We start from the raw sequence: 123,348 nt of genomic DNA, 5'->3' as shown, positions 1-123,348 counted from the left end.
CCCAAGAAAGAAGAGCTGGGGAAAGCAGTGGGACTCCAGGGCAGAGTTCGGGGCCGTGCATTTGAGCCCTAACTCAGCCCTCTGGCTCTCCACGCAACCGTGGGAAAGCCCGTAACTTCTGAGCCTCGGTTTCCCCATCAGTAAAAGAGTCATGAGACGCTTTTGCCTCCTCCGGCCGAGGAGAGGAGTTGCTCGTAAACAGCGATTGCTCACGCTGTCTGTGAGAGATGCTTCTGAGCGCACCCCCGCCAATTACAGTTTATTGAGCACACATGATGGATAAACAGACCTTTCAAAGGTGTAGGCCCTGCCCAGGAAGAGGGGCCAACCTGACGCAGCCGTGTGAAGGAGCAGCCGAGGCACCGTCTCACCACACGTGCTCCTCTGCTCCTGAACTGACCTGAGCAGAAATGATCGCTGGATCTTGCCCCCGGCACAAGCCACCCTCACCCCCAGGGACCCTAAGTGACCAGAAAGGAGGAAGGGTTTCCTCATCATATCTGGGCTGCCGGGCTGCCAAGAGCTGCTCATCTCTGCTTCTCAACGCCTCTTGCAACTGTCCCTCCTTCCTGCCTCTGCCATCCTCCTGGGGGTGTCGGTGGGGATAATGGAAGCTCCCATGGCCGGGATCCTCACCTGAACCTAAACTACTTGGTGATGTAACTGGCCTGCTGCTGGGCTGCTGCTCCCACACCCGTGGGCAATAAGCTATTATTGACTGAGTCACTATATAAAGAGCTCTGCCCGGTGCTCTGGGCGGAGGCAGAGACGAGGAGGATTACAGACCTGCAGCCTGTTGGATACGGACATAATTCTACTGCTCGACCCACAACTGGGAGAACAAGCCGGGTAATAACCCCTTTTACCCCAAGAACGTTCCACTGTCATTCCTCAGTCTCACTGAATCCACAGTGAACTTGCCCAGGGCTGAAACCCATTGGCAAGATAGTGTCCCTGGGTGGCATTGTCTCAGTAACCTCCTAACTGGCCTCCCCTGCTGTGGTGTGGCGTTCTGCTCCCATCCATCCCACTTACTGCTGTTGGATTAATCTTCCTAAAATACTCCTTTGGTCTCTCAGTTTCCGCTTGGCACCTTCACTAATTCTTTATAGCCTGAAGGGTAAAGTTCAAGCTGGATGCAGTGTGACCGAGGGGAAATCAACTTCAGAATCAAGAGCCTCCTGCCTCTGCCCTTGATGGGCAGGTGAGCTCAACTCCCCTGAGCGTCAGTTTTCTCAGCTGCTAAATGAGACCATTAGAATCGATACTCCACTACTGTGATTAAACTTTAAAATCTCTGTGAGGTGCTGTGCCTCACTGGGGAAAGCTGTTCAGTGTATGTCAACCTCCCTCTGCTTTTCGCACTGACACTTCCCTCCACAGCAAGGGGCACAGGCACCTAACTGTGGCCCCAGCCGGAATTCCGGGGCACTGGCCCTGACAACGGCCCCTAGGGCCCGGGAGGGCTGTGCAAAAGGTGAAGGGTTTGAGGGTGATAAACAGGCTCCTGACCCCCCAGGCATAAGGCTTCAAACAAAGAGGGAAGGTGAAGTCTACCCCAAGTACCAGGAGGGTGGGGAGCGCCAGGAAGGCGGAGAACTTGCCCTGAGATACGAACACAGGTTCCTGGTATATAAGAAAGACTTTTTTAGATAACTGAGTGTATCATTTAAGTGTCCATGGATTAGCCCCTAGGAACCTGGTCCACTTCCTTCAGAGAAAAGATTGTAAAAACCAATAAAAACCAGGCACTAGCCGGGCTCCTGCTCTGGCAGCCAGGGGCCGTGAGGAGCCCATGGACGTGGAGCCTTGGGTGGGGCGCAAGCAGAGCAGCATCAGCGTGACGTCATGGCCAAGTCACCAAAACCCGCAGTGTGCACCAAGAAAGAGGATGAGTCACCAGGACCTACAGGAAAGAGGGGCCGGGTGGGGTGGGGCGCGCAGCAGGCCGTGGTGAGGAGAGCGGGCGTTCTGAGGACACACGACAAGTTGGCTACCTGACAAAGCCCTGGGCCTTACGCTCTGAGAGCCTCAGCTCCTTTATCTGAAACGGAAGACAATCTAAATGCTGATTTCATAGCGTGTTTTGGGGATTCAGTGAGTTCATCTGTGTGTAAAGGGCTTTAGCAGTAAATGTTGCTTTGATAGCTGGGTTCTTGATTTTTCTCTAGGTTGGAGAAAGAAGGCTCCTATCCTCTCCTCCTCTCCCGCTCTCCCAGCAAGAACCTTCGGCTCCAGTTAGCCTAACCTCAACCTCCGTATTCTCCAGAGCAATGATCCCCCCACCGAGGCCTTCTGGCCCTGGTTCCAGATGCTCCCTGGGAGGCCAGACCAGCTGGTCTACATCCTTGAAAGCACCAAGACCTACCTCCCACCTGGTGACCTTGCCCTGACAGTCCCAGCACCCCGTCACCCCACCAGCCCCAGGGTCCCCAGCGGCAATCACAGACCACTCCGGGACAGCCTCCTGTCACTCACCTGGTTTTATCACGTTGTGGGTTAGTGCTCCATGGTGTCAGTGTTTACCCCTGACTCTGCCACAGCTTTTCCCTAACTCCTCGGGCAGCTGTGACAAAGCGAGGCTCGTATGTGCTGCTGAAGCCATTTTGAACGAGTGAGTGAGCCAAGTTCCAAGCATTAGACTGATGGGCTCTGGGTCTGGGACTCAGGCTTTACGGCTGTCAGAGTCCAGGCCACCTGCTGCTCTGCATTGCTGGTCAGTCAGGGAGGGGACAGTGGGAGTGAATGAGCCTTCACCGCCTCAGCCAGAACAAAGGCATATGCCCAGCAGAGAGGGCCCATAGCCTTTCCACGATGCTTATCTAGTTTAACGTGACTGGGACCTGGTAGGAAAGGAAATAACCAAATGCAACCAGACTGAGACAGCAATGCAGACCCTGCTGTACAGGCTAAGCTGGGGAAAACCTCGGGAATCCAGGCCAAGTGAATGTATGTCTCTGCTAATGTGAAAACAGTTGGGCCTGGGTATTTAATCACCATAACAGGTCATAAACACCAATACTCCAGGGGACAGCCACTTGTCTGGAGTCCAGTCCAGGGACAGTTGGCCTTTGGGAGAGCAGGTCGAAAGCAGGACCCCAGCCGAAGCAGCACACAGCCTTGGGGAGGCACAGTGGACTACGCCACCGCAAGCCAAAGACTGAAAAGCCCCAGGCCCCTGCCTGATTGGAAAGGACTCTCAGAGGGGACATAGGAGCCTGGCAGGTGTGGCCATCTCATTAGTGCTAGGCTGGAACATTCTTCAGTTTACCTTCTCAGACATTTGCTAGCAGCATGATCTTCCTCTCATCTAAGCACAGAATCTCCAGATGAAGAAGAGGCCAGAGAGGAAAAAGATTGTGGAGGTAATTAATACAAGTCCTGCTTCTCTCAATGGTGATTCAAAAACAGGGGATGACCAGAAGCCAAGAAGGGTGCAGGAGCCAGGGAAGGCAGAGGGTAAAAACAAACAGTAGCAACTGACCTTTCTATAGCAATGCATCAAAGAGTAGGGGCCTGTCAGTCTGACGAACTATAGCAATGTCTTATTTTGTTGGTAGGAAAATCCCCTAAAGTTGTGACCTGCCTAAAACGTGACCTTTAAATTTGATACCAATACCTGCTAAACAGAGATCCCTTTGCTCTTCTGGGTAAAAACACCCCCAGCTGATTCTCGGGATGGTAGGGGCCTTGGATTGGAGGGGATAGGAGCAAGACAGCCAGGTATTCCAAGGTTTTGAAGCAAAAAAATAGTTAAGCTCTGCCTCAGGAATCAGAAGGTGCAGAGGGAATAACTCAGGAGGACTTACAATTGCCCTTTGACCCACCGCTCCCCCCCTCCCTATCACCCAACCTTAGTAGCCTAACATCCACAAACCAAGGGCGCCAAAGGCACACTCCTTTGTTTCTGGGTCCCTCCGTGGCCTCGCCCGCCCTATCGGGACAGTGCTGCCTGGAAGCTTGCCCTCCTTCCCTCATCTGCACACTCTAACTTGCTCGCCCTGATAAAATCAGGTCACAGCAGACTCCAGGGACAACATGGAAGGGGAAGGGGAGTAAACAAAGGTCAATAGGCAGAGGAAATGCAGGGAGGAAAGGAAATTCTCTCCTGTTCTTTGAAGCTAGTGGGAAGAGGCAAAAAAATTTTTAAGTGAATATGGGCCTCAGCTCCAGTATTAGGCAATATTTTCCATTGTAACGAAAAGACCCCCAACTCTACCAGGCGTGAGCTGAATCGGTGTGCGTATCAGGCCTGGGTGCGTGGTCAGGACTGGTGTCTCTCCAGCATGTAGCTGGGCCCTCCTCTGTGTCGGCCCCACTCTGGCAGGCACTGGCAAACTGGCCCCAGCAATGCCAGCTGTTAACCCTGCCAGCTTCAATTCTACTGGAAGGAGTTTTGGCCAAAGTCCCAGATCTGAGTCTTATTGCCTGGTTCGAGTTACAACGCCCACTCTTGGAGTCCGGAGTAGAGTCAGCTGTTCCCAAACGGCAAGCATTGCCAATGGGGGAACAGTGATTTTTCTAAGAAAAATCAAAATGCTGTTACTGGAAGCAGACAAAGCAACAGCTGACCACCACAGACCCCCATCGTCAATCAGTGGGTCACGTTCCTGAATATGCGGACATCCAATTAACCACCAGAGTAGGTCTCCGGGTTAGGTGCAGCACTGAAACCCACAGATGGCACGAGGAGCTTCTGACCAGCCCCTGGCTCCCTCAGCTCCTCAGTCAGTCCTACCCGCCTTGGTCTCTTCAGTCCTACAACGGAGCCTGACACGAGCCCGTGCCTTTGACTTGAAGTACCTCCAAGGCTCTTAGAAAAACTGTGAGTTTGAGACAAATGAAGAAGGTTCAGCAAAAATTTCACATATGCTGAGTGTCCAAAAGAGGAAGAAAGCTCCGGAAAATTCTAGTTTTCATGATTCAGGGGATCTGATGAGTTCAGATTGAGATTGCTGTGATGAACGCCAAGAAAACTTTGGTGCCCAGACCGCGGAGGTTTTGCTTCCTGTGTGACAGGAAGTAGGTAAGAGAGAGATCCTTGGCCATGCACTGGGATGAAGGATGGGAAACCAGGAGAAAGAGGGGACATGGGGCTGCAGAAGCTGGTGTGGAAGGGAGTTCACGCCACCCCTCCTGAATGCTGGAGACCGAAGACCTGCCAGTCAGCTTGTTGAGTTCATCCACCAAGATGCCAGACCCAGTAATAAACTATTTCATGAACTCCAAATTTCTGACTAAATGTTCAGAGAGGGCAAGTGAAAGCAGAGGATAGGGATGGAGGAAAGTCAGAGGTCCAGGAACTATGGATCCCAACCTTTAGAAGAGAAAATATGGGCCTTAGAGCGAGGAAACTAGATTTGTAGTGCAAGTAGCACTTGCTACATACCAGCTGTGGACATTGGTTAAGTTACTGAACCTCTCTGATCTTCAGTCTCCTCTTCTCTAGAATTAAAATAATGAGAGTAACTCAAATTGTCATAGGCTCAAATACAATCATATAACTAAAACCCTTATCACAGTACCTGAAACTTCAGAAGTGTATGATGAGTGGTGGGTATAGGCTCCACCCAAGACTTCTTATTTCAAAGGTTTTTGAGCATTTCAACATTTGTTCCGCCACACAGGCAGCCTCAGAAACAGATGGGGGAGTCATTGTTCTTCCCTCCACTTCTTGGCTCAGTATCTGTGGCTTCCAAGGGCGTCAGAGACCCACGGCCCTATCTTCAGTGCTGGCAAAGCCCAATCAGCCCAAACCAGGCAGATGGCTCGTTCTGTCTCAAACACCTCCAGGTAACAGGTTTCTTGGCCTGCTTACCTCTGGAATGTATTACTTAGGGTGCTCTTTCTTGTGACTAACTCCAAATTCTTCAGCATCAGCCACAGTTTACATCCATTCAGGTGTTCACTCATCTGTTAATTCATTCTTACTATAATAATTATGCTTGCTATTATGCCGGGCACCATGCCAGCTGGGGAAATACAAAGATGAGCAAGATGCCTGTGCCCTCAAGGAGCCTGGGGTCTAGAGTAAAGGAGGTGCGTTCACAGACAATTATTGTCGTATACAGTAAGCACCCTGACAGAGGGCAGCTCTGAACACACAGGAGGCCCCGAGGGGCACCCCATCTGGGTTTGGGAGAGGAGGTTCAGGGAAGGCTTCTCGGTGGAGGCGACACCTGAGAGATCATAAGTGACCATTGAACAAGCAGATCTGAGTTATTTTGGGGCTACTATCCCTCAGCCTTTATCAGGCAAGAATTCTAACAGGTTAGTTAGTGTTGGGCTGATTATCTCATGGAGATACCATGTGCACTGGCCTGGGGTAATTACCAGGCAGGAGTTACAGCCCAATGCCTGAGATCTCAGGGTGACGGCAGCTTGGGCACTATGACCTCTTGGGGTGAGTGACGCTCTTCAGTCCTGGAAGCAGGTGGCCCAGCTGGGATGCACCACAGTGGCTGCTGGTGCTCAGTGGCCAGTCTAGGAATGGAGGCCTGTGCTCATGGGGACCGGGAGTGGTGGCTCACTGGGAAAGCATGTGGAATCATCTTTTTCTCTTGTTGCAGAATCAGCCACCGCTGAATGGTGACAAGGCCCTCCTGCCAGGAATGTGGAAGGGAAGTGCCAGATGACCTCTGGAGGTCCCCTCGGGTCAGGGGAGCCCCGGCTTCAGGATCTGGCTCCCTATTTCTAACTTATCCCAAAGCTCTTGGATGAAGGTGCTGCTGTTGGTCTTTCCCTCCTAGTAATTAGCCAGGTTCGTGGCACCACAGGAAAGGCGGGCGGTGTGTCCCACTCTGTGCTCTGAGGATGCGGGGAGCCCAGAGAGGCCCACAGGAGTGAGCAGCCCGCAAAAGACCCCCAGCAGACCAAATACAGAGCTCTGCAGCAACCGGCCCTGATCAGATCAGCCACACCCCTCCACGGACTCAAGGAGGACGAGCTTTTCCTGCCCACGCACTGCTCCGACCCCAACCACCAACTCCCAGGAAAACCAAGAAGACAAATGAAGCCGGAAGGGGGCATTCTGTTAAAGCAGGCCCTCTCCGTCTGCCGTTGGCCCTGGCGGACACCCTGCCCCTCGCCTGCTCCTTCAGTTCCCGGAGACTGCGGAGCCTCTCAGGTAGGACTCGGGCCGCAGACGTCAGTGTGGGTGGGGGGCTGGGCAAGGCTCAGCAGAAGCCTTAAGATGCCTCGCATCTCCCTCGTGGTCCTTTTGTGTTTCTGCGTCGGAATTCTCCTTAAGAAGACTCAGGCTAGACCTTCTGAGGAATTTACTTGTTGCTCGCAGAGAAAGGCAGGAATGTGTAACCCAGGGAGGCATCAGTCTCCCAGCCAGGGTGTTTCTGAAAAGGAGGCTCACTTCCTGCTGAGCCTTCTGCAGGTCTGCTTGGAGGCAGGGGTGTGGCCTGAGTGACTGACGGAGAGCACAGGGGGCCAACTCCTCCCCGGGGTCAGGCCGAGACCCCAAGGGGCTGGGGCAGGTGAGGCAGACAGGCTGGGTGGTGAGCAGTGCTCACTGCTCCAGCTCCCCTTCCCTTCCCCTTCCCTTGTGGGACTGCACCCGACCTGCCTGCTCTCGCTCTCCCCGCCCCTTCCCACTTCCCAGGTCAGCACAGGGAGCAGCTCTCACCTTCCCTCCCTTTTCCTCTCCAGCGAAGAGCCTTTGCAGGGGGCACAGACATGTTCACCACCCTCAGTTTCTACCTCCTGGAAACTGTTAAACTGCGATGGACACAGGCTAGCCAGACATTTAAAGCCTCTCCTTCCTTCCTGCCCCAGCCCCTCTGGGTTGGGTCTGGACACCACCCATTTCATGTGTCCCTTCTTTCTTTCATGGGGTGCAGAGGGGTAAGGGCACGGGCTCGGGGCCACAGCGACTAGAGCAGGCCCCCGCTCTGTGGCTCATCGGCCGGCAGCCCTCTCTGAGCTCATTTCCCACCAGATCAGTGTAAGGACACCTCCTTCTCAGGCCTGCCCCAGGGAAAGCAGATCAAGCAGGGCGGCTTGTCCCTTGTTTGGCACGTAACAGGGCTTAATAAATATCAGCTGGATGAGTGACTGAGAGGTAAGTGCCTGACCTAAGCGCCTGCCCAGGCCCCAGTGGAAGGAAAGCCTTGGGTTCTCTGCGTTTGGGAGGGCCATGGAGATGGGGACACTGAAGGTGGCCAGGCCCCAAGGAGAATGGCCCAAGCCTCCCCTGCAAAGCAAATTGCCTGCTAGGTTTCTGTGGAGGCCCACCTCCTGGGGCTTCCCCGGGTGAGGATGTGAGGGAAGGAGGATTTCTGGAATCCAGGATCCAGTGTCAGCTTGAGAACGAACCAGAGGGGCTAGAATTCAGTTCCTAGAATGGAGGCAGAGCCCCCTGCTGCCTCTCTTGCCTTGCAGCTCCTCCCAGCCAGGGCTGTTCTCCCCGGGGCTCCCCGTACTCCCCACGTTTATGAGTCCTAAAGCCTAAAAGAGCGGCCTGGGGTGTGCAGGACGAGAAAGCCTAGCCTTGGGCCAGCAGTCAGAGGATGTCTCTTATGTTCCTCATACAAACTGTGAGATTTAAGCAATTCCGTCAACCTGTCTGAACCTCAGTTTACCCAACTGTGAAATGGGAACAGTAACTCGCACCCTATTCTCCCTACCATATGGGGCTATTGCAAGGATCAAATTATATAGTCTACTTAGAAAAAGCACTTTGTACTCAGCAAAGTACTGTACAAAGACAGAAAAGTTACTAAAGGCTCTGAAACAGAACCTGTGAGACTGGACAGACTGTAAACTCTTCCTGTCTGCCGTGGGGCAGGAAGAATCCTGCCAACTTGGCTTTCCTTTGATCTTCATTTGAAACTTAATGAGCACTTAAGGCATTGCCCACACTCTAAATAGGATTACAATTTTAAGTTAAAAGTCATCTCTTGTTTCCTCTCCACACTCCCTTCCTCAGCTCTGTTGAGCACAGCCATCAACCAAACACTATTTTTAAATGGCACTAATTTGCTGTATACTGAAACAAATGAGAGACAAATATTTTTGTTAGGAAAACCAATCACAAACCAAACGAGTTAAAAGAAAACAAAAAAAAACCTAGTTAATGAATTCAAAGTGAAATTAAAACCAAACCACTGTAGCTTCCGAAAAACAATGGTACCAGAATGAAATTGGAACAGCAAAACTGGCTCCCAAGTAAATCAAACTGATTCTGCATATCATCAGAGGCCCTGGATCCAAAAATCCTTCTGGCCTTCCCCTCTGCTGGTTCTGGCTTTCCTGGTAGGTTCTCCCCATTTCACAGTGTGCCCCCGACCTCCCTGGTGATGCGAAGACGAGGAGGAGACATCAGCGGCTCTCCTTCCCTCCGGGATGGTGCTGCCCACACCCAGGCTTCTCCCCTGACACACCTCCACTGCTCGGCTCAAAGGCCCTCCCACCCTAGCCCTCTTCTGCCTGAAATCCCGGAATAAAATGGAACCCTTGGCACTGAACCTCGTGATTGCCACAATCGGGGTACGAAACGGTCCACACAACAAAACGCCACAAACCCAGAAGCTGAGCCACAAAGACCTCTGACAGGTCGGTGGTCCTCAGACAGCTCCTCACAGCCCGCAGAGGAGTCCCTCGATTTCATTCTGTTCTGCATCCTTGCTGATTCAGACACCACGCTTTCTAATGAGCTCAGGAAAGGTGGTCCCATGCTGGCCTCTCCACAGGAATCCCAGGAAGTGGGAAAAATGAAATTGTTGCTTATCGAGTGTAGATGACCACCCACTCAGCAAGGGGTGAGCTGGAAGCTGGGCCTCCTGTGGAGGGCCCACCGCGGTGCCTGCAGTGGAAGAACAGCCCTGCTGTGATCTGCTCATAATACAGCCAGAACCATCCATCCTTGTCTTCCTTGGACCCTCCCAGCTGCAGCCACTATTGTCTTCCAGGAGCTGAGTCCTCCCCATCTGCTACCCGAGGCTGGCCTAGGCACATGCTTGAGTGAGCTGTTGGGTTACAGGTGATTTTGGAAGGTGAACCTTGGCCATCTGGGCTCCCTTTATCTCCTGTCATCAGGCCCAGACCAATTCCAAGGACTTCTACCTTGTTATCTCTGCTAGCACCCTCACCCCCCTCACCCTTGTCCCCGTGTTGGCGTTCTCACCTTCCAGACTGCAGCTGCATTAGTTTCCCAAGCGCTCTGTCTTCCTGGATCCAGTTTCCTCCCCATGAACAGCATGGACCAGGGTTCTGTATGATCAGGAGAAAGGGCATGGGGGCGGATGTCGCTTGGATAAACGCCTCTGTTGACCCTGGCTTCAGCTGTCAGCAGGCTGGCCCTGCAGGGGAGTGGCAGGGATACACTGGGAAGAATTTCAAAGACCAGCTGGACCCCCAACTCTGTGAATCCAGCCACGGAGCCTCCAGCCCATCTTCAGCTGACACTTCGCTTGACTTTCTCTGGCTTTTTCGTCTGGACCTACATTTCAGACTTCATCGCACACTTTGTTTTGTTGGCGTCTTTTTTATGTATCTCCACAACTAGATCAGAGGCTTCTAGAAAGACTGGGACTGTGTTATGTAAGTCATATAAAACTGCCCAGCAGTGCACCGGGACAAATTAGTCCTACCTGCCACTTTGGTTACCAAAGTACCCTGCATGCAGCTGCCACAGTCAGCTGCTAAACACAGACCCAAAGAGGCTACTCAGGGCCGCCCAGTCCTGCCCCAACCCATCGCCCAGGGTTCACTCCATTCTTTCTACCTCCTTGTTTATTACGCTTCCTGGTTCGCCCACCCCACCCCTGCCCAAACAGATTAAAGCATACTTTTGAAGGTTTTCTGAGATCTGCAAATACCGTCTCCTTTCTAGAGTCTTCTAACACTCCTGTCAGAAATAATCATTTCCTGGAATTTCCATAGAAGTATTTTCATACTTCATCTTTTAACATGTACTACCTAGTGTAGCGTAAAGCACTCAATAAACATGTTTAAAAGAATAATGATAACCCCTTCTATTGTGGCTATTTATGCTATGAATATATTTTTCCCCCCACTAAACTGTAAGCTTTATTACCTCTGTACAACTCCTCGGCTCCCAGTGTATGTAGAAGCTGTATACATTCAAGAAATGCATATTGAATTGAATAGTAGGTATTCAGTAAGGAATACAATGAATGAATAAAATGGCTGAAATGAGTGTACATAAATGGTAGGGTTGGGAGGGAAAATCTTCCTCTCCCCTTCAAGATTCTTCTAGCTGGCCTAAGATTATAATTGACAGGAGACAGATTAACAGGAGAAAATCAAATTTAACTATGTACTTACATTATGGGGCATCTACACAGATGTAAGATTCCAAAGACAGGCAAAATGAGGCCTATGTGTCGTCCTGTCCTAAGGAGAAGGGAGTAGGGTCTGGGACTTCAAAGGGAAGGAGATCAAGTCACAGGAAGACACAAAAGTAAATGGTTCATAAGCAAACGTTTGCTGGGCCACCCAGAAACAATGGGACACAGAGGGGAATTTTAACAACCTGACTTTGCTAAATTCCTCTCTGTTACCCCTAGTTCATATAATGGGGTTACCTAAGATGATTAGCTCTCTGCCTGGAGCAGGTCCTCTATCTAAATTCTTTTTAGAAAGTTGGGTGGAGAGGTTAGGTTTCTTCAAGTCTTTTTAAGCTTTGGTTGTTTTTAGCTCAAAATCATCTGCATGCGAAAGTGACACATTTGGGGGTGGTCTGCACTTGGCCCTGAAGGGGTTCAGAACTAGCCTCCCCAAGATGTGCCACTTTTGAGCTGAAGACAAACAAGGCCCTGTGGACTCAAGAGAAGCTTCTGCCCCTGCCTTAAATACCTAGAAAGAATCTAAATTGGGGTCTTTTCCAAAATAAGGGTTGTACATTTTGTCTGAGTGACCCATCTGCATGGCGGGGCAAACATCTAATATCCAAGCAGGTGCTCTTCTGTTGCGTTGCCCTCCCCCTCAAAGCCCCAGCCTCTCTCCCATTCCCTAGCTCAGAACAGCATATGTACCTCATTTTTCCTTCCTGTCTCATGTAGGTGGGGTTCCCGTATATACACATTTAAACTTGATTCTCCCCTATTAACCTGTCTCACGTTAGTTCGGTATTTAGACTAGTGAGAAGACTCTTAAAGGGCAGAGGTAAGTGCTCCCTCCCCCACAGCACTGCGTGTGGTACCAACTCAAAGGGTTTCTCTATTACTTTCTGTATTACTTGGTACAAGTGACCAAAAAACCCAGTTTCGTCTAGCTTATGCGTGAATAATGAGTCATGCAAGTAACACGTTTGTAGGAACAGCAAGGACGCAATAGGACAAGAGGTATGGCTGACTCAAATGCTGCCAGAGCTCACTCTTCAGCTTCTCTGCTTTTCTCTGCATGAAAACTTTATTCTTCCACCTGGCAGGCTTCTTCCATGGCGCAGGGAACATGGCCCCTGATGACTTCCAGAGCCTCACTCCTCGCAGTGTCCGTGGCTGGAGGGAATTGAGCCTTGTTCTCTCTTTGGTCTTAAGTTCAGAAATCCCAGGAAAGGATGTAATTGGCTGAATTTGGTTCGGGTAGGGGTGGGACCTCTAATAAAATGCCAGTTCCCATCTTAACCATGAGGACAAAGACCACTTTAAAGAACTAGGTCTAGGAATGGGGAAGACGGTTACTGTTCTGCATAGATGAAACAGCAGGGAGAGAGATGTGGTTTGCATTCCAGGCAGATGGGGAGAAAGGGGAACTCAAGGGGGAGTTCTCAGGAGGCAGGAGGAGCATATCCTGTTACAGCCTAGCGGGGAGACAAGGCTGACTGCATTTTCTTCAAGGCAGAGATGGGTGGGGACCGGGTCCACAGTGAAGGAAGCCCTGCTGAGACTGACCTGCCCTGGGGAGGCCCTGACGCCTGGCTGCGGAGAGCCACTCACCGCTAATGCAGCAGGGAATCCAAATCAAGAGGGAGGCTGGACTGAGAACCAAAAGGGGCCTGCCTAGCAGCCGGGGCAGCCAGAGGTGGACAGCAGCCCCACCAGCGACTTCCAACCGTGGGGGCAATGCCCGCCTTCTTGTCATAGTTGGGGAAAGGGCGCAACTTCACTTTCTTACATTTCGTGTTTATTTTTATGGGTAGATTTAATTTTATTTGTTCTAGACCTCAGGCCTGCTGCTGGAAGAAATAAGGCATTGGGACTTCTGGGTTTCCAGAACGTGCAGGCTTCAGTCTGCGGCTGGTGCCGCTGGCGAGATGGGGTGGCAGCCACGCCTGGAGTCACCCTGATCCTCCTAACACGTCCTCCTTTCCTGTCCACACAGGGACTGGGGGTTGGAATGGGGTGGAGGGTTCCTCTCGCCCCACAACCCTCTCCCGGGCAGCGGGAGCACTGGGCTCAGAGAAGAGGGAGGACTTCCCTGACAGCTACCACAGGAGCCACCCTCCCGGTCAGCCGGTGAGTCCAGCCAGCGGGGACAGACAGCGGAGCACACCCCCTGCACAGCCTGTCTCCCCAGAAGCCAGGGAGCTTGAGGAGAGGGCCTCGCCTTTCAAACGCTAACCAGCTGTGAACTGGCATCTTGTACCAGCCCCCACCTGCCAGGCCACTAAAGTAGATTAGCGCTTTAGTGGGACCACACAGTTGGCCTAAATTGTTACTCCCCCAAGACAAGTTTACTGAACAGTTAGGCAATGCCTCCACTATAGTCACTGGAGACAAGCTTAAAATATACTTTAATACATTTAACGCACCATTTCAGAGACTGGCTTCCTCATGATAAAGACGCAACTGACACTCATTAGGCACTAAAATGTCGCGTTGCTGCAATCCGGCAGGGAGCCTGGCAAGCCATTAAATCAGAAGCTCTGCTCGGCTGACTCCCTTCCTTCCATTCCCATGTCTTCCCCAGGGATTGATCTGGGCTCCTGAAGCTGACATTTTGGTAGGACCTCCAAACTCTGACAAGGTACTATTTCTGTCTGTGCCACCAGTTGTACCGCTGAAGCGCCCAGCAAAGTGGAATGGGTGGGACCAGAGAAGTTGGGAAGGGGCGGGAGTGATAAGAACAAGTCTCACCTCTGGTGTCCTCTACATGCCCAGGAGTGTGGGACCCGCAATCCCTAGGAAGGAAGGACTGCTGGAAAACAATCCAGGGACGGTTTCCCCAGTGGGTGACCTGGAAGGCTCCTCCACACCCGGGCAGCCTTCCATCTGTGGGTCGGGGCAGGGGAGGAGAGCCCAGCAAAGCCAGGAGCTGGTTTTCGCTTTGGTTCCCGAGACAGATGGTAGCAGGCGGTCTCTAGCACCACGTCAGGGACTCTGAGTTCTGAGCCCAGCCCAGCCACTCCGAACAGGCTTCCTTTTTTTTGATCTGTTTTACTTTCCCTCGCTCAGAAATAGGATGTGGCTGAGTTACTGAGAAATAGTAGGGTAGGATAATGGAAAGAAAGGCTCCAAATGTTGGGAACTTGGGAAGGGCACTAGTAGGCAGAGAGAAACCATCCCCAGAGGTCTAATTTACAACTCTGTCTCTCCATGTGCATCTGATTCCTCCTTCTGGAGAGGACAGATGGCAGAGGACAGTGTGGTGAAACTGAGGTGGGGCAGGGACATGCGACAAGCATTATGATTAATTTTTCCTGCCTACGATGAAAAATGCCAAGATATAAACAGTATAGTAAGAACAGGAGGGACTCTATCTTAAAGCTCTGATTCCAGTTTAAAACCCAGGGAGTGAGAAGGGGATTCCTAACATTTTATGGTATTGACCCTGTCTTCAGGCAGGACAAGCAGTCCTAAATGGTATGTCCCCACTGCTTGAGGGTCACCACTATCTTGAAGAACAGGATCAAGAAATTCCTTGTGTTAAGTTTATTTTACAGAGTATCTAGAGGACTATGGATGATGACACCATGTTTCTCCCTGGAGACAGACATCATGAGACCACATGTCAAGCTTATGCCCCCCCGGGCCCTTTACTCCATTCTTGAAATCCATAAAAGACAGAATCCTAAGTCTTTAAGCACAGCTCCTCTCTGAGGCTGCCCTCATTCCCCTTTCTTTGAGGGTGTACTTTACCTTAAATAAAGACTACCCACTGCTCAACATTGCGTTTTGTCTCTGCACTCTAAGGTAGGTCTTTGTCATTTTGCTATTTCATTCAATATTCTAGAAGTAAGAACTAGTCTCTCTCTCCAGTCTTCTTCAGACAAGTAGGGAAGGGCTACTGAGATCTCTGATTTGAGCTTGCAAGTTCCTGTCGCCTGGGTGACCTGGAGGAGACTGACCACAGCTGTACGGTCATGCTCTTTAGCAGCCTGCCCAAAAATCTCCTTGCTATGCTTCAGAGAGTTCTCAGATCATACTCTTACTCCATCCAGTGCTCTGCGGCTCCCCCAAATCCTGGGGTGGTAGGGGCTTAGATCCCATACCCACAGATTCAAGGGGACACTGGACACCTGATGACTGGCTTCAGGAGTTGGCAAGCATCTGCCCTGTGCCGAGCAGGAGTTCAGTGAGCCTCCCTTTCCTTCCTCTGCTCTTCCTTGCTCTCTGCTGCCTGCTCCGCTGCTGCCAGTCACTACCACTCCCGCTTTAATGAATTCCTTCCTTGCCTACACTCATCCGACCTGTTTGTGAATTCTTTCTCCATCAGAGTCAAGAACCCTCCCCTGTCCAGGCTGAGGTTTCACCTAGTGCACAGGGACAGACCTCCCCAGACGCAGCTGCCTGACAACAAAATCAAGGCATCAGAGAGGCTTCTTCCCAGCCCCCTGAGCTGGTAAGTCACCTCTCTCACAGCATAGTTTACAGCTGTAAGCTGTCAGGTGTAGGTTAGCCTGCCTTCCGTACACATATGAACATGAGTGTGTGTGCTGAGGTAGGTGTGGGAATACATCAGTCAATAAAGATCTGTTGTGTGAACCAGTTGATGTTACATGTTTGTACTTGAAAGCCACAAGGTTTTAGGCAAAATCTATGGGTGGCACTGTTGCCCAATGCTGATGGGTGTGTGGCTGCGGGGGTGTGACTAACAACTTACAGGCTGTGTATAAGTGCATGGATGGTTGAGTGTGTGCAAATTAAAGTGGAAACGTGCGCTGGGGGGTGTGATACAAGTGCAGGAAAGTACCCAGGCTTTGGAGTCAGTCTGACTTGGCTTTACGTCCTGGCTGTCATCAACCAGATGTGTAACCTTGGGCTGCCTTGGGTCCTCAATTTCCTCAACTCTGAAATGAGGATGACAAAAATAAGTACCTTTCAAGACAGCCATCAATGTACTGTGTAGACAAAGCTTTTGGTGCCATAACCCATTCACAGTAGGACTCAAAAGAAGGCAGCTATTGTCCTGCAATATGGATGTGCCTCTAGTGGGTACAGAGGCAAGAGAGAGCATAATGTGACCGGGACTGTGTGCGTGTGAAATCTGGGTGAGGAGGTGTGTGCTAAGGTCTGTGTTTAAGCAAAGCTGTGTGTGCATGTGCATCCGAAGCAATTCCTTCTCTGGAAAGACGAGGCAGGAGAGTGGGAGGGGAATAGTACACGTTTCCACGGACACCTGGGGTGTCTGGGTTTCTGGGTCCTGGGTCTAAGTGAGTAGGAGGTTGAAAGGCCGGTAGGAGCTGCAGGAAGCCAACCGCTTGCAGAAGCTTCCTTTTTCCCTCCACCCAGCAACGGTTGAACACCGCCACCCACATCCACTCCCCACCTCCACCCTCCACCCTCCACCCCACTCTCCGTTCAGCCAGCCAGCGAAAGGGCGGGGAGGAACCCGAGGGCGGAGAGGATTTCCCCATTCCTCCTTAAGGCAAACCAGGAAGCCGCCGCCGCTCGAAGTCGAGCCACCTTAACTGCAGAGAACTGGCCTGGCCTCTCGCCAAGGCCCGCCTCCGTCCCGGCTCTGGCTCCTCCCCCTTCTCCCGCTCTGCTCCGGGGGAGCTGATGAGCAAGTCCGGCCCGACTTGGCTGGAGCTGTTGCCATGACAAGCATTTTCTTAAGAAAGCTCTGCTGTTGAGACGTCCAAACCTGGGGGTGGGGGGACGAACTTCCTGGGGAATCACCCCTCGGAGGAGCGGGAGGCCAGAGACACCCACCCAGCTTCCCTGCACCCATTTTCTTCCAGGAACCTTCCCACTGCGAGGGCCGGGGGTGGACACCCAGCCCACTCCCTGGCCGTAGCCGGAAAGGCAAGAGAGCAAAGCCAGCATCTCTAGCGTGGTCGCCACTTTGGGGAGACCGGTGAGGGGTTACCCCCGCCCTATCCTGTCCATGGAAACCCGGAGGGAGAGTCTCGCTTGGAGAAGCCCGGATCTTTGCTAGAAAGAGAGGTAGGCTTGCAGAGAATGTATTGATTTGCGATTTGCAAACTTTCTTTCCTATCAATGGCTTCTAAACTCCCTGAATTTCCTCTTCCTAGACTATTTCTTGCGACTGGGTTTAGGTTTTGTGTGTGTGTATGTGAGTGCGCGCGCGCGCGTGCACGGATTTGTCAAATACTGTATTTCTTTCCTAGACTCCGTTCCGAGAAACCGTATAATCAAACAAGTGATTTCTTTCTCTTTTTCCTAGTTTTTATCATTCCTGGGCCGTGGGGGTGGGGAAATGGAGGGACGGTCTTTTTCACACCCCAATTGAGCCTTTGGAAAAAGCATTTATTACCCCCCCCCCACCTCCACCCCAATCCATTCCTGCCTTCCCCCTCCTCCTTGGCTTGGGAATGAGACGCAGAATGGAAAACTGTTGCAAAAATATTTTCCGCGTCTGTTCCCTTTCTTGAAAGCCCCAAAGAGAGATGGGAAAAAAAAAAAAAAGAGTAAGAAATCTTCAAAAGGAAGGAAAGGCGGCCAAGGGGACAGAGAGAGGGGCTCGCGGGGGGCGGGGTGGAGGTGGGAGCGGGAGACGTTGGGGTGGGGAAGGGGAGCGCCCAAATCACATTTCTTTGGCTTTGTAGAGAAACCTCAGCAGTTTCTCTCTGCGGCTTGCAAAACATCCTCAGACTTTCACGTCTATAATTAGCTGTGGAAAAAGCTGGGAGTTCCCTCGCACCGCTGTTGTTTGAGTGTGTGCGGAGCGTCAAGAACCAACTGTATGAGTGTCTCTGAGGGCACCGCCCCGTACATCTCTGGTCCCAAAGGGGAGAGAGGAGAAGGGGGTGTAATTGGAAAGTTTGCAGTTTCAAGGCTGGCGACGGTGGGGTTGGTGAGTGTTTGGCGGCTGGGGCTTGGTCGCAGGCATCCTTGGGAGGGTCCCTGAGCTCCTGCGGCCACTGCCTTGTCAGGCTGGAGAGCTAGACAGTAGGGCTGGGATTGTCCCTCACGCTCATTCACAGACTTGGCTCGCTCCGGGGGTGAAGGAGGCCGCTGGCATCTCCGGGGGCGAGTGGGGTCTCACCCCCACCTCAGCCCCCCTGAAGGATCCCCGCTCTTCCGGGGCGGGTGAGGAAGACGCGGGAGTGGCCATCACATCCTGGGGGCGAGGGGGCGTGCTGTCGGCCTGAGGCCCCTCCCCCGGGCATTCCTGCTGGACTTACAGTAACTTGCAGACGCGCTGTCGGCGCCGGCTGGCCTGGTGGGGGGTATGTCAGATGAAGAAATAGGAGAGACCTCGACTAACGCCGCTGGGGGAAGGGAAGTAAGATCCCATCTACCTCGCCAGCTTCTCCTTTGGGTGGGGTGCCTGGCAGGGAGCAGTAAGATCCTTCCCCCCCCCCCCCCGGAGCCCTTCCCCAGGGCTGCCCCTCCTTCCTATTTGGAGGCCCCCCTTCAGTCCTCTCAGCTCTGGGCCTCTGACCCAGAGCCACCCTCGGCTGGGACTGGCCATGGCAGAGGTCAGGAAAGAGGCGGTGGCCCCGATGGCTAGTGAGCTGGTTCCCTCGTTGGCCCGGGGTCGTGGCATGCAGAGCTGGCTCCGGGAGGGTGGAAAGGTGCCCTGCGAGGTAGGTCTCGGACCTGACGCAGACAGATCTGAAGGGCTCAAGCCATGGGGTAGGGGCAGGATGCACCTGCCCTCTGCTCCCGCTAGTTTGGTTGGAGGGGTGGTAAAGGCGAGAGCTTAGAAACTGGAAAGAAGGAAGTAAGGACTTGGAGGAGAGCTTCAGGGAGAGCCGGGGAACAACAGGAGCCAGTTTTCATTTTGAGGCGCTGAATGATTGATCTGAGTGTACCCCAAAGCCGTACAGTTCCTCTCTCCCTTTCTTCTGATGGGGAAGAGCAGGGGACCCAGGACAGGATCCATGCCCTTGTTCTGTAAACAGTGGGGAGGTGAACTCATATATTTGCTCCTGCTGGTGGGGAGCCCCATCCTCCCAGTCACCATCTTGCTGAGGTGCAACCCCGAAATAACGCCGCTCCCCGGGCCCCCCGCGCCCTCCCATCTTGGGGACCCACGATCCCACCTCCTGCACCCGGGCCAACTATTCTGTGTTCTAACTCGGGATAGAGTCTGGTGGGTTCAGGGAGGGCTTCTCCCGGAGGAGACCGCCTATTGAACGCGCCCCGAGGGGCCTGTCCCCGTACCCTTGACTCGCGGGCTGGTAGAGGCCGGGCTGCCTTCCCGCAGCCCAGCCCTTCCCGGGGGCTGCAGGGCGGGATCGGTGCCGCAGCCTGCCCGCCCCCCCTCGGCCCGCAGCGGCCTGCTGCCCCGCCCCGTCGCAGCCTCCCCCGCGGCCCTGCGCCCCCGGCTCTGGCTCCCTCCGAGGGCTCCGCGCTGGAGGCGCCCAGAGCCGGGAGCGGGCATCCTACCCCCGGGCCCTGCTGAGCCTCGGTTCCGGCGCCTTCCAGCCACCACCTCCGTGTCCCTGGCTGGATTCAAGGTCAAGGCTACGGCGCTCGTGTTTCTCCTGGGACTCCCAGCACCCAGCAGAGCGCCTGAGATGTTCTAAGGCAATTGGTCAACGTTCTTTGGAAGAAGAAAGTGGCATCTGGGGGGAGCCCGGGCATCAGCCGCTCTGTTTCTAGCCTGCCCTGTTCACCGTGGGAAGCCTGCTCCCACAGCAATGGTGGGAGGGAGTGGCTGAGTCAGATTTCTACGGTGTATTCGGTGTCAGAAGAAAGTCGAAATGGGAGGGCCCAGTTAGGGGGCAGAATTAGAGCCCGTGGAGCTTGCGCTAGGTGTGAAAGCTGGAGAACTAAGGTGCTGTGGAGGGGCAGGAGGAGGTGGTGATCCCGAGCTAGGATGCTGGGAAGCCTAACTCCTGCACCCGCACTGATTGGAGGGTCTTGAGAGGAGGAGGACGCCGGGTCTCCTGAGCCCAGCACAGACCCGGCTGCCACCGTCGGCAGTTCAAGCATTCCACAGGAAACTGCCTCTTACTCTAGAATTTAGCATCTCAGTAACATGCGTGGGTCCCTTGCTCTTTTTTTCTGTGCTCTGGCCTTGGACACAGTAGCCAAACACATGGATAAACCCTGTCCATTTAGGGCATTCCAGATCCACCAAGCTCTGGATGGGGACAGGAAGGTGTTCATTCCAGGTTTGCGTGTCCTTAAGAGGCATGTTAGGGTTAGGTTGACACAGGTGTTTGATTTAGCCTTGAAGAAGAATGCCCCAGCCTGGGCCTCACTGCCCTCCCTGGTGGAGCTCCTCTGGCCTCTGACCTCTTGCGCCACACCTGCCCCTCAGACCGGCTCCCTTCCCAGCTCAGTTCCCTGCTCCCGGACCTGTGCTGATTCCCGGTGGGTAGAAGGAGAGGGAGGGAGGAAAGACAAGGCCTCTGAGCCACAAGGAAACCACACACCTGGACCTCTGTCAGATTGGGGTGACATCCTGCCCCCACTCATTTCCCCTTTCTGTAGAGTGGTTGTGGGATAAAGCAGGCCCTGGGGCTGGAGGCCCAAAGGCCTGTGCGCAATGTTTTGTACTCAGCTTCCTCTCCCAGTATCTCTCTTTGTCTCCTCTTTCCTCTTTCCTTTGTATGAGCCATTCTTGTTCCACTGACTTATTTCCTCTGCACATGTTCAAACACATGGCAGGGACTTTCGACTTCTGCCTCTGCCTTAGGCCAGTCCTCTGTGTTCAGCCCACATGAACTTGGGTTGAGGATGGAAATGAGGCAGGATCTAGTTAGAACCAGAGCCAAGGGCTCCCAGTCAGGGGAGGAGCTCTTGGAGACCATTTGTGTTGGCTTGGTGCAGAGGCCAAAGGAGAGAAGAGGAGATGAGACATAGGTGTCAAGGGAAGAGAGTCCTCATCTCTTCGGCCTTTCCTCGCTCTAGTTCCTCTCTGGCTAAAGTCTTCAGCCTCATCGCTTCTCTCTGCTCTGGTTTCCTAAGTACGGTACGGAAATCCCTGGGATAAGTCAGGAAGGTAAAGTGGAGTGGAATCAGGGAGACTCCCTTGCTGTTGCCTTCCTGCCAGATCACTAGGACAAAGGGAGCTTCAGCTGGTGTGTTTATTGGTAGGGAGGCTAAGGTCTTTTGGGTAGGCTCAGGGAAACTCTTAGAACACTTGTTAGCAAGTGTAATTTGCAACCTAGGTTGCAAATGTAATACCAGGAGTGCAAACCAATACAACCCCTATGGAGGGGGAGTCGGCAACATCTAACAAAACAACATATGCATTTACTCTGAAGTTCTGCTCTACGAATCTATCCAGAAAATGCACATTCACAAGTAAAAAAGATGTGCACCCGGTGATTCTTTGAGGCATATTTATAATAGGAAAAGAAGTCACTGGAAACTCAGTGTCTATTTGTACTGGATTGGTTGATCAGTTGACTGAACAATGGTACATCCACACAGTAGAATACCATGCAGCCAAAATGAAATAAGAGCCCTATGAAGTGATTTCTAGGATATGTTAAGAGAAGAGTGTAAGGTGCAAAAGAGTACATGTAACATATCACCTTTGGGTTGAGAAAACAGGAGAAATAAGAATATTTTTTGCCAACACACATATACAAACACACACAGGAAAGATAAACCAGAAATTAACCTAAATGGGTGGGGACAGGGTAAAAGAGATAGAGATGGGAATGAATAACCTTTCAGAGAGTTCTGATTTTTGAAACAGCTAAATATTTTACATACTCACAAATTAAATTAGATCCAAAAGCAAAGCCTAAGCCAACCACAACAGACACAGTGATTCTGATAATCACTTTAATTACTAACAAAAAAAAAAAGAATTCAAGTAACTGTTGAGTTTAATGGCCTGGCTCTACATCCTTAGTGGAATGTATATTCTAAGGATAAAAAGAATGGCAAAGCTATCTTGGGCTTTACTTTGTAGGTATGCTACTGGTCATGGTATCGGTGTCATAAACTGGAAACTTTTCTGTTTGTTGTAGGATAGGTCAAAAGAGTAACTATGTTGATATTTCTGAAAATCAGGGTATCATTATGGAAGAGGAGAGATAAAACTTTGGAATTGGAGAAGCTGAGGCAGAACCCTGTGATTCTTTATATATCTCCTAAGTCTGTCCATGGGAAGAGTCTGGAAGCAGGGCTGCTCAGTAGCCCTGAATGCACCTAGTGCCTGTTATTCCTAAATACCGCTTCTCACTGAAAGAAAGCAGTGCTCCTGGGAGAAATGGCTGATTCCACATCTGGGATGGGGAGTTACAGGTGAACCATGCTCGCGCCAGAATGCTAGGCCAGGCACATGACCAAAGGACACACGAGTTGGCTTCCAGGGGCTCCCACAGGGCAAATCTGGGACACCCTGAGCATCAACAAAACTAAAAGTAAATAGATTATAAGACACTGAATGAAAGACTCCATGAGTCCATTCTGACAGTTAAAACGGAGCCGGGAGGGGAAAACTCTTTACAGATAAATGCTAAGAATGAAACGTGGAGGTAACATTAGAACTTTACATGTACCAGTTTGCAGCCCCCCAATGTAATAGCGTTTCCAGTTTAGGCTTACTAATGGGCCCTAAAGCCACTGGGTGAAAGGCTGACCTCAGTGTATCACCTCCTTGTGAAAGCAAAATCCTGTCTTAATGATGGGGAGATTCAGCCCTGACCACCTTAACCAAGAACCACACGTGGGCAGCAGTGGGGCACCTGGCATTACTTCCTCCTGATGTGCTGGAAGAAGTATTTATCCTGAACCTAAAAATGGGGAGACAAAAGACGAACCTAGAATGTGAGCCTGCAGAAAAGTAAATGTCATTAGAAAAACATTATAACTTGTGTTTGTGGACAAGGGCCAGGAGACAGAAGCCAGTCTAGATTTAAAGAAACTAAAGAGACGTTATTATAGCCAAATGCAATGCATAAACCTTCACTGGATCTTGTCCAAAAAGACATCCTGGGCCAATTGGGAAATTTTTAATATAGATATTAGGTGATATGTATTTCTGTTAATTTTTTAAGGTGTGGTAATGGTTTTGCAGGAGATTATCCTTATTCTTAGGGATTATGAAAAGTACTTAGGGCCAAAGTGTCTGCAAGCGATTTTAAAATGGTTCAGCAAGACATGCGTGTGTGTGTATGTATATGTTGAGAAAGGACATACAAAATGTTAACAGTTGGTGCATCTCAGTGAAGGGTCTGGAGTTGTTTATTGTACTGTTTTTCCAACATTTCAGGTTTGAAATTTCCCTTAATGCTAAGCTGCAGGGAGAAGTCAGCGTCAGAAAGGGCTCCTAGATTCCTGGGCTCCTCTAACTCATCTGCCAAATTCCTGTCCAGCAGAAACATCAGTTCTAAGCTCCCTCTTCCCCACAGGCTTGCAGGGGGAGCCAGGGATCTTCCTGACAGCCTGATTTCCCGGGAGATTCTTCCTTCCCACCCCCCTGCCATCAACCCCAGGCTTCTCCCCACCCCCTGGTGGGAGCAGCTAGGCCATGATGGGTGGGCCAGCTGGGCCCGGGGCAACAGGTGGGAGGCAGGCACTTCCCCACCATGCCGTGGGCCAGTCAATGAAGCCTGGGGCCTGAGGGCTTCTGGAATCACCCACCTACCTTTCAAGGAGGGGTCCAGATGTAAGAGGAGAAACTCACCAACAGCCCAGAGGTTGTGAACAGCCTTTCACATCCCTTCTGAATTCTATAATTAGGTGATTCTGAGAGAACCAGCTGTGCCCCCTGAGCCTTCATGCCTGGGCTAAGCAAGGCCTTCTAGGCGCCCCCCACTCCTGCCCCTGCCACGTCCGTAGTGGAGACTGCATCCTGGCTGTACCATCAGTGACCCAAATCACCATGCTGCCCACCCCCGCCTTGGCAGCCTGGTCCCAGCTCTGGAGAGAGATCAGATTTCTAGGACTGCTCTAGTGCATGTCTCTCTCTTCTCCCTGGAAACTGTGGGGCTCTGCCTGGTGTGACTAGGGAGGGCCCTTGTCATGTAGCAGAGGGTTATTGATCCGTCTGTCAATTCCCCTCTGTCTTGCTAGGGAGCCTGAAAGAGCAGGAGCCAGGAAGTTGGAAGGAGGCAGACAGGGAGGAGTTTGTTCTCGTGTGCCGCCAGGCCTGGCAGAAAGCACAGGACTAGGAGTCAGAAAACTGGTAATCTGGGTTCTGGCGTGCTGTGTGGCCTTGACCCGAGCAGGTGATGTCTCTGGGCTTTTTGTCTCCCCCACTGTGAAATGAAACCGACAGGCATTTCTGATTCAAGACTCTTCTCTTCTGCAAAGGAGCAAAACTCAATGTCCAAGCCAAACCCTTTTTATCATAGAGTCCCGCACAATGTAGCAGCTTGTAGCTAAGTTCTGTCCTTTTGCCCAGGATGACCAGAGGTCAGGAAATCTAAAGGAATCTGTCTGAAGCCACCCTTGAGGTCTGGGAGTAGGACAGTTCCTAAACCACCCCATCTCACCTACCTGGAAGTTGAACTAAGAAGTACCTATTCAACACCTTCCAAGCCCACCATTCTGCTATATCCTAAGCTAGAAACTAAGAAAGATTGGCTAGAGATACAGAGGGTCCGAGCCTTCAGGAAACTTACCGTCTACAAGAGAACATGATTCCCCCCAGGTAGTTATTAGATGAAATCATATGCAATTGTTGATATGCAACCACTGTTGACCTACAGAAGGCAATTTCATACTGTTCAACCTAAAATTAATACTATTAGACATTGGAAATCAGTGACTACAGTCGGCGCTGTGGGATGAAATGAGGTTTTCCTCTGAACCATGGGTTGGGTTTGGAGAAACTGGGTAAAGCAGCCAGCTTCGAGGCCAGCCTGCCCTCCCTCTCAGTCCAGACTTTTGCCCCTGGAGGTAGACATGTAGGTCAAGCCCTTGTCCAGACCCTAGTCAGGATTCTGGCATTAGCCTTCCTGGTGGATAGGAGAGTGCTGTCCATCTCCAGTCCACTGTCCTGGGCCTGGGGTGCCCTGCTTTATAGCTTGGGAGGGGAGGATGGAGGAAACTAGAAAGAAGGAAATAGGAAATAGCCACGCTCTGCTGTCCCCCACCTAGTGGCAGACGGGTGGGAACACGCACTTGAGGCCTCAGCTGGCGCAGGGACACGTGACCTAGCGCTGCTCGAGCTGAACGGGCCTCGGTGGGAATATGAGGACCAGAATTTGGCAGGGCTTACCTGGAAGTTATTCTTGGAGGAGGTGATTGTTAAACAGGACTTGAATGAGGAGAGAGGATAGATTTGATGGAGGAGAGGATGGGAGACGGGGGGTGGGTTTCGAGGAAGGGCCGATGGGCTGCATCCAGCTGAGGACGCAGCATCACGGAGTCATGTGCTCTGGCAGGTAAGGGAGGCTGTGGGCTGCTCCCCCACCCCCACCCCTGCTGGAACACCTCCAGCTGTTATCTGAGCCAGTCCTGGTGTTGGGGCAGAATGGCATCTGGCCTCCGCAGCAGCCTGCTGCCTGCCTGCTCTCTGGGTGCTCGTGGACCATTTGGAGGATGTTTTCGTGTTTCCTCCCTGCCGTCTGTGCCACACCCTGTGTGGGGAGCGCTTGCAGGACATCTGTTCTATGCTAGGGCAGGCGCAGCTGGCGTCCAGACTTCCAGGGGCTTTGTGCCCTTGGTACAGGGGAGGTCAGTCGCCAGGCCTTGGGCCGGAGGATAGCTCATTTGAGATGGATAGACTTGGAGAAATGTCCACTTTCCCTCTTTGGCAAGTGAGAAAACAAACCGAGAGAAGCCCAAGGATATCAGGCTAGTTTGATAGTTTGAGGCCAGAGCTGGAGCCCAGTTCTCCCCACTCCAAGTCTGTGCACCCACATCGACACCAAACCTCCTTGGTACGCGATTTCTCTACAGAGAGAGCCATTCCAGCCCCGTTGAGGATGATGTGCCCCACGGTGAGGTCAGGTGCTAGAAGCACTTCGGAAGAAAGATGCCAGAAGCCATCACAGTGCTTGCTGTACCATGATTGTTATCGTTGCTGCTATTATTAGCAATTAAGGTCATTAGCACTAAAGAAAATACAAGGGAGAACGGCTCTTGGCACCACCCCCATCGCTGTGCAGCTCTTAAGGGAGCCGGGTTTCTTCTCTGGGTCCTTCCCCAGCCCCTCCCGGACAGTGGGCCTCGAGCAGGGAGAAGCAGGGTAACGGCCAGCGGAAGCCAAGTCCTGGAAAGGGGTGGGCAGAGCCTTCCTCCTGCCTGGGTATCGCGGGCCCTGCCCTTTCCTCGGGGCCTGGCCCCTCTGAAACACTGGAGGAAGTGTGGAGGGGAGTCACTCCAACCTCCACTTCTTTCGCAGCCGCTGCCTAGGCCAGGGTGGCTGTGGAGCTCTGACCTGGAGGCCGAGTCTGCACAGCAGGGCCGCTGTAATGTGACAGCCCTGGCTGATTTTATTGCTAAAGCCAATCTGCCCTTCATTTGCTTGTTCATTTATTCATTTGTTCATTCAACAAACATGACGTGAGCACAAACGTATGGCAGTTGCTGTGTTAGGATTCAGGGAGAAGCGGTGTCCAGGAGGCTGGGAGTGGCTATGAACTACCTTTTTTACGGCTCAAGGGTTATTGTTCTGAGCCTGGGGGCCCAGCTGCAAGCCCTGATTGTGGCAGTGTTCAGAAAACTTGCAAGTGTGTCCTGGGGGGCACCTGAACCCCTGAAGGTAAGGCCTACACTCCATACACACTAACCTGGGCAGGGTCTTGGAGACCTTGCAGGGCCCCGTGTCACCAATGAGACAGTGACCTGATGGTGAAGGACTTAGCCTCGTCTTCTGCCAGAGGAAGACTTCCACTGGGCCAGGGCCTGACGCCAAAGCTGGGTGTTCGTCCAGCCTGGGTCCTCAGACTGGCATCCCAGGATTGTCCATCTTTGCACTCCCCTGCTTGCATTCTGGAGCTCTGAGTCTGACGTGGAAGAGCTATGCCATTGCTGGGATGCCCGGAAGGGGTCTGAATGGAACCTTGGAATGAAAAAAGGAACTTCCAGAGAAACGCTCCAGTTTCTCCTCCAGTCTGTCTGATTTCAGTCTCTCCACCCTACTGTCCAGAGGCAATGTGGTATTACAGGAAAAAGGAGTGGGTATAGATTTGGTTGGTGCATATTATACAGATCTTTAGTGTGCCTCAGTTTGCCCATCTGTAAACTCCGTGTAATATCACCTTTCCTTATCTACTGTGCAGTGTGCTGAAATGTGGTAGGTGCAAATACTGCATGAATGCTGAGGTGCTAGATCTATCTAAGGCTTAGGGTTCCAGTGTCCTTTCTCATTCTACACAGTCCCATTTCAGTCCCTCCTCTCTGCTTGACCCCACAGCCTGCCCCTCTCTGTTCTCTTGCTGCCCACTCCAGCTTCTGCTCTGACCGTGTCCTCCCTCCTCACCTAGATCAAGACCTACAACAACCCTTATATCTTAAGTAATAATAGCAACGGTAGGAGTAATAATCCGAGCTGACATTCACTAAGCGTGTGCTAGGTAGGAAGCTTGCCTCATCTCATTTCATATTCCCAGCAGACAATAGAGTCAATATTACCATTGTCTTCATTTTACAGATAATAAAAATGTTCATCAGACATAAGACTGAGGTCCAACCCTAGTCTAGAACATCTATGGATTTCCTCTTTCCATTGCTGAGTGACTGGTTGACAGGAACATGGAGAGATTCAAAAGTCTTTATTGAATGTCAATTAAATGCCAGCTGCTTTCAGTTTATGTCACAATACCCACCTTCTGAGACAGCTACAGGATTTGTCTTAGAGATTGTCTGGTTACAAGAGCAGAAACTCACTCAAAGAAGCAAAAGTAGAAGGGGCTTTATTAGAAGGTTACAGAGAACCATCGCAGACCCGAGGGTGGGAAGTGTAGTGGCCGTGCGGACCGTGCCTTCTCCCGGGGGCTGTGAGCACGCTCTCCTCTGCCCCCTTGTCTACATGTACAGCCTCCAGTGTGGTAACTCACGCAGCAGGTTCTATCTCCAAGTCTGCATGACTTTGCTGCTTAGCTTTTCAAAGTAAACTAACTTGGTCTCTCAGTCCAAATCCCAAGAGATGTTAAAGGGCTGCGGGGGCTGACTGAGGGCTCCATCATTCCCATGTGACGTGTTACCCCCTGGGTGTCAGTTCTAGGATTGTGCTTGACATTTACACAACAAGAATCCTGGCAAAACCAGACAAGCCATTGGAGAGCTGCAACCACCTCACCTGGCTCCTGCCCTGCGTTCCTCCCCTGGTTGGTGATGCTGTAAGAGCCACCCTGGGAAACCTCTAGTTGAGGGAGGGAGCCAGACTGGGTGGCGATGTTCTGTGTGCCTGTAGAAGCTGTGGCCCAAGGATGCCATCGCTATCTGGTTACCCAGATCAGCTGCCAGCTGCCACTGGACTCGGGCGGGTTGCTTGATAGACAGGCAGGAGAGTCTCGGTCTGGGAGCTTCTCCTCTCTCCCCAGCATGCACCCACACAGAAACCTTAGGTGGGATGAAGTGGCAGCTTGGCCCAGGTGATGCACGAACCAGAACTTGCCTACCTTCTCTGAGCCAGAGGGGGCCTGGCACTGAGACGCTTGGTTGGGCCCCAGCTCGCCCCAGCTCTTGTTACTGCTTCCTGTGGGTCACCTAAGTGCTGCGGGCTCTCTTGGAGGGCAGGGGGCAGGGGGTAAGTTCTCCAGTCCTGTTTCTCAGGAATGGCATCCAATGATGGGAGACGCTTTCGGAGGAAGTGTGGGTGTTAGCTGAGAGTTCATGTGAGCAGGCCGATGGCAGCACGGGTGCTGGGATGCGTCAGCGGCTTGGTTTCGGCTCCAGCACCAGCCGAGCCCACTCACAGCCTGTGAGGTACGTGGAAGGAGAGGTGCCTCGGTCATCTGTCTATACCCAGTGTTTAGCATAGTTCTTGGTTGGTTCATAGAATGATCATGAGTTAACACTGGATAGGTCAATGGATGAATCACAGAATAAACAAAGAGGAATTTTTCTTTAAACCAGGGTGAAGGTCACAGGAAAGCTTACCTTCTTCCTTCCCAGGGTCACCATCCCTGTTCAACCCTTGAACTCCTGCCTGAATGTTGCAAAGGCCTCCTAATGACAGGCAGGCTGGTCTAGAGCAACGAGTGTTAGATTAGAAGACGGGAGACCCAGTATTTGAGCCATTTAAGTTGCTCTGTCACTTTCAGGATTATCACTGAGCCTTTCTGGGCTTCAATTTGTTCATGTGTAATATGAATAGTTTGGCCTAAATGTACTTCAAGGACATTTCAGTTCTCAACTTCTCTGCCTCCTCCTACCCAAACAACCCTGCAGATTAAATATAATTGGATACCAAAATTTAAAAATAAGATTTCACATGGACATCTAAATTCTTCATCTCAAAAATCAGGAGCTCTGACGATATTGGCTTGCCTTTTTTCCATGGCAACGGTTCGCAGGAGCTGAGTAACTGCCGCCCCATTCAGATAAGCACATGCTTGCTAGTTTGCCGCAGTCTCCTCCTCTCCTTGTCGCCCGATTCTCAGGCTGCTTCACCCTTCTTGTGCCTACCTGGTCCCTGTAAGCACCTGAATTTGCAGACCTAGAATGGGGAAAATATAACTTCTAAGGTTGGAGGCAAGGCCACCTAGGACAGGGTGACAGCCCCAGGAAGCAGCTGTCTTATTCAGCTGGGCTTAGGTGACAGAGACTTTGCTTGGGTACTTGGCCTCCCAGAATATTCAAGCCCTTGTCTGGGGTAGCTGTCCTCACCCTGTGCTTCTCTCCCCATCCTCAACCCATGCCTGGAGCTTGGGAGGCTCCCGGAGGCCTGCTTTGTAACTATGGTGGGGAGGAGGGCTGGGGCTCCATTTAGGACCTTGGCAATGGTAGTAACTCCCTTTTCACTTCTTTTGGTTGTCCAACCTGCCCTAGTGTCTTTGGCACAAAATAGGTCAGGCCGTTGGGAGACCAAACTGCTTAAATACAGTGTGAGGCAATCCAGGATCCCAGCTATATTCAGATCAGCAGAGTGCGCATTCCCTGGTAACGCACTCAGCTTATCTCATGCACCTGTTGCTATAAACAGCCGCACTTCAGAGCTCCCAGGGCCAGCTCCATCCGTGGCCCCAGTCCCGAAGTCCCTTGTCTCTTTGGGAGCTGCTAACTTGTGCCCCAGTTTAAGCCAGGACTGCTTTTCACCCAGCTCCTTAGTCATCCCGTCTGAGCTGTAGGCAACTCTACCTCTCTATTCCCTTAACCAGGTAGAACATCCCCTGCTCACCCACTCACAGACTCTGGCCTTTGTAGTTTCTCGTCTGTATGCTTTTCCTGAGCTTGTTACCTACAGTTTGATCAAGTATTGTGTGGTCCAATCTAGTCTTCTGTGGGTTTTCTTTTCCTTCCTTCTAAAAAGCAGGTGTATTTCATCAGCTTTACATCATTCATCACAGTCGCTCTGCATTTGACACCTTTCCCTTCTGTTTCTCTTTTCATATGGACATTGATGTATCAAACCCCGATTCACATTATGATTATTCTCATTCCAGTCACTTGCAGAGACACTACTCAGGAGGGCTTTTGTTGTTTTCCCAGTGTCTTTTAATCCAAATGATGGGTTTTGAACAAAGTAGTTATTTTTTTTTTAAGGATATTTACTTCTTTCCACCTCAGTATAAAAGCAATCCAGAAAAGTGGCTAACGTTTACTGAGCGCTTACTGTGTGTCAGGCACCAGACCAGCTGCTAAAATTGCATGACCTCATTTCCTCCTCAACTCTACAAGGAAGGGGTCACTCCTGTTCTTCTTTTCCAGGGAAGAAACTGAGGCTCAGAGAGATAAAAAATACTGTATCCAAGGCCACAGCTACTAAGTGAGGGACGTGGAATTCAAACCATGCCTCTTAAATTCCAGAGTCTGGATTTTCCATACAAGATCATTCTACAAAGTTTGGGAAATTCAGAAAAGCATAAAGGAAAAAATAAGATTTCCCTAAGTCCAGATATAAATGTTAACATTTCGGCAAGTTCTCTTTTATTCCTTTACATATGTGAGTGAGTATATACATCTTTTAAACAAAATTGGAAACACATTGACTATGGAGTTTTTTATTCAAATTTTTCCCCAGAAGTATATCATGAGCATTTTCCTACATCGTAAGGAATGGCCACAACTTAGTTCCAAACATGGTCCATGGAATCCAATAAAATCAGGGCCACCACAGGCGAAAGGTCAGTGTAATTTTCAGAAGGGAAATAAAGATATCGGTGCCTGAATACTTTTCCTTGAAAGCAGGCAGTCTGGAGCCAGCCGGGCGGGGCACAGCAGAGGTCTGAACCTGCGATGAGGAGATCAGAGAAGGCAGAGAGCCTGGAACGCTCGAATCACCTTTGAGAAGTTCCTTCCCTCCTTCCATGTATTTGGGTCCCCCTTGGCAGTGCAGGCCAGCTTGTGTTTGAAGTGAGAGTTAAAAGTGTAAAGATTTTGCAGAGGCTCAGCTAAGGACCAGGCTCCCTGGAAGAAGATGTAGAACACCGCGCATCAAGCGCCCCGTAAGCCTGCGAGTGGAATTACTAATGGCAGAGAGGCCGGCTCCCCCTGCTAGGTGTGTGCTCATAGCTGGCCTCTGGTTCGAGAGAACCATGAGGCTTTCCTGCCTTTGTTCTCTTAAGTGTGTATGTGTGAAAGAGACAGTGTATTTTATCTGCGGCTATATTTTTAAGGAAAAGAGACTAGTTTTCTAAATCACCCAATAACAGAGCAAGGAAAGGCTGAGCAAGGAGTTAGGAAGAGTAGGAGGCTGTCACCAGCTGTGAGGGGGATGGCAAATGAAGGGCTGGGGGCAAAGAAGGCAGCTAGTGTCTGTGACGGGGACAGAGGGTCCCCATGCGTGCAGCAGGCGATTCATCACCCCTCAGCAGTCAGGGTGCTGGGAAATGACAGCCTGGGCTGCCCGCCTCCTGGCGGTTGTACCAATCGGCTGTTTTAAATTCCCTGGTGACAAAGAGTCCTGGTGGCCTCCATAGCAGATACAGTCTTGGCCAAAGAATGTTGGCACATCAGTGCAGGTTCAAGTCCTGGGTTCATCTACAAGCTGGTACCATGCATGTGACTCTGGGGAAGCCCTCCACCACCCTGTGCCTGAACTCTGTGCCCTGCCCATTCCTCCATCCTAGGCTGTCTTAGAGACACAGATGAGAAAAATGAAGGGAGATGCTCTGGGCTTCCATAACGAATGTAGAGGAGTCTTCATTATTAAACTGGTTACTCCAGAACCTGGCAACAACTCAGGAAGAGAACAGGGTGTGACTGTTGCACATCAAGTAACTGCTAAACTTCAGTGTTTTCATTCTTCTGAAAATATCAGGTCATATAATCCCGAATGCCTTACGGGGTTATTACAAGAATCACATGGGGTGATGGCTGGGAATGGGAGGCCCACCATAGAGTGCCTGCAAACATAGATGATGACTTACGAAGATTCTTGACTGGGGAAGCCTCTCCTCACTCACCCATCTCCGCTGAGATTTGGAAGGCCTTTCTCCAGCTCATATAAAATTTGAGCCCTCTTTCTTGGGTGGGGTGGGTGCTGTCCATGCTGTAGATGGGAGAGTGAGTCCCAGCCAAGTATGAATGACTTGCTTCAAATGGGTGAAGAATCTGTCACTCCAGAGGCATTATAAAGTGCTCCCTTGAGTTCTGCCCTTCCGCTAGCTAGCAGTATGACGTTGAGCAAGTCCCTTAACCTCTGAGCCTCAGTTTTCTCATTGATCATTTGTTTCTGACCACAAAGGATCATTATGATACTCCTGGGGGAGAGAATGGAATCTAAATAGAAGTGTGTTGAGAAGTTAAGAGCACTCTAGGGCAGGGAAAGTATGTTGCTAGCACTCGGAGCTCTTCTTGAGGATGCTGGGCGAGTCAGTGTGTGATTAAGACTGGAAGTCCTAGAATTCCTATTACATCAGAACTGGGAGGGGCCGTAACTCAGCCGCTCAATGTTACAGACCAGAAAAATTGAGGCCAAGGAAACCACGTGGTCTCCACCAGTACCCCGACCAGGTCACACTGGACTCTAGGGCTTAGTTTCCCCACATGGGCGGTGGGGTGCCCTCCGGGTTAGCCCCCCCTCATCCCAGCAGTGCCAAGTGAGCGCTGATGAGATGGCTCCCTCTGTGTGCACCGCAGGGTCCTGTGGTGAAGCATCTCAGCTTTAACGGCCTGCCCTTCCACCGGGATGTGAACTGTCTCCTGCTAACACCCCCGGCACCCCAGGTTTTGTGCCTGTCCTCTGACATCGCGCATCCACTGGTAATCAGCACTTACGGAGCCCAGTGTGGACCGAGGCCCTGTCCTCAGCAGTCGTGGCAGGTCAGGGGCTGGGCTCTCTGGCGCTGAGAAGTCGCTGGGCCACAGACCAGACGGTTTTGCCCCTGGGGTGTTGAAGGAGGTCGGGTGCAGGGCGGAGTGAGGACTGGAAGGCTTCCGGGCGGCCTGGGGGCTGCAGAGACCAAGGGTGCGCCAGCGGCCACAGAGACGGAGGGTGCGCTGGGTGGCTGGCGGGGACTTGAGGGTCCTGGGGAGGGAGAGGGGCTGCTGGGTCACCGCCGCCCCCTCGGTGAGCAACCGGTTAGCCGGGTGGAGCCGCCGCCTAATTTTGGGTTTTGTTGTGGAGTCAGAGGGAGATGAGGCACCTGCGCCCTGGCTGCCCCGGCCTGGCTGCGCTGGACCAGCTTCGCGCTGGTCCCCACCCCGCTAGGGCCGAGCGCCCTGTCTGGGGGAAGGTGGTGTCAGCTCAGCACCCAGGAGGCCTTGGGGACAGGGGACTGGGCTCGGCCCAGGTGGTCTTACTTTGGATCCAAGAGAAGAGGGCACTTAGGCCTGGACCCCCACTGCTAACTCCCTGAGTTTCCCAACGTTGTGAAATGAAATGCCTCGCTTTCACCTCCCCCCATCCAGCAGGGGCCAGGCCACGTCCACTTCCTGCCTGCCTTCTGTGCTGCTGTCCACTTCTAGCTCTCTGGTCTCAGTGGAATACTGAGATCGGCCCCTCGGCCCTGCTTCTCTTCACTCCCACCTCCACCTGGTGTCCACCAACCCCCAAATCAGATTTTCTAAATCAATCGGCCTGTTCCCATTAGGTTAATACGGATAAATGCAGTCTATTGACTGTATTGTTAGATGGCGAATGTAGACCATGAAGTTGACAACAGACGTTCTCATCTAAAAGAGAGTCTTGCTAACTTTTGGCACCTCCGTGGCTATCTTTGATCATGCAGATTAAAAAATGTTGCCTGCAGAAATAGTGGAAACCTATTTTTCTTTCTTTTCTTCTCCCTTTTGTCCTAGCTCTGTCTCCTTCCTCTTTTTTCTTTATTTCTCAGGTGCATAAAATTGAGTGAATCAAAATCCATGGTTCATGATACCTTTTCTTCACTGGTTTATTATGCATGTCTCTCTTTTGCTTAGTTGTGTAACTTATTTAAGCATTTTAATACCCTAATACCTGAACCCACCACGCAAGCCCCAAATAAGGTCACAACCATAACTTGCATCCACCTGTGTGCCCTTTCTATCCTATCTTCCCCACCTCCTTGCGCATCCCAACCTATGCTGGGTTTTGTGTTTATCGTTCTCTTGATAAACACAGGCCTAAGCAAATATATTATTTGGTTTTGCTTTATCTTCTTTCTTAAAAATATAAACTGTGTACATAGGCTTCTGTGACCTCCTTATTTTCATTTTTATAATACTAAGATTTATCCCTGTTAAGTGTAGCTGTGGATCATTTTCACTGCTATATAATATTCCACTGGTGCTGCAATCACCCTTTTCCCCCATTATGAGCAGTACTGCCGCAGTCATTCCTATTCATGTTTCCTGTGCACATGTACAGGTCTCTCTTGGGTACGAGCTTTGAAAGGAATTGCTAGGTCTTGATATATGAATATTCAACTTTACAAGATAATGACAGGCTGTTTCCAATGTATTTGTAGTAGTTTTGCTCCTACCAATGAAACATAAGAGATGATCCACATTGATCCATGTCCTCTCAAGTACTTGGTATTGTTAGACTTTTTAATATTTGCCTTCTGAGTATTTTTGAATACTTAATACTAATGAATATTTAATGCTCGGTTTAATATTGAATGACATAAATAGTATCTTTTAGTGGTCTTTATTTGCATTTCCCTGATTACCAGTGAAACTGAGCAGCAGAAATAACACTGCACAGATCAGACCCACGAAAACTGCAGATGTTGGAGTTATTGGATATAGAAAATTAAAAATATCTTTTAACTTGTTAAAAGAAATAAGAGGGTATTGAAAGAATGATGGGCAGGAAACTCAATTGTCCAGGCAGACATCCAAAGAGAACTTGTAGAAATGAAAAGTACAATAAAGGAAATTAAAATTTCAGTGACTGTTAAAATAGTATATTACAGCTGAAGATAAAATTAGTGCATTGGAAGCTATTTCTGAAGAAATTATATAGAAGATAGAAGAGATGAAGATGGAAAATGTGGAAGAGGAATAGAGGCATAGAACAAGTGTAGGGGTTGGCAAATTTTCCCTGTAAAGGTCCGGATAGTAAATATTTTAGACTTTATGGCCAATATGGTCTCTGTCATAACTACTCAAGTCAGCACTTATAGTGTGAAGCAACCATAGGCAATATGTAAATGAACTGGTGTGGCTGGATGCTAATAAAAATTTATTTACAAAAACAGGCAGCAGGCCAGATTTGGCCCATGTGTTATAGTTTGCCCACCCCTGAGACAGAGTAAAAAGATCCCAACATACATGTAGTTGATGTTCCAGAAGGAGATAATAGAATAAGAATATGACAATTTTAAGAAGTAATGGTCAAGAAGTGATGAAATACAATCATTACATTTATGAGGGCTAGTGAATCTCAATAAGGACAAATAAAATTCACCCCTAGACACAGCATAATGAAACTACACAACACCAAGGCTAAATAGTTTTAAAGTAAACCCAAGCCTTCAAGGGAATTAGACTGACAACTGATGTATCAGTCTCAACAATAAAATCCAGAAGATAGTGGAGTAATATCTTCAGAGTGCTGAGAAAATAACTGTGAACACAGAATTCTATCATTAGTAGAAATCTTCCAAGAATGAGGGCAAAAATAAGGCCCTTTGCAGACAAAAACAGGTTTCTACCATTAGACCCTTCACTAAAGCAACTTCTAAAGGAAAAAGGGCAAGAAGAAAAATTACTTAAAAGGAAGGTTTAAGGTTCAAAACAGAATGATGAGCAAAGGAAATTTTTGTAAACGTAGAAGCTAACTCTAAATAGTGATAGCAAAGAAAATAAAGAAAACGACGTCTAACTTATAAGATAAAGCTATAAGTAAAATCCCTAGTAAAAACAGCATATAAATTGGAAGGTGAGTCATTGGAGTTTAAGTGTCCTAAGGTCCTGGTATTATTTGGGAGGAGGTTAAAGGTATTGATTAGTAATAGTTTTTACATTAAATATACATGTTAAAATGTCTAGGCTAACACTAGAAAACTAGGAATAATGTAATTTGCAAACTAGTAGAGGGGAAGAAAATGGAAAGAAAGAAAAAATAAAAGGAAACATGAATGAAGACAGTAGGAAATGTGGCAGTTAAAAATATATAAAGGTTGTGATATAGAAGAAAATAATAGCTACTCCATTTACTGAGTAACTACCATGTAGTCATTTTTAATTATTAATATTCAGAATTTCATGTAATATATGTAAGAGTACCAGGCATAAAAATTGTAGTGTCTATTATTACTATATTTCTATTAAAACAAGGTCTGCAACTTAGTGGGCATTCATTTACTGAAGAATACATTAAATGGGAGTGAGTATTGACTCCTAGCCAAAGATGATAAACCGAGGTTTGCTAAACTGTGGTTCTGAGAAACGGCACAGTGAGAGGAAGAGCCTCAGATGGCATGATATGAAACTCGGCTCTACTGCTTAGGAACTTTGTGGTATGGAGCATAATATGTCCCTCAGTTTTCTTATCCATAAAAATAAGTCAGAGTGCTTGACACATAACAATGCTCATGAAATGCTAGATGCTCACTCAACAGTAGATGTTATCTGTAGGCAACCTGTCTGAATTCCAGTCCAGGTATTTGGAATTCAACCATAGCTACTTTCCCCTCTACCATGTGGTAGACTTTTCCTTTCTGCTCTAATGCAGACTATCATATAATAGCTGGAAACAAGAGCTTTGGAGTCAGGCAGACCTGGGTTCATGGCCCAGCTTGACCCCTAGTTAACCGTAGGACTTTGGGCCTCAGTTCCTTCAACTGCTGAAAGGGGATAAAAATAGCTATCACAGAAGGTGGTTGTAGGGTTGTGAGAACACATGCCAATCACTTTGGTGATGGAGAGCACAAATATGGTCCCACTTTAATGTAAGAGAGTAAGAACCAATGGGTAGGCTCGTAGGAAGCGGTAAGAAGGGAATGGTTTCTAACACTGGCAAAGAGATTAGTGCTTTTAGTCCCTTCCAACCCTGAGGTGTTCATTTCTTCCTTAGGCAGAAGCAAGGGAAATACTGTGACCTTTTCTCACTCACCTTCTGACTGGTGAGCAGGTCCTTCGTGCCTCCAGACCCAATAGGTGAAATGGGCTGACTGATATCATTAAATAATAACCACAGTAATTATATTTGACTGCTTACCATGTGGCCTCACTCTTTGCTTTTAGTGGATGTTTTAATTATCTCAAAATGTAACTATTTTAAGTGGGGTTACTATTATCACCATTTTGTCAGTGCCAACACTGAAGAACAGAGATGTTAACCCACTTTCCCAAGGTCAAACAGGGAATGATGGTAGATCTGGGATTTGAGTCTGTCTGCCCATGGAGCCTGGACCTGAGCACTGCTATATTTGAAGAGGTAACTGCTCCCTGAGAAAAGAGCCCTCTTGTCTGGGAAGCACCTTCAGGCAATATTAGTAGAGAAGTGTAGTCTTGCTGAACTTGGGTTTGGATTCTGTCTCTGGGTTACCGGGTGACCCTAGACAAGGGCGTTGAAGGGCATTGGTATTTAAGAGTTTTTAAGGTATTTAACCAGTTTTCATCTTTGTGAAATGGGTCAGGATTCTCCATGGGAGGATCAGATTAGGTAATACATGAGGTGCTCCAGAACACTGGAGGGCCTGTATTTCCACTGTGGGCCAGGAAGCACTGAGTTGTACCTGCTCTGAGCAGACACTTGTGTTCTCTGAGCCGATGCCGGGGTGGCTTTGGGGGAGTGAGTAGAAGAAAGCTGACTTTTTCCCCTGCTTCTTGGAAAGATGACTCGGCCATCACCCTCCTCACCACCCTCACGCACACGCAGGGCATGGTATTCAGAAAGCCCGTTCTGTTTCCCCTGCCTTGTGCCTTGCCAGGTCATGTGTTGAGTTGTTTGATGTTGAGCCAGGCCGTCCGTGGGCTCCCAGCCCTGGGCATGTGGGAGGCCACTGTCCGGGTTAACTGATCTCTGTGCCACCGGCCTCCACCTCCACACCCAAGACGGGGCTGAGCTCCTGGTCACAGCGGCACCTGGCCTCCACAGATCCAAGCCTAGTTCTGGGCTCCCCTTCCCCTGTCTGTACAGCACCATCCCATTGACTTGCCTGTCTTCTTCCCCTCCTCAAAAAATTTTTTTATTGTGGTAAAATAAACAGAACATAAAATTTACCCTTTAAGCCATTTTTAAGTGTACAATTCAGTGGCATGAGTTACATTCACGCTATCACGCAGCCATCACCATCATCTGGCTCCAGAACTTTTTCATCATCCCAACTAGAAACTCCGCACCATTAAACAGGAACTCCCCAGCTCTCCTCCCCACAAGCCCTGGCGACCTTTACTCCCTGTCACTATGAATCTCTGCCGAGAATGGGCACTTCGTGTAAGTGGAATCGTGGAATTGTACAATATCTGTCCTTTTGCTTCTGGCTTCTTGCGCTTAGCATGATGTTTTCACATCCCTGTTATGGCCTGTATCAGAATTTCATTCCTTTTTAAGGCTGAATAATATCTCCTCGCATGGATGTACCATGTTTTGTTTATCCATGCATCTGTGGAGACTCTCTTTTCTTTAATCAGACTTCTTTGGGCACATTGTGATTTGCTTATCATAATTTGGAGAGGACAGAGCGGTCACTGACCCAGATGGTGGGGGAGGTACGGCTGAGGGCACTGTTTGTAAACGCAGCTCTGAAGCCTCTTCTGGGGTCTCGCCCCTCCGGAGAGCTCTCTGGACAGATATTTAATGTGCATGACGTCACCTGAACCCAGAAATCGCTAGCTGGAAAGAAGAGAAAGGATTATCTGGGGCTACGAGCTCGCCTTTGCCTGCCTGCCCAGGGGCAGAGCCTGCTGTTGCCCGGAGGAGCTCTGTTTTCAGTACTATAGGCAGAGGGTCTAGAGGCTCTAAAGCAGACTGTTCTCCATGTTTATGTTTTTGAGTTTTTGTTTGTCTTTGTTTTGTATATTTCTCCTCCTGATCAGTCTCTCTCATTTCTGGTCCCCTGCTTGGCTTCAACGCCCTTCAGTATTTCTGTGTGTACTGTATTCTAATTGTAGGGCTTCTTAATACAGGAGTAGCCTGTCTTCTTTATTTAGACTTCTGTGTCTGGGAGTTCCCTTAAGGGAAAAGCCCTCTTCCTTCCTTTCTCTGAACTTCCTCCACCCTTGTTTGTTCTGCCTTCTCTGTTTCTCTCCCTTTTACACTCCCTCCAGGCACCAGGAGCTGCGCAGCCTCTATCTGGGCCACAGTCTGTACCCTCAAGGTGTCCACAGGCTAAGAGGATGACACACATCGACATCACACATACTCTCAGCACATCTCACAGTTACCTCCGGGATGAAGTAGGAGAACCTATATTAATCCTCTGAGCTCATCAGGGCAGGAATCCCCCAGCTCCAGTGTCCTGGGTTGGGCCTAAAATTGTCTGGCTGTTTAATGGAGATTGCTCTCTCGTTCCCTTATTTCTGTTTCTCTCTGCTCTCCACATAGGACCTGGTAGCATACAGTCTGTCTTAGCTTCTTCCTAGTTCTTCCCATGGTTGCATGTTGTCTTTAAGACCACGTGTTATAAAATCTGTAGAAAGAATAATATTGTCAGTCCTCTGTGTCTTAAAAGGCTGCCCCAAAGATCACAGGGCGGAGCGCCCTGAAACTGTGAGGCATTACCCGGATGTGAGTTCTTACCACAATCTTTTTGACTCATGAGTTTTTCCGCCTTTTTGCTCCGTCTTGCCAACACCACTTAACAGGGAACCCCAAGCAGACAGACTCCCCAGATATAGCTGCCAAAGCTGGACATTCTGGAGAAGCACATGAACGGGGAGTACCAGTGTCCTCTTGGTCCATAGAGCCCCGGATCCAGCCCAGGGACTGGGAGGGACGGGAACCAGGTGGCCAGAGGCGCTGGAGCCCCCCCAGAGGGGCAGCCTCTGTTCACTTCCATTGTGCAATAGCCTCTAATGCGACTCGTCTTCATCCAAGGGCAGTGGGCCTTTGTGCACAAAGAGAAAAATCCTCCTGACCTCCGTATGAGGTAGGTTACTCTCATTATCTCCATTTTCCAGATGAGGACACTAAGGGCCAGGGAGAGTGGGCTTGGAGGAGGATGTGCTGAGGGTGCTCCTTGGGAAGAGTGGTCATGGGAGAGCCTGTGAGCTGCCAGGGGCAGGAGCCTGGCCAACAGTGGGCAGCTGGGGCCCCCAGGCAGGGCTCCGGGGGGTGTGGGCCCATGGGGCTGGCTGCTGGGACATCTTCAGCCCTCCTGGTGCATCCCCCTGTCAAATTGGATTCACCTCAGGTTTTCTTCCGTAGATTTTTCTTTGGGTCTGGTGACCCAATGCAGTGGGCCAGGGTGACGACTAAGTGCAGCTCCTAGTGCATATAGCTTCTCGATAAAGATGTCGGAGAGCCACCCCTTTCAGATGATAGGCTGGGCTCCTTACCCGCTGCCCAGGTTCAGGGCACACTCTGCCCATCCGTGTGTCTCTGCTCTGGGAAGCCCTAAGAAGGTGCTCAGGGCGTGGGCCTCAGCCCGTTAAGGGGAGGCCCAGGCTCTGACTAAGCTGTCCCCTGAAGCAGGTTGATGGCTGCAAGCTGGCCTGCGGGGCAGACCCTGGGAGTGTTGGATACACACAGGTGAACGGGTAAGGGAGACGCTCCTGCCCTTCGTCCGACAGCTAGTACAGATATCTTCGCATCATCTGCATTCCCGCTTAAACTGCGTAGCCCGCTTGTCCCAGTGCCCAGCACAGTGTGTGACTCATAGGTGCTTCAATGCAAAATGAGGGGGTTTTTGTATTGGACTTTCCCTGAAGTCTCCTGTGTGGCTGAGCTGGGATTGTGAGATGTTTGATGTAGCTGGTAGGGAAAGCAGGGGATCTGCTCTTTGAAAAGGCCGGGAACTTCCTGGCTGGTGCAATTACCAGTGATGAAATTGTGTCTGGCCTGCCTCTGAGCTTGGGAACACCTGATCCCTGGCCCCTCTCTGCTCAGAGAAGGCAGCTGGGCAGACGCGGTACTCAGCCTGTGCAGGGGCTTCAGTTCCTCCTTCTGGGTGTAGCAGAGGCCTGGGCATCTCTCTCTGTCCTTTCCACCTGTCCAGTGGAGCCGAGGTGGCCCCAGCTGTGGAGGAGGCACCAAGGGGGGTCCTCACACAGTGCAGAGAGCTGCCCATGCATCTGAAAGGCAACGCCTTGGCCAAGTGGCCCCGTTCACTGAGCAGCTCCTGCTGGGAGGACATGGTAGCATTTTGGCTCTTGATGCCATTCTGCCCTACCTGGCTCCTTTGGAAGGAGGGTGAATGAGTCCTGACCAGGAGGCCTGGGAAGGTGGGGTGCTGGTGCCTGTGTAGGGGTGGGCAGTGGGGCGGCCTCAACTCTGATGAACAACTGCACACGTCACTTCTGCAGGTCGTCATCTCACCTGCCCTCTTGCAGGCAAAACTGAGAGCCTCTGGGTGTCCTTTCCTTTCCCAGAGCAGTTCAGCGTCAGCCTGTGGCCTCCCTGCCTCCTAGCTTAGGCTGGCTGGGCAGTTCACATAGAGAGGTTGCTGATCTCCCTGTTCACTTCCTAGGTTTATCTCCCCCCAGGCTGTGCTTATCACCCTATAAACGGGGCCTCTACACTAGCGTCCCCAGGAAGAGTGGTAACTGTCAAGACTGCCCATTTTCTCTCCCTATAACCTTCTGTAAACTTCTCTTCATGTTACCATAGCCCCCTCCCACATTGGTTCTTGAAACTATTCCCGCAGGAAGAAGAAGGCAGTTCACCCTCCTCCCCCTCTTTAGGGCCAAGCCTCTGTTTGTTCCCTTGGAAACCATGGCAACCTGGCCTAAGAGGCCACCTCTACCATCTTGGAAGTTCATGTTCCAGAGCCTTGTACTCACAGCTGTGAGCAACCAGGCACTTATTTCCAAAAGAGGACAGGAGCTTCTGAGTCTTCGGATCTGCTGAAAGGAGGAAGTTACAAATAAACCGACCCCTAGATTAGTCCTTTCACGAGCAGGTTAGGAATGAGTCATGTTCTCTGTAGGATCTGGAGTATGAATATAGGCACCATGAGCGGGAATCCTGAAGAACATTCTGGAATGCGGCCTGCGCTTGTTTTCCTCATGCTCTTCTTTCCCTTTCCCGCACTACTCGGTCACTGGGAAGGCTAGCGCTGGAGGAGGCTGTCTCTCGGCGCACACCAACTACTTTTCTCTTTTTCTTCTCCTTGATATGTTTGTCTTTGCTCTGCTGCTACCTTTTAAAGTCCCAAGTTGGGAATCGAGGGAGTTGAGAATGATGAACGGCAGGAGCCCGGAAGAAGAATTCCACAGCCTTAGACGGCAAAGTTTCCATGGCCTCACCGCTGCGGGACATCCCCCCTGCCCCCCTCCGCGCAGGAGTCCTCTTTCTCGGGCTGCGGGAGGAGGGAGGGCAGAGAGCGGGCTGGTGTGTCCTCGGCTTCTCTGTGAACTTGGCTGCTTGCACAGCAAGGGTTCAGTGGCTGAGACCCGGAGGGAAGGGCGCTCTGGAAAGGATCATTCCATGGTGACGGAGATCTTACTAATTTGGAACAGCCGGTGTGAGACTGGAGCAGCTGGGAACTGGAGAAGCCGGGCGAAGAGTGTTTTGCAGAAGCATATGTCAGGCAAATAGTGTGAGATGCCTATGAAGATCTGGCTCTGCTGGTTAGAACAGCATTTGCTCCACCTCCCTTGTCCCTTCTGCAAATCCTTGAATCTTTGCATAGCGACAGAGCTAGAAGAAGGCAGCTATGTCACTAGGGAGCCGGATTTTAGCATTCTGTTACCCACCCAGGTGTATAGGCTCCGAGTGGAATGGAGGTGCGAGAGTGCAGCTGTTTTGTAGCCTTTAGTTGGTAAGACTAGCTTATTGTGTTCCATTTTTGAATTTTCAGCTTCTGTGGGAGCCCTGAAAGGAGCCAGAATCAGGGGCAGCCCCAGGGGCCTTTTACATTGATCTGGCCCCCTCCCCATTTATGCCGGATGGAGAACTTGGCTGCGCATACTGAATCCTGACTTGAGTTTTAATCCTTAAGAATAGTCTCATGTCCTGCCTCTTCCCCATCTCTGCTAGGGCTCCTCACTGTGAGAAAGGCTTCTTGTCTTTGCTTCAAGCACAGTTAGATGCTACATATTTGACTTAGCTGGGGAGCCCCAGATGGACCGGGGAGAATGCAGACTGGCTTGTGCTGTGAGTGCAGATAGGGATCGGGCCCGTGTGCCCGTGGCCCGTCATCTGTGGCCCTGTGGCACTGAGGGCCTGGTACTGGGGCTAGCCTGGCAGTCCGCAGGTGCCCAACTTGCTTCTCAGCACACCTATTCTCCTTCCACCATTTGAGCCCATGTGGATTAAACAGGGTTGACTGGGTTCAGAACTTACCCGGGTAAAAAGAATGGGAGTCCATTCGGCTGTCCCTGGAGATGTGGAAGACAGAGTGAGAGAGACTGCAAGGCTGAGATAGGTGGTAGGGGCAGAAGGGGGTGGGGTGGGGAGAGAGATGGGGGGGAGAGAGAGATGAGAAAGGGAGGGATGGGGAAAGAAATATGCACAGACAGGAAAGAAAGTAGGAAGCTTGGAAATGAGGTATAGAGGAAAAATGAGGAGATGGAGAGTTTCACGCTAGGTATTTTCCCCATGATTTCTGGCAGCTCGGTGCTTCAGAAATAATGAATAAGCATCCTTTGTTTGCCACTTCCTGCAGAGCTCCCTGCCGCCGCCGTCACCATGGTCCCCCCAGGTTTTTCCTTGGAGGTACCGCAGTGGCGCGTCAAGCACTGTCCTGGGAAGTCTAGGGTCAAGTGGGTGTTGGCAGAACTTAAAAGTCTTCCTGGTTTGCCTGCCGTTGCCTCTGCCTAGAGGATGGATGCTTCCTGCAGTGATGGCTGGCCTCCCTCTACCTGCACCGGAAAAGTCCTGGAATGGAGATGTGCCTCCAGTCCCTTCAGTCTGCTGACTTCAGGGCCCCAAGGAGGAGGAGAGGAGACGGGGCAGGTGCCAAAGGGGTGGTCCTTGGGCTTAGAAGTAACTGATTCTCTCTGGAGATGGGCTCCTCTTCTGAGACTCTGTACTTCTCCCTCCCACAGAAATGGGAGTTCCCGGGAGCCGAGGAAGCTGGTTCATTCATTAACCCCACACATTAGGCCTCACACTGGGGCAGAGGTTGGCATAGAGGTGACGGAAGCTTTCTGCTCCCTCGGGAAAACACACAGGGCCCCCCACTTTATCTCCCCTCAGATTTCACTCAGCAGCGATCAGCCGGGGCTGAGTCACCTCTTCGCCTGCCCTTTGTCTCTCTCAACAATGGGCCCTGTGTCTGTCACCATGGATCTGAGCCCTTTTGAATAGATGTTCTTTCTGGCCCGTGAGTTTTGGAAGCTTACCCTACCTTGGGGGTTCTGAGACGGGCCTGCTTCTCTGCCTGTTTATGCTCTCCCAAGTAACGGCTCTCAGCCTGAACTAGTACCCTGAGACTCAGGAACAGAAATTCCGGTGTCTGGGACGCCAGCTCCAGGGGGCCTCTCTACCCGCCGCCTACTCCCAGCTGTCCGGGACGGTGGCCCGCGCTGGGCCCTTTGGTCTCCTAATCCCTCCTCCCCTTCAGAAATGATGGGGTGCTGGCCACAGTTGGTTTGACAGGCTTAGAAGCCCATGCCTGCTCTGCTCTTTTGACCTCAAGGTGCTGCCAGAACTGATTTCTGCCCCAAGTTCTGATTTTCCGAGCAAGACTATCAGCTAAGCGGGCTGTCACCCAGGACTTTGACCCCTCCCGGGGGGGCGGCAGGCTCTTCCCTGGGGGAAGCAACAGAAGCTTCCCCTTTCTCCCGTCCTCTCTCCTCCCCGAGGGGGTTGCTTGCGTCTATATCCTTTCCGAGCTACGGTGGCATCTGGGAGACATTCAGCTATAATCTGAGCTGGAAGGAATCGGAACAGACCGTGGGATTTGCCCTTAACGCTGCCCTAACTTCATTTTTTTCTAATTAATATGCCCACTGGCAGTGGTGAGGGGGGTTCTCCGCCTAAGGATACAGCAATCCAAGAGGCGCTGGAGTAAGGTGGAGGAAGAGTGATGATTCAATCTGGCAGCAACGTTTGTATTCCAACCAGCTGCTCTGGAAGGTGACTCTCTCTTAGTGAGATGCCATTTAGTGATTAGCAACCTATAGCGTATCTATCAAAATTGGTGCACACATTCAGCTTAGGGGTGTGGGCATGTGTGTTTGGTTACCACGTGGGCTTGTTCTTCGCACTCACGTCCCTCTTGAGCTGCCTGTGACCTATAGCCCATTTCTTTTCTCTTATTTGGTACATTATTTTTGGCAGGACAAGTGGAGAAGGCAGAGGACCCTAGTGGCCCATCCAGTGGCTTATGATCACACCCTATGTCCTCTGCCAAAAACCTTTCCCATGCGCCTAGAGCCCTGGAGATGTTATTTGTCCAAGGAGGAATCAACCTTACTTCTGATCAGCCTTCGGCGCCTGACCTCAAATGCTGACCTCTTGGTGCTGGCTAAGGGTCCTCACCAACCTAAACCCTTAAATCCTGCTGAGCGGGAGTGTTGCCTTCACCCCAGAGCTCCCTGAGGAGAATGACATGAAAATTCCCTGTGCAAGTGAAGGAAACGTGTGTCCCTTCAGAGGCACCTCCGGAGGTCATCCCCTGCAGACCTCCAGGCGGGGCGGGATGGTGGGGGGCCACGCGCTGAGTCTCTCTCCCGGGACCCCTGGCGGGTCCCTCAGTATCTTCCTCCTGACGACTCGGGAAGGAGAAGGGGTTGGTGGGGAGTTGGGAGGATGTGGGGTGCTGCTGGCTGGAGCCTGGCTCGGGCAAGAAGGGGAACAAAGTGCCGTGCCTCCACTCACTCAAGTCACCGAGGCGGAAGCGAGGAGGCCCTGCGTGTTGGCCTGTCTCCTCGGTGAGCTGCAGCGGAGGCAGGCACGGGCGAGCAGCCACACATTCCCTTCTTCAGGGTTGCTTACCCGTGTTCCCCATTTCAGTTTTCCCCTTCCGGGCTCAACCCCTAAGGTCTGTTTTCTGGTTACACTCTTTTCACGCCTGAGAAAGTTGTGGTGGCTTTCTCTCTCTCTCTCTTTTTTTTTTTTTTAAGCTTTTTTAGGGGGTTGGGAAAGGAAAACTTCAAAAGTAAAATAATAAAAAACAGACCGCTCTGCCATTACAGGCACATAAATAGCTTCACCGTAGCCAGGCTGCAGACTCACTTCACCATAGCAACCTGAAACAAGTGTTTATAGCAGCCTGTCACCCCGACTGGAAAACAGCAGCTGTGCCCGGGCCCCCACCTCAGTCTCAGAGCCCGGCCCCGAGGGCCACTGCGGGGGGCCTAGGGTCCAGATGTGCTGGGGGGCCAGAAGTGATATCTGGGGAGCCCCAGATGAGTGGTGGGTGTCTTGTTTTCTTTGTTCCCATCACCAGTGGATGACCCCGTCCATCTCTGGTCTCCTGTGCAGGTGGGATACAGGTGTGCAGAGGGTGCTTAGCTGCACCTGACCCCCCAAAAAAAAGGGGTCAGGGTGTTCCTCTGAATCTCATGAAGTGGCTTGTTTTAACTTTGGATAAATCTTGGCCTCTGCCACAGCCTGTTCGGGGAAGTCCTCTCAAGTCTGTTTTCTCTGAGACTCACAGGACGGGGGCTTGCCTTGGGCAGATCATGAGCAGATTCTCTCTGGCCAAGGGGGCTGCCCTGAGGTGAGGACAAGCAGAGATCAGCATCCGGGAAGGACTAAGGAGGCGGAGGGAAAGCAGGGAGATACGTGGCAAGACCCTCCTGTGCCCGCCCTGTCAGCCTAGGTCCGAGCACGGTGTTTGGACTGGGCCCCCATTCAAGACCCTCAAAACGCACATGTTGGAGGTTCTCATGACACTGTTTGCAAGACGCTTCATGACCTCTGCAGCATTCTCAAACTGTGGTTCCCAGGCCAGCAGCTGAGTCCCCTTGGTGGAAATTCCATGTTCCCATGCCTCCGGCATCAGAAGCCCTGGGAACAGGCCAGCAATAGGCCCCAGCACTCCTGGGGATCCTGAGGAGGGTCCCCAAGGATGAGCCACTGCTCTAACGCATGGCACAAGTGCAAGGGAGTAGGACATTCCGCCCTCTAAAGCCCGGGGCTGACTCAGTGGCTCCTCTGTGCAATGTGTAAACAAGGAGGGGTGACACTGGGCAGCAAGGGGACAGACTGTGAGGGAGGGGTCCCAGTTCTCTTCCATAATAAGCGCCGTCTTCTCAGCAGGCTGCTTTGCCCGTTTGCCTAGGACTTCAGGAAATGGGCTGAAAGGAGGCTGGAACAGAGTAAAGGGCCAGCTCTCCGCACCAGTGAGGCCGCATGGAGTGTGCAGGGTGGTGATGGGGCGTCGGCCAGGCGTGATGCTGTTCCGTTGTGTGGTACTCTGACTAGTGTCTGGGTCACACAGGACTGTCAGTTTGCTTCCACTCCTGCTGAGCTGGGGACAGAGCACTGCCCACAGCCCACCCCCTTGCGGGGTCGAGAGGCAGCCTTCTCAGTCTGAGGCCAGACAGCTCGCCTTTCACCCATGAGGACTCCACCAGAGCCTGCGGCCCAGGAGCAGCAAGATCCTGACTCCAGTGGCCAAGGCAGAGTGGCGCTCCTCTCTCTCCACCAGCGTGGCATGTTTCTGCTGGAAGTTGTTTCTAAAAATAATGCAAGATCCAGTCCAGCTGCTAAAAAGCCCCTTTGTTCCCACAGAAAGCAGCCCCGAGGAAGGCAAGCTCTGTTGTCTGAGAGGGTATACCTCCTGGACACTCGACTGTCACTGCCTGAGGTCTGCATCCTCTCTGCTGCCAGGCAGCCTCCCGTCCCAGCTCCAAGGGGCTGCTTCCCACTCGGTGAGAAGCAGAAGCCCTTGATGACCCATATCCTGAGCATTCACATGATCAGGTGAGAGGGACTGGCGGAGGCTGCCAGCACTGCTTTCCTAAACAAAAGACCTCCTAAACGGCGTTGTCGCTCCCCCCTGAAACTGGCTCTTGTCCTCCTTAACCAGTTGGAGGGAGTGGTTGCCATTGCTGTTTCATCCTCTACAGCTTTTTGAGCTCTAGCTTGCTGTGAACGCTGCCCCCACCCCATGAGTCATAGGAGGCCACAGAGATGACCTGGGTCAGTATGACTCAGATTATTGAAAGAGGGTACATCCTCCATGGCTCTGGGCCTGAAGGACTGCCCTTTTCATCTTGACATAGTGATGCTATTTTAGAATGGAGCCAGGGAGTGACATTACCCTCTGTGGCACATTCCTGTCTCAGTTTCCCCGCCCATGCCATGAAGCCTCGTGTCTCCAACTTGATGCTTCTTGGGGTCTCTGACATGGGCTGGATCTCAATAAGCCAGATGATCAAAAATGGACTCTCAATCCTATAGGTCATTTCTTGGTGTCACCGTTTGGAGAAAGTTTGTGCTATGTGGGGGCCCTACCTCTCCCCACCCCCTGAAGGCGTCTGGTCAAACTGATAAGCTTTGTTGTCATTCCCACAGCATATACTGGACAGTACGGCCCCTGTAGGACTGAAGGTTCCAGCATCTATGTTTTATTTTGTTTCCTGGACCTCCCGTGCCGAGTACTGAGCAGGTCATGCTATGGGTTCACGCCCACTGTTATCATCAGTCCACCTAAGTGCCTTCCTGTGCTCACCGTTTCCCCGCATCCCACGTCTGTTCTCTTCCCTGCCTGTCAGCATCATTCTCAGGTGCTAATATGTATCTTTTTATTTAAGTATGTCCCTTAAAACCTATAAAACTGCTTTAGATCATGAGATTTTAACTTGTGTAAAGCTGTTAAAGCACCTTCCTCCCTCCCATTAGCCACTGTTCCTCAGATCACCACTATTGTCGTGTGCGCGTCTGATCTGGGTTTCTGTGTCACATAACATCCCCTGTTATCCAGCTCACACATTTTACCTCCATCACTGGGGGAGAGGACCCCAGGTCGCCTTCAGCTCCTTGCCACCACTGATAATGTCCCAGTGAACCCCTTGCACATGCCCCTTCCGAACCTGTACGGGAATTTCTCTGGGAGATGCGCCCAGGAGTAGGTGACTGGGTCCCAGGCATGTGTAGGCTTAGTTTGACCCAGAAGTACCAGGTGGCTCTGGGGAAGAGGGAGGAATTCAGGATCCTTGGGGTCAAGCGTGACACATTTTCTCCAGATGGGTGCTTTGATTCTGGCTCTATAGTTCTGTTGCTGAATTAAAGGCACTCTTAGGGCAGCAGACTCAGGGAGATGAAGGATAAGCAAGGGAACCCCATCTCTGCCACCCCCTGGCCAGGAAGGGATGCTCTCTCTTCAGGAAGGGAATACCCATCAGAACCCAGGTCCTGGGGGTTACCTGAGAGTTAGCACCAGGTTCCAGGTCCAGGACCAGGACCAGGACCACAGGCCACAGCGCGCCTTCCTGTGGTCCGTGCCAAGCCGCGTGTTGGTGCTCCAGTGGGCGTGGCTGTGCGGTGGTGATGACGGCGGGTGCTGCCCACAACCTGAGCTTCAGCTGACACGCTCTGCCCCTGACCTTCTTTGCACTTGCCCCCAAAGGGCCTCAGGAGACTGACGGAGAGGGGTGCCCAGGGCTGCTTCTGCAAACCAGCAGGCGTGGGAAGAGCACTTAAGCCCGGGCAGGCCTGGGAGGGAAAGAGGCACCTGGGACCTCGATGAGAAGGAGGGGATGGCCTGAGCAGTGGGAACGGGCAGGGGTGAGCTGGAGTCCCGGTTGTGGCAATGTGACCTGTGATGGGGGGGAGCAGAGCAGCTTCTGTGCGGGATTCAGACCTTCAGAGAGAAGGGCCAGCCGGGTATGTTTCACACAGGGCAGCCAGTCATGCCCAGGTGCCTGCCAGCTTTCTTGACAGGGCACAGCCCTCTTGGAAGCATGGGAGTGCCTGAGAAAGAGTGAAGCTTAAGGAACTGTAGGTGACGGCTCGGAAACGCCCCTGCTGGAGACAGGAGAGAGGGGACGCGAGGCAGAGTCTCTCCGTACCGTGCCAAAGTCGCTGTGGTCACAAAGCCAAGGACGTGAGCGGAAGACGCTGGCATCCCCAGGCCTGGGGTCTCCGCATGGGCGTGGATGCGCCGCGTGCCGGGCCAGTCCACAGCCAAGCGCACGCCCCGGCTCGGGTGTACACATGCTGGGTGGGACGTACCCCCCATGTGCATGGCTGGGGGGCGGGAGGGGGCGCGTCTGCCCCCGGGAAGATCATGTGAAAGAGATCTAGCTTCACACCTGCCCAGAAGGTTCAAAGAGCTAAGCAAGAATTCCCCTGAGCTGTTTCAGAGACTCCTGGGCAGGGGGCAGAGAGCTCTGTGGGCCTTCTTATCAGGCTTTAGGAAGTGAATCCATGGCTTCTTTGCGTTTTCTTACAGGGTTGTCCTTGTGCTTGAGGCAGGGGGGTTTGGACTCAGACCAGGGCACAAATCCTGGCTCTCTGAATCTGTATTTTCCTACAGTAACATGGTGTGCACTAGTTTAAAGCTTTGTTGGTGAGGATTCAGTGAAATAATGTATGTAATGATAACAATAGCTACTGTGTATGGACCAACCACTACATATCAGCCACCGTGCTAGGCACTGCATAATGTGTGTGTGTGTGTGTGACAGAGAGAGAGAGTGGGGGCGGGGGAGAGAGATTTCACTCCTTGGCTCATTGTAGGTGCTCAACAAATATTACTTCCTTCCCTTCCCACCTGACTCCTGTGAATAGGCAGAAAATGGAGCCTCACTTGGGCTGAGGGAGCCCCTGCATCAGAGAAAGGAGAACAGGTTTTGTGTGTAGGGGGTGGGGGGCCTGAGGCAGGTTTCCTGTTTCAGTTGGGTGCGTTCTGAGGTGGGACCAGCCTGCTCCTCCACCCCTCCAGGGTCTCCCCTTCTTCACCCCTGACCTCCTGCGCAGCAGAGAGCAGTGAGGCTGGCACTTCCACCCAGAGCATCTCAGAGTGCTACCAACTTACTCCTGAGCCGCTGCTCTAGCCCAGGGCAGGGCGGGGCAGGGCAGGGCAGGGCGGGGCAGGACAGCCTCTCTGCTGAGCAGCCCCGCCTGCAGCCCAGAGGCCAGAGGAGTGTAGCTGCTTATTATTGCAGGCAGGTCTGCTGCTGAGCTGCACCAGCCTGCACCCACCCCACCCTGGGCCTCGTTTCCAGTCACCCTTCCTTCCCCAGGCATCGTGCCAGACTCAGTAGGAGCCTTGGGCAGAGGACATTCAGGGGGTGCATTCTTCTCAGATCCTCAAAATGTCCTCCTCCATCCCCTACATGAGGAGTTACCCCTTTTCCTCAGAGTTTGGGGATGTAGGTCTTCTTTAGCATCCGGGAAGGTCTCCAAGAGTAAGGGATGCCTTGGACAAAGTGGGAGGAAACTGTGTGACGGTCGTTCACGGTTTGGTGGCTTAGGTGTGAGCTGCTTCTCTCCGGCCACCCCTCATTTCGGACCTCGCTCACCTGCCCAACTGCAGGTTGGGTTCTCAGGAACTGGGGGTGGCTTGCTCCTCCAGGATGTCCGGTAGCAGGAGGCGTCTGCCTCCCCCTCATCACCTGGGGGATGATGGAGCTGATTCTGAAAGAGACGAGCAAGTGTAAAAGTCAGCATTTTCTCTCAGTGGAAATGGGCATTATCTATGCCCTAGAGATGCCTGTGTTTCAAGGATCTCTTAGATGTTTCTCAGAAAATGAAGACGTCCAGCCTTGAAGGAAGGAGTAAAGGGCTAACAAAATGGGCACCAAGCAGTCTAGGCCACTGACTTGCCAAAGACCCAGTTACTTCTGATCTCCTTGGATCTCAGTCTTGGTCTGGCAGGTGGGGGTCACAGCTCTGTCCTCTCCGGCATTGGTAGGACAATGTTTTCACCAGTCATTACAAATTGTAGAACAGATGTCACAGGACTTCAGGAAGGAAAAAGAACTTAACTGACTTCGTATCATGTGAAGTAGTACGACTTCTTGACCCTGCAGGAAGGGACGAAAGAGTTCACTCTTCCATCTTACCATCCCGTAAGCTGGCAAAGTGCTAGAAAGGAGAAGTGAGAGCTCACCTTACCCAGAATGCCCTGAGCTGAATGACTAATCCTGACGAGAGGCGGCAGCTCCCTGGCGTCTGAGTGTGGCGGCCGAGGCAGTGTGAGCACTTACAGATTATTCTCTGCCAGTTGCCTAATAAGGTTAGGGGCCAGGCACGCTCGGCAGCTGGGGAGAGCTCCTAACCTGTGAGCTCAGAGGGAGTATGACTGCCTGCTGTGCCTCTGAATTCCAGAAGAACTTTCACGGAGATCCCACTTTAAACTGGGGCACCCATTTGGGCGCTGCCCCTTTGACTTTCTGCCAGCAGCATCGTGCCTGACCTGTGCATGTGTCCCCAGAGCAGCGTGAAGCACACAAACCTCATGCTTTTTATTTATTAGCCCCGTGTGTTCTGATCTTAAGTGACCTTTTCTCACTGGTTGCCTATGTGAATGGAAGAATCTCTCCTCTTTGCAACCTTGAGGGGAGGTTTAAAGCAGGGAATTCTGACCGGCTGTCCCTTCGTTAGAGCTCCAAGGGTATATAGCCTAGCGATTATTGCTAATAGTTATAACCTGGTTAATGGTTCCTGCTAATGAAACTGCCTTGGAATTTTCCATCCTTTTGGGCGGTTGGGAAAGATGGAGAGCCATGTGGGGCTTATTGCCCTTCTACGTGAAGGGCTAGATAACAAAAGATTATTTCATTAAGATCAAATTAAACTTTTCTTCCATCACTGAGTGTCCCGTGCAGGAATCTAGGCATCTTCCATGTAAGATTTCCACGCACTATTTCTACCGATTATCCCACCCTTTCAGCACTTCCTAGGATGGTGTGAAAAGATAGGGCTGATTCCCCAGGTAAAGGTGGGAGGAACTGAACCCTAAGAAGTCCACGTGACTTACCCCAGGGGTGCCTGGGTGTTTCTTCAGGTAAATACCCATGAGTGTATCCTGAGTCTGCTACTGGTTATTCAGCCAAAAAAAATTGTAACTGAATATCCACTATGTGCAGGTCCTTTTCTAGGCACTGGGGATAAAACAGTGAATAAGACAAGTGAAAAATCTCTGCCTTCATGGGACACTGTAGCAGGTGGGGACAGAAAATCTCCTGACTTCCAGTTTTAGCACACTATCGGAACTGTTCTTAACATTCTCTTGAAAGGTTAAGGAGTTCTACTTAAGGGTCAAGACAGACTTCTTACTGCTATAGCCCTTCCCACCGCTTCCCTGCCTGGAGAGAAAATTCTGTGGTGCTGCGTATCCCTATGCCAGTCTGAATGAAGGGAGTTTGGCCCACTGCCTCCATCCCTTTCAGACCTTGTGTGACGTTTAAAAATCAATAGTAACAGCAAAACAAAATCCTGCTTGATGAACCCTTTGTAAGTCAGGTAGTTCTAAAACTGGTAGAAGGTGGAGGTGGAGGGTGCACTGGGAAAGGGAGGCATGTGACCTCCTCCATCCCGGTGGGACCTGCTCAGGGCAGGATTGATTGCCATCGGCGGGAACTCTGGCCACATGTGACCTTTAGAAAAGTAACTGATAAAAGATTCAAGTCCTCATCTGATGGTTCTTGTGTTTCTTTGTTCACCTTCTGGAAGCGAGGGTGTCATATATTTATTAGAGATTGGCTGACTAGAGCTCTTTGCCACCTCCTGGTAACTGAATTCATGCCAACAGGAGCCGTTTAGCCAGGGCTGGACCCCTGTGTTCTGGTGCTGTGTTCAGGAGGAGCCCCTTCACATTTCAACACGTGACGTGGGGCAGTGCCTCCTGCATGACACGTGTCAGGTCCTCTGTGAGGCTGAGAACGGGCTTCAGTTTTCCATGCCCTTACCTGTACGTAGCTCTGCCCCGCCGCCCAGTCGGCGTGGATGAGAGGTAACACATACCTTCCTTTTTCTTTTTTCTATTGAAATTTGGTTGATATGCAGTATTATGTTAATTTCAGTTGTATAACACAGTGATTCAACATTTATATATTACAAAATGCTCACCACAGTAGGTATAGTTTCCATCTGTCACCCTGTAAAGTTATTACCATATTGTCAACTACATTCTCTATGCTGTACTTTTCACTTCCGTGACTTATTTATTCCATAATTGGAAATTCGTACCACTTCATCCCCTTTGCCTATTTTGCCTGCCCACCCCCCATGGCAACTACCAGTTTGTCCTCTACATTTATGAGTCTGCTCTGTTTTGTTTACTCATTTGTCTTATTTTTTTTAAGTCCATATAGAAGTGAAATCATATAGTATTTGTCTTTCTCTGGCTTACTTCACTCAGCATGACACCATCAAGGTCCCTCCATGTCACTAATGGCAGGATTTCCTTCCTTAATGGCTGAGTAATGTCCCATTCTATGTATGTACCACATCGTCTTTATCCATTCATTATTGATAGACACTTGGGTTGCACCCATATTTTGGTTATTGTAAATAGTGCTGCAATAAACATAGGGATGCATATGTCTTTTCAAATTAGTGTTTGTGTTTTCTTCAGGGAAATACCCATGAGTGGAGTTGCTGGGTCATATACCTAATTTTAATTTTTTGAGGAACCTCCATACTATTTTCCATAGTGGCTGCACCAATTTACATTCACACCAACAGTGCACGGGGGTCCCCTTTTCTACACATGCCTTTCTGAAGGAAGAAATGCTGATCTGAGGCCCTCCGGTGCTCACTCACAGGCAGGCTAACTTCTGTGGCCCTAGGCTTCATCTGAATTGATGGCTATCTCTTATCCCTGCCACTCCTGAGCAACTTTAACACTCATAGGCTTCAAACTCATTATCTTTCCTCTTCAGAAGTCCTCTGTCCCCTTTATGTAAAAGGGTTCCACCCTGTATCGCCAACTGCCAGAGCATTTTACTCTCCCCTTCCCCCAAAAGCTTTTTGGAGGGGGGCAGGGCTGAGCTCCAAGACCTGAACTTAGTGCCTGACCTGTTGACAATTGTAGCAGTGGCAGAATTTCCATACAGCTGGAGGCTGTGTATTCTGAGGGGCCTCAGAGGACTCTGGCATCTTCTGTGTGGCTGTCCTGATTTGTAAGTGTGGGGCTGGGGGGAATAACGAAGCGTGCGGGGGAGAGGGAGGGCGGCAGGCCCTGCACGTCACTCTGGCCTGGACTCCCTTTCAGACCTCTTCATACCTGTCAGAGGTAAGGTCAGACCATAGCGTTCTAGAGCTGAAATAGTCAAACAGGAAAAGAATAAGCATTATTGGAGGTCGTAACCTTTTACTTCCAAGTTTCTGAAGTTGTGGGATTTGTGTTGCTTGGTTTGGGAGTTAGATATAAAGACTGGGGTGTTATCTGAAATTACTTCTCTCCCTTGGAGTGTCCAGGCTGCTGGGGTGCCCAGGGAGAAAGTGGCCTCTCCTGAGTTAGTTCGCTCGGCTCAGAACTAAGCTATCCGTTCACCTCAGGCATCAACTGTTACCTAAACCTTTGTGCCAGATTGAGCACCTCGTGCCCTTGCGGATGCCAGATCCCCATGGCTGCCCTAATTGTTTCTTTTTGTCTGTCTTTGCGTATTCCACAGATCCAGTTGTCTTTGGTATCCAGGGAGGCCTCCTCTTCCTCCTCCTTCTGCTGCCTTTCCACCACCACAGTTGCTGGATGTTGCTAAGGTTGCCTCCATGGTAACATGCACATCCTATTTACACCTCCATCTGGGCAAGTTGGTCTAAGCTAGGAACCTACCTACATTGGACAACCACTTGCATCACCACCTAGGGACACCAATCATCGTGACACAAGGTCCAGCTGCCACTCAGTTCCCCCATCCTTTTCCTCCTCTCACTGCCAAGCTTCATACTCAGAAAAGGGATCTGCGCTAGGAGCTGCTACTCTGAAGCTTATTGCACAAGGTACAGTCGATCTGTTTCCTACCTGAGCTCCCAGAGAAGCAAGAAGTAGGAAGAAGTGAGGCAGAAAGGCAAGAGACCCTGGTCAGTTGAAGGGAAACTCCAAGTTTTCTCTGACTGAGGGGCTTGGTAACAGCAGGCAAAATGACCAACCCAACAGAACATGCCTTGCCGGCCAACTCCATGGTTGAAAGCCATGAAGGGGACTTCGGCTGCACAGTAATGGACCTGAGGAAACTCATGGAGCTGCGTTCCACTGATGCCATAAACCAGATCAACGTCCACTATGGAAGTGTAATGAATCTCTGCAGTAGACTGAAAACCAACCCTGTGGAAGGTAAAGGCCATATCAGGGGTGGGGACCTGGAAGAAGGTGACTAGTGTTCAAAAGTACTGTTTTTTCCAGCTCGTAGAGAAGGAATATTTTCTGGAGCCCTCACTGGTATATCTGTGTCTGGTGAGGAAAACAGGGTGTCTAAAGCCCTGAAAGGAGGTGAAGGCTTGGAGAGGCCCTGCCTGGCCAGAGATGATGTTTATGGGCGATGCTATTTTCGGAAGATCACGCTTTCCATCTTCTTCTGTGTCGGTGTGCAAAAAGAGGATATTTATCTCTGTTTTCCAAACGTTTGTGCTAGAGATGCTTTTATCAGTAAATAATAAGCCCCTTATTCTGTATCAATCTGTGATTGCAAAAGGGTTTAAGGTATAATTCTTCTCCACACCGATCTTACAGGGTCACTGGAGAGGATGGGCTCAAAAAAGGTAAGTGCACCTACCCAGTACAGCACTTGTCTAGCACATAGTTAGAAATGGGAAGGTAAGTCACAAGGTACCCAGTCGTGCCCACCATATCTTTGAATTACGCACTGCTTCCTGTCAGGGAATCACTGATGACCTTTCCAACCCTGCCTGATGCACTTTTAATATAGTTCTTCTTAATCTCTTCTTAAAAGAGAATGAAGAAAATCCAGTTTCATGATTGCCTGGCCCAGCTCAGTTGTCCAATGAGCCATGGCCATATGAAATTTTGCCTCGTCAAAATGGAAAAGGAACCAATGGAACCTTGCTGTCTCGCTTTTGCCTGGTTCGGCATCTCTGTTACAGGTGCTTGCTTGGTCCTGTTGGCCAGGCAGGCCACGGCTGAGTGGCACAGGCTGAAGCAAAGACCTTGCCCTTTCGATGCCCTTGCCCTCTTGTGGGTTACTATTTCTGAGCCTTCCTTAGAGGCTACATCATATTTCTTGTCAATTCTAAGAAGAAGTTTTGACCCCTACCAGTGCTATAAGTTAGTGACTTTTATCTTTAGGATAAAAAAAAAAGGGAGAGATTTTCATCTAGCTGTTCGTATATTTCCCATGTCTTGTTTTGTTTGCAGTCTGAGAGAGCTGATCTACCCGTTCTCTTTACTTCTGTCTCATAAGCATTAAACAGTTTACTCAGCCTCCCTGAATCTTTTCCTTCTTTGAAAATGGTCTTAATACGTAGCCCGTAGCGTTATTGGGATTCAATAATATAATACATCTACAGTATTCAGACTTATAATGGCTACTCAATAAATTAGTTGTCTCAGATTAAAACGGAGCCCACGTGCCCGAACATATTTGCCAGAGTACGAGGGGCTATGGAGTGTAGTGTAGCAGTGTATCTGGAGAGGTGACTGCGCGCGGAGCTGCAGCCTCTGTCTGTTTCCCCCATTCGCCTCTTGACATCGAAACAGACCTGGTCAAGGTGGCCCTGCTGAGTCGCTTGTGTGCAGCTCAGTCTTTGCCTCTGGCTGGTACCGAATGACTGCCCTTTGGGCACTGCGTCCTCCTCATCGTCTCTGTTGCGCCACTCCTGTAGTTATATTGGCCTGAAAAAGAGGCCATTCCTATCACATGTTCACTGAGAAAATGCAGTCGTTTAGAAGCGACCATGCGAATTTAGGCAGGATATTTCCTTTCCTCGTTCTGTACTATTTCTGATCCCTCAGGCCAGTTGTTTTCTCTCACAAAGTGAAACTCAGGAGTCCGAATAAGCTGGAACGCGGGAAGCTCCACACAGCAGGATTCAGACTTTCCTCCCAGTTTGCCAAATCCTTTCTCAGAGCTGCTACTTCGTGGTTCCCAGAGCGTGTCCATTCCCAAAGGCCAACATAGATTCTACTTTAATGCCAACATCAGGTAACAAATGCCCTCAGATCCTGTCTCGGTCCTGCTTTCAGACCTGACAGTTGGAAGCTGCCCCTGTGAAGGCAGGCGGCGCTGCTGCTCCAGACCCCAGCCGTGCCTGCATGCCAGTACCCTGGCCATTGCCAACTCCGCTCTCCTGCTTCCTTGGATGCAAATACGTACGCTGGTTGGTTTCCATATAAGACATACCTTAGAGCTCGTCCTGGAGCTGGGGAGGCAGGGTGTCAGGAAACAACTTTTTCACAAGTAGTTTTTAGCCCCCAGTGCTAGCAGTGACTCCTTGTATGTGAGAGGAATTAAGGGACAAAGAAGTGCTCTGACGTGGGCGTCTCCCCCAGCCGAGGGTGATGCTGAGCTCTTTAGCTGGGCAAGCTGAGAGGAGAGCTTCTGTACCCAGGTGCCCTGGAGAGCTGATGCTATAAAAGGCCAACCTGTTCCCGGAAGATCGCAGCGAGGTGCCTGATAGCCTAGCATAGTTTTGTCACCCGGGGGAGTCCCCTGCAGACTAATGATAAGAATAAAGCAACTCACCTAATTCTCGAATTCTTCTGGTTGGAAACCAAGGTGAAGTAAGACTGGGGAGATTGGTACAGTGTATAAAGAAGTATGGCTTTGCCCCTTTATTTTCTATTGGCTTGATACCGCCTTTTAGAACAGATTGACAGGTTTTATTTAAACCCTCGCTACGAAGGGGTCTTATGGAAGTTGGAGTTCACAGCATTCTGACACTAACGTGGTTTCTTGATTCTAGATTTACACGATTCTAGAGGCAGGTGGGACTTAATTTGAATTCATCCTCTCTCTCTCAATCTCTCTCTTTCCAGCCAAAAGGCTTAAATGACTCACCTAAGGTCCTCCTTCCACAGCGTATAATGCAGTGGAGTATTTCTTGTTTCCTGACAGTCCATTTATGCCCTGTTGCCTCTTCTGCTGGAGCAGCAACACAGAGAATCTCAGCAGCACAGATAATTTCACAGTTGGTTTTATACTTCAGTGCCTGATAAAATGCCTGACTGTGACCCGGTGCTCATGTCACTCACCCTCTGCTTGTGCTCCTTGAGTACACGTTGCTAGTCGGAGTAAGAGCAGTGGCCCCAGTGGCCCAGAGGGGTTACGCTCCCGACTTCCTTCCACATCCTTCAGCACCGGCCAGAGACAAGGCCGAGGGTGTGCGATTTAGGGAAGGAAATTTAGGAAAACAGAAAGGGGCAGGGGAGACGCGGAAGAGGATACTTTCCCCTAAGCGACTGAGCAGTCCAGCCTGCATGGCTGCATTCAACAGAAGCAGAGAGGCGGGGGTGAGGCTCTCTGATTCCTGAGTGGGTGAATGTGCTGCCCAGGGGTTATCCATGGGGAAAAGCCAAGCACTTGGCACCCGCGGAATCCTTTTAGTTTGCTAGCTTCTTTCCTCACCCCAATCTCTTCATCCCCCTCCTTCTATTGTCTCTTCTTTGTCCACACCAGCCACTCTCTCCAGTCCCCACAGAGCAGCTGTTCAGGTGACACCTGCTAGAGGATAGGCTTTTATCTTCCGAGCGGTTTCCCATGGTGTCTCCTGGCTTCCGTGAGCAGGAGAAACCTTTGTGAGCCCAGAATGAGAGTTGCCTGTGGTTTTAGGGGAAAGAAGGAGGGTGTTTTCCTTCTTATGTCTCCCTTTGTCCCTAGGAAGAAGAGATGGTCCTAAAAGAGAGAGTCTTTGGTCTAGATGGAAGGCTGCATGAATTTCTTGTTCTCCACAGAACTTTCTTGCACTGGTCCTCAGCTATGCTACCCTATTTAAAAGGAAGAATGAGGTTTTAGAAGGAGGAGCTAGGCTGGCAATTATGGAGGTCTTGGCCCAGACCAGGAAGGGCAAGTTCAGTAGCTACTTAAAATAAATCTTCAAAACCTGGGGAAGCAGCCTAGACAGCCTGAGGGTGGGTGACTGAGAAAGGCAGAGGGGACAGGGCCCTGCCCCTGCGTCTCCGCCCCCTGCAGGGAATTCCGCTTTGCATCTTGGGAGTGCCCCGTCTGGTCTGAGTCCCGGGCCTTGGGCAGAATGAGGCCAAGAGCGGGTGAAAGCTGTGGGCCTTCTTGGCCCAGCCCAACCCCAGACTCTGCGCGCGCTTGTCCATCCAACCCCCTCCTTGCCCAGAGCTGGGCTTTGGGCTTAGCTGCCATAATGCTGCCAGGCAGGGGGCAGAGACATCTTGACGGGGCAAGTGGCTCAGTCTTCCAGAACCTGAGAGCCCTCCCTGCACTCTGCCCTCCCTCAGGCCTGGCGCCCCCGGTGCTGCTGCCCTCTGGCGGCTGGGCAGAAACTCTTAAAAGCTTTGTTTCATTTTGAACCTTGTTGTTGCCTTGCAGTGACCTGTGGGCCGGGGTGGGAAGGATGATAGTATCCCCGCCTTGGCCGAGGCTGATATTGCATCTGCCTGTGGAAGTGGCGCCTTCAGTCTTTTCATTTAGCTCTGAGGTGTGGGCCCTCAGAGTGTGACCCCCGGTGGAGGTGCGTGCATGCAGGCGGGAGAAGGTGGCTGAGCAGAGGGCAGCGGAGGGCACCCAGGGGAGCTTTCTCTGCGCCATGCCAGAGCTGGAAAGGAGACGCGCCCCAGGAAGCTGCCCACCAAAGGTATTGTGGGCCACGACTGAGGAAGGGGCATTCTCCAAGTCCGTCATCCTCCTGTAGGGAGCTCCATATGGGCTGGAAGTCCAGCAGATAGAGAGTGCATCGCCAAGCCGCGGGTGTGTTAAGGCGGTGATGCCGAAGTAGGGACTCCCTGTATCCTTGGAGGAGTGGTCTTTGATTAGCAGCAGGAGCTGGCCAAGGCCCGGTGGTCCCTACATTCATTTTCAGCTATTTCTCCCCTCGCCCCCTAATCCACAGTTTTTAAGGGAGGACTTGAAGGGCATTCTGATGTGTTCTTACATACCAAACAGGACTGCCTTCAGATCAACCCAGAGAAACCTCCCCCTAGTCCTCTCTGTATGGGAGAAGGTTTTGCTGTCTCTTTGGCAAGGTCTCGTAGGTCAGGCAGCTGGGAAGTCCCTCGTGACGCCTACCCCAGCCCCACCCTCTCTGGGGCTGAGCTGGCTCTGCTGAGGGGCACGCCCGCTGACAATCCTGGGTGTCCCAGGGAGGCTGGCTCGGCCCTTCCCTGCGTGAGTCAGGTCACAGAGGGCCGGGCTGCAGCCTCTCCTCCCGAGCCCTGGGTCCCTGCACAGGCCCACGGCAGACACACATTTCCCACTGGTGCCCATTCCATCTCCTGCCAGCCTGGGCAGCAGCCGCGTAACTCCCAGCGTGGGGTGAGGGTGGTGACTTCACAGCTGGACATTCTTGTCGCCTCTCCCAGCTCCTGTGCTTGGTCTGGTTCTTAGGGCCAGAAATGCTCATTTGGGTGGGGCTTTCTCTCACGTGTTCTTGGGGACAAGGTGTCCTCTCACCTTCCTGATGTATTTCTAGGGGAAAACCTTCTTCTGTTCCCAGCATTCTTCTCTCCTCCGCCAAGTCTTCCTTCCCCTCTTCAGGAAGCTGTGAGATTTGAGAAGCAACTGCAGAAATCAGGGACTAAAACCCTCTCCTGGGCCGGAGAAGTATTTATGTGGAATTATGGTTGCTGAGATCAGGGCCTGAGAGCCCCTTGGGGCAGGAAGAATTGGAATGGAAAGCCCCAAATTAGGGATCGGCTGAGCTCCCAGTCCCACGTGGCTTTCCCTTGCTGTGCCGCCCGTCAGCGAGGATCCCCAGTCCCACTGGCAGCAGCCCCAGCCTGCTGCTCCCGCCGCAGGGCACACTGGGGACTGGCACTGCCACTTGGCTTCTTAAGGTGGCTTTTCTAAGAGCTCAAAATGGCTTAAGGTGAAGCAGGTAGATAAGAGGTAGTGGCAAGAAGGAAGGAAGAAAGGGGGTGACTTTGAGGGAATCTGGGCAGCAAAGCCTGACCTTTTTTGTTTTCTGTAATAAATCCTGTTCCATATGCTTGGCTCCAAAAAGGCCATAATGAGCCTTTCATAGGTTGGACTCTGATGGCCTGGCATCGTCATCCCTGAGGACAGGAAGAAGACAGGATGAATTTGCCCTACTTGTGAACAGTGGGAACAGGGCTGATTTGCCTGGAGGTGCAGAGGAGAGCGGCTTGTGGGCCGGCCATGCAGTGATAGGGTGACCAATTATCCCTGTTTGCCTGGGACCCAGGGGACAGGAACTTCTGCACCAAAACCTAGAAAGTCCCAGGCCAACCAGGACTGGTGAGTCACACTAGAATGAAGCCTCTGCCAAGTGCAGCTGCCTGCACACCCCAGCGCCCCCAAGCGTGTAGGCGGGCCTCCCACTGCTTCCCGTGGGCTGGTGTAGACTCTGCCACATTCTAGCTCCAGTAGTTATATAACCCCTGCAGGCCTTAGTTTGCTTATATGTAAAGTGGGGTTAATAGTAGCTGCTGCCTAGGGTTTTGCAGCTTTTGAATGAGAAGATAGAAATGTGCCTGGTGAAGCGTCTGGCACATAGTAATTGCTTAAATGTTAGCAATCTTATTTATTACTCATTCATTCCGTTCATTCAACAAATTTGCATGCATACCACGTGCCAGGCACTGCTGTTGGCCTAAAGAACAAAGACAAAAATCCTGCCCTTGTGGAGGAGGATAGACAAACATAAACACATGTGTATCATAGACTATATTAGGGCGGAAGCCCTGCAGAGGGAACCAGTTGAGCAGGCTACAGGGAGCTGAGGGTCCTGGGGCAGGGAAGTCATAATGTTAAATATGATGGTCAGTGTAGGCCTCGCTAAGGAGGTGACAAAGACCTGAAAGAGGTGAGGGAATGAGCCCAACCTAGTGAAGAAGAATCCGAGCACAGGGACCGGCTTGGGCAGTGCCCTGAGACAGGAGTGCGTCCAGGGCACAGAACAGCAGGAAGGCCCAAGTGGCTGGACCTCACGAACGTGGAAAAAACAGCAGGAGCTAAAGGATGGACACTGGGGACTCAGAAGGGGCCTTATAAGCCATCATAAGGCCTTCAATGCCCAGTTCCACTCCAAGGAAAAGCTTCCAGAGGATTCTGAGGAGATGAGTGTCATGGGTTGGGTTTGAAAAAGATCGTCCTGGCTACTTTGTTGAGACGAGACTGAGAACAGGAAAGCAAGGGTGGAAGTGGGGGCCCAGTCAGGGGGCGGGTGTGGTCATCCAGGGCAGGGCAGTGGCGGTGTAGCCCAGGATGGTAGCAGGGGCAAACGAGAGGGGAGTGGACCCTGGTGTGCTTTGTAGGGCAAGCCCACAGGATTTGCTGACCTAACGGCTATGGAGGATGAGAGACAGAGGAGGCGGGACTGACCCGGGTACCGACAGGAGACCGGGGAGGGACGGGGCTGGCCCAGGCGGGCTGCTGTCGTTCTGGCCTCCACAGGGCCATGGGGATGTCCCTTTCGGTGACCCCTGGTGCCTCACGTCTTAGCTCGCCCTCGTAGTCATCTGCTCACCCTTGTTAAGGAGGGGATGGCATCGCCTCCCTTTGCATCGCGAGTTGCGCTCCTGGAGAAGCGTCCCCGGTAGGCCCACGAGCCGTCAGAACGCCTGTCACCCTCAAGCAGAGCCGGGCCCCCACAGCAGTCCCAGCTTGGCACAGCCTTGACGCAGCCCTGCTCTCCCTCCAGTCCCTGGGAAGAACGGACGAGGAAGGCTGCCCCCTGGCAGCCCTCGCTCTGCCTGCCGGCACCCAGAATGCTCTGCCCAGAAACACTCCTTTCCCAGGCCTTTGCTCTCCTTCCTGACTTCTCAGAGTGGCCGAGACAGGAAGCCTCTGGAAAGCAGCCCAAGTTGCCTGCAGTGCTCCAGCCAGACCTGAGCTCCCTGCTCTGTGGCGCTCAGATGGCGCCAGGGGTGGTGCCTATGTGCACTGGGAGGCTGGAGGCTGAGCAGGACCCTCAGGTGCCACGCGCCCCCACCCGCTGCTCGGCGGCTCCGTGTTCCAGCACCAGCAGGCGAACGGGGTCTCCTGCCCTGTGCATGTGGTTCACCTCCGCTGCACCCCGGGCAGAGCCCACATCTGCCTTCCCAGATCCCCGACCGTCCGGAGGACCTCTCCTGATGGTGTTTGCTTTTAGGGTGGAGAAATGGAGGCTGTCTGGGACCCTGCAGGTAATGACTCCCTTGGGTCCCTATTTTCCCATTTTCAGTAGTTTTTCCTTAGGTCTGACCCAGATCTTTCCTCTTGCCATTTAGGATCACACCCTCGGGTCCTAGTCAGTGGAAATGCAGTGCAGAGGTCATGCTGCACCCGCAACCCCCCCAGGGGAACAGCCCTTCGCCAGGACTAGGGTGCAGATCCTCAAGCTCCGTTGAATGCCCCTGTCCTCTGATTCTGACCTTCCTCACCTGCTGACCTTTCCTCAGGACAAAGGTTGCCCCACCCTGCCTGTGGGGAGCCCCTTAGAGAGCGGGGCCAGTGGCTTCAAGGCCAGAACCAGGGCCCATTGGCTGCTGTGTTTAAATAACTTGATAAATGCCAACTGGCATTAATTGAAGTTTTAGGATTTCCTCCCTGCGTTAAAATGTTACCCCCTGAGGCCCAGCAGAAGGGCCTAAATTGAAGGAAGGCATAGGAATAATTCTGCCTCTCTCCTTTCTCTCTGCAAACGTGCCTGGAATATGTGTGCACCCTTGCACAGGCATATAAGCATACGTGTTATATGTGTGCTCCCCGGGAGCATGCTGGTGATCAGGACTGTTTACTCTCTGACTTTGTGGCTTCACGCCCTCTTCTCTTTTTATTCGACTTGAATAGTAGTGCTTCTCTCGGCACCTAGCCCTCAGGCTAAATAGTACTTCTCTTAGTACTTGTCTCAGTACATAGTGTTAGTTGAATAGCAGTACCTTTTAGTGGTATGTGTGTGTGACAGAAAAGGAGGGAGGGGTATGGGTGCTGAAAGAGGGTACCACTGGAGCCTCCCAGCCTCTGCTCTGTTGATCTCCTTAAGTCACTGGAACATGAAATCAGGACAACTGGTTGGACTCTGCCTCTCAGCCTCTGTAGCATGACCTGGAGCAGATAGCTCCTTCTTCTCGTCCTGTGTGTAGGAGCCAGTAGATGGCTAACTCTTAATCTGTGTGACTTCTTACATCACCACCGGCATTTACATGTTAATGCAAGAGAAAAGTTCTCTGCCAGCCCCTGGAAATATTTTAATGTCTGTGCTCTTAGAGCTGGAGCCTGGCAGTAGTCAGTGAGGAGGAGATGAAGTCTGAGGTCGAACCCTGGACACTGTGAGGAGTGAGTGGCCCCTGTGACCCACTTGTCCCGGGTGGCCTAGGTTTAGACTGAAGATGTCACACCCTCTGAGTCCTGGGAAAATGAGGGCCGTTGGTCACCCTACCTGGATCTCATACTCGGGCAGGTGGGGAAGCAGGAGGTCTTTAAACGGGGCCTTGGAACTGCCTTCTTCTCTCATTCTCTTCCCCTTTTCTGAATCTCACCCATTTATCTCACTCCTACCTGCTTCTCAGGTCTGTCTGGGAACCCTGCAGATCTGGAGAAACGTAAGCACGTGTTTGGACAGAACTTGATCCCCCCAAAAAAGGCCAAGACCTTCTTAGAATTAGTGTGGGAAGCCCTTCAAGATGTCACACTCATCATCCTGGAGATCGCCGCCATCATCTCCCTGGTCCTGTCCTTCTACCGCCCCCCTGGTGAAGAGAATGAACGTGAGTCTTGGCAGCCCAGCGCGCCCCATTCTGGGTCCTTCCCACCACCCCTCCTGAGCGCCTGGTCCTGGTGGCCTAGACACCCACCCCCATTATCCAGGCTGGGGTCTCCCAAGGAAATCAACAAGTAGCTAGTACGCTCTTTTTCTGCCCCAACCTGATTCCAGGGTCTTTCTCCTCTTCTCCTTCGAGCCCTTATTCAGAATGTCCTGAATCCACTACCTTTGCCCAGCTAATGAAGCCCTTCTTCTCAGAGTGCCCCCCACCACTCGTCCGGCATCCCGGGAAGCAGCAACAGGAGCCTGACCGTGCTGAGAATCATGAGGCCTTCCCGGGCGACTTGCCTGTAATTCGCATCGGCATCTTTGCTGAGCTATTTGCTTCTTCTGGGTCCTCTCGAACAGTTGTATCGGCGGTGCAGTGATGCCGATCCTGCTGTCCTCCGGTGTCCTCAGAGGAAAGCCCTCTGCCCAAGAGTTTTATTTTCTGTTATACTTTATCCCTGACTTTCCATCCTGGGGAATTGCAGAAATACCTCCTCATTTCTAATGTCAACCAAAGCCCCGAGCCGACCCTTTCTTTCTCTCCTTTCCCTGGCTAGAGTGTGGCCTACCTGTAAGTAGCCCTGAGGACGAAGGGGAGGCAGAGGCCGGCTGGATTGAGGGGGCAGCCATCCTGTTCTCGGTGATCATCGTGGTGCTAGTGACCGCCTTCAATGATTGGAGCAAAGAGAAGCAATTCCGGGGGCTACAGAACCGCATAGAAAAGGAACAGAAATTCTCCGTTATCCGAAATGGTCACATCATTCAGCTCCCGGTGGCTGAGATCGTGGTGGGTGACATCGCCCAAATCAAATACGGTAAGAGCTTCCTGGTTCTTGTACCTATTCCACCTTCCCTATTTGAGAGCTGGGTCCTTTGGTATAGGGAGCTGGGAATTGCTGAGAACCCAAAAACATATGACCCCAGGTTATTTTAGCATCTAAGTGAGAGTTTTAGGACACTGTGGCAAAGAATTTCAAAGAAAGGAGTAATAGACACTCTCCCAAAAGATTGTCACTCTCGTACCTTCTGTGCCTTAGGGTGAAAAGTGTGTAATATGAAGGCCGCAGGAAGGGATTCAGGGATCAGTGACTGAATGGATAATGCCTGGGAAGGAGTCTTGGCCCAGGTTGTCAGAGCTGGAGTTGTCCCTCAGAGGTTCTCCGGATCCTCCTGGGGTCACTGCCCTACAGGCAGAGCTGTGGAGGCAGCCCGCAGATGGGGCTGGCTGGTCTTCCCCAGGTTCTCACCTGTCGCCCCTCCCCCGCTGCACACTAGGTGACCTGCTGCCCGCAGATGGGATCCTGATCCAGGGGAATGATCTCAAGATTGACGAGAGCTCCCTCACCGGGGAGTCAGACCATGTCAAGAAGTCCCTGGAAAGAGACCCCATGCTGCTCTCGGGTATGGCCTCTGGCTGCCCCCATTCCCATTCTACCCCCCCACCCGGACAACACACCGCAGAGCCCCGATCCAGGCCTGGCTCTCTCCTCTGGCCCTGGCCCTTCTCCTTCCCCTGGGTTCACCTGGAGCAACCGCTGATTAGTGGGCTCAGCACAAGGCCATCAGGCAACCCGAAGAGGCTCTCTTTGCAGCAAGTGCTGCAGCGGCCGTGCAAGGGCCCTGCTGGCCGGGGCGGGGGCGGGCCTTACCCCGAAGCAGTTACACGCATTTTCCTCCTCACCTGCCAATCCGCTTGGTCTACTTTAAATGGGCCCAGCTCCTGACCTTTTCCTCTCTGTGGTGTGTATCATCGTCATGGGGGAGGGAAGAAAAGGGACTGTTTTCTACGTGTGTTTCACACCAAAACATGTCTGGGTATAAAAACACCACCACTCCCATGGTCTCCTTTCTCATAGGGACCCATGTCATGGAAGGTTCTGGCCGGATGGTGGTGACTGCCGTGGGTGTCAACTCCCAAACTGGAATCATCTTTACCCTCTTGGGGGCCAGTGAGGGGGAAGAAGAGGAGAAGAAGAAGAAAGGTAAGGGGCATTCAGGATGAAAGTCTCTGCCTTCCCATCCGCGTGGACAAACCAGGAAGCAGGGGGGCAGAGCCGGATGGAACGCCCGGTCAGAAGAAGCTGCCGGTGAAGAGTAGACATCCAGACCCCTTGCTGAAAGCAAGATGTCAACCCTGGCGCCCCAGGGTGCTCTGATGCAAACCACATCCTGGCCGTCGGCTCCCCAGTCAGGCTGCACTTGAGCTCGAGTCCTGTGTGTGTCGGTGGGCTGCGCAGGGCTGGGTTCCCAAGCTCGCCCAGGTGAGCGGATGCGGCGGTCCGATGCTCCCCGTGGAACCCTCCAAGCCCTGCCCCTTTCTTCGTCAAGCACGGGGACCAGATGAGCAAAGGGGAAGGGGCAGGGAAACTGGCCAGGAGGGGAAGCTGGAGTGCTGCTGAGGCCAAGGGCGGCCAGTGGAGGAGAGACACGGTGGGAGGGTGGGGACAGAGAGGCAGTGTCGGCCCCTCGTCAGCCCTGTCTTTAACAGTTGCTTGTTCCTAAAGGAAGGAGAAATAAGGTGAGCGAGAAAAAGATCCTAAAACTAATCTACACCTTCCCCTAACCGTTTCTTCTGCCCTTAGAGGAGAGAAGGGTGTCTTCCATTTGGCCGAGGACCATCTTGTACTGTTGCGTAGGGGGCATTTGTGAGAACAGAACCAAACACGTTCTCTCGGGAGCTCTTGCTCTTTGGGCAGCTGCCTGCAGGTGCATAAGGACTCGCTGCTGAATCGGCGTGGAGACGCCCTCCAGGCAGAAATAGTTCCAACCGCTTGCTTCCTACCCCCACCCCACTTCTCCAAGTGCTGTGACTTGGGTCAGGAGCACCCCCTCCCTGCCCCCCCCCCAGCAGCAGCCAAGCTCCAGGAGACAGCAGCTCAGGGGTGGGTGTGCACTCACCTCGTGAGCCGTCCTGGCCACATCCCGAGGATCCATGCGAGCCCCTGACGGGTGCACGTAGGCAGAGACGTGAGCTTCCTTCACATCCCCTGCCGAGCAGCTCGACCCCTTTGCTGTCGCCCTTTTGGGCTCCGAGCAGGACACCACACTGGATACCTGATCTCTTAATAGTCACTATGGGTCTCCACCCCACTTTTTTCTTTCTTGTTCAAACAGGTAAAAAACAAGGAGTCCCTGAAAATCGCAACAAAGGTAACCTTTCCACCCACTCATTTACCATCTCTACCTGCCCACACTCAAACCAGACCTCTCCGGGCCATCTGCCTTCTCCCTTTTCCTCTCCATAAATCTGTTATCTGCTGCTGAGGCCCAGATGCCTCATCCCGAGGAAGGTGCAGAGATTTGGGGGTGGGCTCAAGTCCCAATCCCAGTCTAAGATGGGACAACAGCGCCCCCTGCTGTTGGCTCCCGGAACCTCACGTCAAGGTTTCTCTTGGGGGGGCGTGTGGGGTTGCTCTCCTCTTCCCAGGGTGCTCTTTGCTTCACCGCCCTGGGCCCCGGATTAAGCACTAATGGCCATCGGTGTCCGGGCTGGAAGACTTCAGGGTCCTCACGGTGGAGGGGTTGGGGTGGGCAGTCCCTGCACCCTCCTCTCGCCAGCTTCCTCACTGGTGTCGTCTTCTGATCTGGATTCCTTCTCTGCTGTCTTGCAGGGGTGGTTGGAGAGAGCCCTTTCTCCGCACCGCTTCCCCACCTCTCTCTTCGTTCTCTCCACAGTCTGTTTTCTTCCTCCTTATCTGATGTGTGTCTCTTTTTTGGTGGCTGTGTTTACATTACATCTCTGTCTTGTTTGTGAGTCTGACAGCAGAGACATTTATCAGGAAGGGCTTCCTAAGCACAGGGGCTGAGCTCTGCAGGGGCGAAGTTGGGGGGATATTGGGAACCTGTGAGAACTGTTGTCTGGAGGGAGCTCCGAGAAATATTTTTCCCTTTGTAACCTACATCATAGTAGTCTTTAGAAATAAAGTCATCACATCGGAGAACCAGAGCTCCTCAGAAATAATTCTTTAATTTTAGGTCTCTTTAAACTCTTCTTTTTAAGGCAAAATGGATATGTCTATCTTTATCCCTGCTTTCTCTTATTCCAGGGGACCCCTCATGCCAGCATCTTTCCTGTCCCCTAAAAGACTTGACACTAGGTCCCACTCTGTACTTCCTACCTTTGTCAGGCAGAGGAAAAAGGGGGTGTCCTTCACCTGTCATTCAATCCATATAAGAAGGAACTGGAAAATACCCTGTGTCTGAGGCCTGTGTTTCTTCCCTGATGGTCTAGAAAGGGAGAGAGATAAACCTTTGAACAGAGCACATTAGGACCCTTATGCTCTAGGGACATCTGCCAGCTTTCCCCTTTCAACCCCTTTCTGCAATAAAGACTCGCTATTTTAAGCACTGAATTCCAGGAAGGATGGTTATTGGTAATAGAGCCTAGTGGCACGACTGATCCTCTTGCTGGAATAAACCTGGCTCAAGGCTCTGAGGTGGTGCCAGGAAGCTGCCACCGAAAAGGCAGCCCATACCCCAACAGGGCCCTGTTCCAACTGCAGTTGCTAGCATATCATTCTGAAAGCCCTGGTAGAGGGTTGAAGGCAAATTCCCTGTCTGGCACGGGGTAAAGGTGGTCAGAACTGACGTCAGGGGTCCGAGGTGTATTCCAAAAAGGAGACAGTGGGTTTTCGGTTTCCACCTGCCTTGCAGCTGGTGCCTCTGCCTCCCCCGCTCACCTGTCCCATTTGTGTGTGCACCCCAGCAAAGACTCAGGACGGAGTGGCCCTAGAAATCCAGCCGCTCAACAGCCAGGAGGGAATCGACAGTGAGGAAAAGGAGAAAAAGGTGACCAAGCTACCCAAAAAGGAGAAGTCGGTGCTGCAGGGCAAGCTGACGCGCTTGGCTGTTCAGATCGGGAAAGCGGGTGAGTAGGGCGGCAGCTCCTGCTTGCCGCCGCCTATCGTCCCCGCCGCCTGTCATCCCTGCTGCTTTACCTGACTTCCTTCTGCACCAGCCAGGTTTGGCAGAAAGAGGCGAAAATTTATGAGTGGCTGACGCAGTCTAGGTAGCTGTGTGCCTGTCTCCGCCACCCTTTGGCCACCCCCTAGGCTTTTTCAGAGAGAAATGTTTTCCTCTGTGTGAGGGTTAAATAAAGGCCCTGAGGTCTCTCATCCAGACGAATGGGTAGCCAGGAACTTTTATCACACAGGGGAGATTTGCATCAGCGACAAGGCAGACTTTAGTAACTACTTGCCTGTCACCTACTGGCGTATAAATTCCTTTCGGGTACAGAAAGAGGGCTGGCGCTGTTTGCTGCAGGCGATTCCCTAGCACGGTAGTAGCATCTGGCCCAGCACAGGCAGTAAATTCAAAATGAAGACTGGAAGAACAAGGAGGACGGTGGTTCGAGAGGCTCTTTCCAGAGGCAGGTCACGAAAGGTGCCCTTACGTAGCGGAGGGGAAGCGGCCCCTCTAAGCTCGCCTCCACATTGGAGGGGTGGCGCAACAGGGTGCGCAGGGAAGGTGGCTCCTCCATGGCAGGGTGCCGTCCCTGACCGCTGTTCGTTGCCCGACCTGCTGCTCTGCTCACCACAGGCAGTCTGGTCCAGCCCATTCCGTGCCTCCCGTGTGCCCGGGATCTTGTTGCCGACACTGGCTCAAGGCTCTGGGGCGGAGCCTGATGTTCTGGGTCACGAAGGAGCCCCGAGGCGATGCGCGTGCTGCTCGCCCGCCAGGCACACGCCTAGCAGCAAGTCCCTGCTGCCCCTGCCGCAGCCACTAACCGATTGTTGGGCTGTTTCCATTTAAATCCATTAAAACTGAAGTACAGTTAAGCATTCAGTTCCTTGGTCATGTTGGCCTTATTTCGGTGGGTACGATAACCACAAGTGGTAGGAGCTACCGTAGAGGACGATGCAGATACTGAACCCCGGAGAGCGTTAGCCTGGCCTCTCCACTCAGTCCCGGCACCCGGCTCTGGCAGCCCTAAAATCTCTCGAATGTGTACCGTACACGGATGCGATGAACTGCAAGGGTGGAATCGGGTTATTGAACCCAGCTCACAGGTTTGAAATTGAACAGACTCTTCCCAACCCCTCCCTCCTCTTGTCCTAAACCCTGCCTGTTCGGTAGGGAGCACAGGCATCCCCTGGCTGACTGCTGGTCTCCTCTGTTGCTTCATTGTACACGTCAAGCGAGGCCAGGACTGGGGTGAAAAAGGGAGGTGCCTTGCCTTACCCTGAGAGTGAGCGCCCCCTTACATTTTGCGCCTAGATGCCTTGATTGCCCCTCCATATCCCTGACCCGGATGAAGGAAAGCACAAAAGAATATGCTTTCACTGATCCAGTCACCTCTAGCTTTGCTCTGATTCCCCTGAATCATCAGGCCCTCGGGGAAAGCAAAGACCCAAACCAGACTCTGGGTGGAAGCAGGGCTCTTCCCACAGAAGGTACAGGTGTGCCCAGATGTTGATCCCCTCAGCCCTGGCAGCACCCGGGACAGTTGGCACCCCCAAGCCTGGTGTTTTCTGACCCTGAGCAGAGCCTGCATTTGCCGCCATGTGTAGGGTAGCCACCATCCCAGTTTGCTTGGGACTTTTTCGATCTTAGCACTGAAAGCCCCCCATCCCAGGGAACTGGGCGGTCTCAGCAAACCAGGGGGGCTGGGCTCCCTGCCCGTGTCCCTGTCAGACCTCTCTGTGCCTTAGCGTCCTTGGGAGACGGGAGAAGAGCAGTCACTCATCTCACAGGGCTGCTGGGATAATTAAATGAGTCCATATGCGTGAGGTGCTTGTCAGACCCCTAGCGAGCTCTGATAAATATCTGTTGTTATTGTCATCCTCTGTCTATACCACGTCAGGAGAAAGGCTGGGGAACGTGTTCCAAGTGCCAGGCATGTAGAAGATGCTAACACCATGGGGACATTACTGTGGGCAAGTCGTGTACTGCCCAACATCCTCAGGCCACTGGGGGGGAAACCCACATTGATGAACTACTTGGAAATAGGCAAATGCAGTCACTTCATTGTGCACCGAGGGAAGAGGGTAGATCTGAGATAGAATCCCAGAACACTGTTTCGGAAAACGAGGCCACCCCCATCTGTGAATGTGGAAACAGGCTCAGAAGGGTCAGAGACTCATGCAACCCCACGAGTTATTATCGCGGTGCTGGGATGAGAGCTCGAGTCTTTGGAACGCGAAACCAGGTCGTTTCCCCTATGCTGTGATGTACGAGCAACAGAGGAAGGGAGAGAGGATTTTGGTATGACGTCCTGGGGACAGTGGTTTTTCAGATCGGAAGCAAAGGCTGTGACTTAGGCCGGTGCGTGCTGGCGAGGGCCCTAGGCATGCCCGTGAGCCTGGGTTCCCGTGCCTCGCTTCCCTGGCAGGTCTGATCATGTCCGCCATCACGGTCCTCATCCTGATTCTGTACTTTGTGATCGACAACTTCGTGATACACCGCAGGCCGTGGCTGCCTGAGTGCACACCCATCTACATCCAGTACTTCGTCAAGTTCTTCATCATCGGCATCACCGTCCTCGTGGTGGCCGTGCCAGAGGGGCTGCCGCTGGCTGTCACCATCTCACTGGCCTACTCCGTGAAGGTGAGGCTGGCCGCTGCCGTCGGTGCTGTTAGGACAGAGACGGGCAGGGAGGGTGCCGCAGGGCCTCTGCAGGAAGGACAGGCCATTGTCCCTCCTCCACTCTGCGTGGTGCCTCACAAGGGCAGAAGCTCTGGCACCGTGGAAGGGCCACCCTGATGGGTCGCATCCCTACGTAAGCAAACAGTAGAATCTTAGAAGGATTCACAAGAATATTGTCCTGCATTTTTGCGTGAGACAAGAGAGTGAAAGACAGAAAGGTGTTGGCTAGGAAGTGGCCTGTGACCTAAGCTGGGGAAGCTCGGCTGGTCCCTGCTCAAGTCTCCTCTCTTCCCCTGTGTAGAAAATGATGAAAGACAATAATCTCGTGCGCCATCTGGATGCCTGTGAGACCATGGGCAATGCCACGGCCATTTGCTCAGACAAGACAGGCACGCTGACCATGAACCGCATGACCGTGGTGCAGGCTTACATCGGAGACACGCATTATCATCAGCTCCCAGACCCCGACGTCCTGGCACCCAAGGTCCTGGACCTTATTGTCAACAGCATTTCCATCAACAGTGCCTATACCTCCAAAATTCTGGTAAGTTCTTCTCTGCTTGGACACTTCGAAAGGGTGTTTGGAGGGAGCCATCACTTTTCTCTGAGGCTGTTTTCTCTTGTTTATCCTGCGTGAATTGCCATTGCTCATCCCATCGCCCACTCCTCAGTGAACGTGTTCGGGGTGGGCCGAGGGAAGCATCCAAGTAAGCTGGGGGCTGGGGTAGGCAAGGATCTACGGCCGTGAAGTTCCCTCCTGTCTCCACGTAAAGGCAGTATCTTTAAGGAGAGACCTCATGCTGGTAGCAGAACCGAGTGTGTTGGGAGCAAAGCACTCACTTTCCAGAACTAAGAAAGGGTGTACGAATGAGACCCACACAGGGTGACACCCCCACCCCCACCCCCTGGGAAGACCAACGATCCCCAAGCCCGATGGCCAGGAACTGGTCTCCACGGACCAACGTCTCCCCGCCATTGAAAAAACTCTAGTGCTGTTTCCCCAACGGGCTGTGTGTGTACATGTGCAAGGCTTGTAAGGGACTCCCTTCCTTCCTGAATTGTCTCCCTGCTTGAGGCATTTTATTCAGCAGTCCCACATATATGTGTGCCCCTCAGCCGCCAGAGAAGGAAGGCGGCCTGCCTCGGCAGGTGGGCAACAAGACGGAGTGTGCTCTGCTGGGCCTCGTCGCGGACCTGAAGCAGGACTACCACGCAGTGCGCAGCGAGGTACCCGAGGAGAAGCTCTACAAGGTGTACACCTTCAACTCCGTGCGCAAGTCCATGAGCACCGTCATCGAGAAGCCTGGCGGTGGCTTCCGCATGTACAGCAAGGGCGCCTCCGAGATCATCTTGCGCAAGTGAGCCCCCCTCCCCTTCTCCTTCCCGTCCAGATCGCGCCTCCCCACCTCCCCATGTGAAGGACGAGCCCTCCCTCCAGGTGGCAGCCTCCTAACTAATATCTGAGCACTTACTCAGGCCAAGCATTGTTTTATGTGCCTTAGATGGCCTATGTTATTTAATCTTCATGACTCAGAGAGGGAGGTACTCTGGTTATCCCTGTTTCACAAGGAGAAAAGAGATGTACAGGGAAGTCAAGGAGCTTACTCAAGGTGACACAGCCAGCAGTGGTGCAGCCAGGATGCGGGCAATGCCGGCTTCCATTTCCTAATCCAAAAACAAAATAATAGCCGCCCATCTCTCAGGTTCCTTGACTAAGCGATTCAGTGCACATACAGAGCCTTGCACGCTGCAAGCACTAGAAATGTCAGCTCTGGGTTCGCTTCCCTTCTCATTCGCGGTTCTGATTGCAGGAAGTTGCCTAACTTAGTCAAGCTGCCTAGCCTATCCACGGGTCACCAAAGGTCGACCCACCTGGGTACAGGGCCAGCAGCTCAATCAACCAGCACCCCAACTTAGTTTCAGCCACCTTTCAACCAACACATTCTTGCTAGGCACACCCTATACACTGAGCGCTCTCCTAGGTATCAGGGATCGGAAAAGTCCCTCTCTGCCATGGAGAAGCTCAAAAGAGTTAGTGATCCCCAAATGACTCTTGGCATTCCATTCACATATGATAGGAACAATTGACATGGGAGAGTCACACAGTCTACCTAGGCCTTACCCACCCACAGGCCACCCTACCTTGGGAGAAGGGACTCAGACAGGCAGCGGATAGAGATTTCTGGCCATGGAACAGTGTCTTTAAGAATAATTCAGGTTTTCCAGAATCTACAAAATTTCCAGAGCCTCTAGGTGGCTGCAGAGACCCATTGGGTGGGAAGGGAGGTGCTGCTTTCTGACTGCGGGCCTCCCCAGGTGTAATCGAATCCTGGACAAGAAAGGGGAAGCAGTACCATTCAAGAATAAGGACCGAGATGAGATGGTGCGCACGGTCATCGAGCCCATGGCCTGTGAGGGCCTCCGGACCATCTGCATAGCGTACCGGGATTTCAGTGACGTGGAGCCCCCCTGGGACAATGAGGCCGAGATCCTCACCGAACTGACCTGTATCGCAGTGGTGGGCATCGAGGACCCTGTGCGCCCAGAGGTGAGGCTTTGGCTTCGAGAAAGGGCGAGAAAGCACGAATGGAAGTCTTCCCATGGCCCCTGGTCCACGTGCAGGCCAAGTGTGACTTAAAGGGAAACCACCAAGAGTCACAGGGACTGGGGCATTCATTCTCTTTCTAGTTGTGGCTCCAGGCAAGGCACCAAACTGCTTCTTAGAAAGGGAGATGCTTCTGCACCTCCTGCTTCAGAGAACTGCTGTAGAATGCTGAGTCGATAGAAGGTGGTATTCCTGTGGTTAATACTGTCAGAGGGGTAGGGTGAGAAGCTCAAGTTTTACTGGGCTTATTATTCGGCACTTAAGAATAATCAGGAAGCTACATTCGCTGGGACCTCAACTTTGTCTCTAGCCATCTTTTCAATCAATGCTTTCTTGCTGAGCATCCCTAAACTAGCTAGAGAATCTTCTACACGCTATGGCATTGAAAACGTCTCTCTGCTTGTGAGCTCAGTTAGATGGATTGTCAAATGTCAAGGCCCAGAGGCAGGAGAGAGAGTCATGCATCTGGGAAACTACATAGGGCTGGGAACTGAAACGGCTGGAGCAAAAGACGTGGGGGTGGGGGTGGGGGTGGGGGCGGAGAGCAGTAAAAACTCCTGCTAGAAAGAAAGGCAGTGGCCAGACCTCCAAAGGCCACACATGTCCTGCAAAGGAGTCGAGACTATAAGTGGGGGAGAATAAGCTTTTACACCTGGCTCTCGAAGCAAATTTCCCCTTCAACTCATAGTACAAGGCAAATTCAAGTGTGAGTACTATGGGTAGGACAGAAGTGAGGTGATACCAGGCAATATAATAATGACAGGACTCAGCCCGGGCCCCCTGGTACTGCCTCTAGGTGCCTCTCCCCTGTCCACAGGGGGCACAGCTGAAGGGCAGCATGCCAGCCACCACCTCCTCGCCTCTTGCCTCACTCTCCACAGGTACCAGATGCTATTGCTAAATGCAAACGAGCTGGCATTACCGTCAGAATGGTGACAGGCGACAACATCAACACAGCCCGGGCCATCGCCACCAAATGTGGCATAGTGACACCCGGGGATGACTTCTTGTGCTTAGAAGGCAAAGAATTCAACCGACTTATCCGCAACGAGAAGGGCGAGGTGGGTCCTGGGTGGGCTGAACCAAGGCCTCATTTGGCGAGGGAGGGGCCGGCCCTAGGGTAAGGCATCTGGGACACTTGTAAGAAAGTGGGTGGTTTTTAAACCAAAACCTAGTCAGAGCAGAGCATCCCTCCTACCAGAGCTGCTCAGATGGTGAAGTTGAGAGTTTTCTTTCTTATCATCTTCCTTCATAAGCTGTCCTTCGAGACAGTGTCACTAACCTGTCACATCTTCCCGTTCTTTTCAGTCATGGGATGATTTTGTACTGGTTTCCTTCCATCTCAGCCCTCCTGTGTCTCTGCCCTGTGACTGAGTGGCACAGGCCTGTGAGAGGATGCGGTCTGGGTGTGGAGCAGACCAGAGCTTCCTGGCCTACATAGAAATTAAACCTACACCCAAGAAGTCCCATGTTAGCCACGTGAACCATCAGCCAGCCTGCCCTCCTCCTGTCACGGGTCCAAGAAATGGAGGATCTGATCCCAGATAGGGAATTGGGAGGAAAAAGAAGCCAAGCAGGGCCGGGAAGGTCACCACCAGTGAATCCACCTCCGGAGGCTGAGCTGGCTGCTTCGTCTCCATTGGGCTAGGATAACAGTCCTCTGTGGTCCTGGAGGGCCAGGGCTCCCAGAAGCTCCAAGTGTGTAGAGGACTGAGAGTTTCCGGGATGGCTGTTCGGGGCTGGACTGACCCAGGTGTGGTCTCATGTTGGCAGGTAGAACAAGAAAAACTGGACAAGATCTGGCCTAAGCTTCGGGTCCTGGCGCGATCTTCCCCCACTGACAAGCACACACTGGTGAAAGGTGAGGTGGGCTCCTGACTAGGCGCCTGGGCTAGAGGATTGGGGGGGGGACAGGGGAGGACCCTCAGCCAAAGCCACTCTCCTGTCCTGAATAGGGAGGTCCTAGGAGAGCTCTCCAGCTCACGGGGAGAACATACAGGTTAGCAAACATCTGAGCCCTGGTGAGTATGAGACATATAATCAAGTTGTTTTTGAACATCATACCTTATTCGCCAATAGTACTGTAAACTAGGCAGGGCAGGTTAAAGGATTCTCATTGCAAGTAAGGGAATTTGAAACTGAGAAGATAAGTAACTTACTTAAATTGCCCAGCTGGTGCGCGGAAAGGGTTCCAGGCCTCCGTCTTCAAATCGTCAGCTAGTTGCCTTACCACAGATCACCACGTAACAGCTGCCTTCGGGCACCAGCCAAGATGTGTGAGACATGAGCCCCTAGCTCAGAGTGCTACCCTTGAGACAATTCACTGCCCTTGGCAATACTACAGAGCCTCCAGCACAGGGAGAAAAGAAGGTAGAAAGGGAAGTGGGGGCAGGGACCAGGGACCAGGAGGAAGCCCCAAAAGCACCTTTCGTGGGGAGCAGGGGGCTCGCCGCGGGGCCTCAGACAATGCCTGTGGACTCCCTGTGGCGTGCGTTTCTTCCAGGCATCATTGACAGCACTGTTGGGGAACAGCGCCAGGTGGTGGCTGTCACCGGTGATGGCACAAACGATGGGCCCGCTCTGAAGAAGGCGGATGTTGGTTTTGCCATGGTAAGGGCTCAGCCTAGCGTCTCCCTCTGATTGTAAGCTGCCTTCTCTGTTGGGGAGAAGCCTGCTGCTTCCTGTACCTCCACTTCCCACTTTGTGCTCTTTTCCCTAATTCCATCTCTCCTGCCCACCTGGCCAATAATGGTATGTACAGTGGGAGACCCACCAGACATGAGGAGTAAATGACACAGGAGGGGAAATCGAGTATCACCACCCAGGTACACAAGACCAACTTAAACTTGCCTATGAACTTGATGCTATTTTTTGCCTCTGTACATTACAGAAAATCTCTGTTCCCTGTGGACCATATACTCTGTGGCCAGCACTGCTCATCAGTCTGCTTTTTGCTTATAAGGCCTAGAGCATAACATTTGGGAAGTTCATATAAACTCACATTTACCACAGTTAGATCTCTTGAATCAGTGGTGTCTGGGATGGATCCCAGAAATGCCTGAGTTTTCTTAACAGGCACACTTATTGATTCTGATGTTCAGGGACACTTAGGAACTCCCCGGTTGCAAAGTACATCCTCATACTCAGGAAGATTATGACTGTAAGCCTCCCATAGACCCTGAACTATTGGTAATTTTTAAGCCATGGAAGGAGATTGATTGAAAAGTGATCTGTCTTTAGGGTGCTCTCTTTAATAACAAGGAAGTGTTTATTCTAGGAAATTTCAAGAATATACAAAAGTAGAGAGAATAGTTTAATGAATCCCCATGTACCTGTCACCCAGCATCCATTACCAACCCTGGGCCAGTCTTATTTAACTGAACACCCAGCCTGCCTTCCCCCATCTCCAGCTGAATAATTCTGACGCAAAACCAAAACATCATGTCATTTCATCTAAAGAAACGTTAGTGTGTGTCGCTGCAAGATAAGTATGTAAAAATAAAATATATCTAAAATAGTCATAATATTATCTCATAACAAAATTCATTCCTTACTATCATCAGATAACTAGTCAATGTTTCCATCTCCCTAGTTGCTTCATAAATGTTGTTTTTATAGTTTATTTGTCCAAATCAGGATCCAAATAAGATCCGTATATTACAATTGTTTCCTACGTCTTTTAAATCTCTTAATCTATAGCACTAGTTCTTGAAGTATGCTCCTCCCAGCTGGAAACCTACAGAAATGCAGATTCACAGGTGCCACCCCAGCTCTATTGAATCAGAAAGCTTGGAGTTGGGGCCCAACAATCTGTTTACAAGCCCTTTCAGTGATTCTAACATACCTTCAAGTTTGGGGACCACTGATCCGATAGGATCCTTTATATCTGTGGATTCACTAAAAGGACTCATGGGCTCAGCATAAAATTGTGCTCATGGCTAAGATTTATTACATCAGTAAAGTAAAGGTATTGTAAGGGAGAAAATCACAGGCAGAGCCTGGAGGGAGACACATCAGGGCTTCCTTATGCTCTGTCCTCTATGAAGGGTCACACAGAGTGCACCGTTCCCCCAGAAATGAGAATGCAGCAACGCATGTGTGAGGTTTCTGCCCAGCAAAGCCTGTCAGAGACTCAGCACCCAAGGCCTTTACTGGGTTGGTCACATGGGCACCATCTGCCTGGCACGTGCTAGGATTCCCGATTCCCAGAAGGAAAGCAGGTGTTAGAAACCATATTGTTTGGGCACAGTCTAGGCACAGTGAACAATTAATTTTCATGTAATTGTTCATGAGGTGCATTCTGAGAGCCATGTTTCCCAATGGCAGCCAGTTGTCTTTAATAGCCTTCTTGGTTTCTTACATTCGATATTCCAGAGTATCGTGCGTATTTCTTGGCCTAGATCTAGAATCATCCATTTCTCAAAGGAGTCCTGTTTTATTTTAGTGAGAAATAGTATTTAGAGCACACCATCTGAATGCCAGGGTATTCCTTACACTGAGCAAATTACTGTTTCTAGACCTTTTCAGTGGACTAGCCAATCTGTGTTTTATGTTTCTCTTTTGTTTTGGGGTTTTGTTTTGAAGATAAAAAGTACTTTGCGCATCTGTATTGGTTTTTCCAATGCAAATTTAGGACTCTAGAACTCTTTAACTTCCTTATTTTATTTCACTTCCCCTATTTTGTATTTATATATCTTAAGCTGAAATTTTTGATTCCTAATTGCATTAACATAATGACTTGGTATCCTAAAATATGTGTAGTAGTCTCAAAATGGCAATAATTCAATTATGCTCCTAAAAATAGCTAAGGATTTGTCTTACAGTCCTTTTCATTCTGTAGGTACATCCTACTAGTAACTGCCATCCAGTTACTGTGTTTTTAAAAAAGTCACTTAGAGCATTTTTCCTTTGTATTGTTGCACTACCAACTGGTAACACCACTTCACTTATATCATGTTGCTTTCCATGTTAGAGATTGCTTTTTAAGCTGAATTTTGTCTTCTATTTGTATAAATAGTCGTGTAGTTCTAAAGTCAAATACACAAAACAGGGACTATTCATAGGAAGCCAACTTCCATCCCTGTCGCCACCCTCATTTATGCCCGTTTGTGCATTCAAATATAATCAAATACGTAGTATATTTATATGCCACCCTCTTAGATAAGTGAAGTGACACATGCCTGTAGGACTGTCTGTCCTTACCTTACATACTCTGTACACTCCTTTTTCCACCTGGCTTTTTTTCACTTAAAAACATAACTTGGAGATTGTTCCACAGTAGTAAGTATATAGAGATATTCCCCCTCCTTTTTTTTTATCCTCCTTTCTTTTTACAGTGAATGGTACAACACTGTGTGGATGCATTGGAGAACTTTTTGATGGGGAAAAACTAATTGTATAGACTCTCTAAAAGATACTCGTTTGTTGTGATCTGGATAGGAAAATAATACCACCAGGTAAAGAGAACAAATAATCTACAGTGTAAGCCAAATTAACCAGTAAGCTCCTCTCTGGGTTATAGAGTTGGAAGGATGTTAGGGCTAGCTTTGCAAAGCAAGCGGGACTCAGGTGAATGGGGCATTGGAGAGAGACAAGATTGAGACATGCGGGGAAAGAGGCCGCTCCAGGCCTGGGGAAACGGTGTAAGCAGATGTTTAGGCTCTAGAAGCAAATGAGCGATTCAGGGAATTGTGAATAAGCCAGTGGGTTTTTGAACAGAAGGATTGTAGGAGAGCAGGTTGGAAAATGAATCAGGGTCCACTTGTTGAGGGCTTTGACGGTCAGGCTGTAAAGCTCACTGCTTCTAAAGCACAGCTTTCAACCATTGATGTGTCTGTTCCAAAACCTTCCGTGGTTACCCAGTGACAGGATCTGGAATAAGGACGGAATATCTGAAATGTGCTGCCGGACTACTCCTAGGAAAATATGTAGGGTGACTTAAAGGTGTGGGGAAAATGAGGACTTTAAGAGTTTGGAATAAGCCAAAGGAATGTGGGGATTTGGAGGTAGAATAGATAGGACTGTTCCCTCTCTTGTGATTTGTTTCTAAGGCTGGGGAGTAGGAGGGAAGGAGAAGGGAACATCAAAGATAACTCATTTCTGGTCTGGGTTCAGGAGTAAGCTGGTGGCGTCAGGCCCCAGCCCTCTTTTCTAAAGAGGGACAATGACACGTTTTCCCTTCATTTTCTCTGGGAGAGAAGGACCCACATAGTCTGGTTAGCCCTTAGACTTTGAGTGGCTGGTGTGGCCTCTAGTGTTTAGACCTCGTTCTGAAGCTTCTTGGAGGGTCAGGAAATGGCGTCCGGGGCAGAACGCGGATAAGCGCGGCTTCAGCCAGTGGCTCACCGTTTTGCTTCCTCTTTCCGCTCAGGGAATTGCAGGCACAGATGTGGCAAAGGAGGCGTCAGACATCATCCTAACAGACGACAACTTCACCAGCATCGTGAAGGCCGTGATGTGGGGACGAAACGTCTATGACAGCATCTCCAAGTTCCTGCAGTTCCAGCTGACCGTCAATGTGGTGGCCGTGATTGTGGCCTTCACGGGAGCCTGTATCACTCAGGTGACGGGCGTGTGCAGTGGCGGAGATGGGACGGACCAGGGGCAGGGGTATGGGGCGCTGTCTACCACCGAGAAGCAAGGACATGGCCTCCCCCGGGGTGCTGGGGCAGGAGTTGGCTCTGCGAGGTCCCCGTCTGCTCACAGGGGCTCACCGCCACCTGCCAGTGCCTGTCTACCGCTGCCCACCATTCACTTAGCACGTACCCACCAGCCCCTCTGGTGAGCGCTTTCTATTACCCCCGTTCAGAAACAGTCTTACAAAGTAGATACCAGCCCCATTTTATAGCCTCCTGCCCAAGCCTTAAAGGGGTCAGGCAACTTTCTCAAGGTCACCCAGCCAATGAGTAGCCAGGCCCAAAGTCTAGGTGGCTGGCAGGAGCGCGGCCGTTTCAAGGGCAGAGGTCAGCTGGTGGGTGCAGTCGGTGGTGCTTTCCAGGGAAAGCTAAAGGGGCCTTCTTCCCACCAGGACTCCCCGTTGAAAGCCGTGCAGATGTTGTGGGTCAATCTGATCATGGACACGTTTGCCTCGCTGGCCCTGGCCACAGAACCTCCTACGGAATCTCTGCTGAAGCGCCGCCCCTATGGCCGAAATAAGCCTCTGATCTCACGCACTATGATGAAGAACATCCTGGGCCACGCCGTCTATCAGCTCACCGTCATCTTTCTCCTTGTCTTTGCAGGTGAGCGGAGGGCAGGAGTGGGGTTGGGGGCGGCGGTCGGAGTGCCTGGTGGAGGTGGGGCGGGGGAAGAACAGCCCCCGGGGAGAGGGTCTCCTGGGCGCGCAAGGCGAGGAACGAAAGCGGTTTTGCTCCTGAACGCATCCTCTGCTCCCACGACTGGGGCGTTGTGCTATTTTATGTGTTCCTCTTAAGAACTTCACATGGTGGCTTTATGATACCTTTTTTTTTTTTTTAACAGATTACAGAACTGAAGCTCAGGTCACATAACGAGTAAACAGCGGCACTAAGATTTCAAACCTATGTCTGCCTTACTCTGGTGCGCGTAGCCTTACCACCAGGTTGCGCTGTGAGAAGGCAAATATTAATGCAGAGAGAGCTCGAGACCAGGGCTAACGTTTAGGATATTTGATAAGTAGCGTCGCTTAGGTACTGACCGATCACCAGCCACAAGCAACCTGCATGGCCCACATGTTCTGATTCGACCCGAGCCCCCTGTGCTTCCCTTCTCCCCACTAGGTGAGAAATTGTTCGACATTGACAGCGGGAGGAAGGCGCCCCTGCATTCGCCGCCCAGCCAGCACTACACCATTATTTTCAACACCTTTGTGCTGATGCAGCTCTTCAATGAAATCAATTCCCGCAAGATCCACGGAGAGAGAAACGTTTTCGCCGGCATCTTCCGCAACCTCATCTTCTGCTCTGTGGTCCTAGGCACGTTCATCAGCCAGGTGAGAGTCTAGCTGGAGTTGGGTGGGAGGTCTGCAGTGTTCAAGGCCAAAAGCTGGGCCCCAGGGTTCCCTGAGTACCCAAGGAATGGGGAGAGGGAGTCGTGGGGACTTCTGTCCCTATTTAAAAAAAAAAGCCTCCATCTCCCCTTAAAGCCCAGCTCTTACATTAATAATTTCCATAGTAACTATGACCGTGGGCTGAACGCCGGGTCCCCAGCCGGCTTCCATGTGCACATCGTTCTAGAACCCGAGCCTGCTCTGCTCTGGCAGGTGCTCCAGCACCACGTGACACGTCAGTAGCAAATAAGACTCGTAGAATCCTTTCATTATTTTTCCAAAACACGGCAATTTTACAAAGTGACCAAGACGTGGGTCACTCTCTTCTCACCCCTTCCTGTGCCTCCTGCCCTGAGGTGCTTGGGCACAAGGCTAACGGGCCCTCTCCCCATCCCTGCTCCTCTGTTCTGAAGGGACTCATGGTAGAAGATGCTGCGAGATTCACAGAGAAGGAGGAGGGAGGGGGTGGTGCACATGTGGTTGACAGATAAGCCTGGCTGGGGCTCCTCCTGTGGGAACCGGGGTCCAGGGCATAGCTGCCTTGGTGGCAAAAAGACTGGGCCTCCTCCCTCTTGTCCTAGTCAGAAGTTGGGATAAAATAGCTGCGGATACAAGAGATGATGTCTTCACCCCGTAACCGAAGGGCCCTTGTCCCACCCCGCAGCAGGTGCTCCCGGATCTGTCCCCTCCCCGATTCCTCTTCTCCGTCACCGCGCCTTCCCTTTGTCACCCACTAGCTTTAGTCACAAGAAGCCTCCATCTCCCCTTGAGCCCCAGCTCTTACATTAATAATTTTCACAGGAACTGTCTGTCTCCCCGTCCGGGTGCTCTCCGAAGACTGTCTGTGTCTGTCTTCCTTTCTCCCTTTCTGGATTTCTCCTTCCTCCTTCCCCAACGAGCAGATCGGGGCTTGTACGACGGGATCCTGGGGTGGGGGGGGGTGCGGCCTTGGTGGCCTGGGCTGGAGGGCTAGCTACATGTGGCCCCCTCTTTCTCTGCCTCTTTCTCTGTTCTAGATTATCATTGTGGAATTTGGTGGCAAGCCCTTCAGCTGTACAAAGCTCACCCTGTCCCAGTGGTTTTGGTGTCTCTTCATTGGCATTGGAGAACTGCTGTGGGGCCAGGTGAGTCTTGGCATGCCCTCCCTGGGCATTCGTGCCACCTGCAGACCTCCTGTCCTCTAGATGAGACGGAACAAGCAGCCAGAGACTCCCAGCTCCTCTCCTTCGCCGTCTCCCTCCCTCCCCTCCTCTCCCCACACCCAAGTGTTCAAGTTCTCTCCATCTTACAGGATCACAAGGCAGAATGGTGGGTGCCCACCTCCGCAGAGGCTTCGGGACCCTTCCAGCCATGCCTGGAGGCAGGCAAATCCCTTAGCTTCCCGACACGGGAGTGAGACTTTTTCAGTGGAATTTTACTGTAAAAAAAAATTTAGAGTTTTGGAAGTAGAAGAGTTAACAAAATATCTGTCTCTTTAATGAAGTGGCACTCTGGCCCTGGGCCGCTGGTGTGGCATAGTTCAGGGCTCCCCTGCCTCTTCTGTTTCTCACCATGGCCCGATCTGGGTTGAATGCCTGACTGTAACCTGAGAGCGATCCAGACCCCCAAGGTCTCTAGAGAAGCATATAGCACACAGCGGCTCTGGGACCATCTCCCTGGATTTGAATCCCAGCTCTCCTTTTGACAAGTCGAATCACTCTGAGCAAGTTCCTTAACCACGGTGTGCCTTAGTTTCCTTGGCTTAGGATGACAGGGTCACTGTTAATCATTACTAATCAGCAAATCAGTTACAATACAGAAATGACGTAGAACAATGTCTAATACCCAGTAAGTATTCAGTAAATGTTAGCTTTTCTATTATAATAACATCATCAGGTCTGGTAAGAGTGGCACCTCTTCCCTAATAGCACTTGGTAAGTTCCCTTGTCCGCAGCTCTGGTCTGGGCTACGCCTCTGTTATGCAGACCTCAGGCCTCTCCTGATTGGTGCCAGGCCACCTGGGTGATGGACGCTTTGCTCTAACTGGCCCAAAGATCCCTCCCTGGGATTGCAGGCCTCTCCCAGGGGCGGCCCAGTCTTGTCTTTCACATCTGCTAGTTACCTCCCTGATGAATCCCTATCCCAGTTCCCACCACAACTCCCTCCACCCTGTACCATTGGCTGCAGTGTGTTTACCAGAGGGCTCCTAATGTGCCTTTACGCCTCCTGTTTGAAACTCCCATCTGTATCTAGTCTCACATGTGCCCGTGTGGCTTTAAGGCCAGATAACAGCCTTTCTTCTGTATCACAGCAGCTCCTTATGATAGCCAAATGCAGACCTGTGACATTGTCCCTATTTCAAAACACTTAACTCTCTGCCGGACTGCCCTCACTGTCCCTCTTTCCCATATGAGGCCCGCCTGCCCCTCGTCTTGTTTATAAGGTACTGATTGACAGGTACTGAGCTTACCAGGTGATTTATTTTGAATCACAAGCCTAGTCTACTGCTCCATATCTTCTGATAATACCCGCAGGTCCTTTTCACCATGGCCTGACCCACCGCCTGCCACTCCCCAAGCCCAAGAAAACTCTTAGTATCCTTTCTTTATAGTTTTATGACACAGGAATTATGTGCACATGATAACTAAGGAGTTGTCTCTCCCAACACCCATCTCCTCCCCATGCCCGTACACATGCAACGTGGCCATCCTGTCCCCAGACCTGTTCTCCCAGGTCCTGGTCTCTGTCCCTTCCTACTATGTTACATGCACCCAAATCCATGCTCCACTTCCCTTAAAAGACACAGGGCAAAATGGAAAGGAAGAACTGAGGAGAAGGAGGAGAATGGGGCATATAACTAGGCAGCTGGCTGGTCCAACACCAGGAGAGGAGTTCTCTTTGCATGTCCACAAATACAGAAAGCCGACCTGAGGGCTTGGCAGTTGGCAGGGACTTGGGATGCTTGCCTGAGTGGGTTGGCCCTTCTCTCACTGCTCTTCCAGTGGGAGGGGTGATAGGGCAGAGGGACCCACCCGTTGGCCTGGACCACGTACGCTGAGTGACAGCTCTTCTCACCCGCTTCTGGTGTCTCCCCTTTTACTGTCCCTGTTCTCAGGTAATCTCCACGATACCTACCCAGTCCCTGAAGTTCCTGAAGGAGGCTGGGCATGGCACCACCAAAGAGGAGATCACCAAAGATGCTGAGGGGCTGGACGAGATTGACCACGCAGAGATGGAGCTGCGCCGAGGCCAGATCCTCTGGTTCCGGGGCCTGAACCGTATCCAGACTCAGGTACTCTGATAGTGGCCGGTCCGCACCCTGGGCAAAGAAGCCTCCCCGTCTCAGGAGGTGTTGGGAGGGCAGCAGAGTTCTCGGTAGCCAACCTCTCTCCCCTCCCTTACGGGCAGCCGCAGCTCCATAAATTCAGGACAGACAGAGACAGGGACAGCCGCATGGGCTCCTCCAACAGGACAGCGTCAGGGGGCCGAGGATTCTGTTAGCATAGTCTTTACCTTTGGGTTGGTCCTAAAGCCCACTTTCCCACCCGGTCGGGTGGGCCAGCTTCCTGCATAAGGTGTCTTGTGAGCACTAGACCTGACGTCAGGGTGAGAAACGGCCAACCATTCCCTGCCCTTCAGAAGGAGGGCGTTCGACTTTATTCCACACCAGCATCCCCAGCAGACACTTAATGTACATCCTCAGGCTGCTGTGAGGGCAGTGTAGGTGTTACCTGGGAGGATCTTTGTAAGAGAAATTCACCCTCTTATAACACCCCTGCTCAAAACGTGAGGCTACGGTGGGGCATCTCCCAGCTAAAAATGAATAAATAACAATAGCCTCTCAATGCCTGAGCATCTTTTTCAGTATTCAGACTTACTTCCCAGAAAGGAAGAAGCTATAATGTCTTCAGATCCCGTTCCCTTCTTGCCATTTCTGAAATGGAGTAGATGCTCCGCTTAAGTCCCCTGCCTGGAGCCCTACAGTAACTTTTTTTCCCGCTTCCCATGCAGCAACTGGACCTGCCTTTTCCTGGGCGAACGGGCTGGTCTGGGCATGGCTAACGCTCTCACCGTCCCCGTTCTTGCCCCGTGTACCTCTGCTGTGTTAGTCCTGAGATTCCCCACCTCAGGAAACGGTAGATCCCCTGGTTCTTAAGGGTGTGCACCAGAGAGCAGACCTATGCCTCTGCTGATTGGCTGGAGGTCCCAGGCTAAGTTTCACTCTCTAGAATTAGCCTGGCAGATGGTCTGGAAAGTTCTAGTCCAGCCCCTCTCCTTGGTGCTTAGGGCAGAGAGGTGAAATGAGTATTTGAAACAGAATGACTGCTGCGAACTCATCTCCCACGCAGGACAATGGAGGGAGGCGGGCGAGAATTACTGGCAGGGAAACGCCAGGGGAAGCCAGGGTCCTTTCCCCTCCGTCTGGCTCCTCCCCTAGTGGGAGATCACCTGCAAGAACTGCCTCAGGCCATCTCGAGTTCCCGCACCCGCCCCATCCAGGCTGCGGAGTCCATCAGGAGCCTGGGGCCCCGTGCCACACAGCCCGCCGCCTCTGGCTCCTGTCCCTGAGGCCCCAGTGCTTTCCTTTAGGTCCTGTCTTTCCAAAGTAACCTGTCTGCTTCTCTTCCCTTCAGGATCATCTGCCTCCTCTTCTCCCATGTGGTTTTTTCCTAGCCAGGATTCCCGCGTACCAGTGTCTCCTGGCTCCTTGCCAGTCCTCTCTCCTGGGGGGCTGAGATTGCTGGGTCTTCCTTCCCCTCCATTACCAATGTCCATTTCCTGGACCACGTGCCTCTCTGGTTTCCCTGCCTGCATTACTTTAAGGCTTACTGCCTCCCCCAGTGGGAGCATGACGCAGCCGGGACAGAATGGCAGGAAAGGCTAAACCCAGGCAGCAAAGGCAACCTGTCAAATATGCCGTGGCGCCCCAATCCATGCCTCTGCAGTGCACACCTGACTCCGTAAGCAAACGAGGCTGACTTGCTGACCTGCATCCGGATCCCTGAATCCCCCTCCTGAGAGCAGCCCCTCAGCCTCGGAGGGTTCTGTCAGAGCCTCCTGCCATCTGGTTGTTGACCCTTGTCATTCTCACTGCAATGGGGAGGGAGGTGTTGCCAAGCTACCGTCCCGTCCTGGTCCCTTTCGTCTGGGGAGAACTAAAAGCACTAGAAAGCAGGTTTTGAGTAACTCAATGGCTAGGATCTTGGGAAGTTAAATCTGGGATCCAGTTTCACTGTGGAGGGTGGGAACTTGTAACCCTAATAAGCACGAGGAGGGTGTCTCTGCAGCCCTGAATCCTCCCTGCATGCGTCAAACCCTTTCCTCCTATAGGATCAGGCTGCTTAGTCCCTGAAACTGGAAACTGTATAATGCGATAAAAGGGTGATGTTTTAGCTCGAACTGTGGTCTGAATCCAGAAACTAGCCCTAAACATCTCATGTCTCCTCAGGAAGCTTTATAAATAATTGTCTGACTCACAAGGTGCCTGTCTTCTTGCCTTCTCAGCGGGGGAAATGAAGTCAGATGAGTGGACTCAGTGCCCTTCCCACATTCCTGGTAGATTGGCCCTTGGCATTAAGCATGTGGGCCTTTTTAAGATGACTCTGCCAGCTCCTAAAGGATACAGGAGTTCCTTTTGATTTGTTCCTCATTGCTTAGGAGTCAGGGATAAAGATGGTAGGTTTGACCGAGTCCCCAGACCAAGACCATTACTGAAAAACAAATAACATTAATTGCCTCTGTCTCTGAGACATAGGACACTGAAAACCAGAGGCCACATGTGTAGGGCTAGACTTGCAGCTGCTGACCACCACCACTGTCAATTAGCCACTCCACCCGCCGCCCGCTGACAGCTGGGCCATAGAGGATCTCCAGTGCGAGAATGCATGTAGTGGCGTTCTCTCTGAAGAGTCTGGCCACTGGGTTCCTGAGCAGGGGCCCTGTCCACTTCAGCCCAAGAGAAGAAACCCAGAAGGCAGTGGGCCCAGCACCCCAAGGTCCAGGAGCCCTTCCACCATGGCCACCTGTGTACCTATGTATGGGCTACTACATGCCTCTGTTACTTCTTTAAACACATGAGGTTCTTTTTTTCCTGGAAAAATCTGCAAAAATAGGTAGTCATTTTAATTAGGGTAGAGGTTCCTGAGCCTCAAAATTCAGTAATGTATACTTTGCCTTTTATCTTAAATTGCACGCCTTATTTTGTAAGAGCACAGGTCTAAACTGAATAAGCTGTCACCCTCTATCTATGAGGAGTCATCGGATGGGGAAGTCCCTTTGAATTTTAGACACTTTTGAACACCAGCACACCTAAAATGTCCTCTGTAGGCTAACAGGAAAGAGAAGACTGAATTCTGGCTGTGTATTTGGACCCTAGGGCAAATTGTTCTTAAATGAAGTGTGATGTGCAATTAACGTTTTTTCCCCCTTCTCCTCACCATTGCCAGTGTGTGAGGGGCTCTCACTCTCATCTCCTGTCCCCTTTTCCCAGCTCTTTCCATCCCTGCTCCCTAACCCTCCAGGACCCTCCCTTCCTCTTCTCTAACCGTGGAGCAAATCTGTCTCACTCTCTGATTCTTTGCAGATCGACGTAATTAACACATTCCAGACGGGAGCCTCTTTTAAGGGAGTCCTAAAGCGACAGTCCATGGGTCAGCACCTTGATGTAAAACATGTTCCTAGCTCGTCCTATGTAACAGTTGCACCCGTCAAATCTTCCCCCAGCACTTCTGTTGCTGCAGCTGTTTCATCTCCTACTCTGGGCAGTGAGTGAGAGTCTATTACAATGCATGATTTGCTAAAATGACCACAAGAGAGCACGTGGCATCCACTTTAACCGACTGTGGTTATCTTTTCCTTTTGGTTTTTCCCTTTGGTCTTTGCCTCAAGGGAAGAAAAGTGGAACAAAAATCCCAATCCCAAACCAGGCTGTGTGCCTTTTTATTTTATTTTATTCTTTAATATTGAAAAGCTATAAAACCATAACCAATTTGAGGACAGCAATCCTGTTTTCTGATTGTTCCTCTGCATCACTTGTTTCTTCTTTGAGTGTTTTTGGTTTGGGCTCTTGTTGTTTTGTTTGTTTGTTTGCTTTGTTTGGATGTGTTGTCGTAGCTCTCCTGCCCCTTCGAGTCTGAGCTCTGCCTCCTAAGGTTAGATGCAATGTTAGGCTAAAGACCCAGGAACTCCCTCCGTTTGGGGACAAGTCTGGGACCTCCTGCAGAAAGGTGTGAAGGGAACCACGGTTCCTGTGGATATTCTACCTGTAGCTCTATCAGAATTGAGCCAATATTGAATCTGGCCACTAATATTAGTCCTTTGGCTACTGCTTGATTGTTTGCTGGCAGAATTGATGTAAAATTCTAACTGAAAGTGAAGAACAGAAGGTGTTCAGTTCAAGCGCCCAGGGCTGTGCATCCCCACTGTTTTACGCTGCAGGAACTTAAGCTCTGGTTTAAAAATCTATTAATTCACATTTGGGTCAGAGACATAGATGAAAAAGTCAAAATAACTTATTTTTTCTCCACTCAAACTCTTTTTTTTAGGAATTTCTGAAGAGCAATCTCCCCCCTTCTTTTTTTTTTTTTTTGGCTCCTTCTTTCTTCTAGTTTGATGGATTGTCTCGCCTATAGCCAGCCCTTCATATCTTATTTTGCATGTAAAGTTTGAGGAACCCCCTTCTCAGCCAGCCCGTCAACTGGAATACTGTCAGTGCTCAGCCTAAGACCTGGTGTTGCCATTGGGAGAGTACTGGGTTCTTGCTGGTGCTAACACCTTCCTGTTCTGGTCATTTCACCTTCCCCAAATGGGGCAGAGGAGAAAGGCTTTTCACTGATACCGCTGCTGAGGGTTTTGGTGGGGACAGAGTCTTTGTGTATTCTGTATATTGTGGGCCTTAGATACCTGAGCATTTTGTCTGTCCCTTCCTCGCCCAGTCCAACCACCATCCCCCCAGAGCTTAGATGGGGGTAAGAAAAGAACATTCCATTGCCTGTGGCTCACAGGATGGGGAGTTGTGTAGGTTGACCAGACTTAGATTTAGTGTTGTCTTTTTAGCCAACTGTAAAGTTCTCATGGCTAAACTTTAGGTATGGGGTCAGGGGGATTTTATATAGATGGCTATTTCTTTTTTTTTTTTTTTTTTTTTTTTAGATAATTATTTTTTATTGAAGGGTAGTTGACACACAGTATTACATTACATTAGTTTCAGGTGTACAACACAGTGATTCAACATTTATATACATGATAATTCTAAGTACCAGCTATCACCATACCAAGTTGTTACAATATTTTGACTATATTCCTTATGCTATACATTACATCCCGGTTGCTTATTTATTTTACAATTGGAAGTGTGTACTTTTTCTTGGTTGTTGTTGTTAGGGCATCTCTCATTTTTATTGATCAAATGGTTGTTAACAACAATAAAATTCTGTATAGGGGAGTCAATGCTCAATGCACAAACATTAATCCACCCCAAGCCTAATTTTCGTCAGTCTCCAATCTTCTGAAGCATAACGAACAAGTTCTTACATGGAGAACAAATTCTTACATAGTGAATAAGTTACATGGTGAACAGTACAAGGGCAGTCTAGATGGCTATTTCTTTAGGCCCAAAGGCAGTCAAAGAACTAACTCTTACCCTGCAAATACCCAACAGCTTCTCTCTAATCCTTCTGTATTCCTCTCTTTCTTATCTCCTTTCTTCTTCTAGTTTTGCCATCCTTCTAACTCGTGTCTGTTCTTTTTTAATCATGCGAATCTTAGGAAGGTTAGTGTCAGGTGTCCCAGTGGTTTGAATGTGGAAGGACACCCAGCAGAAGACAGAAGCCCACTGGGCTCTTGCAGGGCGGCTGGTAGAGGGCATACTGTGGACCGTCAAAAGACTAGAACATCGGTCACAAGAGGCAGGCCACACAAGAGGCGGGCCACACCTTCTCTTTCTCCAGCTGTGCCTTCTTACACAGAGGGCCTGTTAATATGCATTAAATCCCCCTTTCCCATTCCAGACCTCCAAATGAATACCATTATTTACCTCACCTTCAGTAGATAAAGCTTTAAGATTTCCCTCTATAGGAAGGCTCCCATCCCTTCTCTTCCACTGGTTTCTGGAAAAGGAGCAGACAACCACAGAATACCAGTCAAGAAAATGGAATCTTCATCTGCCCATTCACTGAGGTCCAGAGAGTGGCCCTTAGCGCTCGTACCTAATCTAAGGTCCAGCCCTGATTGAGGCTTCTGCGTCATGAGAAACTGTTGCCCTTCGATCGGTCACTTTCCCCTGTAGGACAGGGGCCACAGAAGAGACATTTCTTCTGTGATGATGGTTCTGAGAAATGGTGACCAGGGCAGGAAGAGCTGATTGGTGAGCAGAGAGCGCCTGAAGCTTTCACAGCACCCACTTCACCAGCTCTGTCTTGTTCCCTGCACTGCCCATGCCCGAGGCACCGAGCACCAGGAAGACAAGCTGCCACGGCTTACAGTAGATGGGTGGTGGAGTGTCTGTGTGATTGTCCATCAGCATGGGTCGTACATTGGCTGAGCCACTGTTGGAGGTGAGGAGCGCTCTGGCACAGCCCCAGGCCCCGGCCCCCTCACTCTCTCCCCGCCTGCCAGGCCCCCTGATGGCACTTGGCTCTCTGACTCCTTTTCACGTGAGCTTCCCTTGCAGGTGGCCGCGTTCCCGTTAGACCCCAGAATTCCTGCAGTCTAGCTGGATGACTGTTCCTTGCTCCCCTAAAGAAGAAATTTTCCCTATTTTTTCCATCTACCCATCCCCAATTTACTTTTGTCTCCCTTATTGCTTACCTGTAACAGTGTTTTTGATCACCCCAACAGGTGAGAGGAAAAGCCAGAAAACAGGGCTCCAGACCCGCACTTCAACCCCACTTTTTAAAAATCATTTTTCTCTACTGAACTTAACATATACTTGTTTCAATAAAGTCCTCCATGGCTTGAAAAAAATAGAAGCAGGAAGTTTGAAAATCACTGATATTGAAGATGATCACCTGGTGGTATAAAGGTGCCTGTTCTCCTATAGCACTTGTTAGAAATGTTGAGATCTGAAGAGCAGGTGAAACGAACGTATGGGCTATGTTATCACTCCTACAGGGGGTGATACGACCTTGAACCCATCCCTGGACCAGGGTGGAGGGAAAAAGGCATTGGCTTTTGGCTCCCTTGACCCAAGTTGCCTTGCTCTGAGGTTTGACATAGAGCAATTAAAACTTGGGGCCTTCCAAAGACCAGATGGAGCTTCTGTTTCATCTGATCTCACCTAGATCTGGATCAAAGAGAATGTGACAGGTAAAATCCACCCATCAGATGGTGAATAGGAGTCAGAGAAAGATGGTAAAGTAGGTCCTTACTTTCTGTTAAGCATGGTGAATATGTGCCCTGGCTCCTTAATTCTTCTTGGCTGAAGTATTGAGCTGATTCTGTTAAATGGCAAAGAGTCCTTGCCTTCTAAGCTCTGAGCACCCTCAGTCCTGGGTAGGTCTGCCTGACAGTAAGGAGTGAGACAAGACAAGGAAAGCCTTAGCCAGAAGAGACATGATTTCAGTGAACTTTCTTGCACGTTATTTCTGAAGGTTCTGTACCGTGATAGGAAGTGCTGGAACAGACAGCCCATGCAGTCTGCTGACCCTCTGTGTGCTCTGCTGTCTCCGCATCCCTGCCCCTTCTCCAAGAGCTTTGCTTAAACAGCAGAGGAATGAAGAGGTGCCCTACCCCAACACTCACCGTTTCTGCCCATCCCCTCCTCACCTCTGTAGTTTCTCTTGTATTATTCCCACTCATTTCTGGGGGAAGACTTTTTTGGACAAGACTAGGATCAGCCACATCCCAACAAAGAAAACTGTCCTACAACCACTTTCTTTCCCCCTGGCCTCTCTCTCCAACCTCTCTGTCCAACCTTCTCCCCCACCCCAATTCTACCCACCTGACCTCATTCTAAACGATTCCTCAGAGAGGCCTACAGTTCAGAAAATTCAGTTGCTGGAAGAGTGGTGCCTACGGATAAGGCAAAGGCTGGGCACAGGCATCGAGTATTGTCAAAGTTTTCCTCTTCTCTAAATTGCCTGAATCCCTTCCATTTTTGTTCAGTAGAACAAAGACCTTGACACTTTTAGGGTAACGCACTTCCCTTTGCCCAGTAAAACTGCAGATTGTTTTCCTTTCCTCTGTCCTCTTCATCCACCCCATCAGGAAAGCCACTTGTGTGTGACCCTGCCTCCTGGACTGGTGGTTTCTCTCCCAGACCATCCTTTCCCCTGTCCATGTAAGGTCATTCTCCTCTTCACAATTTAGAAACAGCTGGGAAAAGCTGCTTGACTGGGCACAGTTGGTATGTATCAGAGACACGGGCACGCCTTCGAGTTCTGAGAGCCAGGTCTTCTCTCAGTTGTAGGAGGAAGGTGTCTTCTGAGTCCTGTATTTCATCCACATCTTGCAGGGGAGGGACTGAAAGAGTGGAGTTCTGTTTTCTTTTAGGGAAGGGGACATGGTGGAGGTTGTGGGACATCCATAAGGTTGCAGGATATAAATATGTGCATGTTTCCCGACCAGAAGAACAGTTATAAAATTGGAGAGAATAAGAGTTTCAATTTCTTGCATGCTGCTGTCACAAGCGAAGATTGGTTTGTCTGGCTTGCTGCACAGTATTCGTGGTCACCTATCACCCGAAGTTCATTATGTGCAGATTGGTGATTGGTATGTGTTTGGCTCTTTGAGAGTTTTAAACAGATAACTTCAATGTGTAATTTGTCCGTGCCATGTTCACAAAATGTTTGGCCTCAACACAGAAATTCACATGTCTGAATCATCTTTTAAGTTTGGCTGTTAATTTGCACCTAGTTCCAATGTCTTTGCCCTCCATCCCAAAGAACTAATCAACCTTTTTTGTTTTCTGTTTCATTTTAAGAGTGGGTTGTTTGGGAATGCTGACTTTGCCTTGGGGTTTCTACCGTTGTTTTTTTGTTTTGTTTTGTTTTTAATGCAGCTTTTGAGATGTCCTAGTTGTTTGCCATTACTCACCTCACCTCACCCCAGTGCTTGGATGTTTCTAGTGCTCTGTGACCCATTCTTACATTTGGTTTTGGTTGTTGAGCCAGTAGTGTTTTGTAGTTTGGGTTTTGTTTCTCTCCTCCAACCACCAGTTCCTTGTTCTACTGGCCAATCCTCCCCTCCATATTTTCTCACCCTCTTTTTCTCATCCTTCCCCTGGTGTAGATCAAGGTGGTCAAAGCGTTCCATAGTTCCCTCCACGAAAGTATTCAGAAATCCAAGAACCAAAACTCCATCCACAACTTCATGGCCCACCCTGAATTCGCCATAGATGAGGAGATGCCGCGAACACCACTCCTGGATGAGCAAGAGGAGGAAGATCTCGAAAAGGTTTTTAAGTCTGAGACTAGCGTGCTCCCTTCGGATGGTGAGGTCACTCCGTACGCCAACAGAAACAACAACGCAGTGGACTGCAGCCAAGTGCAGACTGTCGCCTCCCGCTCGGACAGCCCCCTGCACAGCCTGGAGACATCAGTTTGAGCTTCTTTCTCGGCCTCCCATTCCTGCTTTCCCTATTTCCTTTCTCATCCATCCTGTCTAAGGGAATGATGGGGCTTTTTGCTCTCATGTCAGCTGCTCCCAAGTATGTGTGAGCCCCCACCTGACCATGGAGAGACAAGAACACAGACCTGTGCGGATTTCGACTTAAACTTGAGTTGGGGTTTATAACAGGACCTAGTCAAACCTCAGGCAGGTAACGAATGGTAAACTCTACACCTTGGGCATGTCAGTTGCCATTTTTAAACAAATGATGATGATCTTCTTGGCATCCACCCCAGATGCTCCTCCATGATACATACATATGTCACATATCCTGACTTCTGGATTTTACCCTATGAGTCTATGCCATTTATAAGCTAAGTTGAGGGTTCAGAGAGACAAATCCCTGAAGGAAATGTGTGGAGGTAGGGTGGAATGTATAGAATCAGCCTATAGAGTGATTGTTTTTAAAATGATTTTCCCATTTTCAAAATGTATACCTACACCCCTCTGAGCTCTTTCTGCCCTTCCAGTCAAACTTCCCCAAGGGTCTTTTGGTCTTTTGTAACCATTGTCTTTCTTACATGCACGCTTGGGTTTTTGAGTTGTGATGATTAAGAAAGTGGAAAGGACGTGGGTAAACTGAGTCAACTTTGGCCATCCTCCCTTCTGGCCCCAGTGAAACTCTTAATTTGGTTCTGGAGGCAGATAGGTTTCTCTGCTGAAAGAGTCCTTTGAAGCACTTGAGAGTGGGTAAGAAGGTGGTCCTGTAGTCGCCAGGTCAGCTTGTACTTCTAAACTACCGTCCTGTCCGGTGTGTGTGGTTGCTAAGTGCTAGGGGATCAGCCTTGACGGAGGAAATTGTGTATGTGTGGTATATAGTTTTTACCATAAGCCTGAGTTTTCCTTTTCCTAAAGGGGTGGCAAAAGAATGAATTGTGAATGACCCTGCCTCCTAACTGGACTTGGACACTGAGGACCAGAAGCGGGCGGGTCTAGGACAAGGTGCCATCAAAGCCAGCTCTTGCAGGGTCCTGCTTGGGATGCCCACTACTGCTTTCAAAGCCATCTGCCAAGACTCCGCCATGGCAGGACCTGATTGCTGAGGGAGTGAGTGTCAAGAAGACTTGGGAGCGGCCAGAGGGCCCTGCTAGCAAGCTCTGAGAAAGCAGACACCTTCAGTTTGGGTGCCTGGAGACCAGCGTTGACATTCCCTTTAGTTTCTAATTCTACTCTGCTGTGTCCCCTAAACTCATCCAGTCTCGGCAGAGGTCCCAGATCTTTTTCAAATATTCAGATTTTGAAAATATGGATCCCAAGTGGGAGGCTCCGGTGACATTTTGCTGACTTCAAGGAGCAAAAGGCCACCCTGGAAAGCCCTCCTCCCTCTCTTCCTCTCTCCCGCACGGCCCACTCAAGCCCCCTCCAGACTGTGCCCAGCTGCTGCAGCCCAGCCCTGTGCCTTTCCCTGAACACTGCCCAAAGCACCCCCTGCTCCCGTGCCTCTCGGGAGCGGGGGGCGTCACCAGGAGGTTTTCTAAGTGCTCCTTATGGGGACCAGGTGGAGCCATGTGTGCTAGGGCCCCCTTTTCATCCCTGCTGTCGTTGACTGGCCCTCACATCTGCCTGCTCCCAGCTCCCACCAGGCAAACGAAGCCTTCACCCCTCTGCTGAGGGTGATGGGAGGAGGGGCTGGGGCTCCTTGAACTGCCGAGTTCCCATCTGTGAGTCAGGTGCCCTGAACGGCTCCTTCCCTGGACCCCCTCCTGCCTCACTGCTTTCTCCTGAGCTGTCCAAGGTAGGAAGAATAATCTAGAAACAATACCCCTACACACCTTTATTACGACCTTACCCACCCAACTTGATTTTGACTTTACAGACGTTACATGCTTCAGCAATCTTTTCTCTGTCTTAAATACTCATGGGGGAGAAAAAAAACCAGCTCCCTCTAGGTGTTAGGTGTTCACATATATATTTATTAAGTACATTGGAAAATTTAGTTATGTTAAGTCTTTTATTACCTCAGATCAGTTTAAAAAACAAGCCAATAACAAACCTTGGAGGCTATTTTACCATTCCTGCTCCCAGAAGACTCTCACGGTGCCTGACAGGTGACCCCTGAGGGCTTGTATCTACTTGTTTAAAGTCAACGGTTTTTTGTGTATTTTCATGGTAGGAGAGAAAATAGAGAAATATTATGCAAAAAATATATATAGTTTTCTTTAGACCAGAAACTGATATTTTTGCGTCAGCCATATGTATTTTGTTGAAAGGAATAAAATAACGTGCTGTCATGACCCCGTGGAGGGGGCACATAGCCGGCTGTTTGACGTGACAGGGGACTTAGCATATTTGCCATTGGGTTTAAAACCAATGCACCGCCCTTCCTTTCTCCCAACAGCCATCTTTATACTTAGGGGGAAAAAAAAAATTGTTGGGTTCTAAACTTTTTTAATATAAATTGTGTTGATATGGAATTGAGTAAGTTTAAGTGTTTATGTGTGTATGTTTTTTATATAAGTTTTTTTCTATTCGGTTTCAGTGATCCAACCGGCAGTGAGTAAATATGGTGTACGTTAATAAAGGTTTCCCCCAAAATGGTGCTTTGGATTTGAAAAGGAGCCGATGGGGAAAAGGGGAACGTAGGACCCTAGATTCTTCTCTTGATAAACCTAGAAAAAAGGGGCAGTAGAGTGCGAATGGGAAGGAAGGCACCAGCGAGAAAGGAGGGAGAGGGCGTAACCCCGCCCTCCGGAGACGGGCACCAAGCTCCTTAGTAATTAATGCCTAGGACCAGGGGCCCTGGGTGGACTTTGTTTCTTGATGAATCGCTGGCAGAGTGGTACCCAAGACGTGAATATCTCTTGGGCTACAAGGATACTCTGGTTTGGGGCTTGCATTGTTTTATGGTTTTTCCACCTCCTATTGCCCCTGAAATTTTCCATTAGTGAGTTTTTGTGCAAGGACCTGACTTGGGACTTCTTCCAATCACCTAGAAAGGTTTCATGCAATGTGTCCAATGGGGGATAGAGGTGTAAGAGAAAAAAATAAAGGCTGGTTCTAGCCCTGGGTGACAGTCTTGGGGCTAGGTCCTTCCCTAGGCGCCCTCTGCCCCCTGAAACGACACCCCCATCCCTGAAGGTGTTAGAGAGACCGCCTAGAAATCCCTTTGGCGCTTGGGTTTCTTCTTCCCCTTGAGCTTCACAGGGGTGTTCGTGTGGTGACAGCTGAGTGATCACCTCCTTGCCGAAGCCCGTAGGGCGTGGCCAGCTCACGTGTGCCCAGAAACCTCTAAGTGCGTCGCTTCCTTTCTGTCCTGCTTTCCTTGCCTAATGATTGGAGCAACCCGGGATGCCATCACCGAGTGCACACGTCCTCACTTTTCATATCTCGGGACACCCCACTGCCGTGGTGGGGCTGCGGCACCTATGAACGCCTGCCATTCTCAAGCCATTCCAGCCTCCTCCCGGAATGGCCCAGACACCCCTCCTTTTAGCTCAGTGCCAGTTCTTTGCCTTCCCAGCCCTGCTGTTAGGCCTGCTGGCCCCGTCCCCTTTCCTCTTGATTAGGAGAGACAGAGGGAGGTGAGCGCCCCATGAGGGAACCTGCCCTTGTTCCATGTTGTGCCCCCATATGTATATATGCCATATGTGAATATGCCATATATATGTGCCACAAATCTATGGTGTTCTTCAAATTAGCACACAGACAGGCATTTTGCATTTCTTCTTTTTTCCAGTAATGAGTATAACAAGCACTGACATTTTTGTATAAAAAAGAAAAAACAGAAGATTGACTGTTGTGGTTTGCATGACATAAACAAACAAATGGTGACATCCAAGCAACGTGTACCCCGGCGTGTGCTGCCATAATTTGCAGTTCGGCTTATCGGTGCGCCCAAACTGTACTTGCATTTTGATATTATTTAAGCTCTCTGTACAATGTTTTGCATGTATTTATATGGTTCTTAGGGGGAAAATGCTATAAACCGGCAAATCTGAGATTCAAGTATGTTGTTCCACTGAGATGGGAAGCCTAGAAGAGGCGTTTTTAAAGAAGAGATATAAAGGGATAATTTTTTGGGAACCAATAAAGCTTGTTGCTGATAAGCAGAAACCAATACTGCCGTGCACTGAGAATAAAGACCCGTGCCTCTTGTACCTCTGCTGTCCTCTCTCTGTCTCCGCTCTGGGGGAATGTCACTGCTTGTCTGTTGAAACTGAGAAGGGTTCTGGCACCCCCGACCCTCACCTGCAAGCCAGGAACTCAGCATGTCACTGGGCCTGGACACGCTCCCCTGCCAGGGCTTCCTTCCGGCGACCGGCACCCTGGCGGCCAGTTTTACCCCCGTGCAGTGCAAACTTTACGCCACCCACTTCTTAGAATCTGCAGTCATGGAGCTGTGAAGCTAGAGGTTTTGAAAAAGGATGAATTTGGAAAGATAAGAAAGAGGCAGGCTTGGAGGTCCTTCCTTTTTTGTTTGCTTTTTTTTTTTTTTTTTTAATGAAGCACCTCTGGGTAAAATTCATTCCCCTTGTCTGAGCACTCTTCTGGACTTTCCCTCTGGGCTTCTCTAGTCCCTGCCTTCTGCAAGTTATTTGTTTGTCTATTTTGGCTTTTTTTAATTGCCCCATTCAGTGAGTCTCTAACATGACTGTTGAGGCCCGAGTTTCAGGCCAAACTAGCTTCCTGGCAGGTCACCTAAGTTCTGAGCTTTCGAATCTCAGGACTGGACTTGGACCTCCTTCCTGCACCTCTCGTCCAACTGCGCAAGCACATTCAAAACATCAAGGGAAGGAAAGGACTTTGTGAGCACCCCGGGGTCCCTTAGGAAAGTATAATGCTGAGGAGCAGCCCGCACCCTCCTGGATGCTCTGAAGGGAGGACCCAGCCCTGGCTGAGAATGGCTTCTGCAGTGAGGGCTTGATGCCCGCCTTTCCTCTGCCCTGGGCTGCTCCCCACATGCACAGGCCCATTGCCGCTTCCTGTCTTTAAAATGGGCTGGGGAGAAAAAAATAAATAATAAGTAAGTGACAGGGACTGGGTCTTTCTTGGTAATGGGTCACCCAAGAAATACGACCCCACTGTAGGTTCCCTCCCGGCTATACTTGCTAAAAAGATGCAAAACACATGCAGGCATGTGTGCACACACACACACGTACATGCACAAGGACTTTGTAAAGCTGAGCCCCATGTTTCCCCTCTAACCCTCACCTTGTGTTTGTTGGACCTTAGATCTGCGCCTCTCCGTTATGCCAAACAGGCTCTTTGGTACCCGCACCCCAACCCCAGTGTGCCATGAGGCACAGAGAAGAATGAGCTCCAAAGTACCTTTCTGGCAGAGACCAGTGTACCCTAAGGTAGTGGTTTCATGGAGTATAAAGCCAGCTCAGCGCCTTGGGTCTGAGTTACTGAATGGAGAAGAGCATGCTTTTTTCTTCCATCGTTTTTCCTACCCCGGTTCTGAAGAAAGAATAATTTCTTTGCCCTCCATCTTGAATGATGCTCTGTGAGTCTCCCCTTTCTCAGCCACATGTCCTCTCCCTGTGGTCCCTGGGTTTGTCCGAAGCTCTCCACCATGACTGGCTGCCCCCCACCCCAACAGGACACACACAGCCAGGCAACTCCCTGACTTGGGGGCAAACCCAAGGCAAACTCACTGGGCCCAAATGCGCTGGTTACCAGCTCCTGGCCTGCATCTGTTAGGACGTGGTCTTCATGTCACTGCGAGCAGAAAGGAGGGTAAACATGGCATAACCTTTACCAGCAAATAATTTTGAAACCTACTGTAAATGAATCACATAAACATGCTCCTATCTTCCTCTGTGATGTCATTGGCATTGAGTTGTCCCCAAAGTGAACCTAAGCCATGAGAGGTAATGCTAGATTCACAGACTGGAATACTTTAAGCTTTGAAAGGTAGTGGCTTCTGTGTTCCAGGCTTGCCCACATCCCGATGTGGAGCTAACCATACGTCTTTATCTCTCTGGCTCTTGTTTCAAAGAACATCTCCCTGTCCTCAGAAGACATACCCATAGGAGGGAGTAGTTTTTTTGGGATGACCTCCCTTTGCCATCTCCTGAGAAGCTGGTGTCAAAACCAGAATGTAAATGTTCTCGTTTACAGTGAGAACATAAATGATCCACAGATTTGGGAAGCCAGATTACAGTCATGAAATCTGAGTGATGAGAAGTACTTGAACAGTCTGAATGGCTGGTACCATCACACTCAGAGCTGAGGACAGCGTCTCTCCTCTTGGCTAGACCAGCTCCCTGCGTTCAGACTCAGACGCCACCTGGTTTCTCTGATGTCCCCTGTAACTGAGGCCAGGTGGGACATTCTCCAAACACAACACAACTGATGAGGTTCAGCTTTCCTGCTCTGCTGGACTCAGGAATGCTTCACTGAAACACTGTGATGTGTGTTTCCACTCCAGATCTTCATGTCTTGGCTTTATTGAAGACAAATGCACAAGGAAACTTATTTGAAAGAGGAAGTGAGGCTGGGGAAGGAAGGGTCAGGAATTAGCAAGTGCCTTCAGCCACAAAGTAAGAGAACAGAGACACCCACGGTGATCCTCCGTCGGAGTCAAGAATTCTCCCATCTCCCCAGCAAACCTTTGAACTGAGAGCGCTGCTGACCAGGTAGGAGATGGAAGGGGCTTGAATGTTCTGCTCGCCCTCTCGTGGAGGATCTAAAACAAAACTGAGAGGCAGCATAAGGTGCTGACGTGTGGCAGCCCAGGAGGCAGGAGGTGCATGTTCTGAACTCTGCTTCTTGCCTGGCTTCATTTTCCATCTCTACAAGGAGACTGTTGAACTACACCAGTGATCTTCAGACTACACTTTGAAGATCTGGAAAGGATTCCTTAGGCATGAGATGGAGCCCACAGGTGTTCAACAAAGTAGCTTTTTTTTTTTTTAATGTATTTGGCTTCCAGGTCAGCTATAGCTTTAAAAAAGTTATTTAAAAGTGCTGTGAACTAGCCATCTCTAAGTCCCCACTGGCTCCGAAATGCTAAATTCTAATTAACAAGTCAATTAATCGGTGCTGAAACGATCCAAACTAGGATGACAAGCAACAAGGCCTGTGATTAAACGCACAAGCCTAATTTGGACCCCGTCTTGAGTGTCTCCCATTATAATTATTAACATTAAGCACAAATACTACAGAGTAAAACTTAGTGATTAGTAGTCCTTCCTGCTGAGATTATTATCCAGCTGCTTCTGCTGTGGAATTTGCTGTGGAAAGAGCAGTCGTTTGGGGATCCAGATCTCAAACCCAATGGAATGGCATGAAATCAGAGAGGAAAAGCAAGATGGCTCGTTTGTGCTATTGTGGGGAGTAGCTGGATGGGAATGACAAGGCCTGTGTCATAATTCTACCTGCTGCTAATTAGCTGTGGAACCTAAGGGTCTCTCCAACCCTGACACTCCATTCTTGCTCTAGTGTCTGAAATTCCTATTGACAGCCACTGGGGGATGTCCGAATGGCATTTCTCTCGTCGCTGCAGCTCCCCCGGCATGTGGCATCACAGTGTGTGCACGGGACATGCCTGCTAACCGGGATGTCTGCGGGCAGGCTTCACCTGGGCTCAGCCACGTAGACCTGCAACAAAGACAGACTGTTCCACAGCCCAGAAAGCTCAAGAACTCTGTTTCTTACCTTTTCTAAATTGAAGCCCTCCTCACGCCACACGAGCCAAGCACTCACCAGGAGCTGGGAGAGGTCTCTCTTGGTCGTATGTTATGGTCTCATCTCCTCCCCTTGGAGATCTGTCTGTCGTTCATTCAGCAGGTATTTATTGTGCCAGGCACTGTTGTATGCACTGGAGATACAACAGAGAACTAACAAAGTCCCCACACTCTTTGAATTTAGTCTCCTGGAAGAGAACCACAATCAACAAGTAAATACATAGCATGTCCCATGGTGAAAAGGACCAGAGATGAAAGTGAAGCGTAAGGAAAATGGGGAACCCAGGGCATGAGTGCTGCCCTTTTGTGGCCAGGGAAAGCCTCTCTGACAAAGAGGCATTGGTGAAGATGTGGGAAGGGAGTAAGAGGAGCTATATAAATATAGAGGAAAGAGATTCCAGGCAAAAGGCACAGAAAGTGCAAAGGCCCTGAGGCAGGAGCTCTTGATGTGTTTGAGGACATGCAAGGAAGCCAGGGGGTTGGAAACAAGTGACTAAATGGGAAAGTGAAAGAGGTAAGTCCACAGATGGAGGGTTGCAAGTGGGGGCAGAAGGTGCAAGCCAGTAGAAAGATTGACTTTCTTGAAATGGGAATTCATTGGAGGGTTTTAACCGAAGACTACCATGATCTATCTTGTAATTAAAGAGGTTCATGCTGGCTACAATCTAGGGGAAAATGGAAGAGCCATGCATCTTTGGCTGGCACATGTGGCACAGGTGGACAGAGCCTAAGAATACTAAGGGACACAGGTAAACCCAAGCCCCACTATCATGCTGTTGTCACACAAAATAATGGAAAGAAGATGCATGTTCAAAAAAATTCAGATGTATTGCTTGCCACCCTAGGTTGTTCAGGACAGCCTGGCTGATAAAGGGGTTGAAATGATATCCTGTTCACTCACACAAGAAGGGGACAAAGAAAACGCTTTTGGCCTGTGCCTTCCCTGTTCCAGCCTCCCTCGCCAGTTGTCCCGCCAGCTGTCTGGTCCCCAGACCTGCCCTCTGCTCTCGGTGCCTCCTCTGAGATGTGCTGTGTCCTCATCTGATTCCTGACGTGACTGCCCTCCCTGCTGCCTCTGCTCCTTGAGAGCCCAGGGTCAGAACCTCACTGTGGTGTGGGCTCGGAGGAGAGACACTCACGCACAGCTCTGGGGCTGAGGGGAGACTTGGGGCTGTCAGCAGACGTTTGCTCATCCGGATACGCCTCACACCCACCTCAGACTCACAGGGAGGCTGCCAGACTAGCACTGCAGAAGGACAGAGAAGGCACAGGCCTGCCTGCTCTTAGGATGCCAGACTTCAGGAAAGTGCGCTCTTGCCTGTCGGCAATGCCAACCCACCTCCTCTCCTGGGGCTTAGCCTAAGTGGGGAACAGAAACCATCCTCTAAGCTGGTCACACTCCCGGCTCCCAGATTCTCCTCCCTCATCCCAAGGGCCTTGTGCACAGTCCAGGCAAAGTGAGAGAAATATTTCTGCACTTTCTAAATCTTCTGTCTTAACTCTGCTCTCTCACAACTTCAACTTAGAAGAAAGGTCTTTGGTGCCTCGGTTCTGTTGCAGACTTGCCCGGACTGGAGAAGGCCTCGGGGCGCAGCAAGCAGAGGGAGATGGGGGCTTGCGGCCATTCAGGCCCCAGCTGTCATCCTGCCTTGACTGTCTCAGCTCCTAGACCTTCAAAAACAAAGCCAGGCTTGGGTTGTTTGGCCCAGAAATACAAAAGCCACTGGTAACTCCTTCCTAGAGCAAAGGAGACCCAGCACCGATGTTCAGGTTTCCGTCCTGCGGGCGCACCTTTCTCCTGTGGCTGATGAGCGCCCGGCAGCGAGAAAGCCCAGACACGCCTTCCTTCTCGGTATCTCACCCATTACACGCTTAGGTCATAAATCCACAGCAGCGATAAGCACCTCAGAGAACATCTCAGAGGGCCAATCAACTCTTCCGGTCAGGCGCGGTGCCGAACGCTAGAGAGGCACAAAATAAACACAGTCCCTGCCCTGACGGGGTGCAAAGTCTACTCTTCAGCAACCGATCCCAGTATTTGCCAGGTGCCTCCGTGCATGGTGCCAGGAGGACACAGAAGAGGAAGAACCAAGTTTCCCCAGAGGGGAGGGCTTCACAGAGGTGGTGACACGGCACTTTTTTTTTTTAATAACAGTTTTGTTTTTTTATAACAACAGCACTTGATCTTTGTAATGATTCAAGCAGTAAGAGTCCAAAGGAGACAGTAACAAAATACCTCAAGCCCCACAACCCAGAAATAACTGGTATAAATGCTTAAAAGGTGATTTTATTTCTATTCCAATACATGTTTAAAAGCATTTTAACCGTCAAGCTGCTGTTCAAATGGAGGAACTAGTCAAAGGTATGAAAGTAGGAAACGGTCAGGGTTTCAGCAAGGTCAGTATGAAGGTGACAACGGGTGGGCCTGCTCGGAATGCAGAGCACCTGCACGGGGCGGCCAGCCCGGAGTGACCGCCGCAGGGGGCCAGGACCACATCGGCTCTGTGCACAAAACTGCGGCCTAGTGCCTTACAGTGGGAGATGTCCCATAATTACGTGCCTGAGGAATACAGTCACACGTGGGAGATAGGCAGGCTGAGCATCAAGAGAAAGACCGAAGGGGGGCAGTCCATTAAGTATAAAGAAGTGAGTCAAATGCCTAGGGAGGTAATAATATAACAGCAGCCCCTACTTGATGAGCTCTTGCATATGCTGAGTCCTAAGCTGAGCATTTTTCATTGTTAGTCCAATTAATTCTTACCAGAGCTTTACCCAAGTACTATGATTATTGTCATTTTTAGATCCAAGGAAACACCCGGAAAGATTAGAGGACCTTCCCAAGATCACCCAAGTAGTAATTTAAGATCTGAATTTGTGTGGATAGTCTGAACCCCGTGCTGCTGTGCTTCCAAAGAGGACCCTGAAAGGCTTCTGGTGTGAGCCAGTGTGTGGCCCCTCCGGTTGAGGGGCTTTGCTCACTTGAATGCATAAATTTTATTTAAAACCAATCTTAATACTTTAGAATCATACGTCACATTCAACCCCTGAAATTTTAAAGTGCTTAAAGGGAAACACTAGAGCCATCAGGGTTAAAACATACACTCTTTCCCAGGAGTAAGCAGTTTTCTCCCATTATTATACTAACTTCTGACACCTGTTTTGTGTTTTGTTCAGGTGATTGCTTTTTGCACCATGGGGAGAAGGAAGGGGGCTGCAGCCAGGGCCTGTAAGCCTGGAGGTCGGCCTGCAGCCTGGAAGCCTCCTTTGAGGAGCCTGCTTCCCTCAAGTGTGGGGGCAGGAGATAATCAGAAGACCGGAGGGAAGGTTAGTCTGACTCAAGACGCTGGGTAGATAAGAGAAAGGCCTTGAGATGATCACATGCAGGGGGAAGTTCTTCTTAAAAAAAATGAGTTTTTTAAATAGCAGGGTTCTGAGGACTGGTGCTATCTGCCCTTACCCTGTACCACCTTCCACGTTCCCGGTTCACACACAGTCCCCTGTTGGCACCAGCGGCTCAGGACGGGCCTGAGGGACCTCTCTCTTCTGCCAGTCCCGGCCACCAGTACAATGCAGTGATAGGTCTTCTTCCCATGAGGAGTCCCTGTTCTTACCCAGACCCGATGCAAAGGAGAGGTGGTTAGAGACCCAGGTTCCAGCTCTAGGACCAGCTGCCTCTGAGCCATCTCTGCTTGCTGCAGGTAAGACTCCGTGGAGGTGGGGCAGGGGGCACCCGGAGCAGCCAAGCACCCTGGGCTGGGTGTGCGCAGGGCAGGGCCAACGGCTCGGGGAAGCTGGGGACCTCAGGGTCCCCTGGAAATAGATGCAGGAGAGGCAGGCAGGTGAGGCATGGGCTGTCTTCCCTCCCATCCACCTGGGAGCCCACTTCCTTGTGGAGAGTGTTCTTCACATCCTCATAATGGTCTCATCGGCCACATCTTTCTGTTTCTCTCTGTTGTCTCCCGTGATGCAAAGAGGGTTTAGAAGATCATAAGGGGAAGAAGGGGAGGGAGTCAGGAACAAATTTTGAACAGCCATCCAAGTTGGGAACACTTTGGGTAGCCCCTGGAATGAGTTATCCGGTTCTGAGGCATGTATGCCACAAGCAGGCCTGGATCTACCTTCTGCGAGGGAGCCCGGGGCCAGGGAGGGCAGGCCTCCCAGGGGGGAAATGGTGTCTGGGGCCCCGCAGACCTGGTATTAGCTCCATTCTTGGGGCAACACCCAGGGCAGATCTCAAAATGTGAAACACAGAGCAGCTCCATCAAAATGCCCGGGGGAGCGTCTATGCGAGCCGTCTCCCCCCTTTGTTCCCTTCACCCACGGACCAGCAGGGTCAGCAGCAGGGTGCCACAGGCCTCAGTGTGTTTCTAAAAAGCAGCCCCCTTGCACCTTAGACCTGCTGAAAAACAGAATCAACCTGGAGGCTTATGAAAAGCGGTCTTGGAAGCCCAGGGAGAACTTCCACAAAGGCCCCACGGCCTTGCCCACCTTTAACCACACCCCACACATACCACAGCGCGCCCGGTACATCCAGGGAACTGGGGTGCAGACGTGTGTTCTCCTCTATGAAGAGCCGAGCAGCACTTCCTGGGCCCCACACTTCATTAGCACACCGGTGGTGTCGCTTCCTGTGACTGACTCTCTGTTTCCATTCTGGCAAAGTGTTTGCTCTCTGCTCTTGGCGTTGGGGGCTGGGGGAAGGTGAGCTGCCCAAGCTCTCCACAGCTTCCCCTCTGTGCCCCTCACGCTTCCACCAGAAGGCAGAGACCACAGCACCTCCCTGAGCCGCCTCGCCTGGGGAGCACCAGCCAGGATGAGCGCCACTGCCTGCACTGGGCTGGCGCATCCAGGTAGAGCGGACTTTTTGTTCTGTATCTGGGTCAGCTCAACCTGACATTTCAGGGGTAGAGGGAAGGAGGTAGGGAGTTTGTTGGGGGGAAAGACAGTTCTAGAGAGGATAAGTAGAGGCTCTAGAAAGGAAGAAATAAAAAACAATAGGCTTCTTTTTATGAGCGACTTTGGTGAACAAAGATTTAAGAAGAAATTTTGAGAGTAAAAAGTTGTGCATTAGTGGGTGTTTGGAAGACTGGAAACCAGGAGGATTTCTGTCACTCTCATCTAACAAAGCTGTGTTAAACCACACAGAGTTATACATAAAACACAAATTTTGCCTTTTCTCCTGGCAGGCAGCAACATAGGAAGAGCCAGAACCGCAGATCTGCTGGCTAGTTGATGATGATTTAGAGAAAGCTCAGAAGGAGAAGCTGAAGCCAGAGAGGTCCCTGTGACAATGGCTGTCACAGACCCAGCCACTTCTGAAATCCGAGGGAGTACCGGTAAGGCCAGCACGCTGCAGAAAACCCTCAGCACCCTGGACAGGTGAGTGGCTCAGGGTGGTGAGCTCCACCCTCCCCTGATGTGGACAGAGGGCCCTGGTCTACCCTGGGGGGCTTCTACCCCAGCCGTGCTACCACCCTTCACAAATAGGCTCAGGTCCACTGAGACCACCAAGCTCTAGCCTCAGAGAAGCTTGCTCGGGACTACTGAGAGGAAAGGAAGAGGCATGGAGAAAGAACAGGGGCTGTTGGGGGAGGAGAAAACCTGGGCCAACACAGGACTTCCTTAGAGCTGGTCCCGGGCCGGGCTGGTGTCCCACCTCTCAGAGGCCCTGACTGCGGTCTTCCGTCTTTCCTGTCTCAGGCTCCAACAATCACAATACTCAAAAATAACCTCAGTCCCATCATGAGCAAAACAAAAGGCCTACTTTTTCCAATGATGTGTTTTTAAGTCCTAAAAGCTTGCCATGAATGAGACTGTAATCATAGACATGATAAGGATATGTCTAAAATATAAAATTGCACAGAACTAATCATGGATATAAGTTTTACCACTAAAACTTCCAAGATCATACTAAAAAAATAAACAAAAGTCCATCTGCAGTTGAAACTTTAGGAACGCGACAAGGTATAAATTCCAGTGCTATGATAACAGCACAACTCAACAATAACAAACTTAAAATCACTGTAGTTTAGGAAAACAAATGTCATAACCAACAAACGCAGGTCACTTGCATGCGGACAGGTATCTATGGGGAATGAAATGTCAGAACCTTACAGCCACACCCACCCAGAAAAACCTCTGATACTTGTTTCTTTGTTTATTAAGTCACTCATTTATCAATATTCATCAGATTCTTACTAAGTATCAGACACCGTTCTGGGCACCAGGTGAATAGTATGGATAAGTCCATAACCTCCTGGATATTATAGTCAAGTGGGAGAGTCAGATATAAACAGATGAAAAAGCGAACATACAATATAATGTCAATCAGCCCTTAGTGCTATGAAGAAAAAAACAGAGCAAAGTAACAGGACTGAGAGTAATCAGGTCTGGCCAGAGAGGAGCTGTCGGAGGAGGTGACATTTCAAAGAGACTGAGCTGTGCAGACACCTGGGAGAAGGAGAGGCTGGCCTGAGACAGGACTGTGCTTTGCGTGGACAAGGAAGAGCAAGGAGTCCTGGTCAAAGTCAGAGGAAAGGTGGTGGGAAATGAGGTCAGAAGGTAGGCAGAGGTCAGAAGAGAAGGTGCCATGTAGGGATAATGGATGTCATCCCAAGTGTAATGGGACGCCGTGGAGGGTTCCAAGCAGAGAAGTGTAGATCTGACTTGATGTTTAGAGGATCATGCCGGCTCATGTATGAAGATAGCATGTTAGGGCCAAGAGTGAAAGCAAGGGGACCCATTAGAGAGGCGCTTGCAAAGGTCCCTGGGGAAAACACGGTGGCTTGTCCCGGGGTGGTGGCAGTGGAGAAGCAGGAGGTGACTGAGTTTGGTATAGACGCTCGGGCTTGAGCAGACAGAATCTGCTGGTTGACTGGAAGTAGGACCTGAAAGAAAGATCAGTCAAGGATGGTTCCAAGGCTTTCGACCAAGCTCTAGATGGTAGGGATGCCAGGGGGAAGCAGGCTTCTGGAGGGAGAACAGGAGTTCTGTTGTAGACATATTTGGATTGAGATGGCTACTAGGTATCCTAGTGGGAATGTCCAGTATAAAGGTAGGTAGACAAACCTAGAACTCAGGAGGACAGAACCTTCCCTGGTAGATGACTTGGGCTCTAATATTTGGCAGTAGCAGGTATTCTATGATTCCTGCTGTAATCTCAATTGGCTGCAGACAAAGAGGAAGAGAAACTCCAGCCCTGCCAGGGAATCGCAAACAGCACAGAACTTGCTCAGTGCATTTGCGGCGGTTCACAGAACAGCAGAGCGGTGGAGCCCAGCTCCACAAGCTGGTGCTGTGGGTCCCACAAGCTGGGCGCTATCACAGAGCCACTCCCTACGTGAAAGTTGCAGAATCCTATCTTCTGCACAAGACCAGAAGTCCAGGAGAGGGGACCAAGCATAAGCAGGGCCAGGTAGACTTGATTTTGCAAGGTCAGAGGGACAATGTGGTCCAGCGGAAAGAGCACAGTCTTTGGGCCCAAACAGATCTAGACTCACATGCCATCTTTGCTCCTTCCTACCTTGTGATCTTTGATATCTTACTCTACCTTTCTGAGTTGAATCTCGGGTTTCTTGGCCACAGCAAGAGAAAGGTTTGTTGTAAAGATTAAATAAGATTCGCATGCAAACCCACAGCATCCCATAGGCATTCAAAGGGGTAGATCGCTTCTCCCATGTCCAATTTCCCAGCCCAGCTTGGCTTCCTTCCACCCCACCTGGCTCCTGTTCCAAATCCCCGGGCTTTCACTCCTGAAGCGAGCCTGTTCTCCAACCCCGACCCACCCTCCTACTGCTGGGCCATGGCCCGTGGTTTTCCTTGCAGAGATCAAGACCAGGGCAGCAGCAACTTTGCTGGGTTCGCGGGACTCCTTGCCATCCTCCTCATCATAGTGATTTTCTGCATCCTGTGGAACTGGAATAAATGGAAGAAGTGTGAGTTCCTGTTCGTCCATTACTGAGACACACCACCAGGACCGATAACCTAGACTGCCATGCAAAACCCAGCTTATTTCCCGGCCTAAACTATTGCACCGGGAAGTCCTCTGCTCTTATCTGACCCACGAGCCGTTGTCTCGTTCAAGATCCCAAGCCGAGGCCCCAAAAGGCTCTCGGCTGACTGGAGTTCCGTTCCGGAAGTCATTACTCTGGTGCTCCTGTGCCCCTGTTTCCTCCTCCTGTCCACTGAGTCCCGTATTCTTCTATCTCAGGGTTGGGAATATTTCCAGGGACCATCTCATCCCCAAGAGTTTCCACATTTTGCGCCGCTGGTTCCAGCCACGACCCCTTCTCTCTCATTGCCTTGCAGGGCATGTTCCCTACTTCCGAGTTACCAACACGCCGCTGCTGACTCTGCCTCGACCCAGGCAACGACCCAAAAATATTTATGACCTCTTGCCCCAGAGGCGAGAAGAGCTGGGTAGGTCTTTCTTTCTAATTCATGGAGTCCAGATGTACCAAACTTCTGCCCCCAGCACGCACCTCTCACCACCTAGAGGCAACTTACTCTCAACCTTCAGACCTTTCTGCCCCCGAGAGCACGGAGAGACGAGACTGATAGACTTCAGGAGCAGCGCCAGTGGGCGCCCAGACAGCTCTAAAAGGGGAGCAGGGGGTCACCTGGTTTGGGGATTGTGTTTTTTCTTGATGTTAAGTTAGCAGAGGACAGATGGGCGGGTCTCAGGATGGACAAGATGGACAGAAGGACAGCATGGTCTTCAGCGTGACAGGCAAGGAGGGCTCACCCCAGAGCCTCCTTCCCAGACTCCCAGCCCTCTGGTGAGGAGGGTTCCAGGTCTCGGCATGCCATCCCTGTTAGCTTGGACCCTCTTACCACAGACACCAGACACCATAGGGACCCACTTCCTCCCCAGTGTGGAGAATGTTCAGGCTGAAGCACTTAGAGGGCTGGCTAACAAGTTTCAGGAATTGTTCTGTCTTTTCAGAGAGACATCAGTCAAGGAGTATCCGTGTTTTCAGTACTGAGAGCCTCCTTTCCAGAAATTCTGACAGCCCTCCTTCTGAATATATGGTAAGGCTCAAGTGAAATGGCAAGCCCCCTGGGAGAAATGACGCGTCTCTGACACAAAAACAGAGGCAGGAGGGTTCAGGTCTTGGACCTTGTTTTACTGCAAACAACATGTCCTTTGGCAACGGCCCTGTGGCCCTATTCATAAATCAGGAACTCTAGTCTCAGGACCTCTCTACTGCCCAAGGAGGAAGATACAGAAAGATAGAAGCAAAGGGTTGGGATTTTAAGAAAGGCACCAGGGCAGATGCGCTCAAGGACATGATGTTAGAACTGAAATGGATTCACGATAATGGCTCACCCAAGTGCACACTGTCCCCTTCACAGCAATCAGCTCAGGACGGTATACAGATTTTCCAGTGATGCTGTTGGTATAAACGCTCTTCCTACCCTCCTTTAGGAATCGCTTCTGGGGCCTGTGTCGAGTTGTTTCAGTTATCCTCACCAGTAGAACTATTCGTAAGTCACTGAGCACAGCAGCCGGCAGAGACAGGATTTGATCAAGTGGGGGATATCCTTCGAGGTTGCAAGGGGAACATTACAATGAGTAACAGTAACCCCGTGCGTCTTATGATCTGGCTCTGAAGACAGCTCCTAAGGAGGAGCCCCACAGCAGTGTGGGGCAGAGGCCCCAGGGACAGAAGAGGGACCGCTTTGAAGCTTAGGATATGCTTATTTCCATAGATACGTCCTCAGTTGCTTGGATAAAAATCGGTTCGGGGTTTTGTGGTCGTCTCGGTAAATGCAGCCCTGCCACAGCCTCTGATTCTATTGGTATCCGGCCTCTCAGTGCCTGGAGGTTTAGGCGCCATTACCACACAGCCACTCCGTGTTGCCACCTTTGTTTCTCCGCCCCATATGCCCCATCCTCAGCCTCTGCTCCTGCTTCTAAGACTTCCTGGGGCAGCAAGTCTGAGCAGCTGGTAAAGGGCAGGAGGCAATCCGTTGCCAAGGCTAGGTCCAGCTCGTGGGTGGGCCCTGAGGGGCGTAGGTGTTTAAAGCTTAGGTCCCGAACTGACATAAGCCCACAGACATGTTTGCCTTGGACTCTGCAGTGTTCACAGAACATTCTGAGCCAATCTCCAATTTAAAAATCTAAAAGATTTCACATTAAAGTCTGGATATCTAGCTTTTCTTGAAAATTCTGAAGTTCTGGAAACATCAGACCAGCTTCCTTAAATGGCCATTATCAGCTGAGTCTGTGCATCAGCTGCCCCTTTATGTAATAATGACAAACATTTTTTACTGTTTTCCATGTACCTGGAGCTCTGCTAAACACTTTACATGTAGTAATCTATTTAATCCTCACAAAAACCTTATGATGTAGGTATTACCCCCATTTTATTTTCCTAACTCGGAAAACTGTGGCATAAAGAGATGGGTAACTTGCCCAAACTCGGCCTAGAGTGGTGAAGCTGGGGTTTGTACTCTCAGCCTGAGCCTAGGTCCCTACCTTCAGCCATGGTGCTAGGTTGCCTCTCAGTGTGCTTTGAGGGGGCAGACTCTCTCCAGTTTATAATAAATCCCCCTCATTCCCCATTGAACCCCCACATTGTAGCCAAAAATAGTTGCAATTTATTATCACATTTACAACATTGCTTTCCTTAAACTCCAGCCCACTTCACTCATACCTACCTACCATCTAAAGCCTTAGACATTTCTCCAAGGTGGAGAACAGAGCAAACTGTCAGCATCACTGGGCAGGGGAAGAAAGGCTTTGTCCCTATTTCTGCCTCCATCCTGCCACTGGCTTTCTCTTCTTGCTCATAGCCTTCCCAAGCAGGCAGTGACCTCCGGATGCACAGAGCCCGTACTCATGCCACGGACTACGCGGTGGGCATCTATAACAATGCCGTGGGGCCTCAGCTGTGTGGGAGCTTCACTCCCTCAGCACTCTATGTCAATGTCAGAGCAACCAGAGACTGCCCGAGTATTTCTTCAGAGGATTCGAGAGATTACGTCAATGTTCCCACAGCAGAAGAGATTGCCAAGACTCTAGCTTCTATCACCAGCTCCCCCAGGAGCCTCTTTGTCCTCCCAAGTGCCCAGGGGTCAGAGTTTACCAAGGAAAAGGACAAAGATGCTGGGAATTCCAATGACTGCCCCTGTTTTTGGTCTCCAGAAACCAGGAGCAATGATCCACTAAGCGATGGGGAAGGTTCTCAGACCTCAAATGACTATGTCAACATGGCAGGGTTGGATATTGAGGACACCCAGGGGAAACAGCCCTGCGTGGCTTTTCCATGCTGCAGAGATTATGAGAATGTCCCATCAGCGGATCCCAATGGGAGCCAGCCACAGGCAGAGGGAGAAAGGACATCCTCAAACACAGATCATGTTGAGGGCAGGACAGAAGGTCCAGGGACCCGTATCCAGGTCGTCTTGCGATCAGGGAGCCGCCCGGCTTTAGGGGATTCTGTGGCCCACCAGCTCTCTGCGCAGAGTGGAAACAGTCAGATGAAACATGGAGAAGAGATGTCAAAAGAGGACTCTAATGATTATGAGAACATGCTAACCGCCAAGTTAGGAGGCAGGGACTCAGGGGCAGGACTCAGGGAGCAGGGGCAGACACACAGCTCCTTCCAGAAGAACTGAGACCCAGCCACCCAGCTGGAAAGCCACAGGGAGTAGTCTATCCTTCCATATCCATGGCCATTACAGGGTCTACTGCAGACCCTTGACCATTACTGTATTTCAGTGAATTCATTTGGGTAGGCCAAAATTAGGCAGAGATGAGTAGGGTTCTAAGACACTCACAAAAGCTGTGGTACATGACTCTCTGCAGTTGTCAAAACACAGAAATTACACAGCATAGAGTATCTTTTATTGTATGCAAAATTTTAAACACAAATCAGCGGTCAAGGGAACTGATGATGGAATGCATGTTGGGAAAAGTAATCTAACTGTATTACAAATATATGACATAACCTTATTGAAGGAGACAGCAGTAGGGACGGAGATGGCCTAATTTACTTTGGAAAACAATGTCTTTACTTGAAACTGTAAGATAAAGACACAAACAACTGTACACAAACACTGCAGTCTAGTTGGCAAATTTGTTTCTCACAGGATAGCCACATATCTCATAGATTAGCAATTCTGAAACTACTTGAAATGTATACTAGGGATGAACAAGTAAGTAAATATATTATAGGTAAGGAAGGGCAGGTTTCTTAGTGCCAGAGAAAAAAGAGGTGACAAATGAGCAAATAGGAAAGTCTACAGTGAGCTCCGTGGTGCTGGGTTAGAACTGGAGGTGCATTTTGAACCATGTTAATTTTAATATATATGAATAGATACAAAAATAAATATACATATATGTGTACACATAGGCTAGTATACATACATTTCCTAGGTCTGTCCGCTAGAGAACCTGGAAATTATGACACCCAGTAGCCATGAACACACTTAGCACTCAGATCTTAGTTTCTAAATATCACTTTCCAATAAAAGGAACCAGAGCTCTTTTGAGAAATGGCTGGTTCTAGGATTGGGGCAGGGATAACACAGGATGAGCTTGACCATCTTGTAGAAAAGAAGAGAAAAAGAGGGGGACAGGGAAAGAAAAAGACAAGAAAAGATGAGCGCATATCAAAAGGCGCCAAGTGGAAGGGCCCCCAAAGGCAAAGCTAGAATAATTTAAGCAATAAAAATAAATAATTATGATATAAATTTATAAAAAAACAAAATAAATATCCTTACCACTGGTCAAACAAATAAATAAAATGAAGAAAAGGGATAAGTCTTCCTTATAGATGAATTCCAAATGATAAATGTAGAAGAAATGAGGGGGAAAATAAATCATTATTAAGACACCACAGAACAATTGCTGTGGGCAAGTCCTGATGAGTGTTAAAATTAATGGGTGATGCTTGAAGGAGAAATAAGATAGTTGCTTAGCCTCAGAGAATCTCCCCCACCTAAATATTTATTCATAATTGTGGTAGTTGTAACACATGTTCCAAACAAGTTATTTGATACATCCGCTGGAACTTAAATCCCCTCCACTTCAGTGTGGGCTGAATTTAGTGACTTCTAAGAAACAGAATGTGGAAAGGGAGGAAGAATAAATTTAGAGCGGAGAAACTTGGCAGATACCACCTTGCCCAAATGCCCATGGTTAACTCACCGGTAAGAAGTCACGCTGCTATATGATCAAGGATAGATACTTCACCTCCGTGGTATTCTTCCCCCAAATCTACAACCTCATTCGTGTCATGAGAAAAAAAAACAAAAACAAAACAGAAAACCCAAATTGTATGACATTCTACAAATACCTGCCTGGAATTCTTAAAAGTGTTAAAATCATGAAAGATAAGGAAAGACTGAGAAACGGTCACAGATTGGAGGACTCTAAAGGGACGTGAGGACTACAGACAGCCTGGTAGCTTCGACTGGACCCTGGCACAGAAAAAGGACGTGAGTAGGGAAAAAATGGTAAAGTTCAAAAAGTCCGTATTTTAGCTAGTAGTATTATCTCAGTGTTAGTTTCTTAGTTTTGGTAAATGTGTTGTGGTTATGCACGATGTTAACATTAGGGGAAGCTGGGGGAAGGGTCTACAGAAACCCTGTTACTCTCTTTGTAACTCTTCTGTAAATTGTTTCAAAATAAAAAATAATTTTAAAGCATGGTTAAAGGTGGGAGTGAAGCCATCCAGGCTCATCTCACTTAAACAAGTGCACCTGCCTTTGTTCCTTCTTCAAAATGGATATAACACGGAGCACATGCAAGTGTAATCATTCTGGGTATTCGTTTGCTTTCTCCATTGTTTTCACATAGATGCTGAGTCTCCCCTGTCAATCTGCGTCATTTTGCCTGCTAGGAAGTATACCTCAGTCCTTTGTGTTTACCCTGTCTCACACCAGGCCCAGGATAAAGGCAGGTTATTGATAATTGATGATTGGTGATGGGGTTTCAGTGCACATACTTATACCATAAAATGGTGAGAGAGGTTTTTCTGTTATTCAGGAATCCAGGCAAAGGTCTAGAGCTGAGTACCGAAGGTGTAAAACACGCTACATTCTGAGTTCTAAGTGCCACCAGCTATTAGGGGTCAACGAACCCCTATCAGGGCTTACTGAGAGCAGGAAAATTCATCCTGCCATAGACTGCTCTCCACCATGTCATGTCCCTGCTGCGCAGGAGAGGATGGAGAGGTAATCGAAGCCTCGAGGACTGTGCTGGTCAGGAAGAGCTTCTTCCTCCTTCACTGCCCCCATCCCTGGGGGTGGTAATCACGTCCCACAGGGTGCCTGATGCCCCAAGGAAATGAGAAAGAAGAAACTGTTGTCAGAACTGAGAGAGGGGGGCTGTGAAGGAGCTGGCCACCCGCTGTTGGGCACGCCAACAACAACAGGAGTGTGGCCAGGACCATCTAGGTGGTACCACCTCAGCAGGGAACCGGGCAAAGTTTCTCTAGGGTGAAGCTGTGAGGTGTAGGCCATCTGAGGTGGCCTCCAAGCACTTGGATGGCTGCTGTAGACTGAGCTTTTGTGTCCCCCCAAAATTCACTATGTTGAAACTTAATTCCCAATGTAATAGTATTTTAAGGTGGGGCCTTTAGTAGGTGATTAGGTCATGAGAGTGGGGTTCTCATGAATGGGATTAGTGCCCTTATAAATGGGACCCCAGGGAGCCCCTTGTCACATCTACCACATGAGGGCACAGCAAGAAGAGGGCCATCTGTGAACCAGGATACAGGTCTCACCAGACACCAAATCTTTGAGTGCCTGGATCTTGAACTTCCCAGTCTCCAGAACTGTGAAAAATAAATGTTTGTTGTTGAAGTCACCCAGTCTGTGGTATTTTGTTACAGGAGCCCAAACAGATGACAATGTGGGATAAAAGGAGATTGTTGCAGGAGCTAGTCCTCAGGCGTCTAGTACAATATTGTGGGTAGATTTCTTTAAGCCTCTCAGATGCACCAGATAAGTGACTAGCATTTAAATTCCTGCCACACAGAGAACACCATATCTGGCCCATATGATGGCAATCAGGGTTATCTAGAGAAGCAATGACAAGCACTGAGTATTTGGCAAACTCAGACAAGTAAGGAGAGGTTTATATCAGATGTGAGAAAGAAGATTCAAACAGAACTGAATTTTACATACTAGCATAAGAGAATTCCCTTAAACCAAGAGGAGAATGAAAAACTACGGGATCAAAATAAGAACTTGTTGAGAGAGCCACACCACCTAGTAAGAAAGGCAGGTTCAACTAACCACAGCTAGAGGGCATATCCTATTGAAAAAAGCCAGCTTAGGTGTACACCCCAATGAATTGGACACCTTAGTAAGCCAGTTACACTTATATACATTCTTGCAAATTGAGAATGTTGATAAATTGTAGATTGTCTCATATTAGATAGGTAAACCTCCCTGTTTATTTCTTGTTTCTGAGAATTTTTACAAAATGAATGGACAGAAGACTTTTTAAATTATTTCTTTCCCTTTATAGTTTTATTTTCTCACATTAGTTGCCAGGAAATGTTGGGCTAAACTGAATGCCCAATTGCAGTAATTGTCTCATCTCATAGGTCTGATAAAGCTAAATATAAGGAAAGTTTTCCAAGATCAGGTAAGAAACTATAAAGATAACTAATCCATTATGATTTCCTTGCTAACTAAATGGAGTGAGTTAATTATTCAAACTTGTATCATATTGACTGTGACCTCGTTCAGGAACACTGTTTAGCAAGAAATACAGGGGTCTGTGAAATCCTCCCTCCCTCTTTATAATTCACCCTCTAACGGTGAGCAGAAGACAAGCTTTTGCTGTCTCCTCCATTGCCTCCTCCCCTAGTATCTTCTTGCTGCTTTGTGATGGCTTCTGGTTTTCCTGTGGTCTGAGAGCCTGTATTAACTTGCAAATACTTCCAGAAACGCTGAATCACACCGGTCAGTAAGTCACTGTCGCTGAAAGAAGGCAATGGTGTTCTAAGAAACACAAACAAACCTGTCATATACTTTGTTATTTCTGTTATTTCCTTGTATTAGTTAACCACTTAAGCTGAAAATAATGACATAGTAAGAAAGGGAACATAGAGCAACAGTTTCTTCTTTCAGTCTTCCATAAGTTGAAGGTGGAGTGTGTAGATAGAATGTGTGTGCATCAAGAAGTGAGTTAACAATTCTGATCAATTCCTATGTATGGGGGTTTCCCCACACCACCAAGCAATTCTCTGCTACCAGCTGGGTGTCCTGCAATTCAATTAAATTCTGCACTACTTACCTGGAGATAGCGTCAGATCCCACAAGTTAAGGGCTCAGTTCCACAAGACTGTCTTCCACTTCAGATGCCAGTCGCAAGCCCAGGTTGTTGCTGTGTTTCTGACCAACTACTATAATAAATCAGAGATTTGATTACTTTACTAGAGCAGCTCACAGGACTCAGAAAATCAGTTTACTACTAGGTTGCAGATTTATTGCCGAGTGTTAAGGATTTGAATCACTAGCCAGATGAAGAGACACATAGGAAAGTTCCAGAGGAACTTTTATTCTCCTGATGGGCAGGCTCTGGTTTACCAAGCTGGGAGCTCTCTGAACCCTGTCCTTTGGGTTTTTATGGAGATGACATTACACAGGCATGACTGATTAATCACTGGCCATTGGTGATCAACTCAACCACCAGCCTTCTCCTTTCCCTGGAGAGTAAGTGCTTCCCTGAGTTCTGTGAACTGCTCTAGTAAACTAAGCGAACCTAAGGAGGAGGACGTTGGAACCCCCAATCTGTAGCTGGTCAGAAGTATAGGTAACAAAACAGCCTGGGCTTGCAACTGGCCTCCAAAGGGGCAGGTTGGGATGGGGGTGGACACAGCAGTCTTGTAGGACTGAGCACCTAACCTGTGGAATCTGGTAGAGTGTCAGAATTGATTTGCATTCTCAGACATCCTGCTGGTGTCTAAGAATTGCTTGGTATTATATGTGAGGGAACCTCCCCTCTCCAGCACACACACACACACACACACACACACACACACACACACACACATTGGAGCTGGTCTCAGAACATCCATCCACAGCTCTCTAGTCACATGGTTGATTTGGTTGATCCTCAAGGCATCCAGCCCCCGTCTTTAGGTGTGGTCCAAAGTTCGCCATTAATACAGCAAACGGTACTTTGTCACTTTCATCATATAGGAAATGCCAAGGGTTTCAGCAGCTCTGTGACAGAAATGAGGACAAAGACCGAACATATAGTTCTTATTATAAATCATACTATCACAGGAGTAAAAACAGTTGAGTTGGTTTTGTGAAGTATTTCCACTGTTCTGGCAAGAACAAAATACAATTGATTCTTGCTACTCATAGTAGTTATGGTCTAGAAACTCATCACAAACTCTGGATTAGCAAATACTGCTACTGAGGGAAATACAGAGTTAGATTCTGTTAAAAAGAAAAACAAAGCCCAATAGGGAGTCACTTAGGCCAAGTTAGCAATGCCGCACCGAATCGCAGTTTCAGTCTCTCCCAGGAGTGGAATTTTAACCCAAACGGTTTGGAACTTCCTAGTGAGGTCATCTGCAGTAGACCCCCTGCTCCTTCGAAGGGAGGGGGACCATCCCCAACCTCTTCTTTGGCTAATAACTTAGTGCCCCACCCTTCCTCCTACAAAAGCTTTCCATTCTATATGTCTCCTTGGATCGTTTCTCCACTTGCTAATGGGATGCTGCCCAATTCATGAGTCATTAGTAAAACCAATTAGCTCCTCAAATTTACTTGATTGAATTTTGTTTTTTAACAATCCCTGCAGGCTTCTAGTCACAACATTTTCATCAGCTGATCCACACATAACCTTGTCTTCTTGAGTATTTCTATTTAAAGACACCTTATTTAACACATGTTGATTCATTAACATTGGGACTGTTAAGCAAAATTCAACCGAGTAAATTTGAAGGTCTAATTGATTTTATTCAACCACTCACGAATGGGCAGCATCAAATGGAAGGGAGTTCCAAGTGGCGGTGCAAAATGTAAGGTTTCTAAAGGCAGAAAGGGGGTTGGTGATGAGGAAGTCAGAGAAAAAGAAAGGATGATGTCAGGGGAGGTCCCCTCCCTTTGGGGGAAGGGCATGCATCTATGTGATCACCTCCCTAGTGCTGATCAGGTCATTCCAGATTGACTGGCTAAAGGTCACATTCCTGGGAGTGGCTGAAATGGTAATTAAGTCTTGGTTTGCTGTTGCGGGGGCAAGTGACTCCATTTTAGGCCTGTTCCTTTTTTAACAGAACTCAACAGCAACTACGTATAACGCACGCCTGAATGAGGCTTATCTAGTACACCTAGCCTCTCCATAAAGCCCATCACAGCCTCCTTGC

The 123,348-nt window shown here is 50.4% G+C and overlaps 2 protein-coding genes across 8 annotated transcripts; both read left to right on the top strand.

Annotated features, from left to right (window-relative positions):
* Window positions 1–16,901: 16,901 nt before the first annotated feature.
* On the top strand, window positions 16,902–101,470 carry ATP2B4 (ATPase plasma membrane Ca2+ transporting 4). 7 transcript variants are annotated; one of them, XM_036909625.2, is made up of 22 exons: window positions 16,902–17,303; window positions 56,352–57,013; window positions 66,332–66,529; window positions 67,131–67,388; window positions 67,849–67,974; window positions 68,430–68,555; window positions 69,688–69,723; window positions 71,279–71,440; window positions 73,904–74,118; window positions 74,459–74,701; window positions 75,274–75,515; window positions 76,474–76,705; window positions 77,644–77,823; window positions 78,536–78,623; window positions 79,266–79,372; window positions 83,133–83,324; window positions 83,790–84,003; window positions 84,520–84,731; window positions 85,805–85,912; window positions 87,883–88,059; window positions 91,351–91,458; window positions 96,996–101,470. In XM_036909625.2, exons 2-22 carry the CDS (start codon window positions 56,821–56,823, stop codon window positions 97,308–97,310), a joined length of 3,732 nt encoding a protein of 1,243 aa, XP_036765520.2. In that variant the 5' UTR covers window positions 16,902–17,303; window positions 56,352–56,820; the 3' UTR covers window positions 97,311–101,470. The 7 variants fall into 7 exon arrangements, with proteins under 7 accessions (XP_036765520.2, XP_057364079.1, XP_036765519.1 ...); XM_057508096.1 differs by having other exon boundaries at window positions 16,903–17,303; window positions 91,351–91,531; window positions 96,996–97,245; XM_036909624.2 differs by lacking the exon at window positions 69,688–69,723 and having other exon boundaries at window positions 16,903–17,303; window positions 91,351–91,531; window positions 96,996–97,245.
* A 7,123-nt stretch (window positions 101,471–108,593) lies between these two features.
* On the top strand, window positions 108,594–118,709 carry LAX1 (lymphocyte transmembrane adaptor 1). Its single transcript, XM_057508094.1, is given in 7 exon segments — window positions 108,594–108,702; window positions 110,191–110,383; window positions 112,829–112,938; window positions 113,312–113,422; window positions 113,949–114,034; window positions 115,802–116,578; window positions 116,581–118,709. Coding segments are annotated over 6 exon segments (1,305 nt in total). The 5' UTR covers window positions 108,594–108,702; window positions 110,191–110,294; the 3' UTR covers window positions 116,713–118,709.
* The last annotated feature ends 4,639 nt before the right edge of the window (window positions 118,710–123,348 follow it).

This window comes from Manis pentadactyla, chromosome 9, assembly GCF_030020395.1.
Source record: "Manis pentadactyla isolate mManPen7 chromosome 9, mManPen7.hap1, whole genome shotgun sequence".
NCBI classification, from domain to species: Eukaryota; Metazoa; Chordata; class Mammalia; order Pholidota; family Manidae; genus Manis; species Manis pentadactyla.
The sequence above is the reverse complement of the archived record's forward strand: the minus strand, read 5'-3'. Positions and strand labels throughout refer to the sequence as shown.

Bases quoted from the DNA above. Each gene is read 5' to 3' on its own strand.
- ATP2B4 (XM_036909625.2), top strand. From the start codon at position 56,821: ATGACCAACCCAACAGAACATGCCTTGCCGGCCAACTCCATGGTTGAA. The intron at 85,913-87,882 runs GTGAGTCTTGGC...CCCTGTTCTCAG, and splicing joins GAGAACTGCTGTGGGGCCAG to GTAATCTCCACGATACCTAC. The intron at 91,459-96,995 runs GTAACAGTTGCA...CCCCTGGTGTAG, and splicing joins ATGTTCCTAGCTCGTCCTAT to ATCAAGGTGGTCAAAGCGTT.